Raw genomic sequence first — 117,383 nt, forward strand, 5'->3', positions numbered from 1 at the left:
AACGACAGCAGCAGCGGTCTATCTCCTTGTGACAAACTCCTGTAGCCTTGTTTCTCTTCTTATGTTTTTGTTCTCAAGTTTTATGTTTCTTATTTTGTTAAATAAACATGTAAAGTATGAAACAGTCCACTGTGTATTTTATTGTTGGGCCAACCTCCACCAAAAGTTACTGAATGTTGTGTGCCACTCAGTATCACAGGGATGCCAAAGCTCTCATATCATGAAACTAGGAACTAAGATGTGAATTTAAAGATGTAAAGGATTTTTAATCTAGTAATGCAGTTGGGAGAGACAAAAGATATATTATTGTTATATTAGTTTTAGGTAATGAAATGCAGTGATGGAAGAAGTATTCAGAAACTTTACGTAAAAGCACTAATGTCACACTGGAAAAACACTCTTATACAAGTAAAAGTCTGTTACTTAAGTAAAAGTATGGAAGCATAATCAAGAAAATGTACTTCAAAGTATTAAAAGTAACAGTACCTAATGCAAAAAAATCCTCACGTTAGAAACTGGAAACGATCAAAACAGCTCTGTGTTTAATCAGCTTATCATTTCAGCTGGACTTGTAGGCATATATATTGTTGGGTAGTTTAATTTTTAGTAAGACATTATATTTTTTTAAAGTACATGTGTTTTGTGCGCATAATAATCTTAATTTTTAAAGCAACTAAATCCGTCAGATTAATGTGGAGTAAAAAGTACAATATTTCTCTCTGAAATGTAGTGGAGTGGAAGTAGAAAGTGGCATGAAAAGAAAAGACTTAAATAAAGTGCAGGTACCAGGTAGGAAATTGTAATAAAGTACAGTAGCCTACTTGAGTAATTGTGCATAGTTACATTCCACCCCTGATCAGATTATAGGCATCTTTATTGTCGCTGAACAAGCTGAAGACTTGGATTGATGTCCACTCCTGTCCAGGCCTGCAGAGGGCACACTCGCGTCCCTTTTCCCGTTTGGAGCCAGTGGTGCACTGAATGGCAGGCTGTGTGTAGAGAGGCAGGGCACAGGACACAGGACACACACAGCAGAGACACACGCAGGGATTCTTGCTGATCTCAGTGGAGAAGTGACACCTCAGTTGTGCACAGTGAGCTTGTGGTGGAAATACACTACATACATTGGGTGTATTTATTTTTGAACCGCTTTTATTCATCTGTTGGGGATCGACTGCTTGAGGATAGGGCTCTCTGTGAGGACTGCAGCAGCCACTCCGAGGAACACATCATTTCTAAACGACTACGCAGAAGGAGACGATTGGCTGGTAAGGTTTCTGTGAGTTTGGGGAATTTAGTGCGATCCACAAGCTATCTTGTTAAGATTTAAGGTAAACTACACTGATACAGACCTTGACCTTGCATATATTACGTTTCGTGTTTCAAAGTAGGCTACCATGTCTCCAGGTGTTGCGACAGGTGAAAAAACTGCAGGTGCGCGCTTAAACAGTTTCTGGTCAAATATAGCCTAAAGGTGTTATTGTCTTAAAGTAACACCTCTGACTTTACCATAGGCTGGATTTTTCAACAATCTTCTGTTCCCCAACCGCAATATGTTTGTATTATTGGTTAGAGGTCAGGATATTATTGCCCTAAGGTTGTGTGTTTCTTTTTAAATATTTTTCCATGGTTTAAATGACAGCATTTAAATGAATGCGTGGGATTAAATGTGGTGGTGGTTGAGGGGGTGGCTCATTTAAATTCCCCCCTTACATACTACATCAATTAAATTAATCTTGCTGTTGATTGTTGTGCTAAAGGATGTTGCACAACCAGTGTAACGTTAGCTGCACTACAGTCACTTTTTTTGCTGCTGTTTCTTAAATTAATGAGGAATTAACTTTGGCTTGCACTTTTAGTGAGAAAGTGGAAGTCTGTCCAGTTTGATGGGAAATGAGGCAAGCATGTTAGAGGTTGTGTAACACATTAGAGGGCAGAGGAAGAAAGCCACTCCTGGTGTGTATGAGTGTAGAATAAAGCTAATGTATAGATCCCTTCCTGCTTCAGTTTAACCTTTTGTAAATTAAGTTACTAAGAAACTAATGTGTGTAGACTTACAGCTGCTAAATCCGTTTGGCACAATATGTGCTGTATAGGCCAGGTAACAGATTTTCTGTATTCCAAATCTATTTTCTGTGTATCTTTTAGCAGTTGCACTAGACCAGCCTTTCATTTACTGGCCTGAGCTTCACTACCGATCACATTATCACTGCTCTTAACAGTGAAGTGCTACATTTCGTCCCTGGTAGTTGACAGCCAGGCTGCAACTGTGTGAAACCTTCGCCAGTGCAAAGAAAAAAAGTGATAACTGGTTATCTTGTATGCTATGCTGGGAGATTGAGAGCTGCCCATGTGAGCAGGGAGGCTGCTTTGGTCAGCTCAACAACTGTAGTGTCCAGTGAATGATGTGGACTTACTGGTTATCATTCTGTTGAGCTTGTGTTTTTATAGCATTATATCATTGATTGATTTTTAATATACAAAATGATGGATTTGTGTCTGAGGGAGCGCTTTGCTTGTCATAATGAAAAGTCTTGGCATGTTGTGATGTGGCAGGTTTCCCCAAGTCCCGAGAGGCAGGCAGTTGCAGTTTTATTTTTCTTCATCTGAACATTGAGAAATCTTTCCCTTTAGAAATGAATCCGTTTTTTAAAATTCATATATTAGAGTAATTGTTTGATTCAGCTTTTTCTTGAGTTTAGCCTTATTCTAGAATCTAGACCATCTCCGCTTTTAACATCTGGTCATAGGGCATCCTGATCATTCAGCTGATTAAAGAGTGAAGCGTATCTGCTATTTCCTGGGTCTGTTTTTGGCAGTTCAGTGTTTCTGCATTGTAAAGTGGCTAATAAAGCAACCTATGTTAAAAGATAACTTGTCATTGTTTCCTAAAATTTTACAGACATAGACACTAGTTACTAATTTGGATCAATGTATGACATTGTGATGATTAGAGAAAGTCATGAACATACAAATCTGACTGGTTTCAAGCCAAGGTCTAGGATAAGGTGCCAAACAGGATTGTGAGTATGTGGTTTCCTTTATGAGCTTCCTGTTTCTTCCTCATTTGACTAGTAGGCAGTGGAATTGGTCAAGTTTGAAAGGGAAAACAGGTCATGCAAATCCTCTGCTCTCTCCTTGTGCCCAACACCTAAACTCCTGTCCCGCGCTGCCTGCTGTCCTGGCACTGATTTGTCGCTTGTCTGAAAGAGCAGTAAAAGTGCATTATGTAATATTTTCCATCTGAGTAGCAGCAGAAGTGCCACATCACTATACCTTGTGAACGAAAATCATATTTATTCTGTGACTCTCATCTCTTCTTGGGCTTTTACTGTGATGGATCAGATTCTCTCTTAAATAAGTGATTTCGTTGTGATACTGACTCTAACTGTAAGCTTTAACCAATAGCACTGATTCAAAGAAGAGGGACACCTTTTTAAGCAAACACTATATCTTGATCCTATTGTATAAGCTTCCTGTGAAGAGGTAGCACAACAATTAAGAGCTGTAAACTTTAGCCTTTTGATTTTGGTTCAAAGAGCACTCTGTGTAATGTGCTGGGATCCCAGTATAGGACCAACATATCAGGCATATGAGTGTCATTAAGACAGTTACGTAAGTAAGTGCCCTGAACAGTAGTTCTCAGCCCTCTCTTTTATTTCTGATAATGGTCCGACTCTCCGATGTGTAAAAAGACCCAGCACGGGTGTGGTCCCATGTTGCTCTTGGCATTAAAAAAATGCCTCACTGTGATCTGCAAAGCCCTAGAAATCTGAATTCTGGCACCTCATAATGCTTGTGTGTGTTCAGTGTGACCTTTCTTGCTACTACACCCACTCTGATTCTTCTCTCAGGGGACCCTCTCTCACTCCCGTCTGCAGTGATTCAGTATATTTTTGGTTTAAGGGCTAATGTGCTACATCCCAGTTGCAGTGCGATGAAACCATGACAAGAGTATTTGTTTTCTTTACAGAGCTCGTCATCTCAGGTTATTCGGCACCATGCCATTTTCTTTCTTGTTGTTTTTTCAGCTGAGTTGTAGCAACCTTTAATCAGTTCACTGTGGCGAGTGACAGTGCATTTCATTGTAGACTGAGATTTGAGATAATTTGTACGTGGTTTCCCTAATAATCGCATTGCTAGACCTATCTCTACAGCCATGTGTCAGTGCTGAAGTATGGTCTACCACCACCACTCTGGGATGGAGGAAAAACCTGCCGGCTTGTTTGTATTTCTTTAACTATACTGAGCAGCTCTAAGCTCAGCATGTAGCACAGTGTCCTTGCAAAATAGATGGCGGGAAAGGAGGAACATCCGTGCAGACAGGTTTGGTACAGATTTAAGAAAATATATTCCATCTTTGTGAGTCTAAGGGCTTGGTATTAATTCCTATAGTGGACATTTTTTATTTTATTTTAGTTTACTGTAATCTTACTTTTAGCAGTTGTGGGTTGACCAATATGCGTTAGTACAACAGGGCAAGACATTTTATAAATTGAAAAATTTTGAAACTTGCCTGCAGTGGTAAAACTAATGGGGACACTGTTTCTAAATTACAGCAATTCTATTTTTGATCATTTTTGATCTACATTTGTGAAGATATATGTCATACTACATAAATTAAATGATTGCTCATCAAAATTGGAATTTATTGTCAAGCAGTACTAAATAAGAAGGTGCTTTGTAGCGTAAAAGCTAGACAGGTCAGTGGGCAGTTTGACCTAAATACTCATTGATCGGATGAGGTTTAGCCTCCACACCTCTGTTTAGTTGTGTTGCACCTCATCCAAAGCACAGTGTGGGCTGCTCTCTCTCTGTTTTATTGTCCTCTTTTATCGTCCATGTACTCATGTCAGCACATACTGCACACTACTGATAGCCACCGGGACTCAGTCAGGATTTCATAATCAACTGTCTTTTATTACAGTATTGTGATTAATGTTTACCCCAGACAACATCAAATCTTTTAGAAAATGAAAGCTCCTTTACATTATTTTTTCACAGCAATAGAAAATTCATAAACTGTACGCCTGTTGTGACAAATAGAAAATCATCTCCTTAATGTAAGGTCAACCCTTTTTGTGTGATATGATTAAATGTTTCAAATACAAGGACTGCAGTATGTTAGTCCATGTAATAACTATACATACAATAAAAAAATTGGTAACTTTTGTAAAAAGACGGCAATAAAAAACTTTAAAGCTTAACAATTTGGAATAAAACCTCGAACAAACAGGTGCAAGGTGATGTAGATAAAACAAAACATGAATGTTCTTTTAATGTTAAATCCTTGAAAAGGCCTTTATATAAACTTACTTTTTCTTGAGTCAGCGGTCCTCCTGAAAAAAACTCAAGTGAATAATTAAAGGGATACTTAACCGATTTTACACATGAAGATCCTTCCCTGGCCATGGAGAGTAACTGAACACATTTGTGCAGTGTCCTCTATGGCTCTGGAGGAGCTTTCTTCAGTTTGGGAAAATATGTTGGCTTTGGCTTTGAGATTACAAATCTATAACAAAATCTGCAAAACAAACTGGAGGTGGGGAGTTTAAAAGACTTGGGTAAGTCACCGGTAGGGATTATTTTAATAAAAGAAACAAAAAGGTAATCAGAAAAACTGTTACAACTGCCAGTAAATTACTTGGGATAACACTTCCGAGCATTGAACACATTTACAAAGATAAACTGGTGAGAAATGCCAATAACGTTGTATGTGACTACACACACTCCTGGCATCTTATTTTAAACTACTGCCATAGGCGATGTTTCTGCCCACCCCTTCTGACCAAGATCACACCAAAATTCTCTTTTGTACCACAAGCCATAAACGCCTTAAATCAGTCAAAATAAGATAGGTGTCCAGCTGGCCTGGTCATACTCAAGGGTGTTACTATAGTGTAGTGTATTGTATTGTGTGATGTATGTTCTCATGTTATGTCTGTCGGTGTCTGATGGAGGGACTATTTGTTTGTATCATATGTCTGATGTCCTGTCATGAAGTGCCTTGCGACTGTTCCGCAAACCTCATCTACTACTAAAATACAATATTGTGTTGCATGTTGGGAATTTTAAGATTGGATGCTCAAACCATTCTGGGGACCAAAAGCCAGGATATCTCAGCCTCTGTTACTGATTTAGAATATTCTTATTGGTCGCTCAGACTACCTCCAGCTATACAAAATCCCTGGAATGCCCCTTTAGGAGTGAAGCTTGTCACAACAATCCTTATTCACAGCACATTATAATTCTTGTAGATGTGACCTGACACATATTCACAATTCAAAGCCATGTTTCTGGTACACTGGCTTCCCTAAATTCATCTTCTATGGAGATATGTTAATCTTGGGAAGAGTCTGTCAGGGTCTGTTAAAAATACCCTTTTTTTTTACTTTGCAGCAGGTAAATCTGGATGCAGTATTATCACTTTGATCTAAATGACCTCTAAAAGGGAATTCCCCCCTCCCTGACTCCCTCAGCATATCGGCACAAGCATTTGAAAGAATAAAAAGGAGCACTGCAGCGTTAATTGGCTGATAACTGTGCTGCTTTTAATAACAATTGGTTGGTTGGAGGGTTGCAGGCAGAGCGATAGGTTGGCAGACCCGTAGGAATTCCGATTATTCGGAAGTTGTGGTGTTTGTTGTTGCTTGTTGTTGTTGTTTTGGCCCTGCGGAACATTCCTTGCTACCCCTCCTACTTCCCTGGCCTGGTAATGACAAGGCTTGCAGAGGCCCACTCAAGGGGACCCTAGGGTGCTGGAGTGAGAGAGTGGGAAGGAGATTTGATAAATGAAAAGGTTGGACAGCAAGACAGAGGACTGGATGAAGACAAACAAGTGGTATAAAAGACTTAAAGAACACAAAATTCCAAGTATTTTTCTTCAGCAGCCTGTGATGAAGGCAGAGTAATCTTACCCCCTATTACCCCCAAGTTTGATCACTTCCAAGAAAAATAAACACAGTTCTTTATTCCCGCAGTGATATGTAAATAATAAACCTGCCTGTCAACCTTGTGACTTAAAGAAGAGTAGCAGGACTTTGGACTTCAGGGCAGGGTTGAGGACAGTTAAGCTGGGCTTGGCTATAGTTGACAAGTCTCTCTTCTTCTCTTCGTGTTTTCCATGGGCTGTGATGTCAGAAGCGGAGGCTAGCTTGCGTAGATATCACTGGTGGTTGAATATAGTAAGTGTGCTGTAATAAGTCCTTGACTGAAAGAATGTAGAGCTGTAGTGTATCGCTCCATTAGTGCTGCCTCTCCCTGCCTCTGTGTCTTTAGAGAACATGGTCTCTGTTTTCCCTCCCTTTACTCATCTCTGTGTCCCCCCCCCCCCCCCCCATTCCCTCAGTTGAATCATGTGATTCTCTGGACACAGTGGGTGACCTCCTCCTCACTGATTTTCATGCAGAGTGGAACTAGAGTGAGACACTCTGAATTACAAATACAGCCCGAGTCCTCTCACTAAATTCCTTGTAGTCATGTTGTCCTAAAAAGCAAAATAAATTCATTCTCTTGCTCTATATCGTAGGATTATGTACTTGTGTTTGCATTGATTGTGCTTTTTCTTTTCTTTTGTATCCTGCTGGGGAAATTGATTTGCTTAGAACAGAACGTGAAGTGGTCTTGTTTGCATGATGCTGTTAAATCACGAGAGAAGCATCCATCCACACCTTTTGTACCCTCTCTCTGTTATTTTGTCCCATTGTCTTCCTTCTGTCATTTTCATTCCCTTTCTCTGTCTAGCTCATTTTTTCATTTTTTATGTCATATCTTTAAGGTCATAGCGCCCTCCTATTGTTTCTCCTTTTTTGCTGTTGCCAAAAGGTCAAATTCGTCAATATTTAAAATGTGCAATTAGTAGGTGATGTTGGCATTTACCAGTTGGTGATAGTGGCCATTCGTATATCTCACACTGTTAAAACAAGTATTTAAATGTATGTTGTTGTACACTCTGGACTGTTCGATGATGCATCAGGGACAGTAGCTTTTCTCATTGTAAAGAGCTTCCATTGCACTTATGCAACGCTTTGCCTTGCAGCACCATGTTGTTAAGACAGATCACTGTATTTTTAGCCACACCTCACGTCTATTTGTACTACATTCAACCACTTTCATGACAATTTGCAGCTGAAATGAATGACCAAAGTGCCAAAATTTGGTGGCACACTAATGGGATGATGACACACTGAATGTTACATGCTAAACATTAGGACAGAGACGGCTTATAACCGAGACGCCCCAACTTGGAGTCATTTCCTGTATCTGTGTCTCGTGGGTTTCACTGCCCTGCCTCATTAGGAGACTAGCAGCAGGTCCTGAGGGTATTGATTCCAATGAGAGAAGTGAACGTGAACACAGATTATGAGTGATTATTTCTCCCCATAGTCACCAAAGTAAATATTGCATCAACTTTTCACAAGCCACATCTCCCAAACATTTTGACACTAAAAGGGCAAACTTTCAGACAGATAAATTACCTTTGTTTGAGACCTGTTTCTGTCTCAGCAGCAAACTGTCACGAAATCTGGTGACAGAGATAAGCTAAGGTCAACTAATGTTTGAGATGGCCCTAACAAAGCTAATTTTCATAATGCTAAATATGGCTTTTAGCTGTGTAAATATCTAACGGTAGCAAAATTAAACACTGAGAAATTATGCAAATATGTTTTTTCATCCATTTTATTACACTTTAAAACAGGTTGTGCCCACTTAGGAGACAGGAAGTGTGTACCGTTTCATACAATTGGGGCAGCGTGTAATTTGCTATTATTTAGAACCTTGATTAGGATAAACCCTTTAGATTTGGCACAGCCCTTTGGCCAAAAGTAATAATAAATATAAATTGTCTCCATGTTGATAATCCAACTAATCCACATGGGCCGCCAGTGTGATTGTTTGTCTTGTATATAGTCTACTAGTGTATAGTCTATACACCACACCACACCCACAAACACACACACACACACACACACACACACACACACACACACCACACACACACACACACACACACAGCCTGTCCCTCAGAGGGTAGATGAAATGGTAGATGGTGTGGGGACTAGCCAGGGAAAGAAAAAAGAGAAGGCATGTGTACAGTATTAAATGTGTGACTAAGTTTACAGGGCCACTAAACCTGCATGATTGCACACGTACAGGTCGAAAGTGCGTGCATTTTATGTTCTTTGTATTTGCGTTTTTGTTTGGGCGGTCTGTTTGAAGTGGGTGGAACCAGAGCATTGGGTGTGTGTTTTCTCTTTGACATTGATCAGTAGATATTTCTGTCAAATGGAACATTTCACAATCACAATGTTATTCTCTTTTCCATCTCCCTCACTCTGTCTGTCCCCCGCCAAGCATTTTCTACTCCTCCGCCCGTCTCACTATTTGTCTGGGAGCAAAATACAGTCATTGTTGAAATATCGACAACAACCAGAGGATACATCTGAATGTTTTTAAGGTGGTGGAGGACTACTATACATATCATTTGTTTGTCATTTATATGGAAATTTCTGCTTGGCTAGTGGTGGGGAGCCCACACATTAGATGTTTGTTTCCCAGTCGTGTGATTCCTTTTTCTTTTATACACGGTTGGGGTAACTAAGCCAATTATGTTATCACACTGAAACACCAAACAGTGAACAAGTGTTTACACACGACGTCACAAAGATAATGACTACTGCTCCACACCATTCAGCCTTGTGAAATACAGTACTTTTGAGAAATTTGATACTTCCTTTAATCTGTTAGTTAACACTTTATTCAATGCATTTTTATCATGTTGCCCGTGATCCTAAAATATTGAGTACTTTGGGTTACTGAAAATAGATTTGATTAAAAAAATGCCAACAACAATGCACAAATGAACAAGTTGTCTGAGTTAAATATTGCTTTGGTGGAGTTTATGTGAGCCGTAGTTAAGGATCAGAGCAGTTATATTGATGAAGCCGATTCCCTGCAGGCCGAGCTAAGCTGACTCCCCATGCATCTTCTTGATTGTATCCAATCGTATGCTTATCTAACATCTCACAGTCAGGGAAGTTGAAGGTCATGAAAGCACAGCAGTCCATTCCTAAGCGCTATGCATTGCTGGTCTGCTATTGATTCTCCATTATGTCTCCAATCTGATGCAGTAATCCAATAGTATCTGGGGACTGAAGCAAAGCAGAACAAAAATAAACCTATATGCATAATATGTGTCCTGGTGATAGAAACTGTAGAAACCATCTTGACTGAATACCTCTTAGCCACGATGTCATGAGCAAGATAGTCGGTTGAATGGTTGTGCTCTACTGTGGAATTACTGTTCAGTTGTTGTCACTTATTGCAAAGTACCAGGTCTCCCCATAGGAAGAGATACATTATACTTTTAAAAAAAAGTGTCTAGCATGGCTGGTGACTGGTTAAATGAGCTTTCTGATTCTTTACTATTATCATTAGCTTGCTTACTGAGACTAGGGAGGCAATATTACTACAGCCACTTAGACATGTTTTCAATTCAGATGCATTGGATTTGCATTCTCATCATACCAGACGGCCCGGTCTGCTCTCAGCAATGTATTTTCCTTGCCAGGACTGCTTGGCTACAGACTGACTATTTGACGTCCACTGGCACCCTTGGCAATATCCCTGAAACCATGGAGGAGATATTGCATGCAAGCCAGTGTTTGATCTGCACTCAAGTGTGTTTGTTTGAAGGGTGGTAGAGTTTCTGACAAGGGCGTGTGGACGAGCGGGAAGAGAGTTGTTTAGGAACAGAAAGACTGACGGAGAGAAGAGTAAGTAAGTAAAGTTTATTTATATGGCACCTTTTAAGAGCAGAAGTCACAAAGTGCTTCATAAGTAGGAAAGATAAAGTTGTCCAAGTCTGGGTTTTGACAAAGAAAGAGCTGTGGTGAGTTTGTCAAGAAAGTTTACAGTTGCAACAGCTTTGGCTTTTACATTTTTACTAGACAGTTGCTTTGTCTGTGGACAGTTTATGTGTTTTTACGTGAATTCCAAGCTTGACAACTGTGTGAAATGGCAGTTGACAAAAAGTGTAGGCTATTTGTCCTTATTTCATCGAAATTTGTCAATTGTGCAGACATAGTGTTGCACAGTTTAACATGACGTATGAAGTCTTTCATGATCTTGCATGACTTTCACAAAGGCAAACAACTCAACCCCTCTACACAGGCTAATTCTAAGGGGTTTTCATCAAGATTTGTGAAGTATGGAGTCTCCTTTTTATTGATCAGTTGTATAAAATAACCCAGTTGGTCCTCATCCAGAACACAAAACATTCATAATCTGCCAGAGGCATTGATTTGACAATGATGTACTTTTGTATTTGTAGCTCGCAGTAATGTATTTGATACTTACAACAGGGTATCAGTTAACATATGTGTAACAGTACACATGTCTTCACTCCTCACTTTTTACCCTATTATTATACTTCTGTTTGCCCGTTGTATTTGCATTTGTAATGGGAGTGTATGACAGTGGAAAGGTACGGCTGATTTACACGGCATTTACTTTCATTCCCATGTCCAACCATCTGTCTACCTCTCTTTTGTTGAGAATTAAACAACGGACCTGCTGTTGTTCACTGCAGCTGCAGGCCTCTCATGGATTGTTCTGGAAACAGTCTGTTGGAGCACCGGCTGGCTTGTGGGGTCAGGTGAGAGAGAGAGAGAGAGAGAGAGGTCAAAAAAAAAAATCCCTTTTAACACTCACTGACACTCAGGCCAGAACTGAGCAGAGAGCCAAACAGGCTCATTAACATTCCTCGGGTTCAGCGCATGCAGCCAATCATACAGTATGATGGCCCAGGTGGATCAGCATCTCATTGCAAAGTGTTGAAGAGAAATATTTGGATTCATTTCTGATGACACAGCTAATAACTGATAACGTATTGTTTTGTAAAGAACACACATTTGCCTCAGTTCCAGTCATGCGACAAACATGATCTTTTCACTTAGGATGAGCTAACAAGTTTCTTGTGACCATATGTGTTCCTTCCGAAGGGGGGAACACAAAAGACTGAATATTATTTTTAAGGCAATAGCGAATGTAGAAATAAACAAAAACAAATATCTGTAGTTGAGAGGGGTGCTTACAGCTAGAATGCATCACCATTGGTGTTGTCCCTTTTGTTTTTAGCAACACAAGAGCCTGTGCACAGATAAGGACTCAGTCTGGATATAAGAGTTTGGCGATGACTTTTAAGTGTGTGTGTGTGTGTGTGTGTGTGTGTGTGTGTGTGTGTGTGTGTGTGTGTGTGTGTGTGTGTGTGTGTGTGTTTATCTGAAGACACAATTCTCCTTTTGAAGACTGTTATTAAATATGGCTACAGCATAGTTGGTGCTTTTTGATTAGTATTGCACCTTGCAGCATTGTAACTTACTCATAGTTGTAGTGTAGCTGGTAGTAAGACTTTCAAAATATAAGTGTTTCATATATACATGTGTATATTCTTTGATAGATTCTGGAGAACATGGCGCTGCTGATGAAGCAGAAAGACATCGTACTTATGGCTCTGAGAACTGCAGGTGCATTTATATGCAGGTGGGGCATAGACTGCAGGCTTGCCAGAGCTTATAAGACAAAGTTCAAATTCTGTTGTTCTGTCTGTTGTCTTTCTATTAAGCCACTACTCCTTGTATGTGTCCCTGTTTTCCCCACTGACTCAGAGGACACACACATATGACACAGTGTCATTGACTTACAATATGTCACTTGTGCCCTTTATCTGGAGAATGAAGGAGTTAAACAGGAGAAAAGCACACACAAAAATAATAAGGAGGGAGGGAAAGAGAGTGACAGGGAGTGGTGCAGTCAAATTCATGCAGATGATATGAGGAAATGAGACGGACCAATGTTTTTGTGTCTCAGTAAGGAATTGGTTGTGCTGTGAGCTGGCCAGCGTCATCAGATCGCTTTCAGTCCCAGGGCTACACTTTATACATACACAGTTTGCAGCTCTGCTTTTTTAATGAGGTGTTATTTATCCAATGCACACACATGGCCTGTAACATGGAAGAAAAACTAAAAAACTAAGGTGGCGATGAGGAGGAGGAGGCAGCTAAACTGACAATCAGGATTGTGTTGTTCTCCAAAACAAGATTCTAATTAAAAGAGTTAGGATGGTTACTGCACACCCATGGATAAAGATTTCATGAGTGAGTGTCAAAGCAGAGATCTCTTGCTGGAGGCCAGCTATGAGTTAACAATGAGTTTAGAAATAGATAAATTGCCTCCTATCATGCAGAGATTAACAAGAAAGTGATGGCATTAAAGTGGCCTCAAACTTCTCGCAGCTAATCAAGTCTTTGCTGGTCAACTTGTTCCATCCCATCCTCAGTCACATCTGAACCTCAGCACATTGGAGGCTGTGAGCATTCCCCCCCCCCACATTTTTTATTGTGTTATCAACGCTTTGTGCGTCTGTTCTCTTGCAGAGGGTCCGCTGACGGATCCAAACTTTCTCATGTTTGCTCAATCTGACAATCAAGACATGTCGCCCTGATTGCTGTTTTGTCGGGCACAGCTTTTCATTAGGCAAGGTGAGTTTGTGCTATTGACTTTTTTAAAGATAACACATTTATAATGGAAAATGCCAATTTTATGTTGTGGAATTAGTAACAGTAATTTTACTTTATCACAATTTTATGTCAGTTCTTTGCATCTCTTTTAGATGTCAACCACAACAGAAAATGGGATGGGAGGGCCTTGGAGCACAAGCAGAGAGAAAACATACAAAAAGGTAAAAATAGGACTATTCACACTAGAGCTTTACTGCATTTGGTTTTATTTGACTCTTAAGATGAATGTTAACCTGTTTCCACAATATTTATTTTGGCATGCAGCCGTTTAGAGCCAACAAGTCCAAAAGGTCTTTAATTCTGAGCCTGCGTTTTCACATGAGTCCTTATAAATGTCCTTCTACAGCACAAAATGTCCTAAACCCTGCCAGGGCCGGCTGCCAGAGATCAGTCAAGTGCTGGTCACACTTGTTTTTTTTCCCTCTTTTTTTAAACTTTAAACGTCACTGCTTATGGCAGCATTTCTTAAGATGTCACATTACAAGGCTCTCCACAGTGGCTACCACTGTTCAGGTTGGGAGTAAAAAAGTCTTTTTGTGATGGCTGCTCACGCAACAGAAGTACTAGTGTGTTTTTTTTTTATCCCGGCCTTTTGGGGTTTTCAATGTGTTTAGTGTGCGGAAGCTATGCTACAAAATTGTACTATACAGTACAACAGTCATGTACTTTAATGTCTCAATGTCTGACCTGATTTCTTAATTTTGATGCCATCTACTACATGTGTCAAAGTTTGAATTGTGAAAATAATTTGTTATATTTAACTAAAGTCTTTAAATTAAATATGAAAATGGCTCAAGCCATTATTGCTTTTCGGCTTGCCTTTTCTTTTTTTCAATCTTTTAAATTTTATTTTATTTCACCTTTATATTTTCAGGCGAGTCATTAAGAACGTGGCCTGAATCGTTCACATGTATATTTAATTGCGTATGTAGTGAGGATAGCAGTGACAGTATGATATAATAGTCTGACTAATGAAATGTTTTCTCTTCTATGTCCCCATCTAGACAACGTCATCAGCCTTGAAGGGGGCCATTCAGCTCGGCATTGGCTACACAGTGGGCAACCTCACCTCCAAGCCTGACAGAGATGTGCTTATGCAAGACTTCTATGTCGTGGAGAGTGTCTTTCTTCCTAGGTCAGTGTTACTTAGCATCAACCCACACAGACATGTATACATACCTTCATACTTGCACACACAGCTTCTATACACAGGAAGACATTTTCAATAATTTATACATCATCTGAAGCAATTGTTCAACGTGTGAAAATTGTGTAGCAATGGTTTGCTTATTGCCTTCCAAATATCAGACTTTTGCATAAGCTCAAGGTTATTGGTCTACAAGAGCCAGTGAAATGAAGATTGTTTCATAAAAAAACAGATTATGTGTAGCTGGTAAATGGCTGCTCTTTGGCTGTGACAGTTTTCTGATTCTGCAAAGTATGAATGAATGGAAAGCGACTGAAGAGCGTCTGGCTGCTCAAATGTTATATGTCTAGGTTTTGTATTAAAGACATTTAATAAACTATTATTAATCATGCTCAGTGGAAATTGCCAGCGCTGGACATCCAGTCCAAAGAAATTATGCTGCTTCCACAAACTGCCACCGTCATCATTTATCAACAAAGTGAATTTTGCTAGTCATGAAACAGGGATAAAACTATTTTAGTGGATTACTCTGCCAAGAACTGTGAAATCAGCTTACTGTGTGTCTCTTACTGCCACAGTGCAAAACATATGTCAGTGTGGCCGCTCGGTCATCTCAGGCTGTCTTCACAATCACATCATCAGCTTAAATAGACTTTTGACGTAATCCAAAACAGACCCAGGGCTTCTTTAAAAGTGGGACTTTGTGATTTAGGTATTTACACATGCATTAATGCACAGTTGATAGTTAGACATACTGTATCTATTTTAGTTTTGTTTGTTTTTACAATTAATCACAATGCCACCTAATAGCACTTATAGTCTCACAGCAGAAAATACAGTCTGTTTAGAGGATCTTATCATTTGGTGTTCGCTATTATATAAACAAAATAGGTGAGTATCAAAGAAAATGTGTTCATTAGTATCACTCAAGCATCGGGAAGAGAATTGTAGTCCTACCAAAAAATAGTTTGTGGTTTACTTTTGAGATGCTGCACCAGGATATGCAAACTCATTATGTTTCAATGCAAATCTGGTCTTGGCACGCACATAGGCATTTTACTGCTGGGCAACCAAATCCAAACATTACTCTTGGTTTCCGTGCCTACAGTAATGAGTGTTTAAAAAAAACTGCTGTTGCTTTGCTAAGATAGTGAAGTACAAAACATCAGTAGCCTCAAGTGAGTCTGTTACATCAACATCAATCTGCATTCCGCATTGTCAAGCCTTTTTCCCATACGGGCGAAATAAAACAAAAAGTAGAGTATTCGTCAGGGTCAGTTTTTCACTAAAAAAACATCTGAGAAAAAAAAAAATCAAGACTACATGGTAAGGAAAATATAAATTACAGATACCACAACAAGCTAAACATAATCTTCAGGAAGAGAAGTCTTACATGTGGCATGTGACATAACTGGTTCCCTCTTTATTATCTTTACTGTCTCCAAGTGTTTCTGTTCTGTTTTGTAATTGCACACAAACACAAACCCTTCTCTTTCTCTTAACTGACGGTATCCTGAGAGAGCGGCTGAGTACGGAGACGGCTCTCAGATGCTTTTATTGCTTCACTTCCACTCACCAGTCTTCTTCCTCTTGTTGCTCCTCTCTGGAGGTTTTTCCACTGTTGTCTATTGGATGACTGGAGATGTCGCAGACCGCTTTGACTCCCACACAAGCATGCACGCAGAGAAACACACACACACACACACACACACACTGTTTTTTGTTTCTCAGTGCATGTATCTCTGACAACCAGCACCCATCTTTTACGAGGAAGACACACACACGCACACACAAGCACACACGCACACACAGATGGCTCTCTGATTAGATTGAATGAAACTTTTCCAGGTGCGTTGTGTTGTTAAATGGTTTCCATGCAAGCCATATGTTACAGTCATATACTGTCAGTCATTGATGATAGAACATTCATGTTGTCCTCACACACTGAACAGAGCAGTCCGATTTCATTGAAGTGTAATCACAGGTATCATGTTACACAGCAGGGCCTGGCTTTTGCCTGTATCCCATTACCGATATAGCACTAGCACAAAACAACAACACAGTAGCCTCTTCACCTAGAAAACCATCCAAGTACTCAGAATATTAACCAGATTTAGAGGCGCCCTGGAAAGCAAAACCCTTTTATTAACCTATGTCTTGTAGATTTACGGTCAGTGTGATTGATTTCAAGGAGTTTATGTAATGAAAGACTCGACGGATGACTCACGCTAACCTCCTTAGACATACTTAGTCCTGTGTGGTGGTGTCAGTGCTGGGACACAGGTCACAAAACCGGCTTGTCTTTGTCAAAGCCCATCTGACAATGTCAGTTTTACCAGCCCAGTAAAATAAACAAAAACTATAGGTTATTTGTGTTTTTTTTTTTATTTTGACCTTTTTTCTTTCTTCCCTTGAGTCAAAGCTCATGTGTTCTGTGGTATTGTTAAGATCCAGTAATCACAGCCACCTTCAGTCTCCAGGCAAATAATTCTATACAGGCCAGCTTTTCAACACAATGCTGGTGGATTTGGGTTCCCAAGGATAACTTAACTGAAGCCTGTTCATGCATGGGTGGAGCACATTACAAGAAAATCAATAGCCCAGGCACAAAGATTAGGTGTTCACTTTCTCCCTGGTTCTGCCTGCATGTCACCTTGGTTAGAGAATGACATGTGACACGTTTCACTTCTATAATGTCACAGGTTTTCTTTATCCCCCCTAATGCACCATTATATGTTTTTGTTTCTTGGCATGCTTGGTCATTGATCGCACATCCCAGTGAGGGAAGCAACTTGACCCCAGCACATCACTATCCTGACTTTCGCTTCAAGACCTACGCCCCGCTGGCCTTTCGCTACTTCAGGGATCTGTTCGGCATCAAACCAGACGATTACCTGGTAAGACTAAAACCTGGCTGAGATGAAACTGGTTAATATTTGTTCTACCTTCACATGACAATCCAATCATAAAGTCATAATAATGTCCTTAAATGCAGTTCTTGTGCTTTGTAACAACTAATTTGCTAAATGTCATGCATGTGTGGGGAGTAAGGGTCAAACAAGCATACAAATTGTATACCTAAAATAAGTCACAATGAAAACTCAGATCAAATTAGCCCACTATGTGTTAAGAGGTTTACCCCGAAAAAATTACTTAAAGGAATTCTACAGAAATAAAGTTTGACGTTTTGGGAAACACGCTTATTCTCTGCTGGTTTCCTGGCCCAGAAGTCACTGCCAAGAAATAGCCCTGCACATAACCCCATGTAAAACAACAAATTATGTTTTTTACACTTCCGTTTTTGTATGAAGCTTATATGAGCTTTAGTAGAGGCTAGGTGTCATACCAAAGGGGTTTAGCCTCTCCTCTCTAAGCGTAGCTCCTATGACTCTATTGTAATGCTCCGAAGCACTCACCCGTCGTTAGCATTCCATTGACCGCTATTCATTTTTACGTCAATTTGACAGCGAATAACTTTACATCTGAAGCGTTTAAAGACTCTATTTGTCCATTTTTTATTTCTAAAGAAAATGACATTGTATAAAAGGCTCCATTACCTTGTATCTCACGTTATGGCTCCGTAGCAGACGTTTTTGTAAAAATTTAAACGATTGTGTCATAACCAAGTGACCTTGCTGTCGCATAGTCAACAAATCACCGTATTGTCAGGAGCAGTTCGGAGACAGTGTCAACTTATAGTGGCTATTTAGTTTTAATTATTAATGTTAACTAGCATTTAAGTTAGCAATAATTAACCTGTGCCTATGTTATCACCTAACATATACCTAAACTCTCCGTCTCTGCAAGATTGGGAATGATTAAGATTTCTCTTGGCACAGCTACCAGAGGACTTACAACTTTCAGACAGGTTGCTCACATCACATCTGTGTCTTCAAGCTCAGTTGGAGGCTGCGCAGTAACGGTTAGCACTCACTGGAAAAGTCCTTCTGATATCCTTCACTGGTGTCTGTCCAGAGCGATGGAATCTGTTGGTCCATTTCTTTAACTGTCTATGGTCACACCCTGTTTCCAGTCTTTATGCTATGTTAAGCTAACTCCCATCTGGCTGTGGCTCTATATCTAGTGGACAGATATGAGAGTGGTATCAATCATTTCTAGCTCTTGACAAGCGCATGAATAAGCATCTTTCCCTTTTGCGTTAGCAGTTCTATCTATCAGTGTGTCTGCTAAAAACCTCTCTGGTGCAAGCAAATACTCCATGCTGAACCACACACTTTATTTCTGTAGATTTCTGAAGTAGATTTGTTTTCTAATTTTAATTTTTTTATTTAACATAGCAAGAAATGACAGGTGGGACTAAAGCAAACAGAACATAATACCTGGGGTGACATGATGTTGTTAACACGACGGGGCAACACAAAACATTCAAACAAAGACAAGAGAGCAAATGCTACATGTTATGGTGTGGGGTGTTTGTATCTGTGGTGTAGGGTTGTTGTGTGGGTGTGAGTGTGTCTTTGTGAGTGTAGAGGAGCCATAGGGAGTGAGGCTTAAAGATAAAGAAAAAAAGAGAGAGGGGAAAGTATTGGTCCCATGGTCAGACCCTTTTTGAAATTTTCTTACCTTTCTTTCCAAATTTTGGTAGCAGTTTTGTTTATGTTGTTTTGTTATGGAGACAGTGATTACCCTCCCCAGGCCCTGGGGAGGAAGCTGGCTGGGTGGGGTCATGCTCTGTTGCCCCTTTGCCCAGCCTGAACAGCCCTCTGACCCAGTGGGAGAGAGCCTGCTCATGTACTTACATATGGACTTACATGCATACATACAGTACATACACATGCATATGTATGTATGTATGTATGTATGTATGTATGTACAAACACATCATTTAGTTAGGCATCAGGCCACCCCCAGTAGTTTGCTCGTAGTTGTTTGTTTCATTGGTTCTCTGTTTGCACAATACCAATAAAAAAACAACTATTGCTCGCATAAACAAGAGACAATTGCCTCTTGATTATCTTGCTCCTGAATTACTTCCCATTGCCTGAATACTAATCTTCAACCTCAGTGTGTAGCTAAATGCGACAGAATTCAACGTGCATTTTATCGAGCAGTGGGTGGGTAATGCCACACACCATCTGTGCAGGGGAAAGACAAGATAGAAGGAAGAAGTCGGGGCAAAACACGACACAACATATATTGGAGGTTATGACTGAGCTAACGGAGCGTGCCCTCATTACAACACCTTTAACCAGCTCCCAGTGCTGAATGAAGTCAGCAGTTTATTCTGTGATTTCCCAGCACTTTAAGACACAAACACACACTGAAAAATAGACAAAGAAAAAGAGAGTCATGACCGTGGATGTCCAATATCATTCACGGGCCGTGTTCAAACACGTCTGTCGAAGCCCTTGTTTATGTGCTCCACATGCTTTACTTGTATGTTATTTAATTTTCTGCTCATTGAAGTGTATACCTCGTTGCCGTATTCATCCCTACTCTGCACGTATGCTTCTTGCTCGGAACAAAATTAGATATTGTGTAATCTTGTTTGGGCTTCATCATGTTATGTTGCCGTTTCAATATTTTCTGTCTACCTGCAAGCCTTTGAAAACACCAGCAGCTGCATTCTCGTTCTTGGATGCCAAATTAATTTCTGCATAATTGAAAGACAAAAGGCTCTGGAAGAGAGACAAAGACAAAATGTGACTTGGAGGCAGTAGAGGAAGGATGGCACAAAGTACAGCAGCTTAGAGGATTTAGTCTTGATTGATGTCCTTGAGGTGATGGTGAATTCATTCCGACTAGGACCACATAGTAGAGTCTAATTAAAAGAGAACACACACACACAGTATCTGGAATGCAGATGCAATAAACCGCAGATGTGTTTGTGCTTGTAACTCAACGTGACTGCAGTAGGTCATCACAGAAGAGTCTCTGGAGAGAGCAGGATGCCTCGAGTATTTCTCCTCTCTTCTGAACATGTTCTCATAACGCACTGATTAACATCTAACATTGCTCTTTAGTTAGCAGCCCTCGTAGTCTCTCCCTCACACGTCGATTGCCACATAGAGATAAAGGCTCTCAATCGTTTTTTTGTTTTTTTTTAAGATGCAGCACAAGCAGTAATTGCTCCATAATATCCTTTGGACAAGGAGCTTTTGTTGCTGTCCACATTAGTGGACAGTTGGCCTTATTGTCATAAGCAAATGTCTGTAGACTTTATTAAAGTTTGTCAGACAGTTTTGAGCTCATGTGATCAAGATCTGGTATTTCTGACGTTAACTCTTTTGTGTGTATGAACAATTAAAGTAAGGTTGACAAAAATCCGCTTTCATTGACATTCTGGTAATGTACAATATATCAATTGAAAGTATGTGTATCATGGACTTTTTGCTCTGGGGCTTTAATTACGGTTTTAATGATTTGGACTTGGCCCCTTAGTTCCAACTAAGTAAATCTCAATGCTGCAACATTCAATGTTAGTATAGTTTGTTGTATAGTTTACCCGTGTACGTGCAACTTATGACAACAGTTTGTGGAAGTCCCATTCCTGTTTCAACATCCCAGAGCCCCTATGCACAGAGCCACATCCATAAAGAAATGGGTTTCTGAGTTTGATGTGGAAAAACTAGACTGGCCTGCACAGAGCCTTGACTTAAACCCCATCTCACACTTTGGGGGTTCATTTTAACAGTGTCTTACCTCATTGATGCTCTTTTGGCTGCAGCAAGGCACCAGAATGCGTGAAAAGCATTCACAGCTATTATAGCTGCATATTGAGGATTTTGGAATTATGTTTAGCAATCACGTATCAATGAATGTCCAGGTATACTCTTACTTTGTTTGAATGCCTACATAATTTTGCCCACATAGTGTAAAATTAAGCCACTAAAACAAAAATACTTGTATTTGAAAAAGCAAAACTAGTTGCTCTAGTTATTGTAAATACCCCAAGGCCAGTGAGGATTTGCTACACACTGTTCTTCCGCTCTGAATAAACAAAAAATGCCTGTGGGGTAGAATCTTTATTATATCATGCTTTCCATATAAACTTTAAATAGTGCATTTTGTCTTCTTCTGTACAATAGTTTATCTGTTTAGAGATGTCTGTCTGTGTTCAATTGGAGCTGTTTCCTAGAAGTTTGACCTCTGTTTCATGTACAATATTAAACATATATTTTTGTGTTTTTCCTTCCTCAGTACTCCCTCGTAAATGAGCCTCTAATTGAGTTGACCAACCCGGGGGCCAGCGGCTCTCTATTCTACCTAACCAGCGATGATGAGTTCATCATTAAAACCGTCCAGCACAAAGAGGCCAAGTTTCTCCAGAGATTACTACCTGGATACTATATGGTGAGACACTTAAAGTTTCTTCATGAGTTCGCCAGCACCTAGTGAGGTGGCAAAAGTCCACTTTTGAGTGTTAAAGGAGTGTCTGAAACCCTCTTAATGTTGAATTTAAAGAGATCACTTAGTAGATGCTTAAGTCCCATAAATGAGATGCAGTGAAAGTTCTCATTAGCTCCAGCTGTAGGGCACCATCAGTCAAGGGGATGGAGGACACTTTAGTGGAGACACAGAAGTCAAACACTTCTATCATTTTGCTCACTTATTCAATTCTAATAAGTAACTTAATTAACTTGTGAGACCTCTCGCACTCAGAGTGGCTTCAACCTCACAATTCTTTAAACTGAGGAAGAGAAATGAGCCAACAAACAGCAGTAAAACATGATTGCAATAAAAACTGAATTGCGACTCCAGTTGTCTTTCACTTCATAGAACCTGAACCAGAATCCACGCACGCTGCTGCCAAAGTTCTACGGACTGTACTGCATCCAGTCTGGAGGCATCAACATCCGACTGGTGGTGATGAACAATGTGCTGCCGCGCTCTGTCAAAATGCACTACAAATACGACCTGAAGGGATCCACTTACAAGAGACGAGCATCCAGGAAAGAGAGAGAGAAGGCCTGTCCGACGTACAAAGACCTGGACTTCCAGGACATGCATGAAGAAGGGCTTTACTTTGACACAGAGACGTACAACAACCTAATGAAGACCCTGCAGAGAGACTGTCGGGTACGTGGTTTTAGCAGTGTGTGGAGCGAGCGATCTTTGTGTGCTCATTCTTGTCTTTCTCTGTTCATTGGATCGGCTTTGAAATAGCAAAGTCATACCAAAACAGGAAGGCCACTATTATTCCATAAAAGAAAGCTGTGCGACACACAAAATAAAGTCTAGAAGGAGGTCATTTTTGTTTCATTATTAGAATACTTTCCTTCTGAAGGAAATATTCTGATAATAAAACAAAAACGACCCGTGATGCAGTGCCACATAGTGTAGCCATTACATCTGGTGCCATATCAGAGCTTAGAGCAGATTGCTTTTTAACCTTGGAAAGGAAGCTTAAACACATGCAGCTCTATCAATCAACCCCATTGTGTACTAGTTCAGGGCACTGAGTGTGCATCTTAGATGGGAAAAAATGTTTGGAACATTTTTGAATAATATATATTTTTTAAATTTAATTAATGTGTTTACCAGTAGGACTGCATAGTGTTTCTACTATGCAGTCTAAGCTCTCCATTTGACCTGGGCTCTGTTTTCCCGTCTCTGCGCTGCAATGTTTCATGTCTCCAAATACTAAATGTGATTAAGACATGATCCTGGTAGCGTGAGAGACTCTGAGCTCCATCCAAAGATAGTCCTCTAATCAAAAGGCTTGCATTCTTCTCCATTTTAACGCTGGATCGTGAGTTTAAGTATTTCCCTGCTTTTAGAAGTGTAAAAATGGATCACAGCAGACAAAATTAGTTATCTGAAATTGCCCAGACTTCATAATTTCACATCCTTTTTGTCTATCTACATTGCATTAGTGCCAATTAAATTGTTTGTTTAAAAAAAAAAAAAAAAAACTGAAGGAGACTGGAGACTGAAGAACCGTGTACAAAACATTTTCAAATTCTGTTGTTTACGCACCACAATTATAATGCAAGGAACTAGTCTCCAGGCCTCTAAAATAGCAACAACTGAGTCAAACTACACAATAAATCTTTTTGGCTGGTTACTCAGCAAACTATATAATTGTGCAGTGACATTCCTACCATGTTTTCCTAATGCAGACAAGGTGGTTGGCCTCTTGGGATAGCTTTATGGGTGATAACAATGTGACTTCCTGACACTGATGCAATGTGTTTTACCCTTACAGTTGCAGGTTAATGATGGGCTTTAAAGCCCCCTGTGTTGCAATCCCATTTGTTCTGGTTGACATACAGTAACTGCACCCCACACACACACACACACACACACACACACACACACACACCACACACGCACACACACACTCTGACATTCAACTTGGACTCTGACCAAGATATTACTGTAAGTTTGGACCCAGAGACCAGAAGGAAAGGCTTCCTGCTTCACCTTACAGACTTGGCAACTTTGCATGACACTGTTCAGCTATCACCTTAATTACTTCCATTACACCAGCCTTAACTTAAAAATTGTATCACCAGTCTGTGATTGATGGCGCATGGAATTGAGTTGGCAGTAATGAGAAGTGTGATGCTGTGATATAAGCTTGTTTGGCAGCAGAGCACTCTTCTCTTCTCTCCTTGGCTCTCCTGTGTGTTGTTGAAAGGCAAATTTTACACTACACATGAGATGACATGACTTTCATTAAATCTTCTGGTTCTGCTACATTACTTTGTGATTTAGTGTTTCTCTTTTGGGAAAGTGGATTCCAGAAAACCTGTTTGAACAGGTGTGACCAACTGTTGCTTTCCCACCCTTTAATTAAAACAGTATCTCTTTCGCACAAACCTGGGTCCCTTGTGATGTTTAGAGAAAGATTACCAGAAATACAAAGATATGTCAAGTGATCTCCTCAGGTTATGGTCCTTCTCATCATCATTAACCAATATGCTTACTTTGTCGATGTCCTCTATTTTCTTAAGCAGATTGCAGCCAGAATGGCAGTGCTTCCTTTACATAACCGCTCATTCACATTTACAACCTTGCCCCAACGAACCCAGGACATGTGCTGTCTACACTCTATGTGTCATGTGATTCACATGCCTCTGTGTGCCACATTTTGCATGTATAAACTCTATGGTGTAGTGTGTATGTCTGTATCTATGGAAGGGAGATTGTTGAGCAGCAACTGTGTTGTAGAGTTTGTTATTGTCCTGGCTTCCTGCGCTCCCCTCCTGAGCGGGAAGCAAAGTGCCCTCTAAGCAGAATGGTTGTCCATTTCCATGAGTAAGCAGCTAACCCCTTCACCCCAGAAGGGGCTGCGGACCAAAACACAGAGGAGGGGTTGGCATAAGCTAAGTAACAGAGGGTGAGGGGCTGGGTGTGAAAAATACATTTTAGCTATTTTTCTGGTGCTTTGTGTTGGGATTACTGTTTGATGGGAATGTGGGAGGTCAGAGTTGAGTTGAAGCAGAAAGTGATAAGACAAAGAGGAGGATGAGCAATGCGTTTGAGGGAATCCAAATTTCCGCTATGTGGAACACGGCTAGGGCAATAGGGTACGCTTTCTTCCTTTTTAAGTCTACTCTCTTCATTACTCTGCAGCTCCCCTGATACTCCCCAAATGCCAAAACAACACAAGGCATTAATAATTCATGTTGGACTGTAACTACAGAGAGAGTGAGACAGAGAGGGTATATTAATGAGATTTGTGATTTGAGGAGACAGACACGAGGATGATAGTGATGCTGATGATGATGTCAAGCTGTTGAGACACTGTTGTTCACAGCACAGTTGACAGTTGAGACCTTGTCATGTTGGGGACAACCCAAGCCAAATGATAAGATGATCTATGTACTGTCTTAATTCTGTTTGAGAATTTGTGAAATAGGAATCCTTTGATTGCACACACAAACTAAAATGCAGAAATAATTATTCAGACAATGAAGGCTTGCATTCTTGGACAATGATGGGTTGCATAGCAGCCAGTGTAGCCAATCATAAACAACAATTTACTGTATGGGCTTCCCCACTTCTCACCCATGGGATCCTATGACAACAATGGTTTCTCTCACTCTCAGACACTGAAAACCAGGACCCTGACCTTCCAACAACAAGGTCCATTACCACATTCACTACACATGGCTAAACTTGTGCGTAGGTCTGAAACTAATAATTATTTCCCATTTTCAAATAATAAAAGTATTTTTTCTCTATTAATCAACTCATTTCTTGGTCTATAAAATTTCAATAAATTGTGATAAACTGCTTTTTAATTTTAAAAAGCCCATGGTGATGGCTTGTCTTGTTAATTAATGTGAAACAGCATGCTCTGATTCCTATTATATGAGATCACAACATGCAGTATTAAGTGATTACAATTAATACTATTACAAACATGAGGTGTTGCTTTTGGAGCAAGTTTTTATCAGGAACAGAAGAAGAAAAAAGTTACCAAAATCGAGACATTTTGTGTAATTAAAGATATTTATCAAGTCTATGTGTCTTTATACAAATGATAAAATGAAAAGCCACTTGTCTATAATCTGATATGTTGTGACATGGGTAGCAGGTTGTACTCATTAATTATATATGCTTTAGTGACTATAAGTGAATATTAGATTGTAACTCAGAGTCAGTGTATACTTGGGATGAGTGATCCAGCTGGGCTACATAAAGGAGTATAAGAGACTCTGTGTTCTGTCTATTGAGCGGGCAGACTCAGATTTAAGAAAGCTTGCTGTGTATTAGTGTCACTGCAAAGTGGGGCACGCCAGTGAACACTATGGGGAGCTCTGCAGCCCTAGATGGGTTGAGGAGGGCTTCAGGGTGGAATACACTGAGAAACATCAGAGATTTGTTAAAATCAGGGGATGCTGTGACAAGGATTAGCCCATTCACTGAGAAAACTGTATTGGAAATGAGACCCAGACTTGGTAGCTATTGCCTCTAAGTAGTATTCCCTTCCACAAGTGATTATTGACTAGTTTTCTCTGCCTATAGATACATAATTTTTCAAAATCCAAAGAAAACCTTTTGCACTAACAACCACAGAAATGCAGCTGTTTTCTCTCAGCTGTGATGGTTTGATTGTTTGCCTGGGAAAGCTGGGGTCCGGACACACAGTAATGGCCTTCTGTAGGCAGCCTTGTGTGTGTGTGGCTCTATGCAAAATGGCTGCCGTTTGAATAGGCTGTGGGAGTTTTAGTGAAAGGATGCAAATCGTTGATATGTAAAAGGCAAAGCTCAGACAAAAGCCCCAGTGTTTGAGTCGGTCATTAAATCTATATCTGTGTTTGTGTATTTGTGTATGAATGGGTGTGACTTTAAACTTCAACAGTTTCTATTACAGATGCAAACTGGATTAACAACTAACACTAAAAGTATATTATTTGCCCATGCATTGAAAATGGCTTATCTAGTGAGATATAAGAGGAAGTTTTTGGTGAACTTCAAAACACTGGTCTCACATTCTTCACAGAAATAGGCCAGTTTTCTCTAGATTCTGGGTTACGGCTCTCTTTGATAATATCAGTAGTTTTTTGTTTTTTTATTGCATCCAATCTAATGTCACTACAGTATGTTGTATTTTTGGCAGTCTCTTCTTAAGCCTGGCTTTCCCTATCTTCTAAACTTCCTCTTTGTGGCTTTTCATCAGTAAAGATACACACATTAAAGCTGTATTACAGAGGGTTTATCAAGAGATCTATGATTCTCAGAAAATACCTTTCACTTCTCCCTTTCTGATAACTCGTGCTTTCTTTGCCACACCATTGTATTCCCTTAATTATTCAAGTCAGGAATTATAAACCAATACAGTAACTGTTTTTTTTTCCAGTCTACAGTAGGTCATACAGTAAGATAAGCCTGGCTACCTGGCAGTGACCCTGATCCCGTTCCCAGATCAAGCTCTTGCCTCTTTCTCTACCCTTGTCTTGCCATGGCTGCTACACTCAAGCACAAGGAGACATGAAGTCACACAATCTCTGGGAAACTAGGCCTAAGGCTCCTAAAGGTCAACGTGTAACACTAAGCTCACTGTAGAGGAACACCTTGTTTATTTAGCTCAAAACTGGTTTACACTGAGATTTCCTTTAGCAAGCGCAACGCCTTTGAGGCGCTGAAGTGTGTTGCGTGATGAAAATGTTTTTGGAGGAAACCCAGGTGTTTTTCAAAACATTTAATAATCTCGCCATATTTACCGTCTTCGAGCTGAAGGTGAAGTCAGGAGAATAATTTATTCAGTGTTCAAACAGGTCCTAGAAAATGTGAAATATCTTGTTGTTACAATCCGGCTTTTGCCATTTATGATCAAAGGATTCTTCTTGTAACAACTCCATGTCTTGTAACTTGCCATAGGTGCTGGAGAGTTTTAAGATCATGGACTACAGCCTGCTGCTAGGTGTGCACGTCCTGGACCACAGCCAGAGAGAGGGGGGTGAGCCAGGCCAAGCAGGGGGCGATGGGAGGAGACCTGTTGGTCAGAGGGTGCTTTACTCCACTGCCATGGAGTCCATCCAGGGAGACGGCAAGGCTGCAGAAGCCCTCACCACTGACGACACGTGAGTTGGTTCAGCTTGGAGAAAAACACACATATTATCCACACATATTTGGGCATACACACTCTGCCTCTGTCTGTGTCATAATCTCCACATTTTCTCTCACAGATACAGTTATACAACCATGTTCATAGCTCGCACAGGACACTCAGTGTACACACTGCTCTATGGCTCTAATATAACCATAGCTACCAAAATACAAACACAGCCACTGTTTAGCATATTTACAGCACTACTTATGAATGTAAATACTGTACGTGCCTCTTTTCCAACATTTGTGCAGTGTTTCAAGTATTGCAGAAGAAGAACAGTAGCTGATTTCTGACTGCTGGTGTGTTTTTACTCTTTTTTTAGAATGGGTGGGATCCCTGCCAAAACACACAAAGAAGAAAAGCTGCTCATCTTCCTGGGTATTATAGATATTCTACAGTCATACAGGTACTGATCTTTGTGAGATCATATAAACCTGCTGTGATTGTATTTCTAATAATTGGGCTTTCTTCTTCTAACTGATTGGATCTGTTGACTTTTGGTGCCACAAGTAGTAAATGTCTCATCACTGACAATTAGGAGGGAACGTGCATGAATAGCTAAGGACTGACTAAGGAGTATGACAGCATGGCATCATTCTCAGAGTAACTGTTTTGATTGATGTTTGCCCTATGACAAGACTTCTTAATGTTAAATTATCACCCTGCATTGATGGAAAGCCACTTTAGCTCACTCCTAAAAGGATTTTTTTTTTCTACCTAACATAATTTAAATGGAGACAGCAATCTATATGTCTTCTTTATTTATACATTGATTTTTCTTTTCTACCTGAGAGCAAAAGCGCAGAGTGACAGGAAAAAGCCTTTTGGCTCATCGGCTTTTAAAACTGGTGGAGATTTAAAAGCATCAAATAAATCTGTGTCATCCTGGTTGGTTGAGGCATACAATGCACACAGAGTGGGCGAGGTGAGATCGGGTCGGGGAGGAAGGATGAATAGTCCCAATTTGTCTCCACATATCCTGCTTGCTTCCCTCAAAGATAATGTTACGATATTTTAAACTTTCTAGTATTTTCTGCCTAACTGCTGAAAACCTGAGTTTTATGTTGTGACAAGAGGGACGTGTCTCAGGTTTCATCAAGCATAAAGGGGGTGTTTTGGGGTAAGTGGATACATTTGTGACAAGGCTTCTTCTTGTTTTGTTTCTCCCCAGGTTCATAAAAAAATTGGAACACTCATGGAAAGCCCTGGTGTACGATGGTGTAAGTTGATAGCCAGCTCGTATCTGACACTGCTGCTTTCATGAATGAGCCTTTTATTTGGTCATATACTCTACATACGTCTACTAGTGGCTGTCTGATAAAAGCCCTGCATTTTCCCTGCCTGTCCTCAGGACTCCGTCTCGGTGCACCGGCCTGGGTTTTATGCCAGCCGCTTCCTCAAGTTCATGAGCACGCGTGTCTTCAGGAAGACTCAGCGTAAGTCTGCAGGTTAATCATTTTCGCACAGAGGGAGGGAAAAGCCGCCAACATGCAAAAAGAAAACAAAGAGAAGGGGCAGCAATGGGAAGTAGGAGATCCTCGCCTGATAAGAAGAGTCAGTCTGTAGGCAGTTTTTTATGATGTACTGCTGGGAATGTGTGTGTCACTGTAACATAATTAGATTGGTGGTAATTCACTTAAAGTAATTGGTGTATTGTTTCCTTGCATTGTCCTGCTGATCACCCAGAGCATTGCCTGTTCTTGCCTGTTATTGTCTTCTATAGTTAGCTGTTATATAAGAATTTAAGACACAGGAGTCATTATGTGTAGAAATGAGAGCTTTGATTCAATTTCAGCATGAATTCTTTGGACTGAAAGACTCCATGTTGGTTATGTGTAAGCAATCATGTGGCTAGGTCGTTCAAAACAGATTGAGTTTGTTGTTAGGCAACAGGAACTGGAACAGAAAGAAAAAAATACATTAAAAACCACCAAGATGGATTTGAAAAAGCTTGATGTGAGCGTGGCTGTAATTAAAGCCAGGAAGTAGTTTTGGAACTTCTCATTAAACCAACTATAGTACCATTGTTATGCAACCATTCAGGTCCCCCTGTGGAAATGAACAGGGCTGACGCAAAGTTTTGGGGACTTAGCCGTGCTATTAACCATCGCCAAGTCCCGTCAGAGGGAGATGACAGGAAAGGATTTAATTTCATGCCCTGCTTGGGAGGCAAAATGAGGATGGTTTCGGGGACATTTGTGTAATTGTCATTGTGCATTGCGCCCTTCTAATTTGTGAGGCAGAGCATTGGAGTTTCACTGTTTGAACATTGATTCAGTCAGAATAATCTTTCCACTATCTCCTCCAATTATCTTCCCCTTTTACTCTTTCTGCTTCTCTGAATATTTGTATCTCTCTCTTTTCTTTTCTTTGCCCTCACTTGCTCCATCCTTTTTTTTGCTTTGCAGCACTTCGATTCTCCCCTTCAAAGAGGACTCGTACGTCCATCCCGGCTCTGAAGTCGTGCTCACAGGAGATCCTTTCATCGCAGGCAGATGAGAGGAACGAGGAGGACAGGAGGGACAGGCTGGGAGGAGCATGCAGCCTGGCCAGTCTGGACACACAAGGTACACAAAACAACACTTTTTTTTTAGAAAAACCTAAACGATTATATCATAAATGCCCTTGCCATTTTACCACTATCCTCAACATGTTTCTCTCGCTATCACTGGTTGATACTGTGTTTGGCCTTAATGGAAAGAAAACCGAGGCTACCTTGTTATTAGCAGCCCATCAGATACCAAATTTGCACGTGTGCGTCCATAGCGCAAGTGTAAAAAAAGAGTGTGTAGTTTTAGCTGTGTTATCCTGAACTCGCTCTTATGATCCTAAGATGACCCCAGTACAAGAAAATATGTGAATCAGCTGTTTGAGACAAGGTGAACGTTTCTGCAGTGATGCACACATTCAGCAACAGCAACATTTGACCTTTGTGTGGTGAAGAAACAGGGATGACCGGAAAGAGAAGTCATGTCTCCAACTGTGACGCAACATACTATAAAGCAAATTGGTTTGTTCCACTTCCTGACTCTTTCTTTATAGTTACTAAATCAGTCTCAAAGAGGAAGGAGAAAAATGGTTTTACTCCGTGGAGTTGATACTCAGTGTCAGTTTTATTGGAATCATTACATCACTTTACTTCAATCAAATTCTCATGCCCTGCCTTAACTCAGCCTTTAAGCTTGTTAAAACTTTCCACAACAGAAAGCACAAGGCGGGCGGCTGTGGCTCAGTGGTAGAGCGGTTGCCTGTCAATCGGAAGGTTGGTGGTTCGATCCCTGCCCCTGCAGTCATTGTCAAAGTGTCCTTGGGCAAGACACTGAACCCCGAGTTCCCCCCGGTGCTGCGCATCGGAGTGTGATTGTGTATGAGTGTATATCTGATGAGCAGGTGGCACCTTGTACGGCAGCCCCGGCCCCAGTGTATGAATGTGCGTGAATGGTGAATGTTCCCTGTAGATGTAAAAGCGCTTTGAGCAGTTGTTAAGACTGGAAAAGCGCTATATAAATACAGCACAAGATTTTAACCGCGTTTTAACGCCCTTAAACAACTCTATCTCCTGTCCTCTGGTGGATGATCCACAGCTATACAAAGCAACATTGATTGACTAATGGGACATTTCTGGGTCTTCCAAGAAATTATGACTGTGGATATCAGTGTTGGTTGATGTGTCTTCTCATTTAGAGGAGAACTCCACCGTTTTTTTTTTTTTTACAAAAGTTCTGTTTACTTATCACGAGAACTACTCAGCCTGTGGGAAAAAAATAATAATATCTGTGCGGATCTGGAAGAGCTTTCACAAAAGCGAGAAGCCTAATCTCGGCTTGGGCTTGGAGACTACAAATTTAGGGGGAAAAAACTGCGTTACCAACTGGAGGCCTGGAGTTTGAGAGATGGGGGCGTTTACCAGACAGTAAGGGTCAGACAAGTTTTTTTTTTTTTTTTTACTGATACCATATCCATGTAAATATTTTATCCTCAGCTGTGTTTGGCTCATACCTGCGTCCCGATCTGGTCCCTGCCAGCCCATCCTTCTACGAGGGATCCTCAATGGGAACCATCTCCACCTCCTCCATCTTTGTCAGCGTAAACAACCAAACAGATGAGAGGTACGGTTTCTACTTGGCTTTCCTTGTCTGGTTGCTCTCAATATTCTTAACAATCTGTGTTGATTTTGGGATAGAACATGTTGTATGTCACCCTAAATCCATGATGCAAGGTTACTGTGTATAAATGTAGTCTTAAGGACGAGAAGGGAGGCATGTAAATTGACCCAACAAACACACACACACCACACACCACACACACACACACCACACACACACACACACACACACACACACACACACACACACACACACGTTCACACATTTTAACATTATTGTCACCTGTGCTCTTACTGTATGTCTGATGGTCTTATTGTTGACGTGTATCAGGGAGCAGGTAGTCTATATCCTCGACGTTCCACTTCTGGGATTGCTGGTGCCACAGGAAATTCTGCCGGATGCATGTATTTTTGCCGATGTCTGTTTCCTTTGTGTTGGAATTTTAAAACTCAAGTCAATTTAAAAAGACTATGGTTAACTGCTCCTCAGATCTCTGCAGGGTAAATCCAGACAGCTAGCTAGACTATCTGTCCAATCTGAGTATTCTCTCACAAAACTATTTTACCGTGGCTCAGTTCGGTGCTTAGCGCCGGCCATGAAGATTGTGATTGGTTTAATGAAATGCCAATAAACCAGAGCATGTTTTTTCTCCCATCCCGGAATGCTGTGTGGACTAGCCAGACCCTCCTCCGCTCCACAGCGTGTGGATGGTCTGGAAAAAAGCAGGTGACTCAGCTGGCTTGGCAGGCATCCAATACACATACGCAACAAACAGAATGGACACTACAGTCAAAAGATAAAGGGTGTTGTGGTGGGAAGGAAAAAAATACTCCAGGTACTACACAAATCTTTCACTGAAAAGGAATATTGGATTTTGCTTTGGAAAGCCTTGGTTGGCTTGATCTCATTTCATTCACTTGACAACTCTTAAGAGCATCATTTGACTCGTAGTTTACAAGTTATTTATTACCTCATTATATTGCAAAATCTGATTAAAAATGTCACTGCACATCATGAAACAATAATCAACGTATTAAATAAAGAGGTTTTTATTACACCTACACTACTTTTATTACACTATATCGTCTGGACATGCTGTTAAGGACAGTTTCATTTGTCCTCTTTCCCATCTTTCACCTCTCTTCCTGTCCAGCGGTGTCAGGTTCAGTTTGCTCTCTGAGGCTCTATTGTGCGACTTGCCTGGTCCTGTCCCTTCATCAGTCACCTGCTGCTGCGCTGACATTGTTCTGTCAACTGTTTTCATAAATATTTAAACAGCGGCTTCGACGCGGCCCTACTCCGTGCCATTATGTTGCAGAAAGACAAAGAGGACAATCGGGTCCAGTGGCGACTTTATATCCACCAACAATAATCCCTGTCTGACAGCTGGTCCGCTTGTTACACCTTGTGTTGTAATGTGTCACAGTATTGAAGCTGTTCTTTACCTGTACCTCTTTATCAATCCATCCATCTCTATGATTGTACTCCTCTGCTGCCCTCGCTATCAGGCTTTCATTTTGACTTTGAACACAATAAGTAGTTAATCATGTGTCATAAAAGGGTAAAACACATTCTGTGTTTATCAGGTAGTCAACTCATGTCAAACAAGAAAAACAACTTTCTAGATGCCCCCTGGTGGTTGAACATAAAAGAAAGAGAGGCACATTGCACTCAGGCTTCTGGTGGCCAAGCTACATTTAAAGATATATGTGTAATTTATGTATGCAGATTTACAGCGCACTTTATTTCATTATTGAAGTATTTGTAAGTTGCAAGTTTTATGCCTTTTTTACCAAAATTCTTGTTACGCTAGCTGAAATCCCAATGACTTAAAGTTAAGTTATGCAAGTTTTGTTTTCATCTCTTATGCTATGTGTCCATTTGTGGTACACACTCTCCCAGCGAATGTCTCATATTGACTTTGTGGTCACTCTTAAAGAGATTTTCTTCATTTCCTCCGAGACCTTTGTGAGACTATGAGCCTCTCTGAGCTGAGGCCTCCACTGGCCCGGCACCAGACAGGTTTCCCATCCTGCTGGCAGTCGCTTCATCTCTTTGTGTCTTTGATGTTAGAGTCTCTGCAATAGCGTGTGATTTGTTTCTGGAGAGTAGGTTAGTCATCAGTTTCAGAGCACCGTTTAGACAGCTGCTTTACTTTATGTAACTGCCCTTGACCCAGACAATACACTCTCAGGGCTGTCTTCTACATAGGTTACTGTGAAGATCCATTTTTCTGTTTCAGGGATGACGTCGCATCCAGCTCCACGTTTACCCTGGAGGACAGTGCTATCTGCCTCACTTCAGAGCAGAGCACCATGGATGTGGATATAGACCGCGATGACGGCTCTGTCCTCGATGTCTACTTGGTGAGTCTACATTAGCTCACTCACCTCTCCTAACGTCATCATTGTTCAAACTAAAGATAGCTTTCAACCTGCACTTCCTCTCTCTCTGACACAGAGAAAAGTCTCCTCTCCGAGACTGCTGGGCCTAAATTGTGCTTAAACATGATACACTTAATTAAAACATGAACACAATGTGTATTAAATATAACACCCATATTCATACATGATCAATAGTGCATCATGCTAAACGTAGGTTACTTGAAAAGTAAACATCTGTGTGGGCCCTGTAAAAAAAATCTACATAAGTACAATTACATAGTGAGGTTACATTTGTCTGATTTCTTGATCATAATTGATTAGATGACAGACATTACAAGACTTTACAAAATAAAGTGTTAGCAAATATTTACTATGAGAGTGTACTTTTTCTACCACATTCTCTATTTGTTATTTCAGTTCACTGTCACATTGGGGTATTTATTGTTTTGTCCTCCTGAGGTATTTTGAAGTTAATGTTGGTTATTGTCATGCATGTTTAGCTTGTTCATATTTAGGCCTAAACCACGCTGATAATCACTTTTTTCTCACTTCTCCCGCACAGTGAAAAGAGCAACTTTACAACCTTCATTTCCTCCTGCCAATCACAAGAGAATCGCCACACTCCATTCGACCAGCCAGGCTGGCCTTTGACTCCATTTCCAGTGCTGCTAGATCCATGTTGCCAGTTGTATTGCCAACACATAAAAAGACTGAGATTCTCCATCGGTTGATGGGCTAAATGAAGACACCAACAACACAGCGATGGACATCTGCAGGAACCATGTCACATATCATTTAATGTGATGAACATCCGGCTGAACAGAGTGTCGCTTCTTAGAGCCTAGTGCCATTAAGTTTTATATATGTATTCTGTTTTCATGGCCTACACAAAGGATAAATATTTACTACATATACATGACGAGAGGGTTGATACATTTCTTTAAATGTTTTTTTTTCTGCTGACCAGAAAGAACTGAAAGAGCCTTTCAAAGTTTGCAACTGCATACATTGCTGATAAACAGAAGAAAAATGTGTACAGTGAATATATGGTTGGCATCTATGTCCCTGATGAAAAAAGGACACAAGCCAGCTTGTAGCCACAGCCAACACGGATGAGAAAAGACTTAGATCAGATATGATGGATTCTGAAGGCCAAACACAGACTGTGACGTGGTTAAAGCAGCCACCTTCTCCTTACTGGGCTATTATTTGTGCTGCCCTGACAGGAACATGAAGCCCTAAAAAAGGGCTGCTGTGAAGTGAGAAAGGACAGTCACAGGATCTTGGATGAAGTACAGAGCGGAGGGACGATGCACTCAATCTAGATCAAAAGGCACTTTTGACATTGGTTATGATTACTGTAAGAAATATTTTTCTGAAGACGTTGCTTAGGTGGGTGGCCTACCTTACATAAGCACAGATTTGGATATGTGAATATGCACTTTTTTGTCTTCAAATGCACACCTCTGTAAGTCCTTGATACTATACGTACAGAGACAGTGAAGGAACATTGTAGATCATTTTTGATGTGGAGCTAATAGTTTTGAGGTTTGCATCATGACTGAGATGCTTTTACTCAGGATATCCTTTGATAGTGAATAAGTGTGTCCTCTTCAAGAAGTTATGAGACATGCATCCTACACTTAGAAGCTGTCCAATACCTCTTCATCAAGACCATATCCAACTATAAATGTTGAATTCCATGATCACACGTCGGTTAGACCATAATTTATTATGTAAATCTCAATATTTTGCCATTTGCTGAAAAAATACTTTAATCGCTGAATGTAAAGACAATGCATATTTATATTTAGAAGAGACTCCTATAAATAAACTGTTTCAATTCAGTGTTTGCTGTTAAGCTGTTTTAGCCTCTGAAAAAGTACTTTTGTGTTCCAACATTCAAGAACTTCATCTATTTGCATATTGCAGCTGTGTATGTATGCATATTTTGGCAGTTATTACTTTTATTTATATATATATATATATATATATATATATATATATATATATATATATATATATATAATTACAGTATATACATACACACTGTGTATGTGTGTGTGTATGTATATATATGTGTGTGTATGTATATATATGTGTGTTATTACATTATATATTTTATGATTTTTTAACATTTCTGAGATACTGTTAAAAACCACAATCTGATTGGTTCAGCAACTAGAGCTGTGCAGCGACAAGACTGAGCAATAAAAATATAGCCTACGTTTTTGAAAATATATGATCAAACCAAAGTTGCCAACAAATTCTACATTTAATTACTTAATGGAGATCGATCAACAACACGGAAAACTCGTTCAGGCCACCGTCTACAAGACTTGATTAGTTGTTTAAATAACACTAATGCATTCCACGTGTGGAAAATATTCTTTTTTTTAATGTATTTCATTGTGTAATCTCAGTGGAATATTCATAGGTCGAGTTTTTTTATTGTGAAGGGTAAAGTAAAAGTGTTGAATACTGACACATGTCAGCTTTGACTGTATAACGTTATTCGATTACAGGCTAAACAAGAAGAGGTGCAGTCTCGGTTAGGAAGTTGAAATCCTTTTGTATAAGATGGACATGCAACATAAACTTATCATCTCCGATCCTATCTGAAGAGCTCCAGCCAGCCAGCTCACAGCGGGGTCTGTGAAGGTGGACCGGCCGGGCGGTGAGCCAGCGACCCCGGCAGCCACCAACCGGCTGTCACGTCAGACTGTGGAGCTTCTGAACTCCGACACAGTTGGACCAAATTTGCAATTGGACATCAATTTTCGTAAAACTGCCCATATTTGAGCTCTAAATAGTGATGGCAATAAAAAGTCTCAGAAGTGAATGAAACATAGCAGACGAATAATATAAAAAGTTTTCATTTCTAGTTCCAATGAGACAAACTTTAGGGGTTATTAAAGTCAACGTGTGTACTTCCACAGACTGCGGAACGGCTCCGTCCCAGCAGCCCTCCGGGGCACAGCTATACGCAGAGCTTCTATTTTTGCCGGACGACGGAGAGCTCTGCAGTACAAGTCAGAGAGGGCACATAAACAAATAAAACATCCGGTTAATTTTCAAAATAAAATGGACCGTGCTCACGGCGGCTCATATTACCCTGCACTACACTTAGCAAAGCACAGAGTTGTTTACCCTCTATTCCTCTGGATGGAAACAAACTGTATTCTACATGAATTTGCGAGATCTCGTGGGTCCTCGAGACTTCAGCTGTCAGTCATGGCCGCAGCCGTTCCAGTATAAATCCGGACCTGGTGGGTGTTCACGGACGGCGGAGAACGGAGCCCACACGCAGCGGAGCGGTTCCGCGTCCTGTGGAATTTGGGGGTCACATTGATTGAACATTGGCGCCATCTACTGGATCATTTACACTAATTGCCTTACTGTTTCTTAAGCTTCATTGATCTGTTTACATGTCACTTTATGTGTATGTATGCATACACTTTGTTATATAGTAGCCTAGGCCTACCAGTGGTTAAATTGGCTTTTGTAGGGAGGGGGAGCCCTTATTTACGGTGAATGGTCATCATTCAAAATGGTGCTGTAAAATGACACCAAATTGGGTTCTTTTTCCATTAATGTGTAGGGTTAATACGTTTTTCAAACAAAGAGAATTACTTAACAATTCCCTTACTTTATTATTTTGTTACCTTTAGGCTAATGTTGACAGGCAGTTAACAGATTTTACCCTGGGAAAATGTATGAAATTGAACACGTTTGAAAATATTGGTTAGGAAATATGTAAACATCTTTTTTTTTTAAACAAGAAAATTGTTGATATAAAAGAATCAGGGACAATTTTTAATGCGGTGATCATCACCCACCGCATCAGGTGATTTCTTTTTAGCACTAAACACTTCATTTCCTGTATTCGATGAATTTGTATGCACCTATTTCTATCTTTTTCTTACTCAATATTCCTAAAAATCTATAAAAACATGATGGAATGCATTGCAATAAGACTCAGACATTCTGTATTGCTTGTATTCATTCTCTCTTAGATTAGACTTTTCTATGTAATATTATCTGAGTCAGCACACATGTAGCTCAGGCATCATTTATTCTTCCCTACTCAATCTTTTGCATCTTTTGTTGGGGGTGTAACCTCCTTAAATGAGCACGAAAATCATTGATTCATAATTAATTTTAATTCATTAATAAACACCTGGACTGTAATATTTCAGATGTTTGAGCAAGATTTCTGCTCATGTCCAAAACTTTGTGCACATTAACATACAATAACGTTAAACTTGACATGAAATTTAGCCTACTGTAAGTTCTTTACTATATAAATAGTATTTTTTTTGAATTTCTTTTGGAAGAAATGACCTTCACCTTCCCAGCAGTATCACTAAAACAGTACACTGCACTTGCTTCTGTGTAACAATTTTAATTTACAGAACATTGTCAAATTGCATTACATTTAGTGCAAACAATAACACTTCTAATGTACAACTTAGAAATATACAAAGTGTGTAAATTACTGACGAAATATCAAAATTAAAAACACTAAATGCATTCTTCCGCTGACATTACTCGTAGATCTAGCTCTTGTAATCCTCAGCTAAACAATTATCTAGATCCTTCCTAACCTCTGACCCATTAGACCGAAAATCTGATGGTGAATTTTCAACCATGCAGATCTTCTGATTACAAAACTCCCAACTTTTGTTGTGATCAAACACAATCTAAAATAAATTTCAATCTTGAGGTAAGATGATGTGAAATGCTGACCCTTTGTACCCCCCGTTCCTCACCCACCCCCGTCTGCTTATTTTCTGTGTTGATAAATGCACATCTGGTGGCTAAACAGTTAAGGTATCCCCAACCAGGATTTTTAGGGTTCATCCTGGTGTCTAAGGCATTCTGGGGGTAGTTTATCAGTCAAAGGGCAGAAGCCACTGCACTGTAGTGTGGCACATGAAATGTAATGTAGAGTATGACTAACAAAGGTTCAAGGTGTAGATGATACCCTACTCTACATTTTACAACTTTACCTTATGCTGTACAATAGCAGCGGGACTAATTTACAAACCTGACACCACATGTATCCACTTGTCTCTCAATGAAAGAGAGGAATCTGTACATCAGACACTATGGCTGGCCATTTGGAAATATCTGTCAGAAACCGTGTGTTACATGGAGGTTCAAGACAATAGGCCGAAAACTTAGCATCTATTGACTGCAGTCAACTACATCATTGATATCTAATTATTGATTATCGCTTTATCTGTGACAAAATATTGTCCCAACACAACTTTAGACTTAGCAAATGCTCTTTAGCCCCCACTTCAGATTTCCTTAGCCCATTACTATAATCAAATTTAAGCATTTAACAGTCCATTCACATTTCTCACATTGATAAACTAATTGAAAATGCATTCTGTTTTCTCTGTACAATTCATTGTGTCCCTGGTGCTCTCTGAAAGCCACCTCATCACAATCTAGAAATATAAAGATTTCATAGTTTTAGGTTCTGCCTGCCCCCCCCATCAAACTGCAAAAGATAGTCATCCCAAGAGGGACAGGAGAAGGCAAGAAAGAGGAGATACTGTACCACACCTCATCAATGCTTTTCCTGTCAATATCTACTTTCCTCTTTCATGGTAGTTACTTTAGCAGCAGCAACACAAGTAGCTGTAATACTAGTGATTAAAGCGAACCCGAAAAGTCAAGAAGTATGTAATCATAAGAAATGTACAAAACAATTTACAAAAACGAAGCAAATCGGTAACAACAATTCAAAAACCACTGAAAAAAACTCTTGAATTTACATCCAAGTGTACCATGACCAACAGATGGTGTTGAGCCATGACAATGTGGCTGGGATGACAACTACTGATGGATTAAAGCCGTAAAACCAGTCTCTTCTACAAGCAGCTGTCCCATGGGACGTCCTGGATGATATAGTGTCCTGCATGTAGTAGTTTGTAGTAGTTTAACATTCAAATTGACGGCTGAATGGGTCATGTAGTTTTGACAGCCGATTAAAGGCTGAACAATGTAGTCTCTCTAGTGGGCAACCTTGGCCCTCCGCAAGCCTGAAACAAAAGAAGATAAGTCAATATCCCGGGAATTAACAAAAGTGAATAAACAGATTCTGTACATTTGCTGGCTTTTTTATGGTTCGAAATTACATATAAAAAGCACCTGTCTAATAAATGCTAACCAAAAGATGTGTTTGGGTTACTGGTTACCTCTTTGCGTTCAGAAGAGGATGGGCTTCCCGGCAGTTTTCTCCTGGACGTAGGAGGTGAAGCGCTTGAGGAACTTGGGATACTCTCTCTTGGCCACTGCCCTGAGGACTGAGGCTGGAGCCCAGCCTCCTGGGTTTACTGCAACCATACAGACCAAAACCATCAGGAAAGTGTGTGTATGTGCAAATTTATGATCCAAGTATTAGTCATAACTAGTCATACACCCGTAGTCTAACGGTGTACCTATGTTGTACACAAACAGAGGTCTTGGGTGCCATCTAGTGGTGAGGATGTAATGCTATTTAAAAAGGAACTTGCATGCCCTGCCTGGCTTCTCTAACAATAAACTGGCCCATGATTCTTTCTGCAGCACTGCTTTATGTTATAATAAACTTGTCTACAGGAAGTCAGGGGAGGGGGAGAAGCTGTGCAAGTCTGGACGGACAAGTCAAAGACATAAGCACTTAGACAGTCTAACTCTTGTGTCAGCTAAGAGATGTACAAAAAGGCATATATTTGCTAAAATACGGTTCGGAATTAAAAAAAGTGTGATACAAACAATCACTCCTCTTTAGTTTAGATAAGTCAGTAGGCTTGAATTATAGTATTATGGCCTGTCTGTAGACAAGAAATATAATTTTGACCCAAATTGATTAAGGGCTCAGCTTAACAGCTTATCATCATTTGAGGTACTTGTAGGTAGATTGTAGCTGGAATGATGAGGAGAGAGTTACTTTGTTATCTTGCCTAGGGCATATGCAATGATATCAAAACCTTATTAGGCTGGAGAGGCACTTACCATTGGCAACATAAGTGATCTTACAAAGGATGTTGTCTCTGCTGATCTCTTTATCACCCTCTGGTGGGCTGACCAGCGTTTGGCAGATCATAGCAACATTGATTTTGGCACGAACGCACCGGTTTGTGGGCTGGAAGTAAAACAAAAACGTAAAAGAAAACAATCTCACACAAATCTCACTGTAGCTTACCATAATTTCCCATTTCTTTGGGATCAATATCTATCTATCTATCTATCTATCTATCTATTTTGACAGTATCTAGGGTTTAAAGGTCTTAAACTATTATTTCTACCATTTACTGATAAAAGGACTCCACAACAACAAAGTCTTGTTTGACTAAGGGATGTTTCCCATAGATTGCACTCGCTTTACTGCCTGATGTTCCAGATGTAATGTAGTAATCTTACAAGGGCATTGTCGTGGTCAACAGAGAAGTTGCAGACCAGCCATGTGTCAGGATCATTTTCGTTTGTTGCCAAGATCTTCCTGATGGCTGACAGATAGAGCACGTCTCTCTGAGAGGCAGGCCACACTCTCTGAAACACAACACAACACAACACAGGGCGTTCAGCTGGCAATCAAACCGGCTGCAGGATGTCACTGATCAAATGTGCAATGTGTTTCAGCAACATATAAAACCACCAAGAAGTCAATTTACCTTGTGAGTCTGGTAAACAATGATGGCAGTATCCGACAGAGTTTCCACAACGTTGAAATTCTCAATGGTGGCTGAGGGAAGGAAGGAGAGTTTGCTCGGGTCATGGCATTACAACTGAGAAAGTCAAACCGTGTTGATATGATGGGGACTTGTGAAATAGTGACTTACTCTCCCAGTCCAGTCGGACAGCCGTGTCCCAGAAGTAGTGGCAGACCTCGTGTCCTGTCACCCCCTTCACAGAATGCGTAGCTTTGAGAGGATCCAGCACAATACCGTTCTCCTCGACTTCTCTCCTGTACACCTGTTACACAATGTGCAGAATGTTAGACAAAACAAATAGAAAGTCATATCTTTACAAAAAACATACACCCAAAATCATTGCAAAACATATCTTGAAGGATCCTCTTAATTCCACCAGTGACTGATAACGTCAGATGATTCTTTCTTTCATGAAGTACTGATTACTTATTTGAAGGATTGACCTTTGCGAGGTGATAAATGTTTTACCAGGGCTTCGACTGCAACCGCAGTACCTTTTAAAAAAGTGCAAAACTCAAATATTCACAGCTAGGAATTGAGGGAAATGATTCATAAGCAGCTTCTCTGCTCTGTACTCACCTTCATCTCTCCTTCTTCTATTACCAGCTGCCAGTTGGCATCTCCACCCACGTCCTGAAGAGAGTAAGTCATATGATTCTGCACCATCTCCTCCACCTAAGAGACAGACAGGTATTGATTAAATTGATGTTAGAAAGTGTTTTACAGTTCTTTACCAGCCTATTTGAAGACATCCTTTGAAACAGGACAATGATTGGGGAGAAGAATACATTGTATTAGGGAAGCTATGCTCCGGTTTAATGATTTATATTCTGGAGCAACACACCTAGCACCTGTGTTGGTGTTTTATTACAGAGGGTTTTGATAACATCACAAAAAGAAAAACCGTAAAACTATTTTCCTCTCAGAATCCTAGGAATTCTTTAAGCAAATACATTAGCCACATACAGTACAAAACAGATCCTGCTTGGGGGTGTTATTCAACATCCCAACAATGCATTAAGAACACAGCGTATAGCCAGACATGCTTGCTCATGCTGTGGAAGACAGAGTCATGTGAGGAAAGGAGCTTTCACTGGATTCCAGTCATGCAGAACTACATTAACATTTTTCCTTTCAGTTGTATGATGACAACCGGTTTGTGATGAAGACCACCTTTCAGGAATTTCAATTTTTTCCAGTCAGGTTTTTTTTTTTGTCTTAGTGCATCAAATAATACTATAAAGACTTTGGAGTAAAAACCTACTACAACATGCTACACAAAGCACAAGAAACATTTGTGAAATCCTGGAGAGGCTGGTTAGTAGACATTGTCATGCATTGGCTCATGCTCTGCGGTGGAAAGCAGTAGGCGTTTGCATCCTCCTGCAGATACAGGTGCTTGCTGTTGACCAAATACAGTACCTGAGTGCTGAATCTGTGAATGTCATCTGAAGCACTGACAAGCTCAACGGAGGAGAGGGAAGAAGAATGGCTATGGGGCTGTACAGCAGAGAGGAAGATTGAAACAGAAGGGAATAAGGAACAAAACAGAAAAAGGCACCCTGCAGCAGCCACAAGTGCGCAATCACAACCTGTTCAAGTAACATTTCGTATGAAGAGGTTATGTAAGCGCTCAAATGATTGCAATAAGCACAAACTGATTATCTTTGTGAAGGGATTAAGGTGAAGCATGGACACATTACGAGAAGCACACAAGCTACAGTTGGAGACCTTTATAGACAGGACACACTGGTTGTAACATGATGACACTGTAGAGTGGAGGAATGATAAGAGATTGCAAACAATAGCAACCGGTAGCCTTAAATTAGAACAAAGTGGAACAGAAACAAGAAGTACATTAAAGAGAAACTAAGAAATGTGTTGAGTACCTTGGTGGCAAATCGGTGTGTACCGATGGTGGAGTAGATGTCTCCTGGAGGAACCAGAGTTCGTCGAGGTATCCTAACCTTCTCTGACTGGCACTGAGGGGGAGTTTGGTGAGAGAGAAGAAGATTAGGAAGATGTTGCAGAGAAAGGCAACATCCTTTTGTATAATGTAATTTAGTTCATTTTTATTTGTTTAAATGTGTTTCCAAGAGAGAACGATGCTCAAGTCAGGGACAGGAGGGATTCAATATGCCTTCTAGACTATGTGTAACTGCTTTGTTCATCCAAACTGAACAGGACAGTTTGATTGATCAAGTTTAGATGTCCATCACACCTGCTCCTCTATCTTGTCCTGTCTGTCCAGTGCGGCTTCCACCGCGTCAAAAAACTCATCCTCATTGATCAGACTGTTGGGCCCCTCCTGTGGAAGGTAAAAGTCAGCAATATAAGAATCCTGTGAGAACAGCCTTGAAAAAGGTGCAGAATGATAAAAATGCACAAGCTGGGAGACATGAGGAAAAGTCAGGAAATCATTCTTATGTGGTTCATCCAGCGGCTTCTAATCTATTCTTTTTAAAAATCTAATATCATCTTGCCTCGTAGTCTGGGCCTCCGTAGTGTGACTTTTTCTTCATTTCATACATAGCAGACTTGTAGGCATCTTCTACCCTCCTCCTCTTCTCGAGCTCCTGAACACAGAGAGAGAGAGAGAGAGAGAGAGAGAGAGAGAGAGAGAGAGAGAGAGAGAGAGAGAGAGAGAGAGAGAGCGAGCAATGACGTGTTGCTAGAGCAACTGTATTAAACAATTAATAACAGTGACACCATGTAAATAGAAACGCCCATTAAAACATCTGTGTTGCATTTAAAAGGAGATCTGCTGATCCTTCACGATTAGACAATAAAATATCCGGAATTAAGTGTTATAGAGTCAGAAAACGCTCCACCCCAGTGACAATGCTCCTTTCATCAGATTACAATAGATAAAGAGTCACAACAAAAGGGGAAGAAAAGGGAGATCAAAAACAATCTGGCAGATCCACGATATCATTCAGCTGTGTGCGCTCTCAAACAGGTTTTACTTAATGTCTCAGTCCCTGCCTACACAACGAAGCACTGAAACATTGCAAAATCAGCCTAAGTATTTGGAGTCTCTGTGAGAGCAAATGAATCAATACACAATAAAATGTGGACTAAAACCACACACTCAACAAGAAACTGCTCATATTTCAGACACCGTTCATCCACACTGCAATAATAAAAAAAACGAGCAAACTAAAGCAATTGTGGCTACAAGCATACTAAAAACAATAGCATTCTCCCAAAAATACTTAACTGGAGAGAAACCAGACAGAAAGAGACAATGAAACTAAACAAGGTGGAAGCCTTTGTGTGGACATAACGCTTCTTACAAAACAACAGGACATGATCCTGCTGTCTGCTGACAGAAAGGCAAACCAAGGCCTACTTTAAAGAAGAGGCTGCGAGTCTGTAGAGGTATCCATCTCTGAGTCTGGTATTTCAGCTGCTCTGTCCTCTTTTGTAGCGAAGGCTTCCACAAACTGCACCATGAAGTCTTAGCAGTCATTTTCTAATTCACTCTGTCTGAGTCGGAGCCGGCCTGTTTTGTTCCTTTTGAGAGTGTGTTCTGAACTATTTGTATTTCCCTACTCCACATCCGCAGCTAAACTTCACACACATAACCGAACACAAATAAGAGGGAGGTAGTTCCACTCGAGCAGTCTGCCTAACTGAAAGCATTTCCCGGCTTTTGTAGGTTTAGGGTTGGGCAGCATGCCTTCACACACATAAAAAAAACTGGTTCGACAACATCAACTACACGGATCAGGATATAAGAATGAGGTGCTCTTTAGAGCACACCTTTAAAGACACAGACAGCTCTCTAGATGAAGCAAAATCAATGAATGGAAGAGTGATATGGGAACTCCAACCACTCTGATAAAGAAAACTAAACTATCGAATAACAAAAGGCTTAAAGCTCCTTATAGTACAAGTGCATTTATGCTTCTGGTTTCAGAGCCAAGTCCATTAAATGACCTTGTAGTAAAACAACCAACGGTTTTCAGATACTACAATCATTGTTAGACATTTGGACAGCCTGAGTGTTGAACCACAACCTCATCACATAAGCAACTCCTTAACGACAATGGAAGGCAGCAATTAGGTCCTCAATTAGCACCACAAAGCAGTGGCTGCTAACACGCCACCTCAAGAAACTGCCCATAATTCACACTAGTGCAATGCCCATTCAATACGGGCCTCTCCGTAACAGGATGTTTGCTCGGCCACCACAGGTGTTACAGCTTTCTCCAGAGCCGCTCATCCAAACAAACTCGACGCTGCACTTCCTTAGGTCCAGAGCAATACACCTGCCACAACATAGCTGCGTCACCTCATGGTCATAAACACTGGTGAAATGCACTCCAAAAGCAGACTTTGTCATTAAGGCAATGTGGTAAGGGTACGGCACAGTATTAATATCCAAATAGATGCCGGGACCGCAACAGACCGCTTGCACAATTTGCAACAGTGTTCCTGTAGGATAACCGTTTGTGTTGCTGACTATAGAGAAATGTAGAAGACTTTGGTAGCAAAGGTTTCCATTTCCATATAGACACTGGTAGCCTGCTGCAGACAGCTGCAGAGTCATCATGATGTTATTAGCATACAGTGAGTGATATTTATTTGAATCACTGTATGTAGTGCGCAAGACCGTACCTTGTCCAGTCTCTTCTGCCAGCTGTCCTCTTGTTTAACCATCAGTTCGATGCAGTGAGACAAGGTGGAGAGGATGCCTGCTGTGGTGGCCTTAAAGGTGATGGCCTCACCCTTGAAGTCTATTCCATTCATACATTTGGGACTGGCGGGGGGGCACACTGGCACAGGCAGAAACAATGAAATAACTTGTGACTTTATTTTAAGGCCAAGCAACCAAAATTATTATTTTTTTTTTTCACAGATGATTTCAAATAAAGCAATGTTCTGCATCTGCAGGTAAACTTACATTTCTCTTTGCTGCCATTGTTGTTGTGATTATATTCGCCATTGGGTCTTGTAGTGGTAGGAAATTCTTCTTCGTCCTCCTCTAGTACTGGTGACAAAGCAAACGCAATCTGTATTTACTATCTGTCCAGTTTCTATGCTCCTCATATCTGGAATAAACTCCCAGAAACCTGTAGATCCGCTGCTACTCTCAGTTCTTTTAAATCAAGGCTGAAGACCTTTCTATTTGATGCTGCCTTTCTTTAAATGACTAATCATTTCTTTAAATTTCTTATGCTGCACTGTAAATTTTATTCTTGTGTTTTATGTTTCTCTTTGTTTTTAACTGTCTATTCATGTGTTTTACCGGTTTTTAATGCTTGTGATTTTTAACTGTTTTTACTTGTGTTTTATCTGTTCAACTGATTTTGTGTAAAGCACTTTGAATTGCCTTGTTGCTGAAATGTGCTATACAAATAAAGCTGCCTTGCCTTGCCTTGACCAAATTATAAATGGCATAAATACCTTAACCTGGACATATAGATAATAGAGTATAGTTTAACATTTTCAAACCTATTCAACATGTATATTTACACCTCAAAAGTTGATACTTTACCTCAATTATTGAACACATGATACTAAATTTCATGTTAGTTTAACCTACATTATAGAGCAAGTTTAATATGAAAGTGATTTTGAAGACTGACAACAAAGTGCATTGTAAGCTGATATTGATTTTGGTTTCACTTCTTAATGAGTCTTACCAACAACTCTCCTTCAACTTATACTGCATGAACCAAGTAAAGCCCCATCTTTAAATTAACTGGTAAAACTAAACCATTAATTAAAATCTAATATATATATATATATATATAAATAAAATATTTAAAAAATACAAGCTCCATAAAAGTGGATTACCTTTGTCTCTCTGAAATTCATCTTTGGAGACAACGTCAGCACAGGTGTCAAAGTATTTCTGCAGGGTGTCCACTTGTCTGCACAGAATGTCCCTGAATGTTTCCATTTCTGCTAGCTTCTCACGCAACCTGTGCCCCTTCTGAGCAGATAGAAACAGAAGTAAAGAGACACCATAAAGCGCTGTCAGGGGGAAGACGGAGGTCAGTTCTCTGTTTTAACCAAAAGGCAAGGCCCTCACAACAAGTAAGTACATAACAATTTCTTACAACTACAGATCTAGCCTTTCGCTTGTATTTTCAGAAGGTGCTTTTGTATATGGGGCCGAAGTTTAAATGTGTGTAGATGGAAATATTTCAGAGAGGGCGGCGAGGGACTGAGCATTTGACATAATCGAATAGGGCCAAACATCAAACTCTCAGGCAATCACATTTTTACCTTGAAGGAGGATGTGGATGTGGCAGACAAGGCACTGGCTGCTGACGTGAGAGACAACATGGAACCATGACGCCTGAGACTGGTTTCTGAACCATAACCAGACTCTGCCTGAAATTCAGAGAGGGATCAAAGGAAAAAGAGAGAGAAATGAGGGGAGGAGATAGTATGGTATGGATAATAAGAAAGGAAAAGGAACATAAGTTCAGTGTGTGAACAAAACACAAACAATCTCAACACAATAAGAAAGGATGTAGCTCATAAAAAAACAAGACAGATAGAGATAATTCTTGCAGTCAGCAGCCATGAGTAATGCTGAGCTCGATCAGAGCAGGGCCTACACCTACAAAGACAGTCTGCTAAAGGGACTCGGGCTGACAAATAGACACATGCACCATCAACCCTGCCAGCAGACCTGATACTAGGTGGTTAAGAAACAGTGGAAATAAATTACACTGTATCCCAGAATTGAGCGATCTAGGCTTGATTGCGACTTTCAGGAGGAAAATACTGTTGTATCTTTCAGTACATCCAGCAGACTGTACATGGTTTTATGAAACAAATCTACTGTATGGCCTGGCATTAGGGAGGGAGGGAGTGGCAGTGACTGCATTTGTTCCATTTAACAGCCAACTTATGACTGGGTGATGCCTGGGACTGCCAACTCAGCAAAGCGACATACATTTATTATAAATAGTGTAAAAGAAATCCAAACCAAGCCAAACAAACCAAAATATTATCATTTGTTGCAGCTGTTGATGGTTATCTAATACATTAGAGTGAGACAGAAAATTAATGACCTAATATTAGACTCCCGTGCTTAAATTCATACCTTTACTCAACCAGCAGAAACAGTAATATAGAGTGAGTACGAGAGGCTAAAGTCTGAAATTCTTCCACGGATGAATCAGGAGCCGAACATGCTTGTGGTATGTTAAAAAAATGCTTAGTTGTCTAACACACATTATTTTGTCAACTAATTGATTATTTGTTTCAATGGACGGATCTGTTAAAAAAAAAAAAAAAAAAAAAAAAAAAAAAAAAAAAAAAAAGAGTGTCTCTAAAGAATAATGCAAAAGTAGGGATAAGGGCCATTTTTTGCCAGTTTGCAGATTATCTGTATCAGCGTTTTATTCACCTGATTACCCCGATAAAGTTAATCAACTAAAAAGTGAGCTATTTTGGCTCAGCTACAGCTCGGTGTCCGTCCCTCTGCTTCGGTTTCACTTACCACTGAGTCTGACTTAATGTCCCGCCCACAACAATATCTGACTATCTTTAACTGTGTATTATGTTAAAAGTTTCTAATTTATTAAATAATTGCTTAGAACATCTAAACACAGTTTTGTGTTGGATTTTGTAACATTCCTCAAAAAAAAATTGGACTCAAAGATTTTCATTTTCACTGTAATCGGTTCCAAATATCAGTTATGCTGAGGGTTGGTCATGGCCTTTGTGTATAGTTTCCTCTGATTATTAAACTAACAAGGTAAGCCATTCCTGTTTACTTAAAAGGCATGCAGAGGTATTTCTTGAGTGCAGTGAGCAAACTGAGGAGGATATCAGGTGACCAACATGTACACATTCAGCCCTATGCCATAGGAGCTTACAATGACTACAACAGGGTGACACATTTAAGAGATTGGCCAGTGAATACTGGTTAAACAGACGAGGCCAACAGAAAATAATTAGCGGTGCACCGATCCGATATTAAGTTTGGATATCGGCCCTGATATTGACAAAAACAGTTTCAGTTTTGCCAGTTTTTTCCCCTGCGTCGCAGCACATCCTATATCATTTGTCAGCAGCATGTGTGTCACATGCTGGAAGAGTTGACTTAACCATTAAGCAACATGGAGCGAGCCAAAGAGTCGGCTGTGTGGAGATATTTCATGCTTGCAACTAGTTGGTTGGCTGTTTGCAATGTCTGCAAAGTAAATGTTTCGAGGGGTGGTGAAAGTACAATACTACCAATTTAATCAAGCACATCCAAAAGCACCATGTGAATTCAATACATTACATACACAGTATGTTATTTTGTCTCACTTAGGAAAGTAAGGTTTAGTTAGAAAGGTCTGGTGCCTAAAGTCTCTTCCACATGGTGGAAGGAAGGTTTAAGGTGGAAGGTATACAGTTTATTATTATTATTTCAACAATGGTATTGGATTGGTATCGGGTATTGACAGATACACAAAGTCCAGGCATCTGTATCGGGACTGAAAATGTCGGATCGGTGCATCCCTGAAAATAGTGTGTAAATATTTTCTGTTAAAGGGTATGTTTATATTCACACTATATTTGCGGTGATATTAAGATTAAATTGATACATTTAAACACTTACAAAGCTCAAACTAACCCATTTTGGTTCAAACAAAACACACAAAGGGAGTGGACAATATACCATAAATACCGTAAAATAAAATGAAATTCTAAAATACAAAAAAGCTCCATCCCTTAATTTTACCTGACTGATTGGTCTAATGCCTTAATTTAAAAAAAAAAAGAGGACAAATCCAACCTTTAAGGACACCTTAATAATGTATCATAAATAAATAAATGTTCTACCTTAGAAGGTGCCCTGCCACACACAAGTGTTTACTTGCATTGTTTTAAATTTTCACATGCGATTGTGTTGTGTCGTGAACATAAAAATTAACTGCTACCTCCTCTGTCAGCTCTAGCCACTGAAAAGAGAGCGGATTCTGATAGCCAGGCTCTCATTAGCTAGCTGTTAGCCAATCAGAGTTGAGCAGCTTAGCTCGTTGAATATTAATGAGAATTGGAACAAATCAAGCTGAGTCTTCCGGCAGGCTTTTTATACCACACTAGAATGGCTTGAAACAAGGTACCGAAATAATTTTTTCCACAAAAAATGTTATAGAGACCATGGTAGAACTTAACCACAAAGTAATGAAATGTTTGTGACAGGGCACCTTTAAAATACATAGGGTATAAGTAAGTATACCCCAATGTTAAATTTCCATAGAGGCAGACAGATGTTTATTTTAAAGGCCAATTATTTCATGGATCCAGGACACTATGCATCCTCATGAAATTCCTTTGGCCTTTGGAATTAAAATAACCCCCCATCACATACGTACCCTTCACCATACCTAGAGATTGGCATGGTTTTATTTCATTTAGCCTAATAGCTGGTTTGATTTGCATTAAGGTGATTTTATGGAAAGTACCCCATGCCAATCTCTAGGTATGGTGAAGGGTATGTGATAAAGTGGAGCTATTTTAATTACATAGAGGTTTGTACAATTACAGTGGGGCTCGAAAGTGTGGGCAGCCCTGGTAAAAAAATTGTATTAAAGAAGCCAAGAAAAGATGGAAAACTCTGATGGCAAGTATCACAGCTTAGAAACGCTTCTTGTAGCCAGCCTAGTGTCTTTAAATTCTTGTTTGAGGTATCTTCGCCCATTCTTCCTTCCAAAAGTCTTCCAGTTCTTTTAAATTTCTGGGCTGTCTGTCACGCACTGCTCTTTGAGGTCTATCTATAGATTTTCAATTGTGTTGAGGTCAGGAGATTGTGAAGGCCATGGCAAAACCTTCAGTTTACGCCTCTTGATGTAATCCACTGTGGATTTTGAGGTGTGTTTAGGATCATTATTTATTTGTAGAAGATCCTTTCTTTAACTTCAGCTTTTTCCACAGATGGCATCAAGTTAGCGTCCAAATTTTGCTGAAATTTTATTGAATCAATTTTTCCTTCTAATCTTAAAAACCTTAAGATTGACATCACCTGGTCTTTCCAGACGATGATTGAGAACAATCCATGACACTGTCAGGTCTCATATTTTCAAATGGGGCGGTGCATGCTACAAACTCTGCAGGGTTCCCAAACTTTCGCAGACGCCATTTTTTTGTTGTTGTTATTTTTAAAGTGTAAATTATGGAAATAAAAACTAACTTTTTGTGACATTTCATACAAATGTCTACTCTGTCATTTGATGCCTTTTGGAGATTGTTCCATCTTTTCTTGGCTTTTTTATGCACATTAATACAAATTTTATACCTGAGGTACCCAAACTTTTGAGCCCCACTGCACGCCCCCTGTATTTTAGGAAAAACATTTATTTATGATACATTATTTATTCACAAAGAAAATTGGTGTCTTTAAAGGTTGGATTTTTCCTCGTGTTTTTAATTAAGGCATTAAGATCAATTTCCAAAAGACTATTTTTCCTCTTTTTAGTCAACTTTAACATGAGTGTATTCACTTTTGCTGTGCACTGAATGTTTCCAGCTTCATATCAAGCCCTTAAACAAACAGCCTACATTTCAACAGCTGAGAATGGCAGTTGGGTAAATTAACATTTGACAAAAAGTGCTCCAGACGAAAAATGTGTCTTACTAACTTTTTCACAAAAAGGATCTGATTCCTTTGATCAGACTGACATTTTGCACAAACTCCTGAAATCATTATTATTGTATTGCTGGTGTGGGCATAGACCAGGGGGCAAAGCAATACATTCATGAAACATGAAACCAATCTGTGACAACCCCAGAGACTGCCATCTCATGCTGCATGACACAGCTGTAAAAATTTAAAAACCCACTCATAAAACAAACAATAAATGGCATCTTGTGCCCACGGCTTTGTGATGGTAATGAGATGAGTCAACAGTAAGTGACCATAGCAACGACTGAGTACTTCTACACATCTGAGCATATTGCTGTTTGGGAAATTACCTGTCATTAAACATGCTGGCATTCAAGTACATAGCCATGCAGCATAAGCTTAATTTAAAAAAAAAAAATTGTGACTGATGTCTTTTTAACAACTGACTTGCAGTAGAGTTCAAATCTCAAGATAGCCCATAAGCAAAAACTGCATGCATGGAAATAGAAAATAATGTATGCAGAACACTGTATGGAGGAAGGCAAAGATGAGCCATGTTTATCATTCATATTACAACACTGACATTCTAACTAAAGACTTCAATAATGAGAGACATTAAGCAAGCAGTATGCCAACGTGCTATAAGCCCACCATTCGGCCATTCCAACACCCAAAGCAGAGCAGGACACTGCTGCAGTCCCGATGGTTTGCTGGCCCCAACATGGCCCAGACGCTGCCTCAACACTCCCACTCTTCTGACAATTCAGAGGCTTACATCCAGTATTCCTGTTTCTCTGGACACACCTTACTGAGGAACAAAAGGGAAGAAGAGGAGGTGGCGAAAAAAAGCCATATAGACTCAGCTTAGCTCATCAAGTAAAAGACAGCAGCTTTAAGAGAGGCAACGGAGGAATACGAAAAAGTCATTTTCTTCATAGCGGTCAGGGGAGTGGCAGACACTAGCTGCTCCATGAAGCAGAAGAGACGGACTGAGCCTATAAGACGAGTCTTGAAATGCCTCGGCAGAGTGAAGCAGGTCTGCTTTCAGTCGGATCTTTCGCAGACACACAAATGGACTCAAAGACACAAGTACATGCACTCCACTCTGCTGTGTACATATATCAACAGACCACACACCCTGATATTCAAAACCTTTTTATCTTGTCCATGTTTATGTCCAGCATCCATCACTGAGCAAGTGACCGTGAGTGTGTGTTTGCAAGTATGAGACAGAGCAAGAGGGGGATAAAAATGAAGAGTGCATGCATAAATGCATATGAGAGAGAGAGAGAGAGAGAGAGAGAGAGAGAGAGAGAGAGAGAGAGAGAGAGAGAGTGAAGCAGCCTACTTTTGAGAGAGTGAGAGAGAGAGAACATCATATGTCTTGATCTTTTACCTGACTCTACTTTTATCCTTTCTTATTCTGATAACTGAGATTTACTGATGATTGTGCCTGATCTGGGCCAATAGTGCAATAGTGTTCAGACTGTGCCAACAACCAAGCTGAAGAAGTGGCGGAAAACTACAAATAATACAGTGTTTTTTCCCATCCCCTATCTCCCCTCTAAATCTTACAGAATGGAATAGTCTTCTCAGTATGATCGAGAGAGTTTTGCGTCCCTCTTGATTTGTGTTGCTGTGCAATTTAAAAAAAAAAAAAAAAAAAAAAAAATGCATTATTCATCAAGAGCTGCACTTCACGTCCCAGCACTTAGCAGAACTTTTTCCACCACCAACACACACCCACACACATAAAAACACAAATGAACCTGAACAAAAACATTTTTTCCCCTGTAGAATAACTAACCTAATATGGTTATATATATATATATATATATATATATATATATATATATATATATATATATATATATATATATATATATTGATGTGCCAATGGTGGTGGTTATTTGCCATTGCAAAGTGGCTTATACAAGGCATTTAAAAGCAGTAATCATGACCAGTTCGACCCATATTAAAGCAAAATTATAGTGTTTAGATAAGCTCTACGGACAGGTAGTGCTGCATTAGGCTCACTGAGGTGACTGTAGGTCACGATCCAGACATAACCCTGAAAAACTCTCACACCATTGTTAATAGACTGGAGACCTGTGGTCACTCACACTCAGTTGCCAACACCCAGTAGCACTAACAAAACCACCCACAGCACCATTTAGTGGAGAAGCAGGCCTAATGAGAATTTACAGGATAGTGATTCTTTTTTAAGAGTGAAACGCAGGCAAGGAAAAGTTACATAATTTACATTAATTGTGCATAAGACTGGGCGATATGGAGAAAATCAAATATCACAATATTTTTGATCAAATACCTCGATATTGACACCACAACAATATTGTAGCGTTGACTATTTGTCCTTTCACAAAATATTTACACAATGAGATTTTTGCAAAATAATCATCAGTAATGTGGATATAAGGACTAAGTGGGTAAAGGAAAATAGTAGAACAGCTACAACAGTCTAGTATGTTCAGTAACATCTGGGGGGGCTGTGGCTCAGTGGTAGAGCGGTCGCCTGCCAATCGGAAGGTTGGTGGCTGCAGTCATTGTCGAAGTGTCCTTTGGCAAGACACTGAACCCCGAGTTGCCCCCGGTGCTGCGCATCGGAGAGTGAATGTGTGTGAATGTATATCTGATGAGCAGGTGGCACCTTGTACGGCAGCCCCGGCCCCAGTGTATGAATGTGTGTGAATGGTGAATGTATCCTGTAGATGTAAAAGCGCTTTGAGCAGTTGTTAAGACTGGAAAAGCGCTATATAAATACAGCACATTTACATTTACATTTAAATGACATACCTTTACTGTAATTTTTTGTGTGTTTTTGTTTTTTGCTGTTATTGAAAAAAATGCTGCTGTAACAACAAAATTTCCCAGTCGTGGGATGAATAAAGTATAATCTAATCTAATCTAATCTAATGCTGCCTTTAAAACCACTCATGCCATATTACATTATTACAAGATCCAAAATCAAAAATGATATCTAGTTCTGTATCACGATAGATACAATATCGATATGTTGCCCAGCTCTTATTGTGCACTGGTAAAATGTAGATTTGTCTCGTCTGTCTTCCACGGGTTCACCCAGTGCTAGAAATTAAGAGGGGGCAAAGGGCAAAAACTGCCACCAAGATTTTGAAAAATGTATTTTATATTTACTAGTTTAGGAAAATATCCTAATTACTAAGCCATTATTTCATTTTCAATCAATTCCTTTAATTTACTTTTCCAAGACCCAGATTACACACAGTATAGAACTGTAATTCGCCAAATGTAACTGTAATACTAACACACTGGCTGACATTAACTAAGTTTATGTACCATCTGTGGGTCAGAACACTGAGCATAGCAGTATAAATGAAACAAAATAAAACAAATAGATATAATAATAATAATAGTAATAATAATAATAGATCAGACAGATCACTTCACTCATGACAACATATATTTGCTTTACACACTTGATGCAAGTTTATGTTAACTTGATGTCATTGCAAAGTGAGCAGCTGCCTGGCATCTGATAACAGGGGATACCCCCACCTCAACCCCTCACGCCACAGATTCCTCACATACCCGGAGTGAAGGACTGTGTGTGTGTTCGTGTCCAAATCCCTATCCTGCCACACCCAGCTTGGAAAACCACCATGACCCAAAATTGAACTTAAATTCCTGAAAGCATTGCAGCAAAGCACTGTTCAGTGGGCAATAAGGTAGGCAAAAAAATAATCAAATATTTATTTTAGCCCGATATGAAATGAGAACATGTGTTCTGATTCTTGACAAACACCATGCAAACTAAGCACAGCCAGAAATGGATTCAGGCACACACTAAGCATCTATAGTATTAATTCATTTATCAGGGTAATGCAACTGACTTGCATTTAGGCAAAATTTCCATGAATAACTTTATCAAAAGGTGTAAAAATAAGCCAATGAGAACAATTCAGATAATCTATGAAGAAAAAGAAACTCGTTCTACTCACCTTGTGAAGTTCTATCGACTCAATCCACTGGAGTCTGTGCTCAGGATCTTCAGCTCTGAGGTACCAAACGCTGTCGTTCACGCTGATGTCAAAACGACACTCGTCAAACTCATGAGGCTAGAAAGAGAGAAGAGCGGGGTCATGAATAGTTACTAGGCAGAGCACATATGTCCTATCAGGAAATACAACCACCAAAATTAAATAGCTGTAATTGAAACCAAAATACAAAAACTCAACGTAACATTTTTCCACTACTTTAATCAAGTAGTTGATGGATCAGAGGAAAATTCCCACTGTAATGCTTGTGTGTGTTTATGACACTGACAGAATAGTGAGGACACATTCTGGACACACATGGATTCCATCAGTCATAGAAAAGCCTCTGCCACACAATAAACAGGAATTTTAATTAGTAACTGATGTCTTATGTCTGCAGGCGCAAACTCTAAACGACCGCAGCAGAGCTGTGCAAAAACAGATATTCTTTCAGCATGCCTTTGCCTGAACCTGGGTCATCATAACTTTTCCTTTAACGATTAGGCCACATCTTTCAACTATTTCACTCCCCCATTCTACAATTCACCCCACCCAGCTCCAACCACTAGGAACCCAAACACATGCACCAAAGAATTCCCGTTTCCTCTGAGATTGGAATTTGACCACTGCACTCAGCTGAAGAGAGCTCTGTTCTGCAAAGGCTCCTAATAAGAAACATGACACAGTTGACTCAAATCTCTTTCCCAGTTTTCTCCTTACTAATACCAAGACTACAGCTGCTCTGTCAGCTGACATATCATCACGTTGCCCAAGATTGATTAGATTTGCTGAATGATGCTCATGTGCTGGTTTCTTCACTGCCACGGACAATAGCAACATATACTCCAACTCTGAACTGTCTTAACACTTTAACAATAATAATACATTTCATAAGCTGCATAGCTGGGATGCTCAGGGACAGAGGTAAGATCAAAAAATTGCCCTTCAGCTTCTTAATTTCAGCATAAAGGAGGGGTGTGCAATAGTAAGCTCATGTGCATCCAGCCATGATGCTATTACTGGTTAGAGAATTCCAGTCTATCTTACTGTGCTGTATCAGACACGGTCCATAAACCTCTGCTTTACAACCCAGTTTATATCTCTTTCCTTCTGCCTGGAACAATCACCTTCCCTTTGCGTAACCACAACTGAAAATCCTTGCTGCAATGGCTTTTTTTGTGTCTATAGGACTGTGGCATCTTCAGTGTTAGAACAGATTCAAGATCCAAGGTTTTTCTTTTACTATGGTTGCCTATAAACTAGTGTGTTAGAAAAAACACAACTTCTTATTCTTATGCCTGACACCCCTCCTAGAGTAAAGACTGTTGACACGGGAATATTTAACACAAGTTTGCTTTGTGCAAAAATAACTGACAGGAAAACACCAATGCACTGACAAGAGCTTAATCTGATGCACACTTTTGATAATGGATCTGGGCCTTTGATAGGAATTTCCAGACAGTAACATTTGCTGCACATTTTGCTTCTGTATGAGGAAAGTCTGGTGTGATTGCAGACACACCGTGTGTAACAGACTGCTCTTAGGCAAGAAAAGAAGCAGAGGCATGTTTTTGCATTCCTGAGTCCTCATTCCCCAGTCTCCGTAGACAGCCCTGGCTTTATTTAGGAAGAGGGGAGAGGCAGTAAGAAGTAACAATGTGGGTCATACTACTCAAATTATTAGTGAGCATGTGGGGTTATTAAACTGTGTACACTTGTAATGAAGTTTGCCTGCTATAACACAATTACATAACACTCTGAATGTCTTGTGGAATTCCATTCAGGTCTTCACAAACAAGAACTGGCATAATGCTCATTCAAATGACTATCTGTAATCTTTCGTGGTGTGATTTTAATCCACTTTCGAGTCATAAAATCCTATTGCACAAATCACAGTAAAACCATTTGCTTGGCCTCTGTACTTGATAACGGCATGCTGAGAGAGAACAGTGAATATTTAACCAGGGTGTGGGGTTTAAACTTATCTCACCAACAATAGGGCCTGCATCGGGAAAAATACAGGTCGGATCTCTATAGTATGTGGTCAAAGATATCTTTTTAACAGTAGGGAACACCAATTTTTAATAGCTGATGCAATACCTGCCATGGAGAAATAGGCATGAGAGTGTTCTCAAACTATTGCTGGAGCAAGAACGCCTCGGTCTGCTAACAGCCTTACTGCTAGTTAATGTTTACCTTTCTATCTTTGACAACATGGATTGGAGGAATTAAAGTTCAACTCCATGCTAAAGACAGGGTGGACAGGATCAAAACATTGAGACCTGCCAGAGAGGTAACCTTACTCCAAGAGTTCTGATGCAGAAAATCAACCTTTCATCCATCTTATGAGAACTTTTCCAGCAGCAGAGTGATGTTAACACTTACTGTGATCACAGCCTTGCTGAGGCACAAAGACCCCCTGCAGCCATATTCCCGTTCATCCTCCGACTTGTAGTAACTCAAAGTATTGTTTTTCAACACGACCCATCGGTCCTGCCACCCGTGTATGTAATTAGTCCACTGTAAACACACACAAGATGCACAAAAAAACAGTTAGATGAACTATGCCTGGACGATGTGTAACGTTATGCAGGACTTAATTCAACTGTTGCAGCTCACCGGGCTTTCAGACTAGTTTGTGATCGAGGCACCTTAATATTTCTGTACAAAAAGATTCTAACATTCCAACTGGCTTAACATTACCTACCTTGCTTAAGACGCCTCCGAGCTCCACAGGCTGCCCGGATTCAGGGTCCACATCCTCATCGGAACCGGACGATGAACTCTTTTCGGACATTTAAATCCAAGCTTTAAAGAAAACTTAAACCTAACTTTATTGACAGAACCACGTAGCTGCCCGCTAGGTTGCTGAATTAGTTATTAATTCAAACGCGTCACAGCCAAAACTGCTGACAGCTCTTTAACCTTAACGTTGGGAATATGTTACCGTTAATTAGCTAGCTAGGCATTAACTGAGCGTATCAATCATAATCTGAATAGCGCAGCTAATTAGTCTTCCGTCGATTGACAAACCCCGCAAGCTTGTTTTGAAGCAAGATATTCTGTGGGTGAGTCTCAACTTTTCGGTTTTGCGGGCTTTGTTTTGAAACTGACGTCGAATACCAATAAGGCTAGCTAGCTAGTTAGCGCTAGCTGTCAAACCACGCCACTTGCTAATATTAACTTAACCAGTAACTTGTGACTGTTGTCGTTAGCTATTTTAGCTGCAGTCGATAAGCTACTCAAAAAAGTGATAAGGAAGGCCTTCGTGTATTAACCCTATACCTCAACTTCAAGCTACAAATGTGGAGCAACGGTCTGAGTGGCTGCTGTAGTTCCGCAGTTTGGTTAGCATAGTGGAGGACTGACCATGGGACTGGCTAGCTTGTCTTCTTTCGGGTCGAGGGAGGCGCTGCAGCCACGCTTTACTGTGTACAGAGAGAGGCATCAAGTTAGACTCAATCACAGTGACACCGGAAGCCACACACATTTGCCTTCACATTAAAGCATTATGTTTTTCATATTTGCAATGTGATCTCTTTTTATTTTATTTATTTAAATTATTTAATTTAATTTGTTGTCAAATAATTTAATGTATTATACAATGTTTTTATTTAAAGAAGTAAACAGGCTGAAAGCCCGGAGCTTTCCGGAGATGACGCATGTATGCGGAAGTGCCGCCAAATCCGTAGTACTGGCTACCGGTACTGTTTTCATAACATCTACGGGCATGAACGTTTGAGACGTCAGACAGTTGAGCATTTTGAATTTGAGTAGACATTTGAGTAAAAAAGCAAGTTTCGGAATTAATGTTGGTTATCTGATCTAGCTAGAAAAGGTAACATTGCCCACATAATACTTGGATAACGACATCTTAAAGTGCTATTATCAACTAACTTTAAAATAGAGTTGAGATCGTAATAAATTGGACCTGTCTAAAAACAAACAAGTGTTTTCCCATTAAGGATCCATTCTCCAGGATGGAGAATGGGGTTGATTACTCCAAAGGAGAGGGCTTCCTTTCTAGGATGGCCCTCAATGACAACAAGGCTGGTATGGAGGGTCTTGACAGAGACAAGATCAACAAGATCATCATGGAGTCATCCAAGGTAACGTTGGGCACTAACAGCTCAAATAGACATAACATACCAATAATCCTCCATACATAAGAATCATTAATGTGAAGTCCAGTTTTAATGGCTGTATCTAGCCTTGTGTGAATGTCCCATATCCTAAAATAGATGTGCTTTTGTTTTCATTATAGCTGTGCTAGAGAATCTATAACTCTTTCTTGTCCTTGTCGTTTCTCTGCAGGGATCTAGGTTTTACGAGAATGAGCTGAAGAGAGAGCAGCAGGTGAACCAGCGCATTGAGAAAATGATGCTACAAAAGGCACAGATCACAGAACAACAGTTAAAGAAAGCACAGGCTGAAGTAAGAATGACATGTGGATTTAATTGGATGAAGTTGGCATCGGTTTCTTTTTTTCAGAGGTCAATCAAAAATAAATGCAGAAACATGTGATGTGCTATTGAACATAATAAAGCTACATCATAAAATCTCTCTTCATAGGTCGAGAGGATGGCCACCGAGCTGGAGAGAAGACGTGATCTCAGCCGTGTGATTGTTCATGTGGACATGGATGCTTTCTACGCTGCTGTGGAGACAAGAGACTGTCCTGAGCTGAAGGACAAGCCCATGGCTGTAGGATCCATGAGCATGCTGGTGGGTTAAACATTTTCTGGGAAATGGACACAATATGACAGTAACTTCTTAGATAACTAAATAGTAGAGGGTATGCCCACATAACACTTTAACTCAAAGAAGACAGGGTAGAAATAAAAGAAAAGTAATAGGATTTTAGTATTGATAACATTTTGTGCTTGTATTAACACTTTTGTTAATGTTTTATGAGTTGTCCTTGAGCATCTTGAAAGGCTCAACCAATTACATTTTTTATTATAATTATTATTATTATTTTAAAAAACGTATGTGCACTACTGGTCACTTTCTGTGATACAATTAATTATAAAGCCTTTATTCACATTTTTACAAATTATCACAAATGTGCAGGATGTTTAAAATATTTATCACACGATTCTCACGGTAGAATATAATGCAGCCAGCAATACCACATTTTCTCAAATTACAGTGTAGGAGTAACTCATCATAAGCATATTTTAAATAGCATATTACTAAACACTTCAAATTAAAATTCATTGCACTGTACATTACTGTCAATTTATAAATAATGGATATTTAAACCAATGTCAATGTAATGTAAATGGCTTCAAGACAAATTCAAGGTGTTTTATTTCGATCTCACCCTTTTGTCTTTCAGTCCACATCTAACTACCATGCCAGGAAGTATGGGGTCCGAGCTGCCATGCCTGGCTTCATTGCAAAGAAACTCTGCCCCAACTTAGTTATTGTTCCAACCAACTTTGTTAAATACACAGCTGTAAGTGCTGAGGTAAGAGTGATGGCCAGATACACACACACACACACACACACACACACACACACAGCTATGCAGCCGTTTTGTCGCTACTTGCGAACGGTCGCTCATGCATTTGTGTCTTTGTGTTAGGTCCGGGAGATTTTTGCAGAGTATGACCCTCATTTCCAGCCAATGAGCCTGGATGAAGCCTATCTGGATTTTACGGACCACCTGGAACAGAGGCAGAGCTGGCCAGAATCCTTGCGTACACATCGCTTCCGCACCAGCAGCGCCGCTACAGGCAGGACTTAATTATACAGAAATGTAGTATGATTGTACAGTGTGGTGTGTTGTGTAGTTTTTTGTAACTGCAATTGTTGCCACATTTACTGTAGACATGACAAAATGACCGGAAACATTTCTGTTAAATGATCAAAGTTTCATACGAAAGAAATACATCAGATTTTGATGTGAAGTCCTTTCTTTTCTTTAAAGGTGAAAAGCAGATTAAGCTTCCCCAGGAGGCAGTGCCAGAGGAGAAGGACCTCTCTCCGGTCCTGTTTGACGACAGCCCGAGCTCCTCTCCCAATTTGTCGGGCTCTGAAGGTGTCAGAGCTGCTGGTGGTGAGTTCGAGGTGTTCGGGACGTCTGTTGAGGAGGCTGTGAGAGAGATGCGCTTCCGCATTGAGCAGAAGACCATGCTGACCGCCAGTGCAGGTGAGCGGAAAAACACTCTGACGTGATAAAAAAAATAAAAATACTATCCTCTTTTATCAGTCTTGCTATTGTTAAAAGTTTTGCTTTTATTTGAGTTTCACAGGAGAATTATAACAGTCATAGAACGTAGGGTTTCACTTTTCTGGCATCTTTGTTTTCCGCCCTCTTCCTACTCTCTGAATAAGAAATATGAGGGGACAAGCAACTAATTTATTCTTTGCAATAACACTCAGCTCAATAATAATAATACATTTTTTTTGAATTATGATCAAGATTATGTGTATGTTTTGCCAGCCGTTCATTTACAAACACAATATTCAATTCTGCTATTCACTCTTCTAGGAATTGCTCCAAACACGATGCTTGCCAAGGTGTGCAGTGACAAGAACAAGCCCAACGGCCAATACAGACTCCCCTCCACTAGAGAGGCCGTCATGGACTTCGTCCAGAATCTCCCAGTTCGCAAAGTACGGCACACGTTGCTCAAACTAAAACATAAACATAAACAGAGAGTCTCGTTGTGTAGTTGGTGAATAATTATGTAAAGATGTTAGAATGTAATCACGTGTTTTTGTATTATTAAAGGCTGACAGATTGGGTGTAACGTTACTAATGATCAATTTAAAATCTATATCAATAGTTAAAGAGTGTGTTTGTGTATCCTTTCAGGTTTCTGGCATAGGGAAGGTGAGTGAGAAGATGCTAAATGCGCTGGGCATCAGTAGCTGTTCTCATCTTGGCCAGCAGATGGCGTTGCTGTCGTTGTTGTTCTCGGAGACAGCCTGGCATCATCTCATGCAGGTTTCCCTGGGTCTGGGCTCCACATTTATACCTAGGTACTTCACAGCATGTTTAATAAAACTCTGATTTAAAAAAGAAAAGAAAAAGAAAACAGTCCAGTTCAGAGAGAGGTGATAATCCTTCCTGTCTTTGCTTTTAAACAGACATGAAGAAAGAAAAAGCATGAGTACAGAAAGGTATGGTTTTAATAAGGCATAAATAGGCACTGACACAGCTGAATTGATTTTTTTTGTGTCCATCCTCTTAACTCTCCCTTATTTCCTCTCTGTCCCACTCTTTCTTACACTATAGGACATTTAAAGAACTGAGTAAAGTAGAGGAGCAGTTGTCTTTATGCAGGGTGCTCTGTGAAGACTTAGCAGAAGACATGACGAAAGAAGGTCTAAAGGTAGTGAACGAGGATTGCTTTATTTATTTTGCGACATGAACATACGCCTCTCATCTCATCTCATGAACAAGGCTACCTGTCCTGGTTACATCAACCACATACAAGGTTATACTTTATGTTCATATATTTTTTTAATTTATACCTGCTAAGACATTTCTTGGATGAGTACTCCCTTAACACTCTGTGTGATAGTCTGAGCAAAGAGAAGCAAAATAAGGCAAGAACTGTAATACCTATACAGAAATTGACACCACAAAAATGGATGAAGAGAAAGAGCCAAAAAAGAAATACTGTCCTATTCCTGGCCTACCTACAGTCACCCTAATTCCAAACATAATCTCATACAATTACGTCAACCTATTCCATTCCTTTTTGGAATCGATAGAGAAAGGTCTGGATGGCTTGGCACGGCCATCACCCCGCTCCCTGGGTCCTGATGTGGCCTTGATAGCTGGAGGAAATGGAGGGCCATTAGGGAGACAGCAGGGGCTACTATCAGCCTTGGAAATGTCTCCCTGGGAGATGATCACATTATTATAAAAGCGCTTTGTGGCGTGTTTCTCACAGAATGCTTTCTGATGAATCAATCAGTGATGTGACAGATTATACAGATTTCCATCTCTCGTCTATTTATGGCCCTTCCACACAGTATCATTGATTACACTAATAATTAAGATATTGATAGACAATAGACAGAATGACCTTTTCTACTTTCCATCATATGAATCCAACTTTGTATTTTCTTTCTTTTCCTAAAGGGTAAAACAGTAACACTGAAGCTAAAGAACGTGAACTTTGAGGTAAAAACCAGGGCGCTGACGCTGACGTATGCTGTTGCCACAGTGGATGAGATCTTTGCGGTTGCTAAGGACCTACTGAAAATGGAAATCGACAATGAAAGCCCCAAGCCACTCAGATTGAGGCTCATGGGTAATTAGATATAGCAATATAACTTACATATCAATTAATATGACTATCTTGAAATAAATCTAAATGATCTGTGACACACTGCATGTGGAAATAATAACACAATTGGCATTCATTTTGAAGTTTTCTCCCGATAATTTGTTTTTGTGCTCGTAGGTGTTAGAATCTCCGCCTTTGTCAGTTTGGATGATAAAAAGCCCCTGCAGAGGAGCATCATTGGCTTTCTTCAGCCAGGCAAGGCAGACTCTAGTGGCTCTTCCCAAGGAATTAATCAAAATCTTGATAAAGCACATCTCTCCAATCACTCCTTCCAAACTGGGCCCCTTGCTTGTCTTCCCCTGGCCCAGAATTGCCAGAGACAAGATGAAGTTCCCTGTGGGAGTAAGCCGAGGGGATTAGAGGGGGGCCAACCTGGTGATCAACCCAAACAGTCTTTCTTCCAAAGGGCTCATGCCAAGAGACTGCAACTCCAGGCAGCAAATGCAAGCGTCAAAGAAGAAGGACTTGGGGAGAATGCTTTTATGATTGCTTCCACAGACACTTGTGCTCAAACAGATGTAGAATCATCAACAAAAGCAAACAAGAGTAACGGTACAGCATCAGATCTCTCAGAAAATGACATTGTCTCCCCCGTAGAGGCCCATGCATCCACATCAGGCTGTGGCGCCGCAGTGTCGGAGAGCCTCACCTGTCCGGTGTGTTTTAGGCAGGTGGAGACGACTGATTTGAATGTCTTCAACAGACATATAGACCAGTGTCTCAGTGATGCCTCTGTAAAGCCAAACCAATTCTCAGTTTCTGACACAGAGTCAGATCTGGACCTAGAGAATCATCAGAAAGAATGTGAAGAGGTAGAGTCCAACGGAGTTGATCCTCAGGAAGACCAACGCAGCGTGGAAAACGATTCTCGTCAAACGGTTTTGTTGATCAGTAGTGACAACAAAACGCCGACCTCGAGCCAGCCTAAGTCACATAATGATAAAGTCCCCATCCTCATCTGCCCAGTATGTCAGCTGTCCCAGGATAGTGATGACCTCACTATCTTCAACCACCACGTCGACCTTTGTCTGAACCAGGAGGTCCTCCATGAGCTGGGCGGGCAGATATTGTCTCCCATAAATCCACCTTCAGTTATAAATAGCAAGGCCTTAGGTGAGTGTGTGTACTGAATGAGGTTGTTCAACACTTCTACACTAAACAGGAACCACATTCTGTGCACTTGTTTTTCTTCTTTATTTTTTAATTATCTTATTTTATTTGTCACATGAAAATGGTATGAGATACAATTTCAGGACAGTGTTCTCAATTAGGATCCCGGTGGCTTGAAGGTAGAAGCTCCTCCTGGGCCTCTCAGTGCTGGCCTGGTGTATCCGGTACCTTCTTCCCAACCTCAACAGGGAGAAAAGGTTGCTTTCCTGGTGGATTTGATCTTTAGGCATTCTCCAGCGCCTGGTCTAAATATTGTTTAGTGAGGGTAGGGCACACTCTGCAGATCCTGCAGTCCTATTTGGTGCTGTTTCTGTACCAGACAGTGATGTTACCTGTCAGGATGCTCTTGGTGATGCAGGAGTAGAAATTCCACAGTATTTAAGGGGATACACGAAATTTCCTCAGGCCTCCTATGTGAAACAGTCTCCGCCTTGCCTTTCTCACCACTAAGTCAGTACGCAGCGCCCAGGTCAGACCCTTGTTGATATGGACACCAAGTGGTACTTGAAGTTGTCCACTCTCTCCACTGAGGACCTGTTGATATGAAGTCTTATTAGTCGTGCTAGAATTCATGAGTGGTTGTTTCATCATGTGGGCCACTTGGGGGCAGCAGAAACCAGATGTGAACACAACATTGACATATCATTACCTTTAATTTGTGCAGAACTTGTTATCAGACAGTTTATTTAAACATCGAGCGGTTACAGAGCAAGATTAGCATTCATTTGGAGTCTGATGACTCACACACTTTTAGCTCTGTTTTGGGGTGTTTACCAACTCCTGAGACAAATATCTGTCTCTTTAGCTGCTACATGCTCCACTATGTTTACCAGCTAGTCACTAACTGTCTCTATCTGCTGTTTGGTGCTGGGCAGTTAGTGTAGAGTGGGTTTTTAGAGTTTTTTAGCTGAAAAAACAACACTATGAGAGTGGTGCGAGTGAACCAAAGAGCTGCATATACATGATCAAAAAATATCAATTATAGCCGTTTTTATTTTATATAATTCATTTAGTTTCTTGTATACTTTGGGCTTCCAGGTATGTCAGTGTTTCCTGCATGGATCTAAAGTCTGATGACATGATATGATGTCTCTTCTGATGACAGATACAATCCTGTTAGTAACGCCTATAAACTGTGGCTGTATGACATCTTTGGAGTTAACAGAAGGAATGTCTATTTTGGAGGAAGTGGCCTATGACCTTGTTATTTCCCGAAAGTAACATTGTGTGAGATGTTTGAATCGATTCCTACAGAAAAAAAGACATCTCATTTCATCCCATGGGGCTTCCTTTACCCTGGTCTTGGAAACTTCGAAATCACTTTCTCACCTATTTATTTCCTACAATGAACTGCACTTCGGTTTCCTCTTAAACAAGCCTGCCTCAGAAATTGCACTCTTTATATCCTTGAGGAGGTGCTGCAATTGTCTGCCTCCCTCGGTGGATGTCATTTTTTTTTTGGCCAGAGTAGGTTTTTTTCTATCAATGTTCATTAGTGTCCGTTTCTGTCCGCAGACAGAAGCCGTCTCCTGCCAACGCAAGCAAGTAAAGGCAAAACCAAAAGGTGAAACTGCTTGATTACAGATTGCTGCTGCACAAAATATCGACAGTGTATCACTTCATTTTCCATGTACTGCAGGTAAAGTTATAACAAGGGATGTTTTTTTTAATTACTTTCAGACGGGACTCGCCTTCCTCTCCTCCTTCTAAGAAGGCTAAAGGCCTCGGTCCTCGCAACACCATCGACAAGTTCTTCAGGTGATGAAGAATGTCTGTCCTCATTTAGAGGAACTGAGAAAGATTTCTTCAGGAATTAAACACCTCCTCTCCTTTTCCACAGGTTTTCAATGCACAAAAAGCCATATTCAAGTATCTGTAATTAAGAACGCTGATATAAGAAGCTAAGGATTTGCAATAATATTTGTTATTTGGTTTTTATGAGCCTTACACTAGACAAGAAACTAAAGATGACAAAAGACAAATTCTGTTTTAAATCTGGCAAATTAATGGATATATGTATGCCAGTGTGTCACTGGATCATAAGGGTATTTATTACATGCTGAGGTGCCACTGTTTTTTTTTTTTAAATGTATCTTCATCAAGTTAATATATTCAGTAATTCTATTTATTGTGTTTTCCAAAATACAGTACTGCATACATTTAATAATGAAGATAAGAGAATCCATCTATCGTGTAAATCAAAGTTGAAATAAATTATTATTGTGCTGAATTTTCACTTGATTTCACTTGATGACATATTTACAATAAAGTACCATCCATTTTATATTAAACTGACTTTAAACTAAAAAAAAGCAATGGCTTTCCGAAAAAAAACACATCATTGGTTTAAAGTAAGTTCATGAATAAAGTGCTGTTGAATCAGATTAGAAAGGCTCCAGCAGGTGCACAGTGTGAATGTGAACATTGCTCCTAAAGAACATGTGTAACTGGTTAAACTTCCCTGGACAAACACGTTAAGCTGCCTAGAGCCTTATGTTAATATTTTGTAAATATTGCACTGTGTTCACAGAAATTGGAGTTGAAAGCACTTGGTATAACATATGTAAGCCATTATATAGTCATGCCACATGCTAGTCATGTAACACAGGAAGATTATGACTTGTTTAATATTATGTCTTAAGGGTGTGAGCAAGTAAAGTAAACACGGACCAGCCCTCCAGCATTAAGAAAATTGCAGGAGTATGCTTCCACTTGAAGACTTGCTGTTGTGTATTTGAAGACAGGAACTACATGAAACTGGATACAATAGGATTTTCTCATCTTCTGTTTGATCAGTTTCCGTAGGGATTGCTTTCAGTAGCACACATTGGGTGGTTAAATTACACCAAGCCTGTCTTGGTCACACAAAGAGGTAATTTAAAGAGCCTCCCGATGGAGAGAAGAGCTTTGGCTTTGAGGACGGTGATCAAGAAGCATCGTCCTAAGACTGAAAATTTGGACCCTCGAAAATGGATGAGACAGGAGACTGTGAGGGGCTTTGCTGACTTCATAATGAACAAGGACTCCAACAAAGAAACAGACAACAGCTTTGACAACAAAGAGATGTGTGAGTATGCAAGTACAACCAAATGTGTGGAATACATGAAAGACTGGCTTTACAGAATATAACAATGATAGATTACGGCGCAAATGTTAAAATTTCTCTTGTTCAGGACTGTGCACTCAAATTTATATTGGTGTAAACTGGAGTTAATCATTAGCTATTCACTGTAGTGGAGTGCCTGTATGCTCGCCTTCTTTATAGGAAACACACTACATTTGCACAAGGCTGAAACCAAGGCGATCTCCTCCACAGCACATAAAACAGATACACACTCAATTCAGTTGACCTTACAAAAATGTTCCTGCTGAGGTTTTGACTTAAATGTCATTTCAAATTTCTTACACATTACATCACTGTGTATTAAACCTAGTACATGCTGTTATGTTTATTAAATAATATAAGTAAGAAGCCATACAGTTTTCCTGTCTGCCTTGTTGTGCAGTGTTGGATGTAGAGAAGCAGTTTATGGAAGCAGCTAAGAGCAATGATGTGGAGACCATGAAGACTCTTGGAAGAGGGCTGAATGCCAATGCAAAGAATGTGGTGGGTGTAAATGGACAAACCTATCTGCATCCCAGTATACTGCATCGTATACCACACAACTTGTCTGAAAGGCTAGTCATTTTTGGTATTTTGCAATCACCTTTATTGAATGCAATATGCTGATGAAATTGTTTGCCTCAGGATAACAGGACTGCCCTTCACTATGCAGTAGCTGGCAAAAACAAGGAAGCTGTGCAGCTTCTTCTGCAGCGGAGGGTCAAGGTGGACCAAAAAGACAAAGTGAGAGGGCTTTGCTATGTTCTGCATCTGAAAACTTGCCACTGACAATAGCTTATGTAATATTCTGATGTAATCACGACTTCCTATCTTGCGTTCTGTGTCTGACAGTACGGTGTGGCACCCATTCATTTGGCTGCCTGGTTTGGCAGCTTGGAGATCCTGAAATCATTAGTGCAGGCTGGGGCTGAACAGAAGGTTGAGAACACGGTAAAGAAGCAAGAAGACTTTTGTTCTACCGTTTCTCAGTAACTGACAAAGAAAAATATCCAGAAGTTGGTCCCTTTGTCTTTTTATTTTGTGCAACATTTAAAACATAACAAAAAAAGCTGGATTTTGAAGCTAACATTTGTATGCATGTCTTGTTACAAACCTCAGCCCAGATGCTTACCTTCTTATTTCCTAATTCAACTCAAGTCCCATTTCTTCTAATGCACACTTCTTGAATAAACATTAACTTGCTTATTTCCACCTCAGGAAGGATTGAACATCATGCACTGTGCTGCTATTAACAACCACACTGAAATTATAGAGTATATTATGAATGACCTGCAGATGAAAGAACTAGACAAAGATGACCAGGTATCTACTTCACACTACTTTTTAATCAAATAAATCAGCTGCATTATTAACTTTCTGAGCAAGTTATTTTGGACTACCAAAGTAAATGCAGAAAATGGTTGGTTGTACCTCAATTATTATATATTTCAGTCAGGACACCGGCCATTTGCATTGGCAGCAGAGCATGGGTGTGTTGAAATGATGGATATGCTGACCGTGCCATACAACATGGACACCATGAAGCCCAACAAGGTATGTGTGGAGGTGTTTTTGGTTTGTGTGCTATTCATGCTCACATGTCTGCGTGCACATTTGTGTGTTACACCTGCAATGAAGCTCAACACTCTTTGATGCCAGTTGTTTGCCTCCCTCCCTTCTGCCAGCGCGGGGAAACGCCCCTGCACTTAGCTGCCAGGAACGGCCACTTGGATGCCGTCCAATCGCTGCTGCAGAGCTTTGATACTCGGGATGAAGTCAATATGGTAGACAATCAGTGTAAACATCCTCTCTATCATGGTCTGGTTTGTGACAGTGTGTGCTCAGTGGCTAATCCATTGCTTGTTGGTGGCTCCACTTTGGATTAATTAAGATGTATCAGTATAAAACATGTACCATTATATAACAACGCAAACTGTGCTCTGGCTTGAATTTGAGCTCTTAGTAAATTATATTTGATAAGACTTACTTGGTGCTTCAGGTCAAAAATTATTGTGATGGATATCATCAGAATTACCTGTTATTAATGAATTTAAAATGTTTAAAAGACTAATATCTAATACTTTTTTGGCTTAAGTTACTGATGCCCATCCAAGTTCTTTCAGGTTATTTATTTCTGATTTGTAGTTAGTAAAAGGCTTGGAACCATTAATAAAGTTTTGAATATAGTACCATTTTAAATTGTGGTCCACCTGAGAATAATTTTCTGCTTCTGTTGTGGGAAACTAGTATCACCACTGTTGTTTTTTGTCTGTGTTGCAGGATGGTGAGACAGCTCTGTACCAGGCTGCAGAAAACGGTCAGGAAGAATGTGTCCTGGCCCTGCTGGAGGCTGGCTGCGACCCCAACATTCTTACAACAGTACAATAGGCCACTATACTGACTTTAATATTAAAATGACTGATTCATTAATTAAATTACCTTTTATTGAGCCTCAGTGGGGGAATTACAATTTTCCTCTGTTAGAACACACTACACACAGGCCTGAAATACACACACATGCCCAGGTCCTATAAATGCTGGCCAAATGGAGAGATGTCAGAGTGAGTAGGCTGCGACTGCTGGACTCCTGAGCAGTTAGGGGGGGGGGGGGGGGGGGGGGGGGGTTGGTGCTTTGCTTAAGAGCACATCAGCACTGCCCATGAAATGAACTGAGCCTCACCAGTTACCAGTCCACATATCATGAATATAATGCATTCCCGTATAATTTATTTCATGGTTAATCCTATAGGCTGCATCAAAGTTTACATGGTAAATATGTATTTTTTGTATTTGCCTACAGCTAAACCTCCTTCTCTTATAGGCCAAATGCAGTGCTCTCCATCCAGTTGCAGAAAAAGGAGACGCCGCTCTTGTCCAACTCCTCTTAGATCACAAAGCCCATACGGACTTCCAGAATCAGGTAAGCAAACACAAGCTAGGTAGCAGTAGTACACTCTCTCAGTAAAGGTTTTTAGCAACACGGATTACTCACACATATCAGCTGTACTGCTGTCACTCGGCCTGGATGCACATCGTTGTGATTTTACATATTGTCTCCTAACAATCCCTTTTTGTGGGTTCATGTTGTGTAACAGGATATTTTTGCTCTCAGCACCTAGAGGCTCCTATCCACCTGGCAGTTAAGAACAGTCACATCCCTGTCATCCATTCTCTACTGAAGGCTGGCTGCAACATTAATGTCACCGATAAGGTATGATGTCCCCAGTAACACCGTAACGTAAGATGTCAGTCAAACTATATATAAGAAAAGAAATAGTGAAAATATTTTCTGCGTTATGTTGTCCTGTCCTATGCCATGAACTGTTAGAGGTCCCAGACTGCTATCCATCTTGCTGCAGAGCTGGCTAGAATAGACGTTGTGGAAATGCTTCTTAAAACTGGGCTGGATCTGACACTCAGGGATAGGGTAAGAGTTCTCACAAATTATTAGCGCTAATATTGTGGAATTGCCGTATAGTGTATGTATATTAAATTATGCTCTTGTAACACTTTTTTCAAGACCAACATCTAATAGTTCAGCCATCCAAAAGGCAAAATAAATATATAAGAATAGTTTAAGCCATAACAGTAGCATGATTTATTGAAATGGTGAGACAAATTGGATTCTAAATCTGATACCTTACAGTTGTGATTAAAGTTTGTGTATTTTTTCCGTACATGTTGGATTCGGAGTAGCAAGGTAAGACTGCTCTGGGTGTGGCAGTCAGAGCAGACGAGGTGATTATTGTGGACATGATTATCAAAGCAGAAAGATACTACGCCTGGAGGAAGGTGAGAGATGGGCAAATGATACTTTATAACTTTTACCATTTTCCTGTGTGCTATAATACATTCTTAAGGCCTTGAAATCAATAATTACATTCATCACAAATGATTTATTTCCTAATGTCAAAATCTAGATTAGTTGAATCCCCTCTAAAATGACTCACAGCCCAGAAGCATTTGACAGCCAATTTACCACCAATTTAATTAAGGTTATGCCTGATTCCTTTCCCCTCTTGATTTGAATTTTTTTTTTTTTACTCTGGCATTCATCTTGTTAATCATGTGTGTTTCCAATAATCTCTTTCCCATGCGCCTTTGCTCTCTGAGGCTTGTGGCTTTTATCAATCTGCTGACATAACTTAATTGCCCTTTCAGGCCAACACAGAACCTAATGAGAGTGTTCACAGCGAGTATGCGCTAACATTTAAACTTGACCACCGCTATGAGAGCAAGCAGCTCCGCTCCATGGCCTGGCACCTGGCGTACAAGCTCCTGAAATCAGGAGACTGGAAAAGACTTGCAGAACACTGGGGCTTCACTAAGGAACAAGTGTCGGCCATCGAGGAGCAGTGGACAGGTGCCACAACTCACACAAACTGGACAGGCTTTTGACTGTGCATTTGGCAACTCTCTGAACTAGTATAACATAAGATTCTTGTAGCCAAAATTCTACAAATTAAAATCCCTGAATTCATGAAGAAAATTTGGCAGTGACAAGAACATCCTTGGACGACTATTTTTTTCAGACTTGCTAATTTCTTATTTTCCTTTTTTTATCCTGCAGTGCACAGGAAATCTTTAGTTTATTTTGTTTACAAGTGACATTGTTTTCCTGGCTGTACAGTGCTCCGTGTTTGTCTACAGGTCAGCACAGCTATCAAGAGCATGGGAACAGGATGCTGCTGATCTGGCTCCACGGGGAGGAGTTGGCTCAGAAGAGCCCTGCTAAAGAACTCTATGAGGGCCTCATTCTCACAGGGAACAGGAAAGCTGCAGGTGCATTCAGTATTTATAATAATAATACATAAAAAAACAATCTAAAAAATATACTGAGGATTCTATACACATATGGCTGTGCTGCTAGGGGACATGTGCCAAAATTTTAGTGCAGGACATCTTCATTTTTCTTACAGATAAGATTCGGACGGAGGCAGAGAGTTCCAGCAGTAAGAGCTGCAGCATTTCATGAAGATGAACACTGACACATATGGATATGAAAAAACTCCATGTTTACATCCTTTTCAACTACTGATCTCTACAGAAAGTTACCAGTAAAGTTATTTTTTTTAGAAATAAAAGTGTGTCAGATCATTATGGCTTTGGTTTAATAAAGCAAACAACCTGTTATGTTGAACAGTCAGTGTCATTAAAAAAACATCTATAAAATAAATACTACATTACAGTCTCACCTGTGCATAATTAAGAGTAAAACATTTTGATAGAAATAAACATCCATTTTGCAATTCTAAACTCTGTCCAGCTGGTTTTAATTAAAAACATTTACATGTGCAGTTCTAAACACCTGTGTCTGAGTAGTAAAATAATATTGCTCAAGAAATCGTGCACATTCCAAAATGTCCTCATTGAGGACAAATAATAAACTATCCACAATCATGAGAGTAAGCTAAAAACAATCTAACGTTCACTTAAGATACAGAAATCAAGGGCAAATTCACTCCAAGATATCAAAGTAAAATGGACTTGAAACCATTACCATGGTAACTAAGATTATTGCATAGGATGTGTTCAATTTTATATCTAGACTAAGTGAGCAACACCTCCTGTGTGAGCTATGTATGAGTGGTCAGTCAACTACTTTGATGGAGTGTACTTGGCATGTGCTGGTGTGTGTTCTGGAGGAGCTTCTGCCTCCAGTGGAGCTTTGGCCCGGCTGGGAGGGGCGGGGAAACTTAGAAGCCATCGCCTGACCGATGGTGAGCTAAAAGAATGAATGATAAACAAAAGAAAATGTTCATTGGTATTTTTTTTTTGCCAATGCAGCAATAAAACCCCAAATCACAGAGATGCTGATTTTCCCCTGACTGATATTATCACAAAACCTTTGTATTTAGCAAAATATGGTATGGTATGGCAAACTGACAAATTACAGAAATGGCAGAGTCACATGGGATTGAGATTACAGACAACCTCCGCAATTATTACAAATCACTAGATGTCCCAAGGTTATACTAGTCCCGTGTGAATAAGACAATAGATAGCAATACAAACCTGTGTGACAGGATGATGGCGTTCAACTATCACAGAGCTCATGGGCGGAGCAACACCCATCACCTGGAGGTTGCTGCGGGCGGCTTTACCAACGTCAGTGCGTGCAGTGATGCGAGCTGTTACAGTCTTTGAGGGTCTTTGCTGACTAGCTGTGATGACACGACTGCTCACCTGAAACAACAAATATTGTTACATTGTGTATACATGTGATAACTGTAGTCGAGACATGTTTTGTACTAAACTTGAGTCATTCTGAGTTGTTGGTCACCATTTTGATAACCATTTATTTGATACGTCAATACACATGCACCAGAGTCAATAGATCAGTGTGTCAAATGCTAACCTGTTTGTGGGAAATTGCAGTGCCCCCAAGTGGCAGTGAGCTGTGCACCACTGAAGTAGGAGGGATCATTTCTGCCCTGGACACCGGGGCACCAGAGCCCACCTGAGGAAAAAGCACATCAGGGGAACAGGACCAGAAGTGGGATTTAGAGGAAGTGACTCATAGTGTGACAAATGAAAACAGAAAAAAGGAATTATTGAAGCAAACGTGAGACTACTGTAGAAAACGTCTGTTTTAGGGGCATCTACATGAGAACGGTTGAGTGTGAAGCCAGAATTTGCAGCAAAATAAATTTACAGCAAATGAAAATTCTAAATTAAAAAAGAAGAAAAAATTATGCAAATCAACTGTCAAATTCAAATTGAGAGACTTTTTATATATGAAAGACTGATGTGTTGATTGATCCAATGAAATTTGAGATGGTATAGAAGAACTATTGTTTGTAAATAAATGTATGTTTTCATTAGAAATTGTCAGTGTCTCACCATATCCTCTATTTCACTGTGGGAAGGGTCTGGGCGGTCAAAGTGGACTGGGCTGAACTGTGTGGAAGAGATGGGATATGGTTGAACTTGAGCCAAGGTAGCAGAGCCAGGCTCATCCTGGGGAGGCAGATTATCTATAGAAAGAAACAAAAAATAAAAACAGTCATTACATTATTTGGTAAATGTTGCTAAGGGCTACTGAGGGCTTTTACAGGTAATCTTTTGAGTGCCACATCAAGGTTATAACTTGTGCAAAGGACCCCTCAGTTAGCACACAGCGCAATCACGGACTCATCACCCTATTAGATGAGCAAGTGAATGACTTCAAGAAAGGGAAAAGAACACCCTTCACTCCACTCATTCATTAATCTACACAATTGTCAATAGCGCACAGCTGAACTCTAGTGGAAATTGGTGTTCCTTTCTTTTCTGTCTGTTGGTTTCAGTCTTGACAGCAGTGTTAAATCAATACAGCACAGAGGCAAAGCTAGGAGTGTCTTTAGGCTTTGTTGAAGTCTATTTATGTACAGTATGTTATGGGGCTTATGATGAATGGCAAGTATTAATGTGCTAGCTGTTTAAAAAGATGTGCGATCATTCCTGTACAGACCATGCTGATTATGAACTGGATGGTGCTCCGGCCGTCCCTCTGTAGTGTGGAACATGCGAGAGCCTCCATGTTGAGAGCACACACGCCCCTCATGAAGGCTTTCTTCATAGATTCTTCATAGCGCTCACGCTCAAGTCGCAGTCTTTGAATCTCTGCCTGTGCTCTTTCTGTAGCCTCACAGTGCTGCGGAGAAAGGTAGCAGAAGATAAAAAGAATGAATTTATCAGATTATATAATACTGAATACTTTATAATCTTCTTTGTTTTCCCTAATTAGCCTTTTTATTTCTTAATTTTCTTTACATGACTCAACTCTGTAAATGTACAATATATCATACTGACTACTGTGCTGTGGTTCCTGTGGTAAAACACATCAACGAGGTAAAGTCAAGTATGAATTGAATGCAGAATCACCATACATACTGTTTTAAATGCCGGTCCTTCACTCCGTTATTTACCTCTGCCAGCTTGGCCTCATACTCTGTAGACAGGCGGGTGCAGACCTCTTCAGCTCTTGCACGGCAAGCCTGCTCCACCTTGACCTTCCAGTGTTTCTGGATCAGAGACTGCCATCCCAACCACACCTTCTTCTTCAGCTGCAAATTGTAGTGCTGCTGTGCTACCTGAGCAGCATGAGCCTAGCAGGGAACCGCAAGACCATGAAAACATTCACAAGGAAATGATTACACTCTTAATTCATTCTTGTGCAGTGCTTTTTCTCGTATGGTGCGCATTCTGTGTCAGGGTTCAGACAAAAATATGAGTCATTCACTCTACCTTTCAAAATAAATGACATAAACATATATTTTGTAAATGTAAAAATGGGGCACCAGCTAGTTTGATAAGCAGTATGGTACGAAAAAAAAAAAAGATTGTTCATCAGTGCAATGACAAAATTTCACATATGTAAATTTTGTAAGATATTTGTGTAAAAATGTTCAGTGTGCAGTGACTTTGTGATGCATGGGTCGGTAACTCATGCAGAGAGTTATTATTTGCATAAACCTTTAACTGCACTGACTGTAATTAAGCAATGTTAAAATACATTCACTTTCAGTAAATGTATTTAAAAATTCTTAAAAAATATACATACAGCATATACAAACTTAAAAAAAACTGTCAGCCGTGAACTGATGAGTCAAAAAGGAACATAAGATGTTAATGCGATGCTCATCTGACCACCACACACATTACTTGAATATTGTCTGTACAAAAACAGTGCATTAAAATGGATTAGCCCCACCATTACAAATCTTTCATCCTACTTTCCGCTTTTGTATCATATTCATGCACAGGTGCCAGGTTAAGCAATCTTAAGTTATTTTTCACAGTTCATAAAACATAAAATTTAACTTTAAAAACGTTTTGTTGACTAAACTAGTAAGCATCTGCATTTTCTCAGTGAGTGTGCAGGTATGCGTTGTGCAAATGTGAGAGTTGAGTTTTAAGGAAGACAATACAGTGAACAATAAGCAAACACTGATGCTGTGAAAAGGATAATGTCAATATGTTCCTTGCATTAAAAAGACTATGAAACGTATCCTAAATCTCTCCATCCACTAAAAAGAAGGTGAAGACACCCATGCTCATTGTAAATAGATTAGAATAAATAGATTGAACTGCGGGAAAAACCACAGTGTATTCAGTGTACCTCTTCTTTGGCAGCAGCGTGCTGGAGTCTCCAGTGGGTGAAGGCCCTCATTTGTTCAAGCTTTTCTTTTTGTCTGTCCAGCACCTGGCTCAGGTTCCCAATCACCTGAGGAAGGACATATCACGTAAAAAGCTTGTCTAAAAAGCAGACAAAGTTGTTACTTGTATTTTTCTTTCAAGTTCTATATGTACGTAAAGATGAGAGAGAGAATGTGCATGGGAGCATACTCTAGAGATACAGAGCTGATAGCTTAGACATGGATTAAGCCCAACCAGTCCTACATGAACATTTCATGCCAACGGAAATCACTGGGAATTCAATCTCAGTCTGGTACTTAATCCATGTCCAACCAACCAGCACATTATGTACGGGAGAAAGCAAATAATTACACATGAAGTCACCTCATCTTTTCTCTGGTTGGAAGTCTCGTAGGTGTGTAGCAGCCCCTTCAGGCTGTCTAACTCTGACCTCAGGCCAGTTGTCTGGGCTGCACACCTCTCCCTCTCTTTTCGCATCTCCAGCTTGTGTTGCTCCATGAAGGCCATCTTCCACTTCCTGAGCTCAGTCAGCACATTTGTCTAATTAGGGAATGGGGGTGGGACAGTCACAGTGCTTTAGTACATATTGGCATCTGTACACATTTCTTCAGTAGATTTTGAATTAGATGAACAGGTGTGCCGGGGGTCTAGAACAGGCCCCAAAGCAGAGGTATAGTGTGAATTTGGCTTTAGAGGTAAATGTGATCTCAGCTAAATTTCTACAGGGTCAAACATAACAAACACCCACACATGTGAACATGCTTGGCTTTTCTGGAAGGTAAAACAAAAAAACAACAGAGCAACCAGTTCTACCAGTCAAGATAGGGCTGCACAATTAATCGAATTTTAAACCCGATCACGATTTTTACTTCCCACGATCAAATTTGCGTGATCGAGTGATTTTTTAAATGCGTCATTTCATAGAACTCTCCGAGTTTTTTTAAAAGCCAATTTACCGCTCCGTAAATCATTGTCTGCTCATGTGCCAGTCTGTTGTTCCCTGCACCGCGTAGCTTAGTTTCTAGATGTTCTAGATGTCCAGTCTCGGAGTAACGTGAGGAAAATTCAATCGATAGCAGTCGGTTACCAGTTTACTAGTAAACGCAACATTTTGTCCCGCCTGTGTTGTTTTTCAGACAACAGCAGTGACCAGTGCTGGTTAGTGTCTGTTAGCTCAGAGGGCTTAAGGGCGCGAGTAATATTTTCCATCTATGTCGCACCAGTGCACCTAATGTCCTCGCATCCGCTTCAATGTTGTTTATATCAATATGGTTTAATTTTGCGTTACATGACCCATTTCGTCTGTAAAGCCGTGCCTATGTTTGGATCTTTCCTCTACTCTCTCTCCTCTTACGCTCCGCGCAGCCCCCACTACACAGTGGCACCGGTCCACACTTCTGTCTACAGTTTTAATTGTTATTAACATAGCTGTATATTGTTAAGCATGAGCGGTAAATTTGAAATTGTACCAGTGTTTCCGCTGGTAACTCTGCTATCGCGGCTGCCACACAGAAAAAAAGAAGTTATTGAATGCAACTAATTTCAGTTTGTAGAGTAATAGCGTGTAAGACGGAGCCTGCTGGACCTGCAAGAGATGTGACCAATGACCAGAATATCGTAGTTCATAAAAATGCAGCGCAGTGACGATAAAGACATTTCATACACACGACATGTGTAACTCCGCCATTCGACCTGTGCTGAACGGGTCAGCCGTCACTCTGTGAGTAGCATATACGTCCATTGCACTCCCTCTCTTTCTCTCTCTAGCTCTTTTAATCTGTTATTGTTGAAAACAAGCGAAGGAGCTTTCTCAGAGATACATTTAAAAAAAAAAAAATATCCTACGCTATTTATTTGTTTTGGTTAAAATCAACAAATAATTGTGATAATTATTGTGATCACAATATTGATCAAAATAATCGTGATTATCATTTTGGCCATAACCGTGCTGCTAGTCGAGAGAACTAAAAGTGTCTCTTCCTCTTCCCCTTCTGCTACTACTGTACAGTCCAAGGCTCTCCCTTTTCCTAGGCCAAACTCTTTCATCACTCTTTTGAAATTGTACCACAGATTTTTACAACTCACGCAAAACTCTTTTGCATTCTCATTTCAATTGATCAAAAATAAACCTGCTAGCGTGCGCCTCTTTTTCTGTAAACAGCTTAAACACACCGCTTCTATTATTATTATTATTATTACATTTCAGAGCCCTATATATAGCGATACAACATTATATTTGGTCAGCTCTCAAGCAGGCAGCAAATAGGAGCCATTAAATTGATTGATTGTAGAAGGACAGCTCTACAGCACAAGGAAGCAGACTAACCTTCAAGTTGTTGCTCCACGTGTCCAGAATGTTCCCCATCTTGCTTATGTTCTCCTCTGATATAAACATGTCTGTCACAGTGGACTCAAAGATGTGTGGGCTGTTTGGCCTAGACCTCTCAGACACTGTCTGTAACCTGTCTGAGGGAGTGTTCGAGAGCACTGACGCCCTGCTAAATGACCGACCTGCCATCTCCTCAGCTGGAAGGAAAAGAAAAAAGAAACACAAAACACAAAATTTGAAAACGTTGCGACTCTGTGTCCTCTGTATTTTAAGATTTATTTTCTATTAAAAGAAATGAATATACAATTAGATATCATTTGTTTCTTTGTATTTTTAATTAAATTTACCATGAGAGGCTCTTGAGCGTGTGGAGGGCTCAACAAGTAAGGGAGAGACTTGTGATCTCAAATCAGAGTCACAATGACAAACAGATAAAAAGGAATGCTGCTTGAATACATTTTGATGTGAAATAAGTCAGTAAAAATAAAAGGGATATTTTCCTTTTATTTTTTAAAAGTCAGAAAACAAAAAGACAAGACAGAAACAGGTGATGGCGAGAATGCTGAATAAGTTAACTATGGCTCCTTGTCCAGGAATGCATTTATGTCAATATCTTAATTAAATCCTGCAGGGGGATGAGAAAGCCTGCACTCTAAAGAGCAGTACGGGCAGAGAGCCAGGAGATCATTACCAATCTGTCGTCTGCTTTCTACATCCCTGTGCACTATTCCATGACAGTTAAAGCACTAAACCTCCAATGAGAGCTACAGCTGAAGCTGGAGCTGGCGGGGGCTGATGGACTGTTTAAGATATGGGTATTGCAAGGGAAAGAGATTGAGGGTACAATCTGACAGACTTATATTATATGCATCTTGACTAGACTGGTTAACAAGCTAAAAATATGAGGCTGAAAAACATACACTACATTTTTTGTCCCATGGTGTGATGCCATGTCCTTTTGATAACTGATAATTTAATGTGGGCAGTGTCTGGGAGGGTTCAATGGGTGTTTCTGTCAAAAAGGCTTAGCAAAATGTGTTCTGCATACAAGAGGAACCCTAGACACCTGCAGGGCCTTGTGATTTTGTGTCATCTTTTCTCCGGGAAGGCCGGCCCTCTGCAGACAGATGTGAGGTGCCCAGCCGCTGCAAGTGAGCACTGGTGAGTCTGTCAAGCTTAGGGGTGACCACAGCATAGCGGAGGAGCTCCTCATACTCATCCTGTTTATCCATAAACAATAGAAAAAAACACAGTGAGCTTGATGTTCTATTGATCTATCTTTTCTTTTTTACAATCTGTGACTGACGTTCATAGTTTCTGATTTTCATAGCAATTGTTCCTATTGATTATGATAACATTTTATTCATCATTGTCAATTTTGTGACGGAAGGGCACAAAGGCCATGTTCAGCGATACAACGTAGCAACACGTTGCTTAAACTGAAACGGGGGTGCGTTGAACACCCTGTTGTGTGTGCAAGCGCTCTGCCTTTGCACACAAAAGAAATTAAAATATTGGTTGACATTTTGGGTGTGTTTACCTTTTTTTAACTTACAAATAAGTGATGTAATACATTTGAATTATTGATTGAAATGTGTTGCTAGCCCTAACCAATTTCATTATGAAGATGTGCTACACATTGGTGCTGTGTTCCCAGATCTGAGTCACTCACATACAGACACCCGGAATGTGTTTTTCTTTAATCACCTGAAGCTCAGAGGAGACAGAGCTGCCTGCATCAGAGTCCTTGGGCAGAACAGGACTGGTAGGATCCTCTTCGTCTGAGGACATCTAAAAAAAAAAAAATACATAAATATACAAAAAAAGGGTGTTAGTGTAAGGACACACTACCAGCAGCACAAGCTAGCAATGTCAGGCCACTTGTATGACACATGTATTGTCATACGTTAAACATAGTTTATACTGAATACTTTACATAGCTATATGTTTGGGTCTGTTCACACAGGAACAAATGGTAATGTTCATCAATATTCCACACAACAGACTTATACTGTTGCACATGGTAGTTAGCACCAACTGTTTCTGTACACACAGGACATGCAGAATTAAACTGGTTAAACAACATTGCGAGATTATAATGAAGAAACTGAATGAAAATGGTCTTAATACTGTACAAATTAACACAAAACATTTCTGTTCCCATAACGTCACAAAATATGCAAACTAGATACATTTTACAACATATGAAGCCATTTTGTAGGCAAAATGTTAATTCTCTCTTGTAACGTAAATGTTAGCTAGTTAAACACACTTTGCAAAGTCTTAGCCTACACCCAAGGCGATAATATGTTCGAACATATCGCTTCTTTCTCCACAGTTACTGCAAGTTACGCCGTTTCTGGCCAACTGGCATAAATTAATATCCAACGTAAGTTAACATATTGTGTATAAACCATAGGTAAAGACACACGCTTCCTTTTTGGCTGCAGAGCTGAACACAACGACTCGTTAACGTTGGCGTTAATGCTATTTTAAAGTCTTTAGGGGTAACGTTTAATCATAACTATGAGATAACACACCGACACAGAGAATAGACGTGCTTTCTGAAATATTTACCTGTTTTATATTATGCAGGATACCACACTTTTCTGTTTCCGTCAGTTAGAAAAAGCTTGCTTTGCCTTTTCAAACTGACTGACTCTTAAACAACAGACTCTATGATTGGCTACTGTTTCCACAGCATCTTGCCAAATCGTCTCTGATTGGGTAAAATGTTTCCGTGGTAACGGTAAGCGGAATAACGCGGCGTTCACAAGCGGCGCCTGTCCTCTATGCGCCTGTCTATGTGGCCATGTTCTCTTAATACGTCCATGAGCCATGTGCCCACTACACTACAAAAAACAAGCTACGCCCATAGACTGTAAAATCTAATTCTGTTTTTCCCCCTGTGATGTAGACAAACACAGATCATTTGCTTTAAAAGTAGCCTATTGTGACAGCCAGTAGCAGCTCATCCCAGTCTTGAGTATCATGGTATTTTTCAGGTTCTATGAGTCCTAGGAGGACTTTATAGTAATATAGACACACACAGTCCACGTAGCTATATTCTCTAAATTCCACATTACTTTATACGTAAAGAATTATGCTTGAAAAATTGTTGTTGATGATGATGATTATGACCAATATACATCAATATATGAAGGGGTAAATTGTTAGTTTATCTTTTGATAATCTCATGAGAATAACACAAGGGACGTTTGCAACAAATCATTTCAGGCAAATCTTCAGTTTGTTGTGTCCATTTAGGGAGCACACATGGTTTTTAAACTGCATTTTTCCTGCAATCTGGCATGCTGCACAGAGATTAGCTAATTCAAACTGTCAAAGGGAAGCAAGTTTACCTCTCTAAAGAGGGTGTAAGTCCTTGGGGCGTACCACCACCCTGTGAACCTCCCTGTGGACATTTCTCGGTTGTACACTTCAGGCAAACAAAGAGGAGACAATGGTTCACAAACTTAATTACAGCAATGCCTCAACCCCCTGAAGACCAGTGCTTAACAGCATTAAGACACATATGTGGGATAGGCCTGACGGCTTGGCAGTCCTGGGCTGGGACAGACTCTAGAGACAAGAGAGACATATGTTCACTCTCAGCCGTGGCGGAGCTGCAAGCAGTAATGTTGGACTGGAGCCTCCTCACCACCTGGCTGATTGCTGGAGTAAAGGAGTATAAGAGCATGGTTGAGACATTGGTAACAGTGCAGTTATCTCTCCAAAGAATATGCTTTAAAAGCTGGTCAGCTGACCACAAAATGTTGACGTCTGAACAATTCAATCTGATATTTTGACATGTACTGTATCTATCATGTTAAAATAAACAAAACGATCATTTAAGGCCTGGCACAGACACCCCTCAGCAAACACAGACACATTTTTTATTATTACATGTCTTGACAGTTGACGCAGGCTCTGAATTTGAACCAGAATCGTGAGGCACAGAGGATAATCCTTGCTGCTCTGTGGGGAGTGGAGGTTTCCTGTTGAATGACAGGAAGCTGTAGCTCCCACAGATTACTTATTTCCATTTCAGAGCGAATGATTCACATGTTTTGAAAGGTTTTGGTGATGTATTCATCTTCTTTTTTTTTTTCAGGGGGATTTTGTTGTCCTCCCAATTTTGCTTGTTAGGTTCTCTGCTCTTTCATTGCACCATTGATGATAAACTGCAAATTTCCTATGATTGTCTGCTTTTATTAAGTCATTATAAAAAGGACTGGTAAGGCACAGACAACTGTAGGGTGTGTATGTTTGTATGTCTGTATCTGTCTTGCTGGCAGCTCTTCAACAGCACAATCCATAGAAGCCAACTGTTAATTGGGTATTAGCCACTTCTTGTGTGACACAGGATGTATCAGTTAGTTTTTAACGACTGTTTGAGCTGTTAATTGTGTTCTTTTAATTGGGAGATTTAATGAAGTTACATTCAATTGAATTATTATCAAGTATGTGAAATCCATACTCTCTTAATTAATTACAAATCACTTACAATCAAAGGGCTGCATCGGCTATTACATTACAAATTGACCGCTTGGAGAAAATAATAAACAATGGCTTTAAACTGAGTTTAAGATACAGACAGATGATAGAGACAGACCTCTATTTTATCTGTATCCACTCTGTATGATGTTTTCCCTTTGTTGCAGGTACAGATAATAAGCTACTGTTGATAATGGTTAGATTACTGCCTCAAACCCTTTTTTAGATCCCTTTTGTAAATTTCACCTTCCTTTCAGCAAAATAAATGCACCTGTGCTTGTGTGTCGAAATGGGATTCAGCTCACATTTTTCTCTCATAGCCTGTTCAATCTGTTCCAGGACAGTAATCACAATCCATTTGACTTTCTTCCCCCTGGTATTTTAGCTCAGTTACGTTAGACTATTGCGGACCTTGCAATGGTAGACAGAACAGAAATTAGGAAATAACGTTCTGCGCTTATACAAGTTGACTTTGTTTTAGAAACTTTTTCTTACAGCACTTTTACATTTTTTACACTGTAATTTGATAACAGAATAGCATCAAGTCCTGTTTTATGGTTTGATTGTTTTGTGTATGTGCCATTTCATCTTTTGCACTCCAGTTGTGAAACTAGATTACAAACTTGGTGTGAAATTATTTCTGCCCTTGATCGATTTTGAGTCAGACGTATCTACAGACAGCCATAACTCCTGAAGACAACGACTAATGTGCTGTCATCAATCGTAATGTTACCAACCCATTTTTCTCACATACGAGACAATGATGACCTCTCACTGAACACAATGTTGCTAGAACTCATCTTGATGTTATTCATAGCTGCCTGCTGTTTTCAAATTAGTTTTCATTACATTTTGATGGACCAGGACTTCCCCCTTGGGCCACTCTAATCCATCATGTCTATATCGGTGACACTAGTGTCCTTTTGTTTTGCTTTCAGAATGCTTGGGTACCAAATTTGCCAGCACTTGTAAATACATCATGGGCGCATTGTTTGTACTCAGATAAGGTAGTATATCCAGCCAGATAACAGATAACAAGTCTGCATAATTTATGACATTATTACATATCAATAAAGTATGTTACATGCTGACTCTAGCGTGAAGTGGTCAGCCATATGAGTGCAGAGGAGCAGGGGAGGCTGAGAGGAAAGATGGAGACTAAATCAGTTAGCCTGAGCTTCTATCTCCACAAGGCAAAAACAATTACCATCAGAGTCCACATCCGTTTCTTATAATCTGGATGACGATTAGCAGCAGACAGTTGTTCCAGTCTACCTCCACCTCTCTAGTCATTTCTTAAGGATAGCTGGTACTGCAGGTACTACATCCATTTTAGTATTTGGAGCAGTAGGATACATATTAAAAAAGGACATTAAAATCTATGTGGAACGAGCAAAATGCAGTAAAAGACAAAGGTAAAAAGGAACTGAAATTCATGAGCATATTTCTTGCTTGTGTGCATGCGTATGTGAAAAAGAGAAGAGTATAAGTCTAACAAGAAAAGGGAGAGAGAAAGCATTGGCATTCGCAATGGACTCTGTGTGTGTGTGTGTGTGTGTGAGAGGGTCATTCTACTGTCCCGTACATTAAGCTAAGTGCTCCTCAGCTCTCCAACAGTAGTAAATGGAGTCTAATATGGCTTGAGGGGGGTTTGTCTTCCAACTCTGAATCTAAACCAAAGAGTGTCCCAAGCCCTAGGTCACTGCTTCTGTGAATCATCAAATTCAGAGGATAAAGATAGATGCCTTTCTTTAGGTTCATGTGTGTGTGTGTGTGTGTGTGTGTGTGTGCTCTTGCACACTTTTGTGTTGTGTGTGGCTTTGTGCACACTGTATGCATCATTTACAATCATATTCAGTGTGCTTTGTGGTGAATATGATGCACAAATAGTGTCAAAGCCATGTCTCTGTGTTTAAACTCAGTAAGCAAATGTACAACCAGGCTGCACTATTCACTGCATGTCCTACATGTTAAGCATTTTAACATGAAGCTGTTGAGAATTGTTTTGTTCTTTTTTTCTATAAATGAGAATAAAGAATCAGATCAAAGGGCTTACTGGTAGTCATCTCTGCAGTAGACCGAGTCTCACTGGTAGCGCTGGTACAGTTTGCAGGCATTAATGATGTGAATACTGAAGGGCTGAGTGACCCTGTGCTTGCATCAGACTGTCATCTCCTTTTTTTCTCCCTCACATTCTTCAGGAACCACTTGCAGGTTTCAGAGGCGTTAGGATCTGACATAGCAGGCACATAGGCAGTTACTGTCTCACATTTCATCTAAAGTGCCAACTAATCTCTTTGAGCCTGTGTTGGGTTATGCGATTACTATAACAGGATTGAGTAATATTTGTGTTGTGTTCCTGAATATTGTTGCTCCCTTTCTGGTCATTATTTTTGGGCATAGAAAGAATGAAAGTGTTCATTATGATAAACTGCATCTGAGTCAAGGGCTGCTCTCACTGCACAGTTTACTTTATGTACAAATTAAACTCACTGAAGTGTAAATGAAAAACATAATACTTTACATGAGCAAAAATAACCTGTAAGCATAATACCTGAATTGTAATGTGAACCACAAAACGTGGTCTGCATGCTGTAATAAGAAAAAAATACTCAAGATTGATATAATATATATATATATAATATATGATATAGATATACTATATTATATATATATTATATACTGCAAGTAGTATATATATAGTATATTATATATACTACTACGTATATGCACTACTCTCTATATATATATACTATCTCTCTCTCTCTCTCTCTCTCTCTCTCTCTTATATATATATTTTATATATATATATATATATATATATATATAATATATATATGTATAGCCTTAGCTCTCTCTTTCTGATGCATGACTAAATCTAATCTGGAATCAATCGTATAGAGTTAGTAAAGAGCAGATGCTTCAAGTCAGTCTGTCTAGTACCATTGGGTGATGGATATTTGTGGCTACATTTGTAAATAAAACTTTTTTTGTCCTTAATTTTCGACCAATCAATTTCCTATGGGATACTACTTCCTATGATTAGCTGAAGCTATTTTTGGGAATGTTCAGCATGTGGAGCACAGTTAGGGGATACGGAAGGACTTTGATTTAAACGTGCAACTGGATATTCACAGAACTTGCGAATGTGCACGACAAGTGTGATGTCTTTAGCAGCACCCAAGACGCTGAGACGCTCAGGTGTCGGTCAGCACCGCGGACAGAGACGGTCGGTGATCGGACGGGACTCAGAGTCGACTGCATAACAACAACAAGTTGAGAGACAGACAGCTCTTCTTTTATGGTTATGGCTGGAAGTTGAAATAGACGACTGAACGCTCTGAATTGTAAAAAAAAAAAAAAAAAAAATTGCGTCTACACAATTCAGATAGGCTAGATACAAGACGACTCACATGAGAAGCTGTGAAAAACTTTTCGATTACGCATCAGTTGTTGCCTAAACAGACAACTTTTGCCCTCAAGCAGAAGCCCATCTATTTATCACGTAGGCTACTTCCCATTCTTTTGTCACTGAGACTTGTTCAAATTGCCAGTTTAAAATTAGACCTTTTTCGGATCTGTTTAGCATTCATGCGTTGCAGTGTTTCACGTCATTCAGTCACCTAACCAGATTGTTCCATCAGACGGAATTACCCGCATCACTCAATGAAGTACAATCATTGATTACACTGCCCCCCCCTCTCCATCCCTCCCTCCCTCCCTGTGCCTCCTACCACCATCACTCTCTTTCGCTCTCTCCTTTCCTGAAGTACTGCAGCGAGAGAGCACTGCATCGGAAAAAACCTCACTGCGCTGGCAATTTCCTCTGACTCACATTACTATTCTAGAGTAAAAAAACCCACAAGAATATTTTTGTTTTACCATTTAGCAAAAGCGGAGTCTGATGCAATGGGTAACTATCAGCCCAGTTCACTCTTCTAGCCAAAAATGGAGGTAAGAAATTAGCCTACTACTTTTTTTTCCTGAAAACATGCTGACTGTGTAACACTTCCGAGTTACTACAAATCCAATATTTCCAATAGACTGTTTAATGATCAGCTGTATTAAGACTTCCAGGTCATGTTGTTCATGTATTTCCAATTATATCTCCAACGAACATCTAAGCTGAGACTGGAATACCTCATTATTTATTCATAAGTTTGTGTATCATTTGTTAAAAGTTGGGATGGTTTCCGTGGATGTGTTGCTTTTTCTCCGTGGGTGCAAACTGAGTCTATATGCCTCCTATAGAGAACTGATAATTGCCTCAATACATAGGGATGTAGTTGAGATCCATTTCCAGTACCTTATTTAATTGTGTAGGCTAATTAAATTCATTCAGTAGGCCTATTTAGGGGTGAAATACATGCTTCTGTGAATTCTTTATGTACATCTTGGTTTAAAATATCTGATTTAAGATACAGGTCTCTTAATTAATTTGCTTACTTAGGAGCTCATAGTTTACCCAGCATGTTTATAGTAAAAAAAATACTTGTCATTGGCCTGAGTAGTTTGGGGTTTTTGGCTGCGGACTGCATGGTGAAGTGAAATCAGCCATCTGCCCTGGGGCAGTTAAAGCACTCTGCACTGCTGCCAAAAAGAGGAGAGGATGCGGGACCAGGCAACTGACTCCTCTTTAAATTGCACCACAAAAGGCTGTGAGTGATTGACAGGCACACAGCTGGTGAACTGGAAATGTGTGGCAAAGTGCTTTGTTTTCAATCTGAAGGCTGCTGTAGTAGTCCTTCTAGAAGGGATTTCAGGTTGCATAACTCGTTCCTTTAGCCCTCCTCATTAATTTCAAGTTAATGTACTGTAGGTTGTTTTCTGCTACGGTAAAACAAGAATCCCATTGTAATTCAGAAGAATCTCAATATGCATTCAATAACATCTCCATCTCAAGCATCCACTGACCTGTCATTTTAATAGATTTCCTAAAGGTTTTGCAGAACACAGGCTAATTTAGGTGGAATACATTTTCTATTACAGTTACCAGGAAAGAAAGGACTCAAAGTACGCTGTGCCAGTGACGATGTAGATATGAGAGCTTGAGAAAAAAAATATTCTGTCTACACATTTTGTTGACATGCACAGGCAAATAAACAGATTAGTCATTATTTTAGGGGCAAGGAATTTCTGAATCATATGCACACACACAACTACGCATTACATGAAACAGTTTGACAACATGTAATTGTAAAATCACCATAGAATGTGCCGCATCTTGCATGCCTTGCCTAATCGATGTCATTGTGTCATTGCAACACAAAGTGTAAGGTCTGCACCAGATTGTGGTAGTGGTGGCATGTTTTGTATCTGCTTTGTAAGCACTGTATTGTGTCAGCAGTGAGATCTGGCAAGGCAGGGAGACCATATGTTGACCAAGAAGACGAAACAGACTGATGCAAAAACAAAGGCAACTTACTTTACTCTCTATAAATCTTCAGAGTGGGATGAGATGTTTTTTTTAATTAACTTTAACATGTGTTTTCTTTCTGTCTGTGCAGATGTTACATTTTATGTTTAAATAGATACAGTACCCTGTATCCATGTTCTGTGCCCATTTTCATCCTGACAACATTAAAATAAACAGAGGGGAGTTACTTTTCCTTGGCTAGGGTGTGCACATACATGATTCAAGTCAACACTGATATTGACAATCCTATAGTAGGAAAGCCAGACGTCAATTTGCTGCAGTTGCTTTAGGAATTTTTATGCTGTGACATTAGCATGGCTTGCAATCAGCTCTGCTTTTGAAGTATTTATAATGGGGGGGGGGGGGGGGGGCTGGAGCTCTGACCATTGAAGAGAGGTGAAAGGTTTAGGTGCTTTGAAAGATGTCTTTTTTTAAAATTATTTTTTATTGTATTCTCCATCTGCAGAAACAACCATTTTTTTTCTCTTTTGACTTTTCTCTCTCGTCTCTCCCCGTCCCACCACTCAGTCAGTAATGGCATCAGTGTTTGATGAAAATTCCTAACGGAAGATGTCCCAGGCTCACTGTGCCTCTGCCTTCCAGATGAGGTCATGGGCTCTCCGGTTTGATGGGATTACATGCGGCTCTGCCCACTTAGAGATTGGACCTGCTCTTTCTGATGCTAATAGAACAAACCAGCCATCAAGCCAGTGTGCTTGCACATGCCTTTGAGAGGGCAGGACACTGACAAGTCAAACCTGAATGAGATAGAAAGTATTTGTGGTTCCTATAGGACAAGCACATAAACTGTAAATCTGGTTCAAGATATAGTGCACATTGTATCTAAAAATAAGCATAAGACAGAAAATTTCCATTTCAGAAAGAAATTTTTGGAGATGCAACCATCCAACCATCATACATTAATTATAATTTGATTCACACTTGATGACAATGATGATAGTAAAAACAAGAGAGAAGACACTACCTGCCTTCATTGTTTTGCCTCATTACTGGTTTTTTTTGTTCTAAGGACCGATGTCTGGTCTACTGGAGAGCCATACAGCCACTATTGATTTTCCTTTAAGTTCTCATGAAAAATATCAAGTGTCTCCTCCAGCAGTAATGGGTCAGCAACCTGAAATTCTTGGAGCATCTTTTTTTTTACTTCTTATTCTAACAACTTGCTTGCCACACCAATCTGTTTGGTGACTGCTGGACTCGAGGTAGAACGCCTTCTACAATGACATCCATCCTTTTGATAAAGCGCAATGCTTGTAGGATCCCTTACTGTGCTCCTACGTGCTTCATTTTTCTTCAGTTCTTTGGACTCAGGGTGTTCATTACCACTGTCATTATGACAATGTTATGTTGTGTGATTATTCATTTTCTTTCTTTCAAAATGCTCATTAGCAGCTTCATTACTGTGCTACCTTTGGTTGTGATTCATGAAAGAGTGTTTTGAAATGGACATTGACATACATCTTTTGACATTTCCCAAACTGCTTGTCCTGAGTTGGATGTAGGGCCAAAACCCCTGTGTAACTAATCTTTTCATTTATCTTTATATCCATGCAAGGGGGCCAAGTGATACTTGACCTAGTGTTTTTTTGGTATTCTAAAGAGGTTGAAGGAAAGCAGGGCCGCTATCCATCATGCAGACAGGGGTGTTGCCAGAGCGAGGCCTATTTTCAGCCATCCTCACATGGTTCACAGCAACGGTACACACACTATATCAACTCTCTCTTTTTATTCTAATTGTGGAGAACAGCTATGCCCTGAGGACATAGTGTGGATGCAACTTCTTTATGTTCCAACACATATCCTGTTTATCAGTAAAAATGAAATGTTTAGAAAGTTTGGTTGCCTTGAAGGGAAGTAATGATAGTGTGAATTGAACATAGGTAATGAGGTAAAGGTGGATTTACTGTACAACTACGGATGTGTGGACCGTGATCGAGGCTTGGGTAAATTATTTTAAATGGAAAAATAAAATTTCTGACAAACAGACATCAGTGAAAACAATAGATGCCGATGAGGGAGCCTGAAAGAGAGTCAAAAAAATAAAGAAGATGAAAGAGGAATGGAATAGGGTTGAGAAAACATGGAATAAAACAGAGATTGGTTTGTTTGGCAGTGTTGGTGGTTACCCAGTCTGATTGTAATTACTCCCTTTGCTCGGGCTGTCTGCACTGTCGGGGTTTTGTCAGCTGTGGTCAGGTGAGTTTGGCTGTCTTTGTGCTCCGCTGTGGTCTGAGCTTCATCACCTGTGACAGCGGGTCTCACGATACACTCCATTGATTCTCTAACAGGCAGAAAGTATCCCCTTTTGCCGGTGCGTGCATGCTCATTTCAAGTAAAAATGGTGAGATCCTGAAATGATAAATAGCATCAGTTCAGTGACACCACTGAACTCTGACATGATCCTGGCAGGGTGTTAGTCTACAGAAACATTCAATATTAATTTGATTGAAAGATGCAGTTGATAGATAAGTTCCACACGTTGATGGCAACCTTCTGCAGAGGATCTTATTGTACAGGGCAAAGACAAAACAGAGAGAATCATACCACTAATCATAAGTTAACCCCTTGCAATGTGCACCTCACCAAATATCCAGTGAACAATTGAAAAAATTATCAGTACATGTGTGAAGTAGTGTGCTCATAAGCACATAAGTCATCCAATAAACTAAAAGGGTTTAGGAGAGTCACCTTGAATCAGCAGTGTCATTTTGCCCAGTAAAATGCATTATGGGAGCTTGAGCTGGCCCGGTGATTTGTGTCCTCCTGACAAGGCTTCAGTGTTCATTAGAGGCTGTGGTGAGCTGCTCCTAGACACACGGGAACCACACACACTGGACAGCTCTGACGACACACAGACACACACACACACACACACACACACACACACACACACACACACACACACACACACACACACACACACACACACACACACACACACACACACACTGGACAGCTATGACCATCTCCACCCTACCCCTAATGTGCACCCTATGTTCTCTAAAAATGTGTTTTAAAAAAATGAGAAATTTAGTATTTTTCTAATTTCACTTCAATTCCACAATTCAATTCAATTCAATTTTATTTATAGTATCAATTCATAACAAGAGTTATCTCGAGACACTTTACAGATAGAGTAGGTCTAGACCACATTCCAGAATTTACAAGGACCCAACAGTTCTAGTTTCCTAGCAATTGTGTTTAGTGTTTTAAAAACATTGTTGTGTCTTTGTGCTAAGACAAATTATGGAATAAACAAGCCAGAGTGAGCCTGTGGAGACAATGTGATGATGAACTGTGGATCACAGTTTGAACGTTCACATGAAATCATGTTACATCATTAGCATAGTGACGCTGGGGTCTCCCTCCCATCAGCAATGGTCTGCCAAAATGAAAAAGGGCTGCCCCTGTCATGCTGTGAGTGCACACTCACATATGTGCATTGCATGTTCAGGTGTATGAGAGAGCCTTTCAGTATATTTACTTATGTGGGCTACTTACGTGTTAAGTATGTGTAAGACACCTGACTACACAAAATCAGGGCCCTTAAAGAATAGCTGTTGTGTGTGTGTGTGTGTGTGTGTGTGTGTGTGTATTATGTGCATGTGTCTGAATGTGCATCCACTGATGATGATTTCTCCTTTCCTCCTTCCTTTGCAAGGATTAAATATGACAATGCCGTTCCGGTTGGATCGTCACTCCCATTATAATAAACCAGCTCTTTATTGGGGGCAAATTGATTTCAGACAGAGCCTTGTTTATTAGCCTCTTTTCCACGGAGCCAATCATGAGTCAGCAGATTCAGCATCTCTGTTTGAAATGCTTATCTCTTCAAAACTACGTCCAACTTATGAAATTTAGAACAAGAAGAGTGCCCCGGGAAATTTAATATTCATTTTGAATATAAACTGAGCCAAAGCCATTTTTCCTCACATCACTCCAAATGATTAGGGGCCTGGGAGAATGTTGAGTGAATAATTAAAGAGAGTATGTGCTGTCTGTGGGGTGTCACCTGTTAGTCTGGGATAGTTATGAATGTAGCGGGAGAGACATGAGTTACGGGCACTATCTGATGATCTGAACATCTCCCTCTCTTTTACTTTCTCCCTCTTTTCTCTCTGATCTATCCCCTGTCCTTTCTCCTCTTGTTCTCTCTCTTTTTTTCTCTCTTACCCTTCCCCCATCACTCTCAGCCTGGCCGATGATTGCCACAGCCATTGTGGGTTATCTCCTGTGGTGACTCAAGAGTTTTCCTCCCTGCTGCATCTCGAGACCCACTGATCTCCCCATTTCTGCAATTCCCCTGTCAGCGTACACTCACCCCTCTTGCCCTTCTTCCCTCTTTCTTCTACTTCTAAGTATTCTCTGAACCCCCGCGAAGACCTACTGGTGGAGCCATAATGGAGGACACTTACAATAACAGGACTTCTCTGGCTAAGGGGGCCAAGGACATTGTCAAGGAGGCCAAGCGGCATGCAACAAAGAAAGTCAACAAGGTGGTGGATCGCGCCACAGATGAGTACTCATCCCACCACAACTACAGCCGATTCCAGGACGAGGAGGACGAAGATGAGGATTTCTACCGGAACCCTCCGAGGCAGGATGGAGAGAGCTACCCTGACAACGAGGAGGGCTCCAGTGATGCAACCGAGGGCCACGATGATGAGGATGAGATCTACGAGGGCGAGTACCAGGGTATCCCCTCCGCAGGAGGTAGGAAGCAAAAGGATGGCCAGGTGGCACTGGGGCAACCGGTGTCAGATGCCACAAGGGACCGTAAGGGGCTGGAGCAGGAGAGACAGGCGGACGAGGAGGAGCTGGCCCAACAATACGAGCTGATTATCCAGGAGTGTGGCCACGGGAAGTTCCAGTGGCAGCTGTTTCTGGTGCTTGGGCTGGCACTCATGTCAGATGGGGTGGAGGTGTTCGTGGTGGGCTTTGTGCTACCGAGCGCAGAAACAGACATGTGTGTGCCCAATTCCAGCTCAGGATGGCTAGGTAAGGGACCCCGTGTGTGTTTGAGTGTTGATTAGAGGATGTTCATCTACTTTTAACATGAAATGATGCAATCCCTTCAATAATTATTTGATTTCATCATTTTGGATTCTTTTTCATGATTCTAAATAATGTTTTCTAATGCCTTGATTCTTGACCTTTTATTTTGCTCTACATTGTATTGTGCATGATGATGATGATGATGATGATGATGATAATGATGATGATGAAGATGTCATACTGATGTCATCCGGTTATCAGCTTGCGCCTGGAAACTACACATTTAAAAAACCCATGTGAAAAACTGGATGGGTGGATTAAACAAGGAGTGGGTTAAACAAGGAGTTTATTATGAAAAGAGAATGTCTTGTTGCATTATGGGAATTGTAGATAAATTTGTTGTTGGCGTTTAATCCATAGAAGTAGGGCCTAAAGGTCAGGTCATCTCAAACTGCATAGCGTTTTTTGCAGAAGTGCAAAAAGTAGCCTTTTATGTAACTAATCAATGTCCCCATGCTCTTAAAATGTCACGTAATGTTAAGGGCCTTGTTATTCTCAAGGAGACAAGTCAGTATGGTGGATAACTAACCAGGACGAGTGGTAGCCCATGCTAGCAAACATTAATGAATAATTTTAACTATTTGATCTTGAAACATGTTTTTGGCCGAGGATTTCTTTTTGTGGTGGTCTGGCCACCTGCAGACTGGGATGTATAGGTGTAATTGTAAGGCATTATACGTACTAAACAGTATTCACTAAGAGTATTCTGTACACTGCAACTATTGCAACTATTTAATAATGCACACACAACTACATCCAAATGCAAACTATTTTAGCAAGCAAGCCTACTTACTTTTGCTAGCATAAACATGCTACATATTAATATCAATGTTAGAATTAGTATATAGTATGCAGCTTGAACAAAAAAAGGGTCACATTACTTTTGTACTTTCATGTTTGTACTATACGTGTCTCACTTTATCCTAGTTGTTTTTCACATAGATGAGGAGTTGCGGTCCACTGGTCTCTGTGTCTAGATTAAGAGGGTAGCTAGTGTTCCCTGTGTGCTCTGTGTTGAGGACTCCCTGCAGTCCCTGTGGCTGCAGGTGTATAATCCATCATCACAGACTGTGTACAGGGGCTGACTCACCGTGTCAGTACCAGAGTGGCGAGGACATTGTTTCAGGTACACAGCCCTTAGATACTAACTGCCACAGTGACACATGTCAATTCATCAAATGCACCGCATCATGATGCAAAATTGATAAATCTCATATGTTACATGTTATTATCGAACTTTAGTTTTCATACTTTTTATATGATAAAAGAGTTTGTTAACATATGCCTGTGTGGGGTTGTCACTTTAAAATCCTTTCAGGATGTTGTGTACGATTCACCTTCATTTTCTCTTTCCAAGTATCCATGAAAACTCTTTTCTTCCTCTCTAACCAAGCAAAGTCCCGCAGGCATTCACGCTCTACACTCTGCTTCTCCTTGTTCGTGACTCCAACCCTCACCCCCTGTCCTTCTCTCTCACCCTCTATTCTCTATGTGCCTCTCTTTTCATCTCCCATCCTCCCCCTATTTTCCTCTCCTTTCTCCTACTGATTGCCCGGAGGCTCCTCCCTGTTGAGGTGAATATGATTGGTGTGTGTATGGGTGGGTGGGTGGTTGTGCATGTCTGAGCATATAGCCTACATGATTACTATGACCTTGTTGGTATCCATTTGGAGTTTTCCAGAGTAATTACACTTAATTACAGCCAACAAAACAAAGTGAGTTGGTGTTTCACAGGTGGCATGGCAATAATTTATTGCAGAATTAAACATCCGCCAGTCTGTGGATGAATTTAATTAAGGGAGTCTCATTTTTCATGTATTTCACATATATGTATATGTATACAGTATATGCTGTATTTAACCAAGCAGGACAACAAGGTTCTTATTTTGCATTGACAGCCTTAATAAGAGGTCCTCTTCGTGGTGGGCTGGTGGTGGAGATAAAGAATAGCTTTCAGACGGCACAGGGGCTAGACCAACAGGGATGTAGTCTACGTGATACGCAGGTATACACAGTATACCCACTAAGAAAGCTCCAGGATTTCCATAGACCCACTAAAAAATGTCCAACAACACTTAACAACATACTTTGCTTGATAATTTTTATATATTTTGAATTGTCATCTGTGTTTTTTGTCTTCTCGTAGGCTAAATAAAGGTAATTACACTGCAAATTGGTGCATAAAAATGGGTCAGAATGCAGGAAATGAAGTTGTTGATGCTCAAAACTTCCATGGCGGAGGACAACCAGACTCCCCACTTTAAAATGCTCCCCTCAAAAGGCCAATTCTGGCCTATATATACATACATATACAGTACAGTATATTCACTACAATACATTAGATTACACCACTGTCGGCCACCCACCCGGCAGTGAGGGATCATGTCCTTGCTGCTGCTGCTGCAGTAGTGAATCTTACTAGTTGGTTGTTGCTGCACAGAGGTTTCCACCTGCGTTACACCCTCTTGGTGACACTCCTCACTTAGAACCTTGGTACCATGTGTCACCAGGTTACAGTCAACTTTCTGCTGGAAAGTCATAGATTTATTAAACATCATGAAACTAGTTCAAATGATCTTCTAAAAGTCAATAAAATGGCCTCCAAAGCAAATCTTGACTATTTGTAAGCTGTGCACTCTCATTGTATCCCTACTTCCAAAATAAGGGCAAAAGTAGAGGACAAATCTGATTACTTGCCTGCCATGTATATACAGATCTACATTACCCAGGTTACATAAATGATTGTTAACACAAGTACCTGCTGTCTTATATTCATGTAAATGTACTGACTGGCAGGTGGAAAGAAGTGGATGTTGATTCTATGCGTTTCAGAGGAGACATGCGGCTGTCTGTCCGGCCAACAATAGCTGTCAAGTTAGCTGTAAAAGTGGAACGGGTTTTTCAGTCCCCAAAAAAAACAAATGGGTTTCAGATAAGTTTCAAAAAGTACTTGACCGGAAATTATCTTATATTGACAGAGGAAATTATTTTACTAGAATTTTAAATTCACATTGTAAAAACATTTGAATGACATGGTTTTGAAAAATATCCTTTCTGTGTTTGGTTAGTTCCACCTGAGCTGGACTCCCATTGTAGTTGCATTGTGCAGCTCCATTAATCACATAACAGGTGGAGGCAAGCTGCACGGACTGAGCTGAGTGTAATGGGATAATGCAGTATAAGAAACGCAAAGGCCAGAATTGGATGGATGACTAAAATGCTGATTAGATTACAAAATTCATTTTGGTCCTACCAGTATCCCAATAACGCAGGCATATTTGATGCTACATGAGAATGAAGGATGGAGAGTTGGGGTATGAGGAGTTGAAATACTTTGGATGATATAGGAATCAGGAGAGGGGAAAAAAGCACTTTAAGATGCACTGTGTGTGATGAACAGGGGGACAGGAGAGGAGGAGGGACAGCTTTAAAGCAGAGAGATTGCCAAGTTAGAGAGGAGTAATGGGGATGGAGGTGTGGGTGAATGGGAGCAGAGGGTTGGGAGATTGGTGGTATCAGTACACCAACAGCGTGAGGGAAAGACTCAGCTATCATCTCAGACACAACAGACAATGGGAACGCATCAACCTATCATTACTTATGTATTCTCTCAGGCTGTCATTTCCCTGCTGAAACTCCCCTCTTTTCTCTCTCTGACTCTCCCAACTGGGCTCTCCTCATTTTCATTTAACATCCCTCTCCCTCTCTTTGCCATCCATACTTTCCCCCTCCTTTCTTGTTTCCGCTCTACTTGATCTTCTTTTTACCCTTACTTCCCTGTCTTCTGATCTCTTGTACCTTTCTTGGGCTTCTTTGTGTACAGCCTCACTCTCTGTCTCCTCTCAAGCTTCATTTCCACAGTACTTCTACCTCTTTGTCTCTTTTCTTTTCCCGTCGTTCACCCTCTTTTTTCCTATCTGTATGAACCAGATGACAAGCTTTGTGGGGCTGTGTAGTCCAGGGGCAGCTGGGCATGGCTAAACTGCAGTAAAATCGCAGCATCACTGCAGAGATTACACTACTGTGCAGTTTCACATTGTGTGGGAGACTGAGTTAGTGTGTGTGTGTGTGTGTGTGTGTGTGGGTGAGGAGGGTAGGAGTGTGTGATGGGACTGAGTGTATGTGTATGTTTATGCACATGGACCAAACCTGCTGCCACCAGCAATTTCAGCCACAAGCAAACAACGTCTAACTGCTCGCTCTTATCAGGGGTTCATGGCATCATATATTTCATGCAAATTATCCACAGTCTTTTACGGAAAAGAAGGTTGTATCATTACTGATGCTGAGTGAGTCATTTTAAACCCTTCACTCTAAGCCCTACAATAGGTTACTTTCATTGAAATCCTGCCCCCACTGATTTGACTTAAATATGACAAAAAATCTCTTTTCCTGCGGAGGTGGCAAAAGACGGAGGCATGAATCCGATCAAACTGACACGATGTAGTACAAATGTGATTACACGCCGCTCACTTTAAAGGAGCTGATGACAGTGGAGCAAAAAAGGAAACTACGGCAAATAAATGAGAGGGAAGCACAGAGGAGAAGATAGGAAGAGAAGTGCAGAGGGGAGAAAAGGAGTAGAAATGAGGAAGGGAAATGAGAAGTGAGGAAAACAATAGGAGAGAGCTCAAGCTGAGAGAAAGAGAAATGGAAAAAAGGTTGGGAAGAGAGGCACAAAAGGGGAGGAGAGCTGAGGGACGAGTGGAGGAGACAAGATGAGAACAACGTAGCAATGAAGAGATTGAGAAAAACGGAGAGAAGGTGTAGGAGTATATCTAACTGGGAGAGTTACCACAGCGTCACTGTAGCGCCAGCCACGCTGTTGTATGATAGCATCATCATTATGAATAAAACAGGACGGGTGTTTTGCGCAACGTCGTGGCAGTTTGCAGCGCTAAGAGCGAAGAGCATCAAAGCATGAAATCAGAGAAGAGGTCGTGATGCAGCTCAGCGCTCCCACGGCTCTCAGGGGGCTCCTCTGGATGTGACAGGACAGAAAACAGTTTACCAGGGCCTTCCCCTTCCTCCCCTCTTCCCTCTCATTCTCTTGCCCTATCTTGCAATTACTGAACTCTCCTCCCTCACTATCATTTTCTGTCTTTTGTCACCCGCCCTTCATTGCTTTTGCTCTTTCTTCTGCTGCTCAGATATTTCATCTTCTTGCGTTTTTGCTTGCTCCTGTGAAAATATGAAATTCCTTTTATCTTCCCTCCTTCGTCTAGTTCCCCAGTGGCTGGTTTACAGTAGCTACACCAAAAGAGGTTAAATGCATTTGTAATATTTGAATCTGTTATTTACTTTTACTGTTTGGTCCTGTGTGTGTGTGTGGTGTGTGTGTGTGTGTGTGTGTGTATGGGTGTGTTTCACATTTCATATCTTATACCTTGGAATTTGTTTTGTGTTTAGAGTGAGCCTGGGATTTTGCTGAATATTAACCATTCCTGGAGATGTGTTTTGACATCTCAACAAAGTGTCATGGGGCAAAACCTTTTGCTTCAGTCTGAGAGGTCTCCTGACACCCTGTCATTTTCTGATGGTGCTCAGAGTCGATGTGGGTCATCAAGTCCAAATTCAGCTGCATTTCACACTATGGTGAAACGTCTGTACCAGTTGGCATCCATTCAAGGAGTTTTGCATTCAAGGATGTGTCTCATCGGTGCTTCAGAAAGTGTACATTTCTCCTGAATAGGGTCTTTACATTTCATCCCTCTGCAGTTTCAGATTGAAATGTTTGGTCTTGAAATTCAGCTGAACTGAGCTGAAGTCTGTCGATTGTATCCTTCTTCTTAGTCTGCAGGCCTGAGAATAGACCTACAGTTATAGCCTAACTAAATCAATGACATGGCAGTAGCCTACTGGGTGATAGCACTAATGGAAAGGGTTTCATCAATAAGAAAACTCTGGTTGAAGCTCTTGTGGTCCAACCATATAATTTCCAATGCTTTCAATGTTGACTGATAGATGTAGCCCGACCATCAGTCTAATGAAATGATGAAACATTTAATGGGGGATGTGTGTTATACGTTTAAGTGGATTACTAAACACAATTGGTTAATAGTGCTCATTCACTGGCAGCACAGAGGAAATAATAAAACCACAATCTTTACAACAATGTTGATTTATGATGAAAATATTTTGAGAAAAACAAGATTATTAACTACACCCAGGTAAATAACCATTTCATCTTTATATTTATAAAAAAAAAAAAAAAAACAACAACACATTTGGTTACTGGATAACCTTTAAAACAATGTATTACAGGCAGACCCTCATTTTCATAACTCTAAACCTGTTTCCTTTAAAAACAGAAAATCCCATAGAGGCTTCAAAATGTTAATTTATAACTGTGAACTAGAAGTGCTCCCTGGGGCACCCCCATGTAACTCAGCCTGTGTTCAAAACAATTTCAGCAAAGTTAACGATGCATTGCCTACATTCAGCATGTAAATGATCATCTTGTTTTTCTGGACAAAAACTGATTGTGAGTTGTTTTTTAAAGATCTGTGTACTTTGACAAAGGCATACAAAGAAAACATAATCCACATTTGGTAATCCGATGAGGAGATACATGTCAGGAATCATTTTTTATGTTAAAATTTTTAATTCCTCTTTTTAAAAAATATTAAAAATGTGAAGAGAAAAAGCTATTAGCTTGTTACTAACTGCTAAATACATTCATCGTTCAGATAGAATAGGTTGTGAACAATGTCTCAGTGTGTCGGTCTTGTTGGTGTAACGGTTCCTGTGAAAGGCTTTCCAACCTATGATTTTGCTGCAGTGTAGTAACTGCTTAGTTTGAGTTGTAAAGCAACAGAAAATGGGTCTGTATCACTCTGACATCACACTGAGGGTGGGGTGTGGCTCATAATCAAGTATGAACCATCGTTTTCAGACATGACAGGTCAATGCCACCCAAACTACCTTGTGGTCTTTTGGTGATGAGACAAACGTCTCAATGTCTGCTATTTTTGGATTATATTACAACACAGTACACCACCCTGCTCTTTGCTGGTGCGGGCACTGCTGATGTCATGCTCAGAGATACCGTGCAGCAAGTTGGACAGAACGTCAATAAATTCATTACGTAATCGACTGTCCTGTGAGGGATGTGCTAATTAGTCAACCGTTTTATTGCTCTTGTGTTTTTTTAAAGGGTAGTAAAGTAGCAGAAATCAGATGTCATACAAGTGTCTCTACAAAAAAAAAAAAATTCATTGGAATATATGGAAAATTGAGGGCCCAATCTAAATGAAAAGGCCTCTGGATGTTTGGATGCATTAAATGGGTGGCCAGTGGGTGTTTCCTATCAGTATGCACCATAAAGCTAGCCTTTTCTTAATGAAGCAAAAGTGAACTGTGCATAGACTAAAGACTTTTGTTAAATTTAGAATTAAATTTATGGTGCCTTCAGGAGGAGTATCTAGATGGCTGCCAAATGTGATAGATTGCCGGGTTTTGTCCCCTGAATAGGGAGAGTCAAACAGATATCTGCTCACAGCAGAGGAGAAGAGACCTGACTGCAGACATTAAAGACGGGAAATGCATCTTACTATTAAGATTATTGTGATGGGATGAACAAAGTGTCCCTACTGCTGAGTCATAACACTCCATATATAACTGCAACTTTCACATTCCCTTCTTTGCGAGTGGAATTATGAAGACCGACATCCTCTCTAAATCAGGTTTATCTGTCTGCATATGTCTGGATATTTATAAAGGGAAACAATGTTACTGTACGTTATAGTAAACTATGAAGGGTTTGAGTCTGGAACATAAACCTACAAAAGAAATTCTAAATGGAGACAAATCCAGTTGGAGTTGCTGTTTGCAGCAGACCCTGTATGTTCATGAAGGCTCAGGCTGCTAACCCCACAATGCCACATACAATGTAGACTAAAGCAGTAATAATAGGCTCTTCTCCCCAGAGCAGAATCATGATGATCAGTGAGAGAAATCAATGCTGTTTTGTTGGAGCATTGATCCCAATTGTGATGAGAGAGATTAAAAGAGAGCAGAGGCCCCTTTGTAAAGTCACCCCACATTACTGCTCACATTTGTCACCCATTGATCAGAGCTTGTTTTCAGTCTTTACACACTGTATTTACTTATCAATGTTAGAGTGTTACTGGGGCAGAGGCTTTTCAAAAAGGGTGTGAGGTTCATTGTCATCAGTCAGTGCTCCAATTTTAAGGATCCAGTCAGAGTAGCAAGAATGCTATAGAAATTGTACACATAGCAATCTGTTCCTATTAGATGTATTGGTCTAATATGTCACTTGGGGAATGTGTGTGTTTAACTATGAAACATTTTGAGTGATATCAGCACTAACATCTAACAGCAGTATAGTTTTTCCCTTTTTAAAATGGCATGATCATCATAAGTTCAACATTGCATGGGTCAGTCAGTCATTCCACAAAACTTCCATTTTACTGACAAACATTCAGCAATACTGGAGGTGCATGCTTAATGTTGCTCCATATTTTATTTGATACCACCATTTGCCAGCAACGGCACATTTAGAGGACATGATTTCTAAAACACTTCTTGGCTAAGTGTCAGCGTTGGGTGGCTTTGAGGAGGGAGGTGAGGGGGGTTTATATTTTTAAAATGTCATTCCACTTCACTTAAATGAAAATTATGCTTGTGGTTGCTGGATATGTGCCAGTTCACCTCCAAGGCACTTCCAAGGTGCCCTTGAGCAAGGCACTGAACCCCCCAAACTGCTCCAGGAGCACCGTAACCTATATGGCTAACCCTGCATGATGACCCCTCTGAAAAAAATGCATGTGCGTGGCATCTAGGAGGGACATGCAAAGAGATTTATTTCAACTGCGCTAAAAGTTTCCTGGTGTTGATTGACCAATGAAGCATTTTTTTAAAAAGTGGCCAGTAACACAGCAACACTACACAGTTAATGAACGGTATCTGCTTGATGTGTAAATAGGCAACTGTTGGTTAAGTTAAGTTTGTTAAGGGAATGATTTGTCAATGCTGTGTTCACAGCTTGCTTCCGCTTCTTCCCAGTTGCCGAAACTTGGTTATTGCAGGTGTCTCTTAAAGGTACTCTAAGCGATGTAAGGCATGTTTTAGGCTACATTTGTTGTCACATACAGCAAAAATCTCCTCACTATCCGCGAGCTGCCTGTCCCCAGAACACACTGTAAAAAAAAACGGTCTCTGTAGACGGCCCAGGGTCTTCAAACAGCAACAAAAATAAACTCTGCCCACCTGCACCACGAAGCATACACAAACAGTGTTCCAGCCAATAATCGACCAGAAGGATTTGGGGTTGAGGGGTTAGTGTGCGGAAGCACAGAAGGGAGGGTGAGGAGATGGGATGAGGAGGAGGGAGGTGCAAGCTAGTCTCATTTTGTTTTTAGAATACTTTGAATGTCAACAAAAGTAACGCCACCCAACATTGCTTAGAACACTCTTCAGAGCTTTGTGAAGATAATCTAGTAAATCACATGTGAGAAAAGTCTGCAGGAGGCAACTCTTTAGATAAACCTGATGAGAGGACTGGCACTAAAACCATCTCCACAAGGTAACCAATGAGATAAACTCCCAAAATGTTGTTGCAGTCTGAGACACCAAAATATACAACTTCACATGAACATATGCACATGCAGAGTTGTGAGGTAATGTATTGCATGTTAAGGCAAACATCAATCAAACCCTTCTTTCCCCTTATCTTTCCAGGCAGTGTTGTTTACTTGGGGATGATGGTTGGAGCGTTCTTCTGGGGAGGGATGTCTGACAAAGTGGGCCGCAGACAGTGCCTCCTCATTTGCATGTCCACGAATGGCTTCTTTGCCTTCCTGTCATCTTTTGTTCAGGGATACGGCCTCTTCCTCCTTTGCCGTCTCATCGCGGGCTTTGGGTAAGTCTGATAACGTGGAGGTCATTCTAGGGCTGACTAAGATGACAAGCCATCCGTTTAAACGATTTGGGAAAAGTCAAGTCAAATTGTTACACTATGATACTTCAAAATCTCCTTTTTTGGCAACAGCATTGTCACACTATCCGAACATGAAAAAGTATACAGTATGTCCAAAATCAACGTATGCATCAGGGCTCCATCCATCTCTGTGAGGCACAATCTATTAGAGGAGTATTTCTGTAGGTATGTCTCTGTCTCTCCTAACTGTTACTGCCTTTTCAGATTCCACTGAGTAATTGTTAAAGTTGTTGAAAAGAGACGAAAGAAATGTCCTGTCATGCTTACGTGAAGCCTGTTTTCTCTCTTACTCTTCCACAGAAAGTTTGTAGTTTATGACTCTTCTACCAGAGGGTTTACTATCTGTCTGTCTCTCCAAATGTAATTTTCTACTACTGCTGCAATGCAGAGCAGTAACAACAATGAACAGCCAGTCTAAGATGTTATAGCCAGGGACATTCTCACTCCATAAAGAAAACTTCAATAATACTGTACGTTTTTGTAATCATCTCTCATGTGTTTCAGAGTTTTTGAAAATGTAAACTCTACCAGAGACAGACCTCTTTATAGATAGAAACATGGTGTAGAATGTGATTTATTATGTCCTTGTCTTTGGCAACTGTTCCTTTAAGAGCTAATTCAGTAATTGCATCTGCACCATTCTCCCCAGAGACCTCCAGAGTAATTGAAAAGGCTGTCCAAACTGCCAACATGACCTGTGTCTCTGAATCATTCAGAAATTGGAACTGAGGGACAAAAATGCTTAGCTGTGCTTATTTTTGGCTTATTTGGTCTCCTTTGATGTTTTAGTAATGAACCTTCAGTTTATTCTATTTTAATGGAAACAATCCCCCCAAAAAAACTTTTAAGGCTGAATAGAGTCTGTAGGAATTTTAACATTTAATTAAATTACCATTTTTCAAAGTTTGACTTTGAACTAAAAAAAGGCCACAAACTGAGGGATTCAGATGTAAAAGCAATTGTGACTGCAAACACATGTCCTTGTTTTTCCTTCTACTCCCACTAACTTCCAAATTCTCTCTGGTTCTTGCAGGATAGGAGGTGCTGTGCCCATCGTTTTCTCCTTCTTTGCAGAGGTCTTGTCCAGGGAGAAAAGAGGAGAACACCTCAGCTGGCTGTGTATGTTCTGGATGATTGGAGAGATCTATGCATCTGCAATGGCCTGGGCCATCATACCACACTATGGTGAGTTTATCGGTTAGAAAATACTGTAACGCCTATTTTGCTTATTTTGCCAGGCTATGGATTGTGCTTTGTAATAAATAGAAAAGGCCAACTATAAATTGTAAAAACGTTGTATTCAGTAAAAGCTGTGACAGAATTACATTTCTTATAGCACTGATGAGAAGCTTGGCAATGTGACAAAACTTTAAGGCTTTCCCGTGGTTTGAGGTGCAAGTGTTTCCCTGCCATGGGAATCAATCACCTAATAGCTCTGAGTGGGTGCAGGCTTTGAAAGGCAGAGGTTTACGTTAAGAGATTAACGTATGCATGGATACCATGCTGAAAGTGTGAGGGTGGGCCTTTGGGGGAGAGAAAGCTGTGATTTATGACAGTACCACATTAGATATCAGCTGCACTCATCATGAAAAGAAACAGAACGAAGGGAATGAGCTTTCTTACTCTCCTTTTCTCCTACTCACATTCTTTTTACTTCTTCCCTGCTTTTTTAACCTACTCTCCCTACCTTTTACTGCCCTTCCTCCTCCTGTTTTGTACTCTCCCTATCTCTCTGTCTAACTCTGTCCTTCCTTTTATTACCTCTCCTCTCTCTCTCCAGTCTCTGTCTCTGCAGAGTGTTCTTCTTGATCAAGCATAATTAGGTTTTTCTCCTTGCTCTAACAGGACAAAGCTACAGCTAGAGGTAATTTATGGCCAGACCATGCTTTAGCCAACCTGTGACGTCAGTAAGGGAGAGACAGTGTGTGTGTGTGTGTGTGTGTGTATGTGTGAGTATGTGTGTGTGTGCGTGTGTGTGTGTGTGTGTGTGTGTGGGGTGTGTGTTGCGTATGCGTGTGTGTGTGTGTTGCTGTAAGTGGCATGGGTGATGTTGCACTGGGGCGCAGCCATATACAGGTCTTCTTCAAGGGAAATTGAAGGCAATAACATCTGACATTGTAAGCGGTCATCTGGGTTTAAACCCCCCCCAACGCCCCCCCCCCCCCCCACACACACACACACAAACACACACATGTTACTCAAAGAGATGCACAATATAGCTGTAGATCCTCTGCAGCTGTAGTTAGTGAAGGACTCACAAAACCCTCTGAAACCATAACGAGTCTTCACGACGAAACTCTGCTGTCAGATCTGCTGATATCGTATTGAAGGGAAGGTAGTGTCCTTACTCTGCTCTTATTCTCTCTGACACTCACTACCACTCTGCCTCTCTTTCTCTCAGAGGGAACTACGTGTCTTGCATACTCCAATGCTCACCAGTAGTGTTTATGTTTTCCCTAAAGTACTGCAGTGTCTGCAACCAACAGCACTACAATGTGCGGGCCAAAAATGCCTCATGCAGAGCTACCTTTATCTCTTTTGAATGAAGCCTAAAGGTATCAGAGATTGGTTATGATACAAGTGCCTCAACACTAGCTTTTAACACCATTAGGGCTCTCATTTATCTTCTCCACTCGCTGATCCTAATGTCTCCCAAAAGCCCCCTACCAGACGCACAGCTGGGGCCCTAAAGGAGGTCTGCTCGGCACAGATCCTCATTACATTGACAGAAGAGTTTGAGGAGTTTACTTGCGGCCAAGAAAGCCCACCACGAGAGTAACCTCATTAGACACCGCTCAGATCCACAGATTAAAGATTAACTACCCTCCAGTCGACTTCATTTAGTTGCCAATTAATTGTAACTCCTCTGCTTCTACTACTTGAAAATCATTATATTTTGGGCTTTCTGTAAACCACAAAAGCACTCTCATATCTGTATAGTGAACATGTAGCTGAAGCCAGCTGCTGGTTAGCTTAGCTTAGTATAAACACTGGAAACAAGTGAAAACAGCTAGTCTGGCAAAATGTTAAGGTATTTTTGAAGCTCTTAAAATCTTAATATCTGTCTGTACTTTCTGAATCCATCCATACATCCATAATTATTCCCTATCTATCTATCTATCTATCTATCTATCTATCTATCTATCTCTATCTATCTATCTATCATCATCTATCTATCTATCTATCTATCTATCTATCTATCTAGGCCTGGGAGTAGTATAGCACTTCTGAGCCAGTCATCCATAGACTAATCAATTACTGCATGTACATAATCCCTGTAATGAGATTTCCAATGGCATGGTTAAAACAGTAACCCTAAGGGGCAGGAAGCCACACTACATTTCTGTAGAAAAGGCAATCACTGCTGAACAACTCCTTCCCTTTTTCTCTCTGTCTCTTTCTCTCTTTACTCCTGTGTCTAACTCTGATTCACTCCAGACAAACAGCCACACACACACACACACCACACACACACACACACACACACACACACACACACACACACACACACACACACACACACACACACGGAGACAGCCAAGGAAATAAATAAAGGGACTCTAGGAAAGCGGAAATACATACAGTCGGGACGGACTCTGAGAAAGCGGAAATACACACAGGCGAGACGTAGTCTACAAGAGTCATTACTCTTACTGCCCAACAAAAGACATTATGAAAGTAAAAGCCAATCATGGCTTATTTCCTTTTGCAGTTTTTGCTTTATGTTTAGCAATTGTCTTTTTTTTAACGTTGCTCTGGTCTCTTCTGGGATGGATTTACACCACTTACAGATGCCCACCCCCCTTTGAAAATGGGTGTTTTTAGATTTTGACATGAATTGCTTTCAAAGCCGGATTTGAATATGCTGTGAGATTAATTTCAAGCAGCCTTTTTCTGGCATAACCATTAGTGTTAACCCCCTCCCCACTCCCTGACTCCCCTCCTACGCCTGTTGATGGATAATGGTGCTACTCCCTTTGGAGCAGCATCTCCATGAAGCACGACATGTTGAGGAACGTGGGAGGACACGACTGACACGGCAAACCCTTTCTGTGCTTCCTCCCAAAAAAATCAAAAAAATGAAGGGAATGAGAGAACAAATACAGATCTACATATACAAGTTATTGTACGTTTGTGATTGCATCCTGGCTGGTCCTGGCAATAGTTTATGTATACTGTATACGTAGTTATTCTTTGAGTCACCGTCATAAGCTTTATGTAACTACATACTTACACATACATGTTTGTATAACATGTATCTTTGTGTAGGTTTTGTACATTGCAAACAATAAACTCTTTAAATTACAGCGATACTGTAATGTCCTTATTAGGTTTCCTATTGCACAAAAGGAAAACATAATTTTGAATGTACGTTTGTGTATTTACATGTGTATATGTGTGGGTGGGAGTTTGGCACTGTGGCATTATGTTAGTCGTGTCAGTGTAATCTGCTTTTTCTCTGTCAATGCAAGTTTTTTACGTGCATCTCCCCCTTTTGTCAGAGTGTATAAGTCTCTGCGTGTGTGTATATTTGTGTGTGTGTGCATGTTACAATGATTGATGAGTCTGGGAGAGTGCCTGTGGGCTGAGATCAGGTGCAACGAGATTTAACTTAGCAGAAAATGCTCAATTCCTTTCCTACACATTCAATTAACCCATCCCTGTGCACTCCTCTCAGCTCCTTTGCAGAGCCATTCATCTCGGAGCTTACATATCACTCTGCTCTGGCTGCCGAGCGCTCTCATTTAAAAAGCCATCTTTTACTTGCAGTCGCTTTGTGTTTGGAGTATGAGTTTCACACACAACATTTATAATTAGCCTCTCAGATCAATTAGCCCATTCCCCCCTTTGATAAGATAGTATCTACACTACACTTAATGTTATTAAGTCACTGCTTCCTCAAAGCATTATTTTGACACCTTAAGTAATCATAGTATACATAGCTTTTATTATTCCCTGTGAGCTGAAGATTGGCTAAATAGCCACCTGCTGGCTTCAAATTGTGCACTGAGCATTAGAGTATATTTCATAATACAAATTTTCATCAGACCACAATTGTGGTCTGGTCCATGAACCATGCATTTATGACCAAAGAAATTAACAGTAATTTTGTTTGCAGAAAAAACATTATTTTCAAGATTGCTTGTTTATTTTACATTAAAGTAAGGCAGCAACAACATATATCTTTATTGGCAAAATAAAGTCAATGCCATACAAAAGACAAACCATGTAATGTAAATGAAATAGGGCTTCAAGTCTTAATATTAACTCTGAATAATGACTAATACAACCAGGTAGAAAGTAGTGCCATAGCATGTTAAATAGCAATTACTAGCATTTGTGAGTAAATCTGGCAGCACTTGAATTTGTGAGCTTTCAGATTAACATAAGAAAATTATCAATGCTTCACAAACTCTTGACAATGTGCCAAACACGGATAAGCTGCATGGACAAAAAGACAACATTCAATAAGAATACATCAGACATATGTAACATGTTATACAGTATACAGTGTAATGGCATCCAACATACTGTTACCCACTATTGCAGCAGTGTTTGCAAGAAAATAAAAATCAAGCACTTGTCATGTGTCATGTTTTCATCAAGTTTTTAAATGCATTCCCTTCCCTTTCCACCATGTCATCCATCTGATTGTCATTGGTGTTGTATGCCACCGTTTACAGGTTGGAGTTTCAGTATGGGTTCAGCATACCAGTTTCACAGCTGGAGGGTATTTGTGGTCGTCTGTGCCCTGCCATGTGTGTGTGCTGTGGTGGCGCTTACCTTCATGCCTGAAAGTCCCAGGTTCTACCTCGAGGTAATGCTATTTTTCCAAATAATTACAGCTTAAGAAATATTTACACTGAAACTGTTATGATCTCTCATGAATCTGCTGCAACAGTTGTATCTTCAAGAATGCTGTGTCATTGTCACCAACTGTCCGTGCTCATCTGTTTTTATATTCAACATCTGTAGAATAGTACATCAAGTAAATTGTGAGTACTTGGACATTTCCCAACAGGTGTTTAATCAGATCAAACTGTGTGAGTCATATAAAACTCCTGGAGGAGGCTTTATATGTTCAAATAAAAGCCTAGAGATTCGTGACAGTAGGTTTGCTGCTGCAGGATAAGTACCCTTTGAAGTAAAATGAGTCAGTTGTCGTGACTTGCATCATTTTGGCCGATCTTGGAAAAATCAAAAGGAATATATTCATGGTACAGTACGTACGAATTTGGATGTGCTGCTGTCCCTGAGTAAGCGAGACCATTGCTGATCCCTTGAATTTATCTTCTCTCTTTTTTCCGCTTTCCCTCCTGTCAGGTGGGGAAGCATGATGAAGCCTGGATGATCCTCAAACAGATCCACGACACCAACATGCGAGCGCGTGGGCAACCGGAGAAAGTCTTCACCGTGAGTGTTTGTTTCTGCTGTGCACTGCCTTGGCTGGGTTTCCTGATGCTTAAGGAAGCAAAGAGGCTTATATTCTGCCACCGCTGGGACTCCGCTTTGACTGTACAGGATCATATCTGAATTATGAAGGTTCTGAAAGCTGTTTTGTGTCGTTCAGGCTTATTTGCTTCGTGAGCTGCACTTTGGGAAAGCCTCTTAGTCAACACGTTTCTTGAATTGATCATGTACTGTAGCATACACTGTTTACATTGATTTTCTTTACAGTTATCATGTGCTTTCAATCTTGTGTCAAACTAAATATAGTCAAATACGTGAAAAACCATAATACAAGTAACATCCATGATGTTGCTTGGGTAATCACCAAAAATGAATGTTGAATGTGAGTATTGTGTTAAACTGTGATCATGATTTTCATTCTTGATTACTTTCTTAGGTAAACAGGATCAAGATCCCCAAACAGCTGGATGAACTGGTGGAGATGGAGTCAGAGTCTGGCAACCAAGTTTCCAAGTTTTTCTTCAGAATAAAGACTGAAACACATGGGGTGAATATTTTTATGTAATATATTTTTTTTTCTGTCTGCTGCCTCAAACCTAAATTTGTCTTTTGGTCACATGATGTGAACACTAAGTCTCTCATCTCTCTTTAGATCTACCTGAATCTCATGAAGTGCTTCAACTACCCTATGCGAGAAAATATGATGAGACTAGCCATAGTGTGGTTCACGCTGTCATTCGGGTGAGCTTCTTCCTGATGTCATTTGTGTCATAGAAAAGTCCGACAAATCTAATTTGTCCCGTCAGATAATAGCACTAGGCAGTCAAGATTGGGACCACGTTGCATCTCTGTCATTTTGATTTCTCTGCTGTGCAGAAGTTGCGAGGTCTCAAAATCAATAAGTCTGTGGCCTGAAAGGTGGAGTGAAAGTAGCCGGTGATTAAAAACACCCTGAAAACAGTCTTTAAAATAAAACAGAAACCACAAGTGTATCCTGGTTTTCTACAATCTGATCCCACATGTATGCATGTTTCTTTCCACGTTTTTATCAGATCTCAGAAAAAAAATCAACATATTTTGGCTGATAAATTGATCAATTCTTGATATCCTGATCTCAGAATCAGAATCAGAATCAGCTTTATTTGCCAGGTATGAAGACACATACAAGGAATTCCCAGTATCCTTGTGGTTGCAGGTATTATGGCCTGTCAGTCTGGTTCCCTGATGTCATCAAACACCTTCAGGCAGATGATTATGCCTCAAAAGTGAAAGTGCACAATAATGAACGCATTGAAGACTTCACTTTCAACTTCACTTTGGAGAACCAGATTCACCAAAATGGCCTCTTCATCAATGACCGGTAGGACAAGCAAACTTATCAGCAGGCTTAGTGGATGGATTATACTATGATAGAATATTTAAAGCAGAATGTAACTGTACTTTTTCAGATTCATCAATATGAAGCTGAGGTCCGTCACCTTCATTGACTCTACCTTTCGTAACTGCTACTTTGATGATGTGACTTCAGTGGGCTCCTTCTTCCGTAACTGCACTTTCATTGATGCTTTCTTCTTCAACACAGGTGAGACATAAGGATTCAATATTTTTAAATTATATCGTTGACATAAATGCATAGCTAGAGTGGGATGTTTTGTCATTTTTGACTCTCAGATTCATCAGGTATAATCATCTCAAATTACATTTTCAGAGACAAGACAACAATATACTGTGTTGTGATTGACTCTGTTTCATTATTGCCAAATGTAATTGTTTGCATTCTTTGGACAGACATTGATGAATCCAAGTTAATAGATGGCACCGAGTTGATCAACAGCACATTCACACACAACAAGAAAGGATGCCAGATGACATTTGATGATGACTACAGTGCCTACTGGGTTTACTTCATCAACTTCCTGGGGACTCTGGCTGTTCTGCCCGGCAACATTGTGTCCGCCCTTCTTATGGACAAAATTGGGCGTCTGTCATGTTAGGTAAGAATGGAGGGTAAGAGTGAGGTTCATGTTAATGTTATGCTTTTCACATTGAGTGCAGGTTGTTGAAACCATTCATGGTATAGATGTAGCATCCATCATTGAGAAGGAGAGGCAATTTTAACTAGACCCTTAAATTCAGTAGAACATTAAAAAGTCAAAAGAGCTTCCCATGCGCTAACTCTTGCTCTGTGTGTTTGTATGTCCATCAGGTGGCTCCATGGTCCTTTCAGGCATCAGCTGTTTTTTCTTGTGGTTCGGCACCAGTGAGTCCATGATGATTTTCATGTTGTGCCTTTACAACGGTCTGAGCATCTCTGCCTGGAACTCTCTGGATGTGGTGACGACTGAGTCATTCCCTACTGTCAGGAGGTGAGAAGACAAACAATGGATAATTACATACTGGTTTACATAGTTGTTTAGACTTGTGGAGGGATTTACTGTACATAGGTGGACAGATATATACATAACACACGGGGTGATTAAGTCAACTGTAACACATTTCTCTCTCTCGTCTACCTCTTACCTCCTCCTGTCCCTGGTCATTTTCCCCACAGAGGAACAGGCTTTGGATTCTGCAATGCTCTGTGCAAGCTGGCTGCAGTCTTGGGGAACCTGATTTTTGGTTCTCTTGTTGGGATCACAAAGGCCATCCCCATCCTCATGGCCTCGTCTGTGCTCGTCGGGGGAGGCCTGGTTGCACTCAGGTTGCCTGACACCAGGGAGAATGTCCTCATGTAACACTGGCTTGGCATTCATCTGCTGGGATAAAACCTGGATAAATCTGGGTGAATCTGAGAGAAAGCCCCGGGAGCGTTGAGCAAGGAGTGCAAATGGCTTGGTTCAAACAAACTGAATCTACACTAATTATCACATTCCGCTAGTGTACTTTAGTAAAGCTGGATAGCAACACACCTTTCTCACAGTGTTTTACTTCATCACACAACTCAAAATCATTAGATTCCTTGTTAGTCAATAATAAGCTTCAAAAAAATGACAAAAAAAGTCATTTTTGTGACTATATTATCTGGAGATTTCACATGACAGAGGTGAGAGATTGCACAGGTTTTGGTACTGAGACTTTGGTCTAGTTTTGTTCAGTGACTGGTTGCCCCTTCCAGCTGCAGCCAAAACCTTGTGGAATCACTGCATGGCTTTAATATTAATACAGTCTTATTTAGACAAGCCAGATGGGGAGAAGAGTGACAAACAAGCTGTAATGAGCACAGCCAACCTTCTGTGTGCCAACATAGGGAATAGATGATCAGACAGAGCAGACACACGACACAGCTGTGTGACAGCTGTCTTGCCCACAAGACTCACATACACAGGACATGTTGTAGAAAACATGTACAAAGTCGACATAAGCACTAATTTGTAAAATCCCACACATAGACAAATTTTATGTGCAAACACATGTCTTAGAATATACCTTCTCCTTTTTTCTGCACTTGCACCATACTGGACACACAAAACTGTATTTTGTTCGACATGACATTTCCTCAGACATCTGCAACCTTTTCAAAATAGATAATTCAGTTATGACGCTAAGCCCTTTGCATTGCCTACCCAACCAAAATTCAAAAAGGCCATATTGAAAAACTTTTCTTGTACCAATAATTGTATGGTATGTTGAATCTGAGGCTTTGTTTTCTGCTTATGCTTTGTGTTATTGTGTAAGTTGACATGATGAAGTATTCATTTTATCCAAATGTTGTTACTCCAGGTACCCATCCTTGTGTTGTATTATTGTACAAAAGCTCTCTGATGAGCTCTCCTTCCATGATGAGCTCTCCTTTAGCTTGGTGTTGGATCTTGCTTGTGGCAGTGATGTTGATAATGACATTTCATGTTGCTTCCTTTTAAAAATACTGAATGGCCTTTTTTTTTTTTCTTCTTTTAAATGTGCCTCTCCTTAACTGGAGCAGTCTGCCCATAGTCATGTGGTCTCCAAAGGTTATAGGTAACAGACAGAAACTGAGCAGGAAGTAAATAGGTACAATAATCATGCCATTTGTGTGTGTGTGTGTGTGCGTGTTTGTGTGTGTGTGTGTGTGTGTGTGTGTGTGTGTGTGTGTGTGTGTGTGTGTTTGTGTGTGTGATATGTGGCCAATACAATATTTTATTAGAGTGTGAATTCATTTTTGGTTTAAACCTTATCGCTTTTTAGACATACCCATTTCTTATCATTTTTTCTTTTCTTTTTTTTAATAAAACTTCTATTATGGCAAAAAAAGCGACCTCCGCTCCTGAAAAGAAAATTGTTGTTTCCAACCAAATTGTTACCAACAGGTAAACAATAATGTTGAATGGTGTAAGTTACCAAGCATGTCTACAAAGTAATAATGTAAATAACAACCACCTCTTTATGAGGGCTAATTGGTGGTACCCATGATAAAAAATGTTTCAGAAGGAAACTTTTTGGCTGTCTTATCACTTTAATAAAAATGAATAATAAAATAATCTGGGCGAAATTCAACACAAAGTAAAACAAATACAAGCATATTTGTTGTGATTTAGCAACACCTGTGTCTAAAATGTAATTATTGCCATAATCTCACACTTGAAATCATGACCTGTGTTGTACTGGTTATTATGTATCTTGTCTTTTAACATTTGAACATCAATGCATACTGCTAAAGATAATTATAAAATCCTGATTTTATTTTCAAAGTGATAAAATACCTCTAAAAATGAATTGATATTGGCATTTTTCAGATACAGTATGTATAACCTAACAATTCAGTTGCTCTCAGTCTTGTTTAATTTGTGCCCGTGGATTGTATTTTCTGTGGCTAACAGCCTGTGTCCTCCTGCTTTTCTCTGTATATGTGGTATCTGTTATTGCAGCTTAGAAGTAGTTTACCCTTTGCGCTGTATTTGGCTCTGTCTAGGCTACT

General features: G+C 40.3%; 6 protein-coding genes across 15 annotated transcripts; 4 read left to right on the forward strand and 2 right to left on the reverse strand.

Annotated features, from left to right (window-relative positions):
- Nucleotides 1-1,006: 1,006 nt before the first annotated feature.
- Nucleotides 1,007-36,592, forward strand: pip5k1bb (phosphatidylinositol-4-phosphate 5-kinase, type I, beta b). Of its 4 annotated transcripts, none has more exons than XM_032515707.1 (15): nt 1,007-1,268; nt 13,437-13,541; nt 13,654-13,741; nt 14,585-14,715; nt 17,507-17,624; nt 21,889-22,041; nt 22,468-22,767; nt 28,024-28,226; nt 28,578-28,661; nt 29,427-29,475; nt 29,607-29,691; nt 30,664-30,822; nt 32,238-32,364; nt 34,604-34,727; nt 35,308-36,592. In XM_032515707.1, exons 3-15 carry the CDS (start codon nt 13,673-13,675, stop codon nt 35,308-35,310), a joined length of 1,605 nt encoding a protein of 534 aa, XP_032371598.1. In that variant the 5' UTR covers nt 1,007-1,268; nt 13,437-13,541; nt 13,654-13,672; the 3' UTR covers nt 35,311-36,592. The 4 variants fall into 4 exon arrangements, with proteins under 4 accessions (XP_032371598.1, XP_032371595.1, XP_032371596.1 ...); XM_032515704.1 differs by having other exon boundaries at nt 1,008-1,268; nt 13,673-13,741; XM_032515705.1 differs by lacking the exon at nt 1,007-1,268 and adding an exon at nt 10,757-10,779 and having other exon boundaries at nt 13,673-13,741.
- A 2,542-nt stretch (nt 36,593-39,134) lies between these two features.
- On the reverse strand, nt 39,135-60,535 carry LOC116689612 (ceramide transfer protein). 6 transcript variants are annotated; one of them, XM_032516164.1, is made up of 19 exons: nt 60,443-60,535; nt 59,781-59,881; nt 59,459-59,593; nt 57,038-57,154; nt 48,695-48,802; nt 48,260-48,398; nt 47,364-47,450; nt 47,078-47,235; nt 44,938-45,030; nt 44,676-44,762; nt 44,344-44,436; nt 43,877-43,954; nt 43,034-43,129; nt 42,584-42,716; nt 42,416-42,486; nt 42,165-42,293; nt 41,757-41,886; nt 40,958-41,095; nt 39,135-40,801 (listed from the first exon to the last, which is right to left on the reverse strand). In XM_032516164.1, the coding sequence occupies exons 2-18, from the start codon at nt 59,868-59,870 to the stop codon at nt 40,968-40,970; spliced, it is 1,872 nt and encodes a 623-aa protein (XP_032372055.1). In that variant the 5' UTR covers nt 59,871-59,881; nt 60,443-60,535; the 3' UTR covers nt 39,135-40,801; nt 40,958-40,967. The 6 variants fall into 6 exon arrangements, with proteins under 6 accessions (XP_032372055.1, XP_032372053.1, XP_032372052.1 ...); XM_032516162.1 differs by having other exon boundaries at nt 60,359-60,509; XM_032516161.1 differs by having other exon boundaries at nt 59,781-59,900; nt 60,359-60,509.
- A 156-nt stretch (nt 60,536-60,691) lies between these two features.
- polk (polymerase (DNA directed) kappa) lies at nt 60,692-68,791 on the forward strand. The gene is made up of 14 exons (XM_032516160.1): nt 60,692-61,182; nt 61,388-61,507; nt 61,646-61,798; nt 62,415-62,546; nt 62,664-62,814; nt 63,009-63,230; nt 63,573-63,697; nt 63,900-64,066; nt 64,175-64,207; nt 64,323-64,419; nt 65,178-65,349; nt 65,503-66,498; nt 68,071-68,119; nt 68,236-68,791. Exons 1-14 carry the CDS (start codon nt 61,054-61,056, stop codon nt 68,315-68,317), a joined length of 2,628 nt encoding a protein of 875 aa, XP_032372051.1. The 5' UTR covers nt 60,692-61,053; the 3' UTR covers nt 68,318-68,791.
- Nucleotides 68,792-69,119: 328 nt separating this feature from the next.
- ankdd1b (ankyrin repeat and death domain containing 1B) lies at nt 69,120-74,963 on the forward strand. 2 transcript variants are annotated; one of them, XM_032516170.1, is made up of 15 exons: nt 69,120-69,622; nt 70,062-70,162; nt 70,304-70,402; nt 70,511-70,609; nt 70,877-70,981; nt 71,111-71,212; nt 71,344-71,442; nt 71,939-72,037; nt 72,480-72,578; nt 72,771-72,869; nt 72,987-73,085; nt 73,355-73,450; nt 73,820-74,021; nt 74,309-74,440; nt 74,578-74,963. In XM_032516170.1, exons 1-15 carry the CDS (start codon nt 69,448-69,450, stop codon nt 74,631-74,633), a joined length of 1,662 nt encoding a protein of 553 aa, XP_032372061.1. In that variant the 5' UTR covers nt 69,120-69,447; the 3' UTR covers nt 74,634-74,963. The 2 variants fall into 2 exon arrangements, with proteins under 2 accessions (XP_032372061.1, XP_032372062.1); XM_032516171.1 differs by lacking the exons at nt 72,987-73,085; nt 73,355-73,450.
- poc5 (POC5 centriolar protein homolog (Chlamydomonas)) lies at nt 74,748-83,935 on the reverse strand. Its single transcript, XM_032515899.1, is given in 14 exon segments — nt 74,748-75,383; nt 75,674-75,844; nt 76,017-76,118; nt 76,502-76,635; nt 77,112-77,168; nt 77,171-77,294; nt 77,569-77,748; nt 78,762-78,866; nt 79,163-79,339; nt 81,126-81,325; nt 81,476-81,572; nt 82,199-82,348; nt 82,836-82,919; nt 83,706-83,935. Coding segments are annotated over 13 exon segments (1,716 nt in total). The 5' UTR covers nt 83,706-83,935; the 3' UTR covers nt 74,748-75,248.
- A 5,411-nt stretch (nt 83,936-89,346) lies between these two features.
- sv2ca (synaptic vesicle glycoprotein 2Ca) lies at nt 89,347-115,689 on the forward strand. Its single transcript, XM_032516168.1, has 13 exons — nt 89,347-89,579; nt 95,256-96,060; nt 105,820-106,000; nt 107,112-107,263; nt 111,763-111,896; nt 112,403-112,492; nt 112,926-113,036; nt 113,142-113,230; nt 113,685-113,849; nt 113,938-114,071; nt 114,278-114,483; nt 114,696-114,855; nt 115,041-115,689. The coding sequence occupies exons 2-11, from the start codon at nt 95,463-95,465 to the stop codon at nt 114,481-114,483; spliced, it is 1,860 nt and encodes a 619-aa protein (XP_032372059.1). The 5' UTR covers nt 89,347-89,579; nt 95,256-95,462; the 3' UTR covers nt 114,696-114,855; nt 115,041-115,689.
- The last annotated feature ends 1,694 nt before the right edge of the window (nt 115,690-117,383 follow it).

Source organism: Etheostoma spectabile, chromosome 5, assembly GCF_008692095.1.
Source record: "Etheostoma spectabile isolate EspeVRDwgs_2016 chromosome 5, UIUC_Espe_1.0, whole genome shotgun sequence".
In the NCBI taxonomy this organism is placed as follows: domain Eukaryota; kingdom Metazoa; phylum Chordata; class Actinopteri; order Perciformes; family Percidae; genus Etheostoma; species Etheostoma spectabile.

What these genes read in the sequence shown, in the direction of transcription:
- pip5k1bb (XM_032515707.1), top strand. Translation starts at nt 13,673, where the DNA reads ATGTCAACCACAACAGAAAATGGGATGGGAGGGCCTTGGAGCACAAGC. An exon ending in GAGAGAAAACATACAAAAAG is followed by an intron (nt 13,742 to 14,584) that starts GTAAAAATAGGA and finishes GTCCCCATCTAG; the next exon opens with ACAACGTCATCAGCCTTGAA. An exon ending in GCCCTCACCACTGACGACAC is followed by an intron (nt 28,227 to 28,577) that starts GTGAGTTGGTTC and finishes CTCTTTTTTTAG; the next exon opens with AATGGGTGGGATCCCTGCCA.
- LOC116689612 (XM_032516164.1), bottom strand. Translation starts at nt 59,870, where the DNA reads ATGTCCGAAAAGAGTTCATCGTCCGGTTCCGATGAGGATGTGGACCCT. An exon ending in CACACCGATTTGCCACCAAG is followed by an intron (nt 43,955 to 44,343) that starts GTACTCAACACA and finishes TCTGCTGTACAG; the next exon opens with CCCCATAGCCATTCTTCTTC. An exon ending in TTGTTTACCAGACTCACAAG is followed by an intron (nt 42,294 to 42,415) that starts GTAAATTGACTT and finishes GTTGTGTTTCAG; the next exon opens with AGAGTGTGGCCTGCCTCTCA.
- polk (XM_032516160.1), top strand. Translation starts at nt 61,054, where the DNA reads ATGGAGAATGGGGTTGATTACTCCAAAGGAGAGGGCTTCCTTTCTAGG. An exon ending in CACCAGCAGCGCCGCTACAG is followed by an intron (nt 62,815 to 63,008) that starts GCAGGACTTAAT and finishes TTTTCTTTAAAG; the next exon opens with GTGAAAAGCAGATTAAGCTT. An exon ending in CATGCTGACCGCCAGTGCAG is followed by an intron (nt 63,231 to 63,572) that starts GTGAGCGGAAAA and finishes TCACTCTTCTAG; the next exon opens with GAATTGCTCCAAACACGATG.
- ankdd1b (XM_032516170.1), top strand. Translation starts at nt 69,448, where the DNA reads ATGGAGAGAAGAGCTTTGGCTTTGAGGACGGTGATCAAGAAGCATCGT. An exon ending in CTCGGGATGAAGTCAATATG is followed by an intron (nt 71,443 to 71,938) that starts GTAGACAATCAG and finishes TCTGTGTTGCAG; the next exon opens with GATGGTGAGACAGCTCTGTA. An exon ending in ACATTAATGTCACCGATAAG is followed by an intron (nt 72,870 to 72,986) that starts GTATGATGTCCC and finishes ATGAACTGTTAG; the next exon opens with AGGTCCCAGACTGCTATCCA.
- sv2ca (XM_032516168.1), top strand. Translation starts at nt 95,463, where the DNA reads ATGGAGGACACTTACAATAACAGGACTTCTCTGGCTAAGGGGGCCAAG. An exon ending in TTCCAGCTCAGGATGGCTAG is followed by an intron (nt 96,061 to 105,819) that starts GTAAGGGACCCC and finishes TTATCTTTCCAG; the next exon opens with GCAGTGTTGTTTACTTGGGG. An exon ending in TGCTTTCTTCTTCAACACAG is followed by an intron (nt 114,072 to 114,277) that starts GTGAGACATAAG and finishes TTCTTTGGACAG; the next exon opens with ACATTGATGAATCCAAGTTA.